A 135,027-nucleotide genomic window follows, 5' to 3' on the forward strand; every position below is an offset into this window, starting at 1 on the left:
ATCAGCATGTGTTGTAGTTGGTTTGATTAAAACTTTTAAACGATTGACAGCCCTAATTGTTTCATAGATATATTGTATGTGATTATAATCGGCTTGTGTTGATATTCATTCCGGCTTGTATCGCATTATCCATAAACCAGCTCCACTCACAGACTAATTTATTGTAATTATGCCCAAGCATTAAAAATGAATGCCAAAGCAAAGAAGAGCAGAACGGCTCCTGACTCAGCTGTACAGGAAGGCCGTCACAAAGATGTCCCCTTCTACGAAACAAAACATATCTATCAGAGTGTAAAATAGCTTTCATTTTTAGCCTGTTCTCATTCAGTAGGCTCAGTATGAGGTCGAGGTCAGTGAGTTTCTCCAACTATTGTTAGTGCTTCTGTGCGCTTCTCATAGTGACATTAAAAAAATATTCGTAATAATGAAATAGATGGAGCCTGTATGTTGTAAGCCATACTCACAGTTGTGCCCTCTTGTTTCGGTTAGCAGCTCTTATTCTGGATTCCTTCAGTCCAGCTCATGTGTAGATGCCAGACTGAATGTAATAACTCTACAATAATGCAATAGTTTCTAAAAGCGAGTCCTGAATGTTGTGTTCATCTCATCAAACATGATTTATTTTCACTTGATGTATGTGTTGGAGAAGTTTCACAGGGACACTAATGTTTCTTCACTCTCGTTATAGATGTATAGAGAGTGAAATTATTACGTTATTGTAGAGTTAGTATATATTGGTGATTTATCACACTCATATCAGGCATTGTTCATATCTTTGGCCCTGCGTTCAGTGTTATAGACAATGGGACAATGTTTGTGATTGACTACATGGGGGCATTTTTGAGAGTACGTTTAACATTGTAAAGTCCTTGTGACAAAATTGTTTGGTCATAGAGTTTACATGAATTTGTGTATTATTAAGTGCTTTTTTTTGTTCGTTCGCTTGTTATCTTTTATCTTAGTGTTACTCCTGAGATTATCTGGCAGGTGAGCATTATTTAGATTTGAAAACGCTATTAAATGATGGTATATTTGTGCGAGGCTCTTGTAGCTAATGCCACTCTTTATACTTGGTTATACGGAAACTTTCCTTTTGATTGTCATTGTATGTTGTACAGAATTTTGTGGTTTTATACAGACAGTAGATTTATTTAGACATATCATGTTTCGAATGCCTACAACACTAAACTGACTGAGAATCAAGTAAATGAAAGTTAAATGATGCCCCCTAAAAAAATTACATACACTACAGTTCAAAATTTGGGGTCAATAAGATATTTTTTCAAGAAATTAATACTTTTTTTTTCAGCAAGGATTCATTAAATTAATCAAAAGTGACAATAAAGACATTTATAACATTACAAAAAAATATATTTCAAATAAATGCTGTTCTTTTGAACAATCTGTTCAAATATGAAAAGTATGTAACATGTTTCCACAAAAAAAACATTTAAGCAACACAACTGTTTTCAACATCAATAATAATAAGAAATAGTTCTTAAGCACCAAATCAGCAAATCCAGCTTCACCATTGCAGGAATTAATTACATTTTAAAATATATTCAAATACAAAACAGTTTTTGCACTACATTAATATTTCACTACATTGCTGAGCATAACATACTTTTAAAACCATTACAAAATTTAGAAACACTTTATTTCAATGGTCCACTTTAGACACTCTACTAACAATAAGTAACTTTGCAACTACATGTCAACTAACTCTCATTGGACTATTAGTAACGGTCTAGGTTAGAGTTCAGGTTATAGAATAAGTTGACACAGTTGCAGAGTTACTTATATGTCTTTTGGGGGGTACAATAAAAATGAAGTGTTAGCAGATATTAAAGGATTAGTTCACCCCAAAATGAAAAATTCCTAATAATTTACTCACCCCAATGCCATCCAAGATATCCATGTCTTTCTTTCCTCAGTGGGAGAGAAATTATGTTTTTTGAGGAAAACATTTCTGGATTTTTCTTCTAACAATGGACTTCATTGGTTACCATCGTTTTTAAGTCCAAATCAATGCAGTTTCAAAAGTCTTTGAAGTGTTTAAACGGCTGTACGCGATCACAGCTGAAGAAGAGGTTGTTATCTAGAGAAACGATATATATATATAATTTATAGACTTTTTACCTTCAATAGTTCGGATTGAGCAAACGGACAGGGAACTACGTCATCACGTTGAACGTCACGCCGGCGCCGGCAATACTATTTGAACTACTATTCATATTCATCAGAATGTTATTCATATACCATTCATATTCATATTCACTGAATACTATTACTATATATATAATATAGCAAACAATACTATTTGAACTATCGTCCTACGTACGGTCGCATTGTAAACAATGGGGCGATACTTCTGCCGGCGCCGGCGTGACCTTTCAACGTGATGACGTAGTTCCCTGTCTGTTTGTTGATCAGCTCAATCCGAACTATTGAAGGTAAAAAGACTATACATTTTTTCTTCTTCAGCTGTGATCGCGTACAGCCAGAGGTGGACGAAGTATACAACTTCCTTAAAAGTACAGAAGTACTCGTTTTTAAAAATACTTAAGTATCAAAAGTAAAAAGTAAATGTCAATGCATTGTTTTATTATTGTTGCATTGTTGTATGTAATACTTAAAGTACCGTATGCCTCTGAATCTATGCCTGCATACCCTCATATCAATATCACATTTATTTCTAGAACACAGTATCAGTAGTGGGATTGAATGTGAGATTGGATAAGTGCACTCAATAACGTCCACAATGGTTTCGGACACCCAAATGGCTGTTCCCTCAAATAGTGCCCTATTTAAAGTTTTTTGGCTTTTAGTATGAATATGTTCGCCTTACTGTTATCTATAAGCTAGTGTGCAAAAAAGTGACAAAATTCGCATTTAGAAAATCAAACCCAACGTTGAAAATGAAAATCAGGTTTATGTCAGAATCCAATGTCAGATTGACGTTGATCTCCAACATTGGACAGAAGTTGTATTGTGGTTGAAAATGAAAATCGGGTTGACGTCAGGTACCAACATCAGATGCAGGGTTCTGACGTAAACCCGACTTTCATTTTCAATCAATATCCAACGTCAATCTGACGTCGGGTTCTGATGTCAATCAGATGCAGGGTTCTGACGTAAACCCGACTTTCATTTCCAACCAAAATGCAACCAAAATCATCCACTGACTGATGTTACTTTCTACTCAAGGACCTTGACAGAATTGTAGTGGAGTAAAAAGTACGATATTTGTCTTTCAAATGTAGTGAAGTTAAAGTAAAAAGTTTCCAGAAAAAATAATACTCAAGTAAAGTACAGATACTCAAAAAGTGTACTTAAGTACAGTACTCAAGTAAATGTACTTTGTTACTGTCCACCTCTGCGTACAGCCCGTTTAAACACTTCAAAGACTTTTGAAACTGCATTGATTTGGACTTAAAAACTATGGTAACCGATGAAGTCCATTGTTAGAAGAAAAATCCAGAAATGTTTTCCTCAAAAAACATAATTTCTGTCCCACTGAGGAAAGAAAGACATGGATATCTTGGATGGCATTGGGGTGAGTAAATTATTAGAAAATGTTCATTTTGGGGTGAGCTAATCCTTTAAGCAGAGAGTCTACTAATACTTTAATGAGAGTTAGTTGACTGGTAGTTCCAAGGTTGCTTATAATTAGTAGAATATTTAAAGTGGAGCTTTAAAAAAGGTGTTATCAAAAATCTTGCTGACTCCAAACTTCTGAATTGTAGCTACATTCAATGAGAAAATGCTAACTTTGTGCACCACCATGCATGAAAAAAAAATAAAAATAAAATGTCATTCATAAATGTATACTATATCATTTTGCTCAATTATTATACTGTAATTGTAATGGCATGATGCTATTTTACATGTCAAATAAGGAGTGAGGGCTACAAACAGTCATAACATGGTGAGAGTTTCCACAGCGGATCCACCAACATCCACGGCCAAATCCCTCCTTTCCTTTCTTTTTGCCGATTACTTTAATTTTATTATTCACAAGTTAAATGGTAAATGATCTAAAACTGCCCAAACCTGAAGAAGAAAAAGAAAAAAAAAACACATGCACACACAAACACACCTTCAATGTAGGTTTGATTCTGCCGTCTCAGGTCTGTCTATGAATTCATTTTTTGCATCTCAGGTAGAATGCAAAAGTGATGCCCCATATCTGAAAGAAAAGACTTTAAATTATTATTGAAAAATCACGCAGGAAAAGACAATGTTCGACATTTGTTTTATCTGCATTCAGATGCTGTGCACTGTGTAAATGTTCATATTACTTTGTATAGTTGGGTCACAGCAGATGATAGGTTTATTTAAAGAAAATAAATCTAAGATATGAATCTACAATGCATTTTCCATTTTTAGACAACCTGTACTATTCAGAGCTGTCTTTCATTGTTTTCACAGGTTTTATGTCAGATATGTTGTCTCATCTCTGTAGTTTGTATTCTTGTGTAATTAAAGTTATTTACATGTTCTGGATTACACTTTGTATTTGACCATGAAAATACATTTTTACAGAAATGGAGCAGTACTGTCTTAATAAAAAAAAGAGGTATTAATGTTCAAACAGCAGTTGAATTGTGTTTATGTTCTCTGAAACAGATTTCCTTTATGAAGTGTCCAATTAGCACTGTTCATGGACGTGCTATATACACCACTTTATATAGAAACATTTGATTTCTGCCTCGCATAATCACTAAAATTGTCTAATTTTTCATGCTGAGGATGAATTACCTGATAGCACGTTTTATCGTGATTCGTGGTTTGGCAATGCTGAAACATATGTTGTGAAATTCTGTGCCAAACCTAATTACAATAAGGGAAACATGAGAAAAAGCCTGAGCAGAAACAGCAGCGTGTTAGTGGATAATTGAGCTCGTGTTGCATTGGAATGAGGAGAAGTGCTAGATGACTTGCACTTTTGTTCCATTTTTGGACCCTAAGAACCTTTATGACTAATAAGAAAGTATTAATCCGCCTAATCCAATTATAATTAGTAGTGCTTGCTAAGGGAAGCAGTGCTATTAATGTTGCTCGTTCTTAGCATTAAAGATCTGAACAAAACGCTAACCTTAGATATTATACTATCCAATCAGAAAACCCTAGCAACCTCCTAGCATTCACACTACTTTCATTTCTTCAGAATGTCAAAATTTAGTTACAAATATTATGTGTAATTATATGAATTACTGTAAAGTGTAACACAGACACTGAAGTGTTACATCTATTTTAATGCCTTTACAGAGATGACTGAACCTGACGTATTCTGTGAATAACATCTGCATCAACTCCTTGTTGCTAAGCATACATTTGTGTTGGTGGCATTATTTTCACATACAACTCTATTAATTACCAGTGCATTTCATTAGCATAACTGTGAAAATTTCACGCTAATGAGAAGGCAAAAACACCCATGAGAAAAAGCACTGGAGTTATTTATATACGTTTTCTCAGTTGCTGTCTGTAAGTTCATGCATGAAGTTCCTCTTGAGAGGCTCATTGATTGGTCATAAATTCTTAGAAAGGGTAGGTCAGCGCAAAATACAAGTGTTATAACTTTAATGCTTTCAGTGCTGTGGTAAATATCCTCCTGGGTGAAATAAATGTGGTCTTAATAGAAGAACCACACAGTTTCCTCATAGTTGAGCTACTACCACTTGTTTATTATTTGTAAGAGCCTCAGAGGTGATTTTTAGAATCAACTTCTGTGTGAGCAGTGCTTCATAAATCACACTGTTAACATTGCCTGTGAAATTTTGTCAAAATTTCACTAATGTGGCCACACCTTAACAATGTATGGTGAAGGCCTGTTCACTATTCAGTTCAACTATTAAGATAACTATAATGATAACTGTATTAGCGTCCACACCAGTGGACGATATTGTTTATTCTAAACGTGCGCTGCAGTTTTGTCGTTTGCTGCTTTAAATGCTCAAGCTCTTTAAAGCAGGAATACCCTTAAAATACCCCACAGATATTTTTATATAGCATGTTAAAATTTTCACTTTTTGAGGGTGAGCAAAAACACACCCTTTTTGTGTCTGTCCCTTTAAATGCAAACGAGCTGCTGCTCCCAGCACAGAGGGCGGAGCTACAACAGCTTGTGTCCTGAAAATTTCTAAAACTTTGAACTTTTGTTTATGTTTAAATTTATGTAGCTGATGTGGAGTTAACCATCTTCGTTTATGTAAATGTTAGGGATAGTGATGTCACTAACCAAGGAGGAATGTCGTGTAGTCCCTACCAGCCGTTTGTTGTAGTCCTTAAAAAACGATTTCTTTAAAAGCAAATATCTCCCTTTGCTTTGAACTTTGAGCATTGTAACTTTGCAACAGCAACATTACACACTAACTAAAGTTAGAAAAGTGAAATCATAATTGACCACCCCTTTAACTTTCATCAGCTGGAAAAAAAATCATTCTGAAAGTGATTCCAATGATATTGTTTCTCTGTGCTTTTTGCTTTATGGTTGTGGTGTGTACTGCTATTATTTTATATTACGAACTTATATTTTTATATTTATGGTTATAGTCCTTGTCTGCCCTAATCATGGCGTTGCTGCAGGTCCACCAGGCCAAAGCACTCGTCGCCGAGGACGTCAGCGTGGAGCCAGCCTCAGGCAGGCCGCACAGCCCATCTCAGGCGCTACCAGGTAAGGTGGCAAGCACAAGCGTCCCTGAGACGGGCCACCCAGGGATGAAGGAACGAGCTCTTCGGGAGATGGTGACCGCACCACTCCCTCCCCCGATCCAATACTGTTAATTGGGATCCCTATCTTTCTATGGCAGACAAGCTGAATGAAAATGTAATTCCACTCCCTGACAGTAGGTGGTGCTTAACAGCAGAAATAGAGCTGTTTCACTGGTAACCTCCGTAAACAAAGCAGTGCTGCGCTGATAAACACTACTTTATTAGACATTACACAGAAGGAAGAAAAATGGCATCGAAACTTTTCTGAATACAGCCGGTTCCCCCTTATACATTCCTAGAATTCATTCATTCATACATTCTTTCATATAATTTCTCTCAGCACTCTGCCTTCCGCCATGTTTTCACACAAAACGAAACCATGCTGCATCTGCGTGCGACTGTTGTTAACTTTGCTTTAATGCTGAACAGTATTTGCCACCATTTTTTTCAAATCACTGAAATCAAATGCGGTTTTAATAGTAATTAAAATCTGAAATAGTAGTACTAATCGTCAGGATTTTTTATTGTGGTTTGTCAAACTGTTAACCATTTCATCCTTAGTGTTGATCAATGTTCTGAACTGATTTGAGAATTACATTTTTTTTTATATCCAAACAAAATGCAACTCTATTGACTTTCTGTGAACGGATTGACTTTCAGCAGAAACAAGAAAGTCATACAGGTTTGGAACAACATGAGGGTGAGGGAACAGAATAAAAATTTATAGGTGAACTATATAAGACACGTTACTCATAAATATTTAGTTAGTTTAAATGTGCATTTGCTGCTTCCTATAATGCTGCATGTCTCGGCTGCCACGTCATCATGCGCCACAGAAGGCCGTCTCCATATGAAGGATCCTTGGAAAGCAGCCTTCGTTTCGCGTCCTTGATTCAGTTCACTGTGAAGGATGCATCAAATGTATCCTTCGCAACCTTCAATTACCCACAATCCTTTGCACACATTCCAATTCACAAAAAATAACAGATGGAAAATGAGCCGGAACTGAGCTTGTCGTCTGAGTTTATTATGAAATGTATGATCAAAAATAATGTTTTCGGAGATTAAGGCATACATGTTATTTTTTATTTTGGTGTAAATTAATCACTTAACTCTAAACTGCTAATAATGTGAACCACTGAAAAACCACAGACGGGTCTCATTCACTGAAAGCCAGTATATTTCCAAAATTAAATTGAAATAGTATTTTCGTGTCATGACCATGTGGGCAGAAGCGTGTGACATAGCCATGCACACTTACTAGATCGTCTCATTCTAGCGTTTAATGCTGAGGAGGAGTCTAGCCTACAAGCCTCAGAAGGACTTGTCTAGGAAGGACACAGACTCACTAGGATGCAGCCTTCCGTTTGAGAAGCACCCATAAACTACAACTCACACAGGACAGAAGTCACTTTCAGACCGTGGGAAAATCTCTCGTCCTCATGCAAAATTCCAGAACACGTGGTTTCCTTTTGAAATAACCGGAATTTGGCCACGAAAGAAACGGTAAATATGACCACACCTTAAGACTGATTCAAAAGTCTCACCAGATTTGGCAACAGAGAGTTAACATTACTTTTAGGTGCATGAGGAGCGCAGCAGGCAGCTTAGCTGAGGGTGTGCTACTGCCTTGCCCCTGACCCACATTCTCAGACGGAGCAGGCAGCAAATAAATATCTTCATCGCTGTCACTGGCTGTGTGTGTGAGAGCTTGATCTTTCCCATGGCTGCTGTCAGTGGGAGAGGCAGCCTGCCTCGGCTCACTGGGAATACGACGTTTGCCGGTGAGTCATCTCAGTATGTGGTGAGCCACAAAATATCTGGGTGAGAAGAAAGCAAACTTCTCAAAAAACTGTACGGCAATAATTGACACTTGGGGTTATGATCCGTATAGGCTACATGGGCCGACACCGCATCGGCCTTTAGATTAACCACCGGAAACACATTTGGAGCGCAACAGCAGGAAACTTCTCCACACCGGCTATGTCAAATGGCACGTCAAAAGATTGCATGCGGTTCCAGAAATAATCCTTGATAAATGGCCAACATGACATTAACCAATGCAAGCATTAGTCTCATACATCACTCTCGGACAATGTCCCCCCAGGCATGTTTTATGTTTCAGATACAAGGCAATATTTCTCAGCTGTAAATGTCATGTTTGACTGTGCAGTTTATCAGCGATCTGTTCCCTTCAGAAAGCGCTAGTTTCGATAGGATGTGGAATTGATTTTATTGAAAAGCTCGTAACTGATCTCTACCTACAGCTTTCCCCGCATGCGACTCGGTCTAGCGGAAAGCAGCGTTACAATGTCTCGCTCGCTACACACAAACAGCTCCTGCTAAAAGAGCTGAGTCACAGGCACTGTTATCTGAGATTGACACATCCACTATTCCTGAGAGCACTGTTGTCTGAAAGTTTAACCGGCAGAATCAAATCTCACAGCACTTGTATTAACCTCATATCTTTTAGCCATCTTATTTGGTATTGTCAAAGTCTAATTGGTTTTCAAATTAATTAAGGTTTTAAAGGAAGTATACTTGTCTACATAGGCAAAGATTGGGGTTTACCACCTATAAAGAGAGCATTGTTGGAGTCTGTAGTCAAACATTTTCATTGTGCAGTCGATGCAGTTTCTTCTCTTGTTTTTTCACCTAATGGCTTTTACTTGATAACAGTGTTGTGGAAGCTATTTTGAAATAGATTGTCAAGCTTCAAACTACCCAGGTGAAAAGGAAATATATTTAAATTGTGCTTTTGGATACACTTATATTTACTAAATGCATATTAAATGTATTGTTTTGAAACAATTTCAAGTAGGCCTATATTAAGTGTATTTCAAGATATGATATAAGATCAATTTTAAGCTATTTGCCATTTATTTTACTTATTACAAAAATAATATACTTTAAAGACAATATAGGCTACTGGGTTTTTTTTTTAGCTTAAATGCATGCTAATTGCAACTAAATGAAAATGTGTTATAGTTTAAATTCATATTAAATGCATACACTTTAGAGTGCTTATCCTCAAGAAAGACTTAAATACATCTTTATATGCAATTTCATAATTATATTGTCTTATGATATATGGTGTTATATATTTAATATATTTAAATGGCATTATTATTGTCATATTGTAATTTAGTAAATTTTAAATACATATAAACTTTAAATGTAATATTGAATAACACAGTTAAAATTCTAATCAAGTACTTTACACATGTTATGTGCTTTAGTATGTTAATCAACACATCAAAACACTTCTTTAAAGCATGACAAAAGAATATAAAAAAATTATGATTTAAAATGTATATTAAGGTAAAACTTTTTAAGACCACTTTTTAAAAGTGTACTCAAGTGTGTTAAGAAACAAGTGCCTTGTTCAAATACTCACACTTGCGGTATTGGCCACTTGAGAGCGCGTGCACGCGACATGAAGTAAGTGCGCACGACTGTCCCATATCTTAAAAAAGACAAAGTGCAGTGCCCTTAATGCACACTAAACCCACACTATCTCCAACGCTATCTCACGACCAATTCGTACGAATTCGTACGAATGATAAAAAGTTGGCTAATTCGCACTAATTCGTACGACCTCACTCGTACGAATTTGTACGATTTGTCTAAACCCACGTGATGGGTAGGTTTAGGGGCGGGGTCAGGGGTAGGTCATTCGTATGAATTCATACGAATTGGCCAATTCGTAAAATATGTACGATTTTGCAAAAATCAGGTCGTATGAATTCGTACGAATAAGCCACCTCGTAGAATTTGTACGTTTTCCCGTGAGATCGGGTTGCTATCTCAGCCGCGATTTTGACGCACGAATAATTCGCGCGATGGTTTTATTTTTTGATCAGCTGTTTGTGTAATGAGTGCTATTATAATATTGATCATTAAAACTAACATTTAGCAAAAAGAGACAGGGTTGTGTCATTTTATTTTATTATATATGTAGCCTACATACAGTGAAGAGAATGTAGGCAACATGTATAATAAAATATTTTATATGTTTTAAATATATAAAATAAAATGATAACCTTTTTTGTGAAATTTCAGTTTTAATGATCAATAATAGCCATTATAAAAGTATAAGTAGCCTAAAAGGTATAAGAAGCTAATAATAAGGCAAACGATTCAGTCAAACATAAGTCAGCTCTCTAGGCTACAACGTTAAAGTTAAATAGACACTTTGCCCTCAGCTAAAACGTTTTGCCTGGGAACAAATGATATTAATGAGACAAATAAATACATAAATAAATCGCCCGTTAGATAAGACGATTTATATCTCATGTTAAACCACTAGACTAGAGACATCCGAGCCAGCGGCAAACGTCAGCAGCACTAACCGAGGAAAGGCTTTTCCCAAAGTTTTGAGCTTTAAACAACTACATTCTCGCCTGAAATACTCTTAAAACTACATTTCGTTACACAATTACAGCAGTATTTTTAAATTACGCGGGTTTTCTCCTCTGCTATTGACGCTTGCTGGTTGGTGTGAGATGCATTCTGGGATACCTGGCTGTCTCAAGTCCGCAAAAGTCACCTCTCGATGCATCCTCGGTAAAAGGGGCGGATCAAGAACACATCTGGGGATTTGAACTGGACTTGGCTAGATGTGAACTTTGAATTGGAACAGTACTTGGGCAGCGACTGATGACGTTTCACAAGTCCACAAGAACACAAGTACAGACAAGAACGCATATTGAGAAACGGCCAATGTGTGGCGTTGGCGTAGCATTGCCAACCAACTTGGTTATCACGACTGTGAGTATGTGTGATATTTTTAGTCGTTGTATAGTCCTGTGCTGTGTAGGCTAGCAGGCTAAACTACATTTGGGAATGGGATAGAAAGCTAACACTATTATCGTCAAAGATAGAGATAGAGACCGTGTTTACTTTGAACATGTAACAAAATGTAGTGAGACTATTTAGGGCTGCTTTTAGTATACTATACATTCTTTGTGTGATATCTACAGTTTCTAGTCGAATGATTTTAACTTGTTACTTCGTGTGTTACATGTAAATGTGTTACGTGTGTACAAAACTGTGGAAAAACCTCAGGGACACCCAGAGCCGCCTTAACCTAATGTTAGGCCCCGGGGCTGAGAGGTTTTGTAGGCCCCCCATCCCCTCAATTTAAAGAGTCTCATTTAAAAAAAGTGTAATAGCCTATCTAGGTAATCTACATCACAAAATGCATTAGTTTCTTTCGAGACCTACAACAGTGATTTTTTTAAATATTGTTTTTCATTTTAATATTGTTATTAACATATCACTGAGCACATAAACACAAGACACTTTATTTAACAACCACACACAGCAACTAAATTTCAACTTTATGCAAATGAGAAGCGATTTTCGCGAGCGACGACCAATAGGAAAGAAGCCTTTCAGTGGAGCTCAGCTCCCGTCACCGTCTCGAGTGAAATTGCATGTGAATCGGCAAGACCGAAGAGTTCAAGGGCGATTTCACTGTTTTATATGATTTGACTGTAACTAACCACAAACATGGATATAATAAAATGATGCATGGAAAAGAAACTGTCGACAGTCTCAGTGAGTTTAATTCATACATTTATAGTTCGAGTGTTGTAGTTTTATGATGCAAGTTTAGCACTGCTGCAGTTCATTTTACAGTGCATTATGTTGACTATTAGGGACAAGAAAATGTATTAGCCTATTTGTCAAATTCGGATGACGTTTTAGTAATTGATGACAGTATGAGTGAGTTTAATTTGTAGATTGATGGATCGTTAATCTAGTAAATGATTTAATCCCTGAACACTGCTGTGTGTAATATAAAAACACTCTCCCAACAGCATACTGTTTCTTTTGAGCCTAATTCCTAGTCAAATTAAAATGATATAGTTGTATAATATCACTTGTGGTGGTGTTTTGTATAGATGTGGCCAGACGAGCAGTCTCGCCTCATTCGCGCCGCGGGACCTCTAGACGCGCGTAAACGCGTCTTTACAACACTGAAATCACTCGCGCCAGACGCTCTATTCGCGGTTGGTGTGAACGCACCTTAACAATAACATTAGAGCGACAGCACTACCAACGCCCACAAGCGACTAGCGACATACAGCGACAAAATCTGACAAGTTAAAACAAAATGACCTTTTCAGCTCATCATGAACCTGAACATGGGAGGCCCCTGAACTTGGGAGGCCCCTGGGCTTCAGCCCAGGTAAGCCCGTGCATTAAGGCGGCCTTGGGGACACCTATGTGAGGAAAAGGAAACTAAAAGTGTACATTAGCATAATCCCCTTCAGACTCAATGTTCTTTAAGATTGGGTGCACCCAAAACCTTCAGGTGAAAAAATGAAAAGCTCGTCTTCACTGGATGATGATGATGAAGTGTCCATGTTTTCTCAGCTGTCGGCGCGAAAGTTTTGGAATGCTGAAGCTCTGAACGTCGCAAATTCGCGTCGCGGCTGATGTGAATGGTTTTGACGCGAACTATTCGCACATGAACTATTCGCTTTTTCGTTTCTCTTTTTCGTTACGCATCCGGTGTGAAAGGGCCTTAAACGTATCCCATCATGCATTATGTTCGGGAACTCATGTGCCCCGAAATCACAAGATGTGAATTAGATACATATAATTTGGTAGTAAAAACATAAAGTGTTGCACATTTTATTGGTGCAAAGATGAGTATGTTATGTGTAGGCCTATTTTGTACAACATTTGCAACTGTTTTTATCACTTAATTAGAAGCACCACAATTTTAAATTTGTTTCCTCTCTTAGTTACATAGCGACCACTGAACAGACATGTAGAAGTTTATTTTAAAAAATGCAAAGTATTGAAAATATAATAAATAAGTTCTACACACACTTGCAGTCTTTATGCCTACTTGAACACTTAGGGCAAATAGAGGAAATAGGCCTACAAGTAGACAAGTTGTCAAGTGCAAAGACCGCAAGTGTGGGTATTTGGACAAGGCAATAGTCATTAATGTGTAAGTACACTTAAGTGGCCCTTTATTACATTAATATTATCTGCAAGTAATTTAAAAAAATATATATACTTCTAAGATTTAAAGTATATGCTACAAGTGCACATTAACTTTTTTCACAAGAAATAGTTCACCCAAAATTTTTTATTCTGTCATCCTCTACTCATTTACATTTACCAGACCATGTCGTTCCAGACCATCATTTGCTCACACTCATGGCGTTCCATACAGGTTTGGAATGACATGAAGGTTAGTAAATAATGACAGAATTAAACATTTTAGGTGAACTATCCCTTTAACTAAGTATTAAACCATATAAAAGGAGACCAAAACTGCAGCAGGGATTCAAATCGGCTAATTTGATCCTTTTTTGAATCTGTCTGATAGAGCTATTTCAGTCCAGTGAAGAGCATTTGTCTGATTTAGTCTTATTAGCTACTTAGAAGAAACATAACAAAGAAATCTAGTACTCTTTAGCGTCAACAGTGATGTGAAAATCTGCTACCAGTCAAACAATGATTTAAAAATACTTGAAGCAATTGACATTTAATAGACTGGTCTGACATTCTGCCAATTAACAATAAGTGCTTTAGGATATTCAATGATCATGAGGGAATCGGGATTTAGGTCTTGTACATTGTAACCCATTTGCAAGTGCACTGGTGTCTTACCCCCAAGAGCTTTTGGTTTATCTCAACCCATCTTGACAGAGCAGCTCTCTGTGAAGATCGTGACTGTCCTTGATGTGACACCAAAGACTGAGCTCCACACAGTGAACACTTCCTCCAGCAAGATGTTTCTGCAACATCTATTGCTTCTCTATAGCTGAGTGCACAGTGATTACCGCTTTGGCCATCTTATTTCTCACTGCACATAACCTCTTCCTGAGGGCGATCTCGGGACAGAAATATAGAACGCTTTATCCCCAAGAGGTCTGCCTAGATAGATGCCATCCAACATCTTTTTTGATCTGTTAGCCACAGTGGGTCTGGACAAACAGACAAGTTATTTTTATATCTGATTGGGGACTCATAAATTGAGTGTCCACTTCAGTATGATGATTGTTTTTTGAAATGTCAACCACATGAGGTTAATAGTGCTCATAGAATATCACTGGACTCATTGCACTGTGACCTCTGAGACTCTGAAGGTGAGAGTCATTTATAACAGCAACAATGGACATCATAAGGGAGAGAGGAAGCACTTCCCCTATTTTTTTTAAATTTGCAACCCTGTTTCCAACGTTTGATAAATATGAAATACACAAGATTTCTAATGTTATTTCAAAATAACTAAAAATATAAATTTTATTGAAATAAATGTGCAATTAATTACATCAAACTATGCCAGAATAGGTTACAAAGTTGCAAATTAAGTCTAAATGAAACTGTCACTCAACAGAGGCTTGGTATTTGTGGGGAAAAAATTTGGTTTGCATAGTTATTTCAAATGGATTAAATACAGTTTTTGCATTTTTTTTTTACAATAACTTGAGTAATAGGATTGAAGGTTGAGCTTAAAAAAACAAAACAATCAACGCTACAATATTAATACAAACTGAAAACAGTCAGAATGACAGATGTAAATGAGAAAACTTCTTGTTGTGCCGAATACAACGAATATATTCTCCTAAAAGAAGAAGGTACATGGGGTGAATTTCATGTCGTGTTTTTGTTAATCTTGATTTCTCACAACTTGTGTGCTTTTTCTGTATGAGACGGAGTAAACTGCAGCGCTAATAGAGTCTTATAAGTATGCAGCCGTGCACAGAAGACCAACGGCCAAGGTCAAGAATTTCATTAAAAAATGCATACAATTTTGGTTGTTTTTCACCAAACTCTATCATATACCACCAGAGCACTTAACATATACGGCATGTATCACATGGGATCATTCTGTGATAGTATACTTTCGAGTCTTTTTTAAAAACCTTGATGCTGGTTGCTACTCCAGTAGGCTATATGGCCAACGGTTTGAGATTTAGCTGCTCCATGTCAACCTTTCTTGCTCGTTGTGACAAATGACAAAAACACGTTTTGGAAGAAGGACTGATAATGTATAGACTCATTATTTAAATTTGGTAAATTTTTAACAAAAAAAGTGACATGTCATAAATAGATATAGTTTATCTAACATTTATTATGAGAAATAATAATAATAATAATGGAACACCAAAGTGCACCAGATTCATGGAAAGTGCTGGCTAAATGTTAGCCATAGATAAAATTTCTGGTAAAAATGGCCATAATTTATCCATTATCTCTCAACCTTTTGGCAGGCAGCGCTCAACCCTGGCATACAGAGACATCAGTGGACATCTGGCTAAATGGCCGAAATGGACTGCAGCACAGTTATAAATATGCAGGTCTACTCTTTCCTACCCTATTGTATTATCACAAACTACATAAACAATGCAGATGGATGGTTTTCAGAGGTTTGTTAACTTAAATCCATTTTGATAGATCTTGATAGATTTTCACTCCTGTGTCAAGGCAAATCAGAGCCCTGCATTTGCAGCTGAGTTATTCCACCAAGGGTAAAAATGCGAATCAGAGCTCAGCTCGTCATAGATAATCAAGCCATCAGCATGCAGATGCCAAAGCCAGAGGTACAATCTCAAATGTATAATCAGGATGAAACGTGTGTGTGTGTGCGTTCAAGCAGCAACCGATCAGTGCAGACTGCCATACTGCATATCTGAACTTCCTTGCTAGAACTTGCTTTGTACATGCCATGTTTTTAGTGCCTTTCTTGAGCATCAGTGATGTTGGTCAAATAGCCCTGCTCACTTCAGACGGACTCTATTCTCTAATAGCAGCGTTTAACACTAATGACAGAACACAGCAGCAAAGGGCAAAGGTGGGACTCTGTCTTTTTAACTATCTGTCCGCATTGGTTTGGTCGTTTGAGGGCACATTAATAAAAGGGCTATTTGAACTTTGCTGTGAGTTTTTTGATAACTGTTATTTCAGGTAAATGGATAATCATTCTGAGTGCTCTTTTATCAGTGTGAGGAATAAAACTGAAATGATTTACATGATTTCTTCTATAAGTTCAAAACACACACTGTCCTAACTTGACCTGGCTCATTACGGTCAAATACATCTGGGTGAATCTTACAAAGCAAAAACTGTTCAAGACACGGTTCAGCCCAAAATGAAAAGAAAAAGTTATTTTCTTTAAAGAAATTAAATTATTAATTAATATATTAATATTTTAATTATAATATAATTAAATCGTTTTTATGAGATTCCCTATCTTTCTTTATTCTCTCATATGTGCAAAAAAATTTGGTCGATTTGGTCTTGTCGCACAGGCACAAGGTCCTTTGTTTACTTACAGAATTAGCCAGATAAGAAGATGAAATACAAGTTTTGGAGATTTACCAAGTAAACTTCAGCAAGCAATATGAAACCAACACAGAATACACAAATCCTGCTGCCATCTCAACCTTCATCTCTCAGTAGAGCATGTTTGTGCTAACCATGACCTAAAGCATTACAGAATCATCAACACATGGGAAACCGAAGATATACATTCTCCCCATGTCCTTGATATGACAATTGTCCCCCATTTAAACTTCTCTGTGCTCAATTTACTGTAACTGATGCTGGCAGAGGGAAAACAACTTCTAAATCATCAAGTTTTCTTATGTTTTGATCATTAGGAATACATAATGAGATAATTTATGATATAAAATGAAGGGCGAGTTGACATTAAAGTAAACAAGGTTCCGGCCAGATGCATGTAAATTTGGTGAGTCAAGACATACATCACGTATAAACACAATTAAAATTCAGTTTCTGGTGGTATCTATGCATGTTTATCAAGTAATGAGATTAAATTTGCCCACACGCTGAATTACAGAAAAAACTAGAATGCGTAGCCTGGTTTTAAAATAGTATGATGTACATGTTTTATGTTTTATTTAAAGGTACACTGTGTAGGAATTTCTCCCATCTAGCGGTGAAATTGTATTTTGCATTTAAACGAATAGTGCTCTCTAGCGCCTCGGTTTTTCAAATGCGTGTTGCAACTACGGTAGCCGTTATGTACCAAGAAGCTATGACAACATGTCTTCCAATAGCACTTCATCGAGTTTTCTTTCGAGTGATGGTTCGTTATTTCGCTTTTTTTGCGACGAGGATTCCTTCTCCTGTGGCTCGGCATAAGTATGATCCTGCATTATTAAGTACCGTGCAGTGCAGCCTTAGCCTGGGAAAACCCAGACTACTTCCGGCGAATTTTAGTTCTCTCTCCAGGATAGTCTGGAGAAGAGCCCATTCAAACTCATTTCTGTGCCGCCGAAATCGCGGCACCAATCAGAAACGTTTGGGGAGGGATTTACATGATGACGACAGCGCAGCGACGCTGAAGGAGATTTCATTACAAAGATGGATGCCGCCGTGGAACATCACTCGTTCGAATCATAGACAGAATATAAACGAATCAGTTATCGCGTCTGTTTTGAGCGATTTAAACTTACCGTTTTCGTTAAAACCGGAGCAAAGAACAACACTCGAAGCATACGTCATCTCCTTCATCGATCTGATTGGTTTTATGACTATTCAATTGCGCCCAGAGGAATTTGAGCTACGTCGGTTGGTGACGCCCCTTTGGAAATGATTTGTCTACATAGCTTCGCCAGACCCTACACTCAGTTTCAACTGAGAAGGGTCTGGTTTTAACCAGGCTAGTGCAGCCTTTCAAATTTACCGGGGCAGTGACAAGCGCCTCTCACTGATCTCCTTGTATGTTTCAGCTGGTTTCAGTCACGTGACGCTGGCCTAATGTGTTGTGGAAACGCGTTGAGGTAGGCTAGTGCTTTTTGTCCCTCTCTGTTATTATAGTTTTTCAAAATGGCAGAACGACATGGAAACCTCCTTGGACTTACCCGTCCAATGTAAATAAAGATAAGAAACTCTTCACTAGTTACAAGGATAAGTCAGATCATTGGCAGAGGTAATTTTACACCAATGAGGACATATTTATGAATAAAGCTAATAGTATACTTAAAAAACTACACAGTGTACCTTTAATGTCTGTCAAGCAACTAAATTTGAAGAATTTAATGCACCAGTTCATCAAATGTGAATTATTCACTATTTGGATTATAAAAATTTAATGAATTTAATGATTTTACTTAATCCAAAACCTGAAAAGGAGACAATATCTACGGGATAGATTGACGTGTTGTTTCTTTGTGCACTGTATGTTGATATAAAAACATTACAGGGATTCTGCAGCTCAATTATGCCAATTTATAGTCATCAGCTGTCATCTTACAACATAAACCACACCAGGGCACTTTTTAGCCATCTTTTCCCAAGACCAATTTGCATCTCATCACCATTATTATTCAAAGGACTTTTGGTAAGGGTGGACAATTTGTCATTCCGAGTCAACAAGAGAATGGAAGGTAATGATGATCATGAAGAAAAGTGACTCATGTGATCAGCATGGGATAGGCTACATGATGACTTTTCTTCATGATCATCATTACCTTCCATTCTCTTGTTGACCATCTAATGGTCAACTGTATAGGCCTATATTTTACTGTATATGTAAGAAACAATTGACGATGGGCCATTGAATTACTAGAAAAATAATGCACACCTGAGGTGGTAATGTGACCGCAACGTGAATCATGTCTCCTGAGATACCTTCATCTGATCAATTTTTGAAGGCAGCATAGATGGATCCTTCGCTGCCTTTGATATCCCACAATCCTGTGAGTTCCATTCCCTGACTGTTGAGCTAAAAAATAAAGATGGTGTCTGAAATTTGAGGTTGGTTGTCAGTTTGTGTGTAAAGTGTACATTTTGACCAACTTTTCCCACTTTTGATGACATTTCTAGTGAGAAGTTAGTAGTAAATATTCAACTGGTTGTCACCAAAGCTCTCTGTTTTGTTACGCTGCCTCAGAAGGTTTGGTGAGGTAACTTCATGCATAAACGCTGCCTACTAATTCATTGCCTGACAGGGCAGCAAGGCAACAAGTCAGCTGTCTAGGTTTTCGGATGCAGCCTCTGTCCCTGCGGTCGAATCACACCGAATACCACCCCAAAGTCCCGTTCCTGCGGTGGAAACGCAGCTTATGCTAGCAAAGAGCATCGTCATCATTGAGTCATTGAAAAGTAGCTATCAAATACATTTTTGCAAGCAACATATTAACCTGAAATATTTAATTCTATTAAGGTAGATGTTTTAATAGTGCCATAGTTTTTAATAGTAAATGTAATTGGGTGAAAATTGTGCTGCATTTTTTTGTGGAGACTCTGTCATGGTTCTGACCTATATTGTATAGACTACTGCAACGATTTATTGTATAAGCCAACATAAGCATGCCACTTAACAACAATACTCTTTATTCAACCTTAGCGCATCCTTTAATCTGCGGTTTAGCATAATTTTCTTTCCAGACTGCGTTTGTGTTAGTTGTGGCCCCAGTATGTCCAGGCGTATGCCTGCACACAGGGCTCTTGCACACTGAGTATGAGAGTATGTCAGCAGGTTCTCTAGTCTAGGCATCTGCTGTTGGCTCTAAATATCCCCAAATAGCATATTTCTGCAGCTGTTAGTGGCACTCGTATAGTATAGTGATGCTTTAGTTTTATACAGTACATTCCTGCTCCTAAACAGTGTCTTTTTAACACAACTTACCCACTTTGACGCACAAACAACGTAACATGATTTTAATGAAGTATGTTTATGGTGTTTTAGCCCATGCCACACTATTACTTTAGGCTGAAAATAACAGGGGCAGAAAATCACAGACATGGTAAGAGTTTTTTGTGGTTTACTTAAGTTCCAATTCAAACTCTTCAGACAGAATGAAAACAAGATGATATACGTTTTACTCTGCCAACACAACATGAGTTCTGCATTACACAACATGGTCCATTATGTGTTCCTCACCATACTGCTATAGTGATCTGCTTTCTTCAATTCCGAACACCTATAAATTATTTGGCTTCAGCCTTCAGAAGCATCAAAAATTGCAGGTAGCTAGTTTCTGGATGGAAGTCTATGTTGAATTTAGAATAGATCTTGAGCTTCTCATGCAGCATTTCACTCAGGATGTAATGTTTTACTCCACTGTAGACCATTGCTTTTGGTTGATATAAAGCTATTACTTTAGCAACTAGTAGTTATGTAGAAGCAAAATATGAATTAAATGAAAATGGCTATTTTAGAGCATTTTACAGCTCAAAAGGGCAAGGCAACTCAGTTTCTGTTCAATTCACTCTGTCTGACTGACAAAAAAAGTGAAAACAATTAGCATCCAATAGAGCATCCGCCACACAACTCTGCAAGTCACCACCTTTTGTTTCATTGATGTCAACATCCTGACATTTCAAAACCTTAAAACCAAAATGCCTGGGATAATGTACAATAAACGTCGTCTTGCAGAAATAATAATTGTATTGCATCAGAAACCTAGTGCCTCTGAACCTTTGATGTGCCCTCACGTTAGCGCACATGGAGGAAACTTCATCATTAGATATGTCCTCTAGTGCTGCAGTGCCCTCTGCTGTTCACTGCTCAACACCTGCAGGGAATATCAAATATAGTAACCATTGTCATTAATATTAATGATTAATGAAAAATTCATTAAAACGGAACAATAACAGGACTGTATGTTAGTAATTTAACTTCCCGACTTGGAAGAGTCAGATTAAAATGCTTTAGGGTGACAGTGCTTGGTATTAAAAACTCAGCCCAATAAACCTGCTTAGAGCAACAGAAGTCTCTCCAATTTAAGAAAGCAAACTGTAATAATTCAATTATTTGCCAGGATTTTGTCAAAAGAAACAAAACCTGATGATCTAAGCACTGATTACATTAGGCGCAACAAGGGTACATGTCATGATTTTGAATAAATAACTTTAATGAGAGTAAAGCAAAGTGACAATAAAATAAATCATAAAATCAACACGAGAAAAGAGAACAGTACACTTGTTAAAAACTAAAACAGCAGTTGATCAGAACAGCATATATATTTCCATATGTAACCATGTAATGATTACTACCGTTCAACTGAACTAACGGTTTAGATGTAAACTCGCTCACATCTTTTACTCAATGAAGACAATCAAAAAAGTGGAAAAGGTTTATGTCTAAAGTGCCTGTTGTTACATAACACATAGACCAACTATAAAGTGCGCATGGTTATAAAAATTCATCGGGAAAAACATCTGGGGGGTGGGGGACTATGACCTTTCATAATTATTATCTTTAAAAGTCAGATCATATATGTTGATGTCATTGACATACAGTATAACTGTGTTTCATTCCACAGTGATGGTACATCAACAAAAAAAAAACTACTCTTCACCCAAAAACACAAGGCAGTGGCTCCTATATATTGCTCCTGTGGCAAACTTTGTTAATTGTTCTATTTATTAAAGACCACATTTTGCTTATTTTTGCAACCTTTAGTAACAAAAGGACAAAATTAACAACACATTTCAACAAATTTAAGTAGCAATAAAGCCACTATAACCCATTACCATAACGTACGAGTGATATCCCAAATTTACGCAGTGTTTGCTTAAGCCATTTGAACTGTAATATATAGAGTATACAGTGAAAGACACACTTCAGTGAACAATTAAAGCATTTTTAGACTTTTTTAAATATTATTTTAATCTTATTAACAATAGAAAACCACTGCCCTGCAGAGGTTGTATATTTCTGGATAATTTATTATAGTTTTTTATTTTTATTTTTATCAATCATTCAGCATAAATCTGCATCTCAGGCCTGAGCTCAGTCTGGTGAAAACCTGGATGGCCCACAGCTGTGGAATACAGTCTGTTATTATGAAGCGGCATGCAGCCGTAGTTCGGGAAAACACCAGAACTTGCCCGGCTGTTCTTAGGGACTTTCGGATGTACGGATACATAACTTGCAGAATAGTCAGATGGCACAAACATGCTACGAGTTCTTGTCCTACTTTGGGATGAGAACGAAAGTCTGTGGTCCCGCTCCAGAGTCATTTTCGATTGACTAGGTGGATGGCGAGTTTTTACACTATGCGATCTCTTAGACCTCTGAGGGTCCCTGCTCATTGCTCGAATGTACTGGTAGTCCTCTTTGGAGTTGCAGAGAGTGTTATACATCAGACTGTCTTGGTTGCAGTGTGTTACACCGTAGCTATTGCTGGACCCAGTGTGTTTGAAGTCAGGGCAGCTGTACTCCTTATGTAGGGTCAGGTTACGTGGCAGTGCTGTGGACTCGAGCCTGTGTTGTGGATAGTTGTGCATTGATCGACTCGGCTTCATTATATGAGCTGATTTAGATCCCTGCCCACTGCCATGCCTGTCTGACTTCGAGGGCACAGGCATATCAGGCTCAGAAAGTGGGTGCTCTGGGGAGTAATGGGACACCATGGTCACCCTGTACTTCCCATCAGCCCCTTCAGTTGAAATCAGCATCTCCTTCCCAGAGTTTGACCTGCTCCTAGTGTGCATTGTTTCTTGGCACTGACGGTCACCTCTTACAAGACGAGTCTGGGACAAAACTGGACCCGACAACCTCTCCTTGGCTGCGTTTTCATGCCTAATGGACTGACTAAAATGTCGATCAGATAAACCTGAATTAAAAGCCCCGTAGAGAGAAGGGTTCTTCATTCTTGGCTGGAGGCCGACATCTCTGGTCACGAAATCTGACTTGTTGTTCACCGGGAGGTTGCGTAGAGGCTTCTGGTACTCTGTACCTGTACTGCCCATAAACTTTGACGAACGAGAAGGCAGTTTGCTGAGCGTGTAAGAGAGAGTGTATCCATGACTGTTCTCTCTGCATTGACTGTATCGAGCCTCTGAATAGGGGCTGTACCTATACCGAACCTTCCCATCTTCAAAGTAAGGCCGCACTTGCTGGATGTCCGATGCCGGTGGTTTTTGGTAAGGTTTCCTCTGGCTCCCTTGATGCTGGAGGAAAAAAAACTTGTCCTCTGGTGGAGTATGCACTGAACGTACCCTGCGGATTGTGGGGTAGACGGATGCTCCATCCAATGGCGGATACCTTGGTCCTCCATGTCTATAGAGACCAACCGAGAAGTAGTCTTCCCGTTGACCTTTATATTTAATGGACTGGTGTAGGGATCGTGGTGCAAGGGTATTGCAGTAGTTTCTTGAGAGAACTCTGGGATGGGGACGCCCATCGTCAGGCTGATAATAAGGGGTGCTTTGCCCAACTGGACTTGACCAGTGTTGTGTGTAAGCAGACCTTTGGTCTCTGGGTTTGTACTGAAACGCTACACTAGGTGGAGTGCTTGAAGCTTGTGGAAGAACTTCATGCACTGAAGCAGGCATGGCTGTTTCCGCCAATATGGCTCTGAAGTTGGCGGCATTAGCAGCCTGCTTGTTGTGCAGTGCATCAATGGCTGAATGACTATCCAAGGAAGAAAACCTCTCTGAAAGAGTTGGCTGTAAACTTCCACCAGTCTCCATCTCAGCAAGGCTTGATCCACCTCTATCTGTACCAACTCCAACATGGCGGATATTATCCCTCATAGTTTTCTGGCTCTCTGAAGCCAGCTGAATCTCTGGATCTCTGTGAGGAGAGTAACCCTGAGAGGGCACATGGGTGCACTGGCCACCAGCTGGTGCATCACAACCATCAGAGAAGCTGAGTCCGCTCTCACTTCCATGGCAGGCGCAGGTGCTGCGTAGGCTGCCTGCATCGGTGTGGCTTTCAGTAGACATGGTGCTTGATGGATCTGGGAAAGTCCTGCTAGACACATACCGTTCCTCTCTATCAGAGGATGTCTGTAGAGGAGGAGGAAACTGGAGTGTGAAGAGTGGGTTCTGATGATTAACTGGAGAAATAGGTGTGGGAGGTTCAGAGCTTCCACGTTTGCTGAGTCGAGTGGCCTGCTGGGCGGATTCTGCTAGCTCTAGAGCTAGCATACGGGCAGCACTTTTTACTGCAGGCTGGGGGGTTATGAGAGACACAGACCTCACCAAACCAGGCGTACATTCAAATGTCACTGCACCTAGAAGGAAAAAAACAAACCAATACTTTTAAATGGAGGAACACAGGACCAAAATACAATTTGAAAGAAAGGTTAATGTCAGATTTGCTAACTTTCTGGCTTTCTCTTGCAAATATCCTGTCCTAAAAATCCTATTCCACATATTCCATTAGGTAAAATGCTAGATTTGCTAACTTTGTTAGCTTTCTCTCATCATTACTATTATCTATTCCTTCAAGTTTAATGCTAGTCTTGCTAATATTGTTATGTTTTCTTGCTAACATTCCCAAACTGGAGTACTTGGAATTTTTTTAATCAAATAAATCTTTTGCATTTTCATAATTAATAGCTTAACACATTCAGTTACTGTTTTAGGGAAAGTAAACAAAATAATGAGTGTAAGGCTGCGTCTCATTTCTCTGTCTTACCCCTTACTCTTACCCCTTCCCCTCGGTTTTGCGCGTTCATGTGAGGGGAAGTGGTGTCCCAATTCTCATTTTGATTAAGGGCTAGGGCCAAGGCGTAGGGCTACATAGCCCTTGAAACGAAGTCTGCGGAGGACCACACTTGAAAGAGAGGGGTAGGAATTTCTCAGAAGTGAGTCGCACAAATGTATGTATTTTCAGCAGTTTAATGACACTCGTGTTTTATGATACCTTTAATAAAACGTTCAAGCGGTTTTAATTGTAATGTTTTTGTTTTGAATCACTAGTTAACCGCTAGCTAGCAGCTATGCGCTATTTGCCGTTTGCTAATGTTTTGCTTATGGTGTCGCCGGCGCCGCCGTTAAATACAATGAAACAATGTCTTTGACTGATGGCACACAAGCGTGCAAAGATAAAGAGAGACCAGGCAATCGATATCACAACCCGAGATGACGGCATCTTCGTTTGTTTATGTCAACGCGTATCGCCTCTGTTGACGTAGCAGCCAGCTAGCGGAAAGGGAAGATGACGCAAACGGTAATCGAGTGGTGTCTCATTTCTTAGAGAAACGTTCTTCCCCCTACCCCCCTTCACTCGGTATCGAAGGGCAAGGGGAAGACGCAGACAAAGGGGTAGGGGAAGGGGAAGGGGTAAGACAGAGAAATGAGATTGGCCCTAAGTGTTGGGTTCGGCAATTTCTGAGATGACACTTGTAGCAGAACGTTTGTTATTTTTTATAAATATATTTGGAATGTAAGGCTGCCACTGACCCGAGTCTGCTCTTCTGTGCTCCTTGACATCTACAGATTTATTTTCTGCTTTGCAAAAACTCGCAGAGCGCTGATGGCCTTCACCACCTCTCGTGGACACACTGGGCTTTTTCACAAGAGACATAATGTCAGAAGGACAGGACACAGTACTACTCTTTGCTGCTGAGCTCTTCGCTGTGCCCTCTTGGCCGGTCTTAGAGGCGCCCACCCCCAGGTTAGTGGAGGCGGCCGGCACTTCATAGAGTTTGTGATTTGCATCTTCTGAGTGCAGTGGGATGAGATCAGGAGGCTGAGAGGGACTTGTGACTTTGTCCAAAGGCTCTGACTCAATGAGGCTGCCTGCCGCCTTCTTGCGACTGCCTCTTTTCTCCCTTTGAGACGCTGTGGGATCAACCAGCTGCGTGGACTGAAAGGCCAACGGGTCTATGTCTAAGGAGGCCATGCTTATAAACTCCGCTTCCGCTGCAGGGTGGGGTGGAGATATAAGAGCTGGCACACAAGAAGAGGAGGAAACAGTGTCCTTTATGTGGTCTTTGAGACTGGACCGGGAGTCTCCAGTCAATCTGCTGTCCAGCAGTTCCTCATTAAAGGAGATTGACAAAGCATCACTGGTGGAGAGCGGTCTACGTGGGCGATAGATTTTTGATCCACCTGAGACAGAACAACAGAGATCAGCCTATGGATGAATATACAGTAACAACTGTAAAACAGGTGAAAAGTCACAAAAAAAAAAAAACTGTATTAAAGGTTCTGTAAAGGGGCCCTTTCTCCACACCACCATACAAAGATATGTCAGCAAACACCGAAGACAGAGAGACAGATGTGATATCTCAGGAAGAATATTTTAATGTGTTTCAGTATTTTATAAGTGGTATAAAAAAAGCTTAAAGATAAAGTATGGAAATTGAAAAAGTGATATGTGATTTTTACCCTCAAAGTTATGTGAAGAGGACAGAGATTCTTCACTTTTAGCAGATCTTAGTGTTCCAGTGTCTCCTCTTCCACCTGTAAATGAACCAGAGTTCATTGACTACATTTGTTTTTTTTTATCCTGCTACACCAAAAGTATGGGGTCAGTTAAATTTTTTTATTCAGGGTGCATTCAATTGATCAAATTGACATTAAAGACATTTACAATGTTATAAAAAAAAATCCATTTTAAATAAATGCTGTTCTTTTGAACTTTCTATTCATCAAAGAATTCAGGGGGAAAAAAACATATCGGTTTCCAGAAAAAATATTAAGCATCACAACCGTTTTCAACAGATAATTATAAGAAATGTTTCTTGAGCAGCAAATTAGCATATTAAAATGATTTCTGAAGGATCATGTGACACTGAAGACTAATGAAAATTCTGTTTTGCCATCACAGGAATAAATTACATTTTAAATATATAAAATAGAAAACAGTTAATTTATATTGTAATAATATTTGCAATATATTACCGTTTCACTATATATATATTTTTTTTATACGAAGCCCTGGTGAGGATAAGAGATTTCTTTCAAAAACATAAAAAAATGACCAACCTCAAACTTTTGAACAGTAGTGTACATGTGTTTAAATTTTCATTTAATGCTTTTGAATACTGAATATAGTGTGACAGTGATGACTAAAATGCCCTGTAGGTTAGGCAGCTCACTAGGCTTGGGAACGGATAAAGGTTTGTATTAAAAAGAGTCAAAGCTGCACCTGGAAGGGGTGTGGTTTTCATCTCATTAGGCTCACTGGGATGGCGGTGCAGTTTGGGCTTGGCAGTAGCAGACGACTTTCCCATATTAAAGAAGGAAAGCCAGTTTCCCACAGGAGACTTCTTTGCCTTGGTTGAGCCCTTCTTCCTACATTTACCAGCAACAATTTCCAGTTATTAGTCCACATCTGCATTTTTGCTAAATAATGAAAATACCATAGACTAAAACCAGAACAAACTGACAGACCTCTCAGAAGGGAAGTCTATGACGGTGTGGAACTTGCCCTGCAGGGCGGCAGGCCCCTCTCCCACATCGATATACTTGCTGTCAGGAGACACGGGAGAGTTGAGCTGGGCTTGAGTCCGAGCCTGGGCTTCCTCCAGAGAAAGCAGCTTGGTGGATGGAGAGCTCACCATTAGTGACTTGGGTCGAGCTAAAGTACTGTGGCCTGTGGATTCAGGTTAGAGTTATGAGCTCATTTAAGATCCTCATTAGTAGAGTTTAATCTAAAAATCAATTCTGGTGGGAGGAGAATTGCAGAGGCTCATTTCTCACCTGTGCTGTGGCGGATCAGGGTGCTGAGTTTGGAACTGAACAGAACATCGACGTGATTAAGGATGAACTCCACAACAACCGACTGAACGCGCACCTCCATGAAAGCAGAGGTACCGCTGAAACACGCCGACTCAATCTGTTTAGACCTGCAACATTTGAGGGACAGTGAATGAATTCAATTTTTGTTTTTTTTTACTCAAATAACATCTTTACAGGCAATTTTACCCAAAAGCACTGTTGAAGTCACCTGAGAAGATTTGGAGCCCAGACAATTGCAAGGTTTTTGCAGTGCATGTTGGTGACGGCACTGTATGTTCCCATACGGGATAAATGTCTCATGAGAAACTCGAGTGTCCTGAAAAAAAAAAGCACAAGATGTTCTTTTGTGTTATACAGAAAAAAGAAAGTCATACAGGTGAGGAATAACATAAGGATGAGTAAATATTGACAGATATTAGGGTGAAATATTGTTTTATATTTAAACACAGATGCATTTATTTCTTTATTATTATTATTATTATGCATCACATATTTACCTAACACTCAATGAGCACAAAAAAAATTTGGTAATCATCTGATAAAGAGAAAACTGCACTTCTCCTTCTCATCAGCAGAGGATGCTGTGCACTCATCTAACCTGTAGTGTGGGGGAGGCAGCTGCTGTATGACGTCATGGACTTTGACCAGCCTATCCTCATCTGTGGCTGCGGATACAGCATCCTGGGAAAATATGCCAAAACATCACCTCTGTGTTCCAATATTGATACTACACACAAAACATCACCTCTGTGTTCCAATATTGGTACTACACACAAAACCTCAATGTATCAGTGTTGCGGTAGTTTGAAGCTTACTGAAAATTTCTCATATAGCTGGTAGGTCAGCAGTGGGTTGGGAAGCTCCCGAAAGTAAAGTTTGCACAGCGATCCCACCGAATGAATGTCCTGGACGTAGGTTTCCCTTGTGAGATCTGGAACATGCTCCGAGTCAAACTCGTGCCTGCCGACACAGGAAGTTGATGCTTTTGCTTTTACATAATTTTTTACACTTTAAACTTTATAATCATCCAAGAATCCTAAAAAGCAGTATCATGGTCTCCACAAAAATATTAGGCAGCACAACAGTTTTCAACATTGATAATAACAATGAGCACCAAATCAGCATATAAGAATGATTTCTGAAGGATCATGTTACCCTGAAGACTGGAGTAATGATGCTGAAAATTCAGCTTTCCCATCATGGGAATAAATAAAACTGTTTATAATATTACTGTATTTTTAATCAAATAAATTAAGGCTTGGTGAGCAAGAGAAAAATTACTATAGAATGTATACTGAATTTTTTAAACATACTGTAAACCTCACCTCAGTTTCTGAATGTTAGAGGAAATTCCAGACAAGCGGTAAATTCCGTCCACGACTCCATTTCTCTCAATGAACTCAGTGCAGCTTCTGATGACCTGTGGAACTGTTCAACACACATTAAATCTGCGCTTTTAATATGATTTACACAGTATTACCTTCCAATGAAAGATATATATGCAATAAACTTCCTCAAATGTCTCTCTCCTCTCACCATCATGGCCTGAGTTAAGCAAATGTTCTCCAAGGTCACAGCCGAACACTCTCTCTTTCAGGATACCTCGCTGTTTCAGCTTCTGCTTGGTGGGACGCGACTTCATGAACGTGCGCAGAAATGTGATCAGCTTGCCATGCTTCTTAGACACTACAGAAAATTACAAATTTTTAAAAGCTTTCAAATCTATGTTGCCAGCTTGTAACACCTCTACATATCCTAAGGCTGATATAAAATTAAATTTTAAATGGAATAAAAAGTAATGCACCTATAATAGAATACTAATATAGAGGTGATTATTTTTTTTTGCCTTCAAAATGAATGGTCTTAGTTGGTCCTTATTATAAAAGCAAATTATTTTGTAATATGTTCAATTCTTTTTATTTAATTATACTGATCAGCTGATGAGCGTCATCTCTCTAATAGAAGAAACTATCTCTGTTTTACAATATTCTGGGCAAAAAGCTAGTACCTGGTTTGGCCAATGAGCTGGTCACGTTTGAAGGGATTTTCTCACTAATCAGTTCCACACATTCAGACGGAAAGAATCCCACCTGTGAATGGAAAGATAAAACAATGAATGCTGTGAATCCAAAATAATCCGAAATGCTTCAAATCTCACTTCATTTCAACAAGGGCAAAATTGTCATAATTACTCTCTTTAAACGGTCTGAAATCTCTTAAAGACACAGCTGTGAATAAGTCTGTGAATCCCTCTGTATATGACATTTACAATCTTGCTGCAGAACAGTAAGAATGCATTATTTATAGCCCTGTGTATCAGTAGCAATTACTTTACAACACGTTTATCACCACTAAGAGAAACACTGACTGTAATTAGTCGATGTTTTGACTCAGATGTGACAAAAAAGCTGCAAAAACACCTCAAATGTATAGTAAACCTAATTCTAAAGTGATTACAGTTTTCCAACACATAGGCCTCTGGGCTTTTTAATGAAATCACACATGCAGTGGAATAAACTGCAGTGCCATTACACACTGTAAGAGGAATATAAAGTATGGTGGTTTTATTTTGAAAAATATTACAATATAAAACATACATCAATTATTTTGTTTTGTAAAAAATTAAAGACATAAAAAATAAATAAATAAAAATACCCACTTGAAAACCATGTTTGCCCCTCCACCAGCCAGTGTCTTCTTTAGGAGGCATATCAATTACTGATACTATGTCTCCAACCTTTTGAAGAGAAATTACACTTCAGTTACTTTACTCCAAAAACTTACTATAAACCAAACCCATATACTGTATAATGATACTATAACCATACCTCAAAAGACAGCTCATCTGCTGCTTGGGCGATGTAACGCTTTATGACATGGGCCGCAGCTACAGCGGGAACATTAATAGATGATTCATCGTGAACCAGCAGGTGGTTCCCTTTGTTATCAATCTAAGAGAGTGAAGAAAGATGCATCAAAACATATGAACATGCATATAATCAGTAACCAATAAAACATCACCTTATGTAGTGATTTCATATTCCCTTTTACGATGACCTGAAAGGTGCAACGTCAGTGTGGAAAATACACAAGACGCTTGGAAAGAGCAAGCAACAGCTTATGGACTGAGAACATTGAGACAAGTTGAGTCAGGTATCTACTATCCTTGTTAATGACTAACTAGATACAAGAAAGTGGGTGTGAACTGTTGTATTATACACAAAGGTCTGAAGTCTGTACTAAAATGGGTTTGTGTTTTATGAGACATTGTGAGGAATTTACCGTTGTTAAAATAAAGGTGTGAAACCTCTTTTGTTAAATACACTATAGTCAATTTGCTGGCAATTGCACCTGTATTTAAGAGACAGGATTTGGGCAGGCAGCCACAGGAAGCCTTCAGGTGTAGTGTAGGTAAACAAACAGGAGTGACATTTATACCTCCATCCATGTGAGTGCTGGCCCGCAGTTGATCTTGTTATCAGCGATGGCTGAGAGACGGGAAATGTACGCAGTAATCATCTGGGAAAGTGTCTACAGAGAAGAAGAAAAAACAGACACAGAGAAGGGATCATAAACAAAGAGACAAGTTTCAACACTCTCATTGTGGTCCCTTTGAGATATAATCCATTGATCCAACACAACAACTCTGTTCCAAAGCCTAGTGAGTGGCCTTGTTGACTGCTATCTATATAGGCAAACATTGTACCTTCTAATGGAGCATTCTAACTGAAATGAACCTCACAAGAATGATTTGACACGTGCTACAAAGGCAGCAACACTATGTGACACATAAATAGAGCACTGGCACAAGAAGCATAGTGAGCTTGACATTAGCATATCGCTAAGCTAACTACACAATAGAGTGCAGCGAGCTCTGGAAGTAAAAATCCCATTCATTTCATCCAAGACATGCCTGCTGTGAGATATGAGGTTGTTAGTTGATAGTATATGCTTTTGTTGAAGCCTTTATCCTGCATTATTTCAACTTATTTTTTAAATAATCGTGTTCAACAGCAGAATTCCTGGTGAAAAACTACATCACCAATGATTCTGCAGAGAAATCTCCACCAATCAGAGAATTGAAACAAGCAAATCCTGCCAAAAGAACTCTTTAGCATCCGTCCACTCCTATGAAGCTCTGTGAATGATGTAATTGAATCACTCTTAAACTACTTAAATACCTGAAGATATGTACATTCAAAATATATATATGCAAAACGAAAACAAGTACTTTTTTGCTTTAAAGTTGGCATGAAACAAGATTTGCAAAAAAAAAATCCTATTGTGACGAATTTCCAAGTGAAACTGCGATTCAACAAAAAAAAAATATATATTTTTGCCAGTTCATTTTGTCCACTGGAAATTTCTTGGATCGCTGAATAGTTGTCCCGGCCTCACACCAGTAAATCATTATCAGAGAAGAGAATTGATGAATTGAGGTAGGGGAAGTTAATTTGATTAACGATTATTCTAACCATTCTATTGAGTAAATGGTCATTTTTAATTAAAAAACAAATTTTAATCAATACTTCAATATTAAATGGATTACATTAACATCACCATTTTTCGTCCAACATTTAGAATTTTCACTACACTTAATGCAATGCATTGTCTTCACCAAGGATACATGCAGACATTGTACTCAATTTATAAGCTGCAACTATAAATGTGAGGTGAACCTACCTCGATTTTGTCCTTCAGGCTGTCTATTCGGGGCAGTTCAGGAAGCTGAGAGAATCTTCTATCGTAGATACAGAGGTGGAGGTGCTTGTCAAGAACACGAAACTCTTCATACGTACGCCTCACTGTCCACTTACGACCCTATAACAGAAATGAGAGGGAATAAAGAAAGAACATGAATTATGAACAAAGAAAGAGTTAGACTGATCTTCAAATCTCCTTGAGAAACCATTCAAAATGGATGATCAAACAAAAGTGTTTTTTTTTTTAGAATATTTTCCAAAATAATAATAAAATCATAATTATGGCATACAGCATATTGTTTACAAAATTTGGGAATCATTCGAATTTTTCAGCAAGGACGCATAAAATTGGTCAAAAGGGTCAGTAAGGACCAGAATTCAGAATTCAGAAAAAATGTTTCACGGTTTCCACAAAAATATAAAGCAGCACAACTGTTGTCAACATTGATAACATTAAGGAATGTTTTTGTAGCACCAAATCAGCATAATAGAATGTTTTCTGAAGGATCCGTGTCTTGTGGACTTCAAACAGCTGTAAAAACAATACAGAGATTTGCTCCAGTGGTTTAGAAACAGCAGAGCGGGACTCTGCTAAATCCTTCCAGCTCTCACACTCACCAGCACAAAAAAATGGGCTCTGAATTCATATTTCTAGAAGTTCTGTGGATGAGTACAAAACCCTCCCAGAGCAAAAAACACCGCCATTGTTTCGGAATGGAAAGTAATGCAGGACCAAGAGTATTTACATTTACAGCTTTGTCTTCATCTCCGCCTCAAAATCCTCTTCGAAAATCCTGTCTTTTCCTAAATCCACACGCATTCCATGAAATGGATAAATTGCTGTGCAGACTGCATGCGGTTGGCCTGCCTGTTTGATCTGAAGCTCTTAAAAGGTCTTTTTATAACTTCACCATTTTTCTTAGCATGGCAGCGGGCTTAGCTTTTGCTCTGTTGCCATAACAAATCAGTGATCCTGGGATGATATTTTTTCAGTAATGGATACAGAGGTTTTAGTTTTTCAGATTTTTTTTCCCCCTGTGAAACAAGCTTACCTGGCAACATATCTGGACCAGATACACTAACTCCTTTGAGTCCAGGCCATTGTGTGAGAGGTCGTTCCGATCCTCAGGTAAAGACAGCTGTGGAGACAGTTTTGATTAGTTGGTGACACAGAGACAACAAGAGATCTACAAATACATAAAAGGGAAAAAAGAAAAAGGACTGCAGGTATACCACCCCTGATCCATAGTGCCTGATTCTTTCTGGTTTTAGAAAGCCAACACATCAAGGAATATTCCCAAAACAATGGCGTAGCAGTTCCAGTGGAACTTCATCAAGCCTTTTCCTCAGAAGTTTCCACAGCTGGTGGCTGAGCCCAGCAAGATGTTGTGATGTTTTATAGATGTGTACAATGTGTATTATTGTGCTCTATAAAACATCACAACATCTTTTTGTCCCTGCAAATGGGATTCGACCCTTGACTCCATAAGCTGCTGTGATTCAGGGGTTTCAATATGCAAATGAAGCATCTAGTCTGGTAAACTCCACACAGAGGCAGTGCTGTCTTTGTAGTGTCTGCTGTAATTTACTTCTCTGCATCATCTCAGTAATGCAGACTCCCCATGCATCATTCAACACACACACACACACACACACACACACACACACACACCAAAGACAAGAACTGCGTCCCTTTAATTGATAGAAAATGCCGATCCAACACTGAGCCACTTCAAAGGTGCATTAAACAAATTAAAGCATTGATTATTTATATATAAAACTAACAGAAACTTACACAAGCTTTAATGACCTACTTAGCAATTGCAGTTCAGTAAAGTAATACAAACTGCAGGATAAGCACTTGATTTACAGTAGATCCGTCCCAATCTTCCCTCTAAGCACAAATAAGTTCATTAAAATAATGCACATTAATGTAGAATTTTTGCATCCTAATGCATCTAATTGAATTAGAAGATTTTGGATCAACAAAGCTGGTAAAAAAAACAAAAACAAAAAAAAACGCAAAAGCACTAGAAATCCAAATCAGATTTTTGTCCTACCAATAAAAGTATCTATCTATCTATCTATCTATCTATCTATCTATCTATCTATCTATCTATCTATCTATCTATCTATCTATCTATCTATCTATCTATCTATCCGTCCATCCATCCAATCAATAAATAAAGCTTTAACAAAGTAAATTGACATGAAATGCAAGATTTTAAGACTTATTTTAAATAATGAATTAAATGTATAATTGTTTTCAAACTAAATCTTACATACTTTAGTAAATCAAAATTTGCCAATGGTGTAAGAAAAATAATAACACAAAAATAAAAACTTAATTCAAGATGGAGCCTCTGAAAATATAAATATTTTCTTTCACAATTTCTGTGGTACAATGAGACAAAAATACTGCAACTAGAGAACATCACAAAAAATGATAAACAGTGTAGTGTAATATATATACACTGTATATATAAACAATAGTAAAACCACATGACAAAGGCGGCAAGGATTTTAATTTCCTCATAGTGGTTCTAATTATTCTGAATGAAACGGATGGATACTCACTGATACGCCGTCTGTCTTGCCTTATTCGGCACGCTCAGGCCCATTCTGACAGATCCAACCCAAGATTTCCCTACCGTCTCACACCTGAGCCTTTCCTTATTCAGCCTCTCTGCTGATGTTCTGCATGGCTGCTGCACGCAGACGCAGTAACCCGTCACACACACCCCCACAGACCAGCAGCCTGTGCTCAGTCAGCCCAGCTCATCAAAAACAAATGGCCGGATTCAGAGCGGAATGAAAATCAGCAGTGTGCTGCAGTGAAAACACGTCCTGTCTGAAAACACAGACCTTTTCCCATCTTCATCTCCTGCAGTAGAGGGATGTGCATGATGCTGTTTCTAATTACAACTGAGGAAAAGGACAAATATAGAAATGGAGCACCACCCCCCTCCCCACCACCTTCACCTTCTTAGCCCCTCCCTGCGCTGAATGTTGGTCCTCCCACTGGATCCATGCAGAAAGGAGCTATGCTCTCTGATACAGAGCTCAGAACAGGACGGATGCATCAATGTTTTGGGATGAATATTCTACATCAGACATCCAGTGGTGACTATTTATTTAACAAAAAAAATATCCTTTAAAAAAAATCTAAATCTAAAACAATATATAATATAAATTATAAAAAAAAAAAAAATGTTTTCAAAAGTATCATAGAATGATCATAGAATTTTATATAGGCTCCCTTTTTGATGATTTTGTTGTTTAGGAGAAATGTCTTTGCCAATTTCTGCCTACGTTCTGCAAGATAATCCTCTCAAGAACAAAAACATATTTCAATGACATGTAAAGACCCCATTAAATGGTTTAATTTACACCATTTAACTTTTCTGTATTGACATGTTTCCTATATTGAAAGAGTAAATTGGGATGGGACATATGAAGAGAGGAATTGTCCTTTTTAAAAGTCAACAGATAGACTCCCAACACAAAAAGCAATCATGACTATCTATCTATCTCTACACACACACACACACACATATACATATCTTTGTCTGGATATGATAAACTGAAATGAAAGCTGCAAATTGACCACTGAGTAGAGGTTTAAAGAGTATCTGAAAACCATACTTGAGTAAAAGTACAAGTCACCAATTTCAATACGACTTGAGTAAAAGTCTTAGAGAATCTGATTTTAACAATACTAAAGTATTTTACTCATAGTGAATGTAGGCTCAAAGATGCACAAGTCTTCAGCACCCAAGAGAGATGCCAGGGAAAAACAAGAAACAGTTGATTTGTAAGGAGAGCAAATCACATGTTTATTTTCTAAAATAAAACTGAACACCTCAATATTGCAATAAATCAAGGTCGACACAACAGCCTCTTAAACGTCTACAAACACTCAAGTCTCAGTTGAGCTCAAGTGCTCAAAAAGGCCATAGTAAACCAATATCCTTCAAAAAGATCGCTTTAATACAACGGATAAATAAAATAATGTTGAGTAAAATGAAATAGTCAAAGACTACTTGCACTGGATGTGCTGGTTTCGGCCCCATCTCATATGAAACACCTGTGATTCAGCAACTACACTAATGCACACACATTTGTGTAAAGTATAGCCTTGTTGACAAGTTTGGGTGAGTAAGGGCAAAACGCACAAGATGTAGTACCTTTAATGTCGCTTCTTTATAGCAGAAATAAAGTGATGCAGAAAAAGTTAGGTGCCATGTAAAATGTAAAGAGTAATTGCACTACTCATCACAAATGTTCTGTAGTAAAGAGTACACATTCAAAAATGTAGTCAAGAAGAGAGTAAAAGGTGCTAATATCTTTGATACTCAATAAAACTACAAAGTACAGTAACTACTGTAACTATATTCACTCAAATACTTTACACCACTGCCATTGAGTCAATGTTATTCTGACCAAAATCACTTGAATGCACATTGTAATTATGATTTCGCAAGTAGGAACTTCCCGCGTGTCATCGATATTTTTGGGTCATTTTCCCAGAAGAGAAAGACTATACATTTTAAATGTTTATGTTATTTTGACAAATTCAAGGAGTTGTCAAACTCACATATAAATGGCCTAAAACATTCTTTAAAAAAACCTGAATGCTGTGGTGTAAATCTCCAGTCGAGTCTTTGCAATCTCTCCATGACAGGCCCTTGTTAAACCACTAGTTTGGAAAATTCCTCTTGTAAAAACATGCCAAATTTTTTTTTTTTTTTTTTTTTGGCTGAATCTATGAAAACCTGAGATCATGTGCATCAACTCAAAACTTGTAACATTGAATAAAAGACATTAATGCATTTAAGTTTGCAGAAACTGCACTGTAAAAACTAAAGGAGCCTCAAATATCCTGTCGGATACTCAAGGAACTTAAAAATGTAATTTAAGTGCCTCAAAGCTCTTTCTCCTATAGTAGGGTTACTGGAGGAGCATTGACAATATTTGAGGTTCTTGCTGGAACTTATGGGATCCTTTAAGCACTTTGTATTTAGTTCAGAGGTTCTGGAGTCACCTTTTCATTACTATGAGACCTCGAAGTGCTTTGGGGGAAAATAGAGGAACTTGAATGTGATAAAAGGGTTATTGGAAGATCTTTTAACATTTAAGTGGTTCCTGGAAGATCTCTTATGTTAAAGCCAGCATCTGGAGGAACCCAATGGTTCAGTGAGGCCAGAATGATATTATTATTATCCTATTATTACTTAAGTTTGATTCAGTATACCCAGGTGAAAAATACGTAGGCTACTATTAAAAATGTACTTGAGTGTGTTTTTAGTAGGCCTTCAATACAAATATAACCTACTTTGATGCATTTAAATACATTTAACAGCAGCCTACGTCTTTTTCACCAGGGTAGCTTACATTTATTTAGTATAGGCCTATTTTATTGATTAATTTAAACCTTAAACAACAACACTAAATAATAATAATATTAATAATAAAAAATCATTAATTATTATTGAATAAATAATAGTAATAAAATAATATTTTTTTACTTCTTCATAAATTATTATTTGAAGAAGAAGAACCAGGAGGATAAAGGTTTTATTCAGTCACGAAACTGCTGCTATTCCTCTGCTGTCGTCACTTCAGTGTTGCTCGCGCTGCTCGCGCGCAACAAAGCTCAGCTGATCGACGTCATCGAGTTTGAAAGTAACGGCTCTCCTCATCAAAGCCTGCCGCATCTTCCGCCGTTTGTTCGGCTGTCCGTTACAAGGTTTGTAAACTCGCCAAAGAAATATAAATACTTACTATATATTCAAACACACACATATATAAACTAAATTGATTATACATTACTACGTTTTTACAGTGTTTACCACTCGTTTATTGTACAGTATCTATCTGGTATGAAGGTTTTAGCCGCGATGCTAACTACGTTGATCTAATGAACAAATGGAAATTATTGACTTATTGTCTTAGATTGATTTAAAGTTAGTCATTCAATTCAACATATTCTGTACAACTGTGTCTTCAAATTGCTGATATACAGCCTAACTAATTTAGCTGATTCCTGCTGTCGTCATTGGCGTTTGTTATGAATAACAAAAGCAGGTTAATATAGTTTGGTCTGTTTTTGTTTAGCCTAACTTTACTTACTACAGGTGCCCTCATTCTCTCAAATACCATTTTGAATCCATTTAGTGGTCAATAAATATTTTGTTGTGAATAATCAGCTTTGTTATTTTGTTTCCCCAGAACAACCAGTACAATGTTTCAGTGGCAACATTAAATTATAGTAAGTACCTGCACCACATGCAAGTACTTTATTACTATGAACTTTCTCTGTGTGCAATTGTATTGTTTGACTGTGTACTTGTGTTTTTTAATCAGTTATTCTCTGAAAATCTTCTTCCCTCATGCTCTCAAATCTCATTCATGTTACATTCATGTAATATCACAGGTTTGGAGCTAATAATGCTATGCATTTTTTATAGGCTATACCTTAATCATATGCATTTGAATATAAGACATTTGAACCCTGAATTATAACTTCAAGTTTGGTCTTTTTCGACAAAAAAAGAAAAAAGCTATTAAATGGCTTCATAAGACTTACAACACAAACCATAACACATGAGTTGTGAATTCATTGATTATTTTTAGGATCTTTTCTGGGACATTTTTGGAGCTTAACCATTTTTACATAAATTGATGCATTGAATTGAACTAGACAAGTGTACATAAGAATGGTTTCATGAATGATTTACACAATTTTTTTCTGCTTGTGTTTCATGCAGTGAAAGCGAACGGTGACTGGGGTTGCATAATGCCTGAGATCTGCTTTTGGGTTCCACAGACAGAAAGTCAAACAGGTTTGGAATGTCACAAGGCTGAGAAAATTATAAAAATTTCACAACTATCACTTTAATAACCTTACTAACAGTAACTTTTGTACTTTGCAGGGATCTCGGTAAGCTGAAATACAAGTTTGAACAAGAATAAAAATCCTCCTGTAGACCTGAAAATCACTGAAGTGCCTGGACCATCCACCAGAAAAGAGGAAAAACAAACAGAAAATGAAGCTGATGCACTTTTTCACTTTTCTAACTCGTTAAGTACCTCACATGTCCCTTGTGAAGATTTTATAATTGATTGCATTTTATGTTGCAGTGAGTGAAGGTGCGTCACATTTGTGAATTTCGTGAAATGACACAGGCAAAAAGGTCCATTGACCATTGTCAGCAGTGTAGCGATGTAATGTATGAAGCACCACACAAAATTGCTGATCGTGTGGATTCTTATTGAAATGACTGAATTCACCAGTGAACATTCACAGAACAACAGATAATTTTACTGCACCTTAACTCTGTTCAAATGGAAAATGTTTTCTGATTGTTGTGACATAAGGAATACTGTTTCTGGGTCGAAGCCTCTACTTCTACTTCCTTTATCTTGTTTCTAGATATTGAGAATACACAACAACCATTTATGGGAACTGTTGATTCAAGTCACACATTTAAGCTTTTCAAAAGCCATAGTGTACATTACAGTCTCCAGTCTCACGGCATCCCAGACCTCAACATTTTATAATTCAAAATAGCTGAATAACTAAACCATCTGAGATTTTGGAATAGAGATAAAGGTTAGGATCATAATTTTCAGGAATATTACAAAACAATGAGTGTATATTAGCACTGTTTGTTGTTTGTTTTTGGCATCTGAGAGAGCTTTTGGACTTGGAAACAGTGGCGTCAGACTTAAGCGAACGGAAAAACGTTTTAAAATTAAGTGAACATGGACATTTTTAATTAGTCAATTTAATTTTTTTACATTGATTTATTACATGGAACATGTGTTTTCTATGCATTTTGTTGAGATGTCTTTTCTTGTGTGGCCTGTTGTATACACATGGCTGATTATTCATGTTACTTATGTATTATACCATTTTTTTTGTGTGTATTCATTGATATTAATCTATTACTAGCTTTTTTTCCCCAAGTGCATTGAAGTGTATGTATTAAAATGGATCTAAAATATGTAATAAACAATTCTTATTTTGTATTTGGTTCAGTTTGTTTATTATAATAGAAGTTAATGGTAACCGTAGTAGCAACGTGAAATTAATTTAATCCAAATAAATAAATAAAAATTGAAATTTGGTTCCTGGAGGCACCCAAAGTGGTTCCACACAGTGCTTCATATAAGAGTTCCTCAGGAAACCTGTGTGGTTCCTCAGAGAACTGGCCCTTTTTAAAGGGTGCCTAGAGGATCTACAGACGGTTCCGCCGGTGTGGCAAAGTGAAGAACCCCAAAAGGTTCCTCGAGGCACCTTTAATTTTTACAGTGTGTGAAGGAAAAGGGTAAAAAGCAGACGCCAAAGGTCAACAGCCACACCGGGACTGAACTGATTGTTTACGTCACACAATCCGTGGATTAAAATTCCACTCAAGTAATAAATTGAAGCAAAAGCTTTTTCAAACAGAGGTAGCAATAATCCAAAAGGAAATTCCTTAAGTTACATAAAAGCTAGAAAAAGTAACCCAGTGATCATGAGTTGACCTTTCTCCATCTGGAGCCACAGCCCATCTACAGTACAGTGCCATCATTTACACAAGGATTGTCAGCAATTCAATCACGTAATGCATCTTCCCCTAAAGAGGAGTGCCGAGAGTCATAAAGATCAGAAATTAATCAGACTCCAAAAATATGATAAATCATATAATCCAGCACTGACCCACTTTATAATGTACATCCTGGATCTGGATCCATCTATATCATATTCTACGAGACTTCTTGATCATGAGTTTTCAGTAAAACTGACTTGATGCATTGCTGTTTCATTATAAAATCTTGATGTTGCCCACCTAGTAGTATTATCATCCAAGCAGATTAAGCTCAGATAGCAGAAGTATCAATATTTCAAGATAGATCCACTTACTGGAAACCCTCTCCCACAGGCCAGAAGCACCGTTTGTGGAACCTGATGAAACCTGCAGGTTTGGGTCCATTCTAATGAAATGGTGGTGAGTGAGGGCTGCAGCGCCACATGAGGCCCTTCCCTCCGTCTGAGGTGATTTATAGCCGAAAACAGAGACTTAATCAATGTCCCAACTAGCTGCTCATATGGAGATGAAGGTGACTGTTCTGAGATCAGTAAAAGCTCATTGCAGCATCACTGAATTTGGCCCAGTTCTTCCTCTATCTCTCTCTGCACTAGTGAGGAAGAGGCAGGGATCCTGAAAGCTCCTCAATAAACCTGAGCCGAGGAATGTGGAACATTCACACCACCTCTGGGAATGCATCAAAGGTATACACGAAGACGCCACAGAACGGATGTTAACTCAATACCCTATTCTAGGACTAAACACAGACAAGCTTATTCTAGTGATCTAAAAAAGTTTATGGAAGCTTAAACTACATTTGAAAATGTATGAATGTCAATGTATTAGACAATATAATATGAAACCAGAGTCAGCTGCAAACAAATGTTGACTAAGTGTGGCGAAATACTGTTGGGGCCACTGATAGTGATTTAGGTTTCACTACATAACAAAGTAGAAAAAAAAGCTTTTACTGAAATACATATAGTGAAACCTAAAATATGAGTTTCTGTGTAGTGATATCTGATCAAATGACCTGAAGGCAAAACGTGCATCTCTCTCATATTTCATCTCTCACATACGCGAACAAAATGCACACGGTCAGGGTTTCTGTTTACATAAAATAAGGCAGCTTAAAAAAAAAAAAAAAATGAATAAAGTTTGTTTTGCACATATAATACAAAAATGTGTGCCAATTTGGATTTTTTTTATGGTTTTAACCATAAACCTATATAAATAAATATAAATCATCATGTGGATATCTTAATGATATTAGGAGGATATCTTAAGGAGGATATTTAAAAATATGTATTTTGCCCTGAAAAGAAAAGGCAAAAAAATATTGAAAAACAATATTAAAAAGTGCAAAATTCATCACCTTCAGCTCATTTATTATGATCTTTTAGTTTTGTTCAGTTGTCATCCGCACAAAAAAGGTTTCTATCTAGAGTCCATACAAAAGGCACCATGCGGTTAAAATTGCTGCTATCTGATACGTGTTCACTGATATAGCATTATTAAACTGCTGAAATGTGCCCATGAGCTTTGAAAGCAACAAAAGAGAAGCACAACATTCCTTCTGAAACAAACATCAAATGTCTTATTTAACTGTTTTCAGTACAGACACAGTAGAGTGTCTGTTTTCTGGTCCATGCATGAGTCTGGACTCCTCCAGCCACCGGCCACTGTGTGTCAGTGTGACGCAGTCAAAAGATTGAATGCGATCTAAAAGCACAGGAGTCTGTGACCTTGAGAGGTGAAACACACAAGATGATGGAGGCGAAGAGCAAAGAGCTGTGAGACATGAAGGCAAACTTCCTGTCCGTCATCTATGGCACTGTAAGCTGTTCATGATGCATCAAAACCAACACCCTCAGTTCTCAGAACAGTATACTGTACATACAGTAAAAAGGCTGAGGAGGGACTCTGTGGTATTTACTGGAAACGATATCTGCTGCTCTCTGCTGGAACCCATCAGCATAGCAAAACCTGGCTGGACAAAAACATGTTTTTGGCCTGATATGTTGAAATAAAAATGGAGAAGCCTAGTTTGATGTTCTAGCAGAGACAGTATGGGGGGAAGAGGGGGAGCAGACTGACCACAGATTGAATACAGTGGCATATATGGAATGGAAATCACATCTTTTAGTTAAAAGTGCCTTTTGTGATAAAGTTTGTTTACTCGAGAATGCACATAACTGGACTAGGCTAAAAAAAAAAAGTTTAGTGTGATTTGAAAAAGTTTTAGTGGCTTGAGGGTGTAACCAAAATGGCTGCCAAGTGAATGTAACTAATGGAAATCTCCATTTTAAGTCCACCACAGCTATTAATGTCATTAATCATCATAGTGACTATGAAGATATTAAACATATGACCGCCTACATTTACATATCAACACATTAACATACGCAGCATATGCAGCATCCTGGCCTGCCCTGATAAAGTGCTGATACCAGAACATTTGCATAAGAACATAAAGTAAAGCTTAAAAAAAAGGAATTTTATCAAATCTTTTCAAAAATGATAATGCATATTTTTGAGTCAGGAACAATTAAATGATATTTAACAGCTGAAACTTGTTTAAATAAATTTTTTGACTGTTCAAAATATACCTGTACAAATCATTTTTGAATACAATTAAGAAGTTTATGATAAAATAGCATTTTCCTAGTTTTACATTGACTGCTCCAACTGACATGGAGACATATATAAAGTGTACAATATGGCCAATTAAAGCTTAAACAAAACCTATATTTCCATTTTCCATTTAAAAGTTTGGGATCAGAATGGCTTTTTCTTTTTTTTTAAAGAAATTAATCATTTTATTCAGCAAGGATGCATTTCTACACACACACACACACACACACACACACACACACACACACACACGCACACACATACATATACACTTGAGGAGAGTCATCTGTTTACAGATATTGCTATTATCTGAGGAAATGGACACTTGTATATATTTAACAATTTGGGGAGGAAAAATAACGTTGAAATTGAAACAGCTAGCCAAGATGTTTTCCAGTCAGCGTAGGATAGCAAATAACCAGACAGAGACCAATGTGGACTGCTTGTAACTTAAACCTCAGCCCTGATTTCAACATGATGGATAATCTGCTACCAGTGAAACCAAGACCACAGAGCCTAATTAACACATTCCCCTCAACCATGAGCGATCATGGCCTTCAACGGGACTGTATTTACCATAAAAACCCTCACCTGCACAGAGCCAAAGTCAACAATCTCATAGTGGAAGTGGGCACATTCTGCCAGCCTGGGAAAATGGCCTTTGGTGAGGGACAGTCTGCAAAACAAAAAGAGCTCATCAGTATTCTTCTCCGTAGGTCTGAAGGAGACGAAACAGAAAATTAATTCTATAGAAACCTTCCTTTTAACATATAAACACCTACTTTTTGACGTTCTTGACCTTCATGCTGGCCGTACTGACACATGAGCGCAGAGAAGACTCTGCAGGCAGTTCATGGACAATCGGCGCTCCTCGTGCCTGCATATACGAACACACAAACAGACGATTACACAGCACTCTAAATGCTGGAAGCATGACATACAGAAATCAAGTACACAGACGCACCATAACAGCTATGGCGTCCTCCCAGCCTGCAGTCTCTGCTGGCTGCAAGCTCCTATCTTCCTCCCCCTCATCCTCCTCTGGGTGGGGCCTTAAAGAAAAGAGAATCAGAGAGGGCTATGTTGAAATAAGCTTATGCTACGACATACATACATACCACTGCATAGCACCACTCGGCACAAAGCAATAACACCAATGAAATTCCTGAACTAGGATTGTCTTAAAGGAATAGTTCACCCAAAAACGACTCAAATTTCTATTACTCTTCTGTAGAAAACAAAATAAGATGTTTTGTAAAATGTTCATGCTGCTCTTTTCCAATCCATGAAATCATTCAGTGATCAGAGGTTGTCAACTCCAAAAATCTTCTTAAAAGCCATCGATATGCCTGGTACACTATATTCCAGGTCTTCTGAATCCACACAATAGCTTTGAATGAGGAACAGACCAAAACTTACATGCTGGAATACTCTACACAACCTTTGCACTGATTCGCTAGTTGCAGAAAAAGTCATAGCATTCTGCAGATTTTGGGCAGTCGGACTTAACCGATTTCACAGAAAATCAGAGTATTATGGGAACAAACTAGTTTTTTGCTTCAGACAAAATCTGTTTAGATTTTAAACGTTTTTCCAGCCTTAAGTCGTTATTTGTTGAAAAATTATAATCCTGCTGCCATAATTTTCAAATCTCATTCATTCAAAACTCATTCATTTAAACTTGGCACAACAATATGTCACAGCAAAAACAAAAACTATCGTATGACTTCAGACGAATTGGAATATAACTCACAAATGCAGTATAGGGCTACATCTTTTGTGTTCGATAGAAGACAACAACATGAGGGTGAGTAAGGATTTTCAATTCAGCATTAAATGAAAATGCAACCCAATCTTCCAATGAAAGACAAACTTCTCTCAGGTGACATTCAATAATGTAGTATGTCAAGGAATCCAAGATCAAACAACATTTCATTTTCTTATAATACATTGATTGCACATCACCTAATTTCTTAGAGTCTGAAAACAGTTCCTTCAAAGATTTGGGCTCTCTAAACCCCTCCATTGGTCTACCACTTACAGTGTGTGTGAGAAACGAAACACCCATTACCATATCTGAATTCACAGCGATACGAACAATAACAATGGCGTCGGTTGTACCGTATCAATCAGAGAAAACAGCATCTTCATCTTCTCAACATGTCGGTAACACAAACCAAATTCTTCCAGGCCTCAGCTACAACTACAGTGTTTGAGGACGGGGCAAAGTAGATGCTGTTTACCGACAACCAATGAAGAGCAAAGGCTAGAGCTATGCAAATTTGTTACAAACCTTCATAGATTTGTAAGAGGAAGTGAGACTGGAATTACTGGTGACTCAATTCAGGCAGTTCAGAATCGCTTCTTTCTTTTGGGAGACAAAAACTCCATTATCGTGCACTTTGCAGACCTTTTACATTTACAAACAGCTATATTACACACTGCATGAAAGGTAAAATATTTGAAAAAGCATAACAGGGGCAGTTTAACTTTTTGTAGACTTAAACCCAGGTCCCCACAAGCCAGCAGCTCATTTATGTCCTGGACATGTGCAGAGCTGAGCCACAGCTCCGTTGGATATATACCCTCTGACCCAGTTCCTTTCCTCACAGTTCTGGCTGCCTAATCAAGCAGGACATGCCGGCAATCAACTAACCAAGTTGAGAGGCACCACTCATTACACTGAACTCATGACCTCTAAGTGAGGAAATAAGCAAACAACCAGCTACAATTTGACCAAGGCCAAGCTGTGTCAATAACACAAGAGTAAAGGTGCTAAACACACATGCCAGTCCTAATGCGTTTTCAATGTTCCATTACTGTGGACCTTATATAATGTCTTTAGACCGTTAGTAAAGCTGTTTGGGATGTGTAGTAGTTAAACCACTCTTGTGATCAATCAGATTATGTACAAACCTATTATGTGACAGAATAACAGTTTATAAGCCAAACATGATGAATTATACTCAAAAGTTTCATTAATTTCTTGTTTCTAAAAATAAAATCTCACTCTTTTTCACATCTACTCTTCATGAAATGATCCACCCATTTCAGATAATCTCCAGAACATTATCCAGTTTCACCCTGCAGCTGAGAACATGGCCAAGAGGGTCGAAACAAGGAGACAGCATAGAAGATCAGATCAGTGGTGGTAAAAAAGCACACTATTGTACGTTTTGATACACACAAGGATATCGCTTCAATCAGTCAGTCACAAATGAATCCACCCTAAGTAACAAAGAACAGGGCTTGAAATATGATGCACTCCAGGGGTAAGGAAAGGTGAGCTGGAACAGCTTTAAGGATTGGGAAGCCTTTAGAATGGGAATAAAAGGCTGGAGTTTAGGCGATTCATTCAGTAGACAAAAGACAGAGTCAGTGATTTTGTTCCAGAATATCCTACACTCCTCTTGCAGATTAGACCATCGTGAGATTGAATGATAAATGCCTGATCCCGTTCATGGAAGAAAGAGGCAAAAGTTTACTGCCATTTTAAAGTCACAGGTGCAACATTATGGCAGGATAGTGAGTTTCAAATAACAAATTATGGGTCAAAACTGCAAACAATGATTTTCTTACTCAGTATTTTTGTCTTGTTTTCCACTACAAATATCTAAACATTCTTAAATCAAGATACATTTGATTGAGAAGCAAAATGACTCAAGATATTGTCTTGTTTATAAAAAAAAAAAAAAAAACATTACAAAAAATTGGTGAATTGATGCTTAAAAAAGAAAAATATCTGTTAGTTGAGTAAGAATAATAGTTTTGTTTTCCCTTTGAATCAAGTTTATTATTCTTACCATACGGGCAGAATTATTATTATTTTTTCTTGTTTTAAGCACAAACTCAATTTAGATTTTTTTTTTACTTTTATTCAGAAAACAAGAATTAATATATTAAGTCATTTTGCTTCAAGTGAATGCAACTTGATTTAAATAATTTTTAGATCTTTTTTAAAGGAAATCAGAAAAAAATCCTAAACAAAAAAAAATGAAGAGAATGTATTATATGAATTATGAGAGTGTCCACGATAATGATCATTTTGTCAGCAATTTTTTTCAGTCTTAGTTCCTGTGTCAAATGTCTTTGTTAGTTATTATCATATTTAGTCAACCGTTTTTGGGCATTTTAGTCTAATTTTAGGCAATGAAATTTGTAGACATTTTAGTCATATTTTAGTCACATTCAGTCATGCTGCACAATAATGGTTAATATAATCATGGATATTTTGCTCAAAATTATAAATTCAAATAATGAATCATGGCTGTTGTCATTTGAGAAAATGCTGCTTATGCCATCGAATTAACAGGTTATTTGGAATGTAATTTAGAAAAAAACAACAATTCATAATATTTAGTCTCCTCTTTTTTTGCCACAACAAAAATAAAGAGACATTTTGGTAACATTTTTTTTTTTTAAACTAGATATTTGTCACATCTTTTTCATGTTTTGCATGTTGATAATTTTTCGCCAAAATTGAATACTCATAAAGTCAACAAAAAAAAAAACTAATTTAAACCACCTGTGACATGTTCTTTGTATTCATAATTTAATATGGTTTTGAAGGGAAAAAAAGCATGACTCGTGTGGTAATACCATTAAGTAAAAAAAATTATAGTACACATCTTATTTGTATTTTTTTTATTTGACACTTTTAAACTTTGATAAGGGTCTGCAGGAGTGTTTATTATATAGTTTCCTGTTTTATGTTTTTTTTTCTACATGTTTGTTGTATCTGGAGAAATAAATTAAAATATTAATAAGGTTAATTTGAATAAATGAATAGTTAGTATACTGTAAATGCAGCGTCACTTCATTGACTACTACATTAAACCATGCCTGCTTGCTTGAGGAGGTACAGTACAAACGTTCATTGAAGACTGTCCTTGTTATCATCTCTGTAGGGCACCAGTTGCACACAAATCACCACTGTAATTTACTTCTCAGGGGACAAATTCACATCTACTGCATGCGGTGCTGCTGAAATATGCTGTCTCAGAAATAGAATAAGGTGACCAGTCACATGACACATAAAATGCCTGTGTGTGCAAAAACCAGTACATGCACTGCACCTGATTATGCAGAGAATCAGCCAGTTGTGAAGAAAATGCCTCATCTAACCTTGCAAGAGAGACACACAGACACGCACACTATGAGGTAGAACTAACCATAATCGAGCACCGCAGCTGCCGAAGTAGACTGAGAGGAGAAGTATGCAGGCTGTTACTCACCCTTCACAGGGATCATGACTGCATGCGTCTCTCAGAGGTGTTGGAGCTCTGCCGTGTGTCACTGCTGCAGTCCCGCTGCACGCCTCCATGATACTGAGTCACTGCAACAGCTGCCCGTCTGTGAGGGGAGGGACCAGACCGGACTTCGCTTTAAGACAAACCTCCAACCTTGGCAAAGGATGAAGGCCTGTGGCATGCACATGTGTTATGCACGCAAGTACATTGTGGATTTATTGACGTAATTTTTATTGCCATACCAGCATCAAAGGCTATATTCATTGCAATAAACGAACGAATAAATAAATAAATAAATTGGATGGATGGATGGATGGATGGATGGATGGATGGATGGATGGATGGATGGATGGATGGATGGATGGATGGATGGATGGATGGATGGATGGATGGATGGATGGATGGATGGATGGATGGATGGATGGATGGATGGATGGATGGATGGATGGATGGATGGATGGATGGATGGATGGATGGATGGATGGATGGATGGATTGGATGGATGGATGGATTGGATGGATGGATGGATGAATATATTAATTGGATGGATGGATGGATGGATGGATGGATGAATATATTAATTGGATGGATGGATGGATGGATGCATGAAAGGATATATTTATTGGATGGATGGATGGATGGATGGATGCATAAAAGGATAGATTTATTGGATGGATGATGCATAAAAGGATATTTATTGGATGGATGGATGCATAAAAGGATATATTTATTGGATGGATGGTGGATGGATGAATATATTAACTGGATGGATGGATGGATGCATAAAAGGATATATTTATTGGATGGATGGATGGATGGATGGATGGATGGATGGATGGATGGATGGATGGATGGATGGATGGATGGATGGATGGATGGATGCATGCATGAAAAGATATATTTATTGGATGGATGGATGGATGGATGGATAGATGGATGGATGGATGGATGGATGGATGGATGGATGGATGGATGGATGCATGCATGAAAAGATATATTTATTGGATGGATGGATGGATGGATGGATGGCTGGCTTCTTACAACATTACAATAACAACAATAGCATTTTGGCGTTTAATTTTTGATAGACATTCTAAAAAATGTCCCAGGTAAACTGGTTTTAAAAACATATATATATATATATATATATATATATATATATATATATATATATATATATATATATATATATATATATATATATATATATATATATATATATATAGTCTATATAGTCAAACAGATAATGAATGCACTAAATTTAATTTGAGTTCAAGCAAAAATCAGTTGGTGACTGTGGACCTTGAATCTAAATGAACCTAAAGAAAATCAATAACAAGGACTGTTTGTGCCAGTTTAGTGATGCATGACCGTGATGAATAGGATTCACACAAGACTTATATAAGCAAGGTTGCAATACGCTACTCCATCAATAATTCAAGTGTGAAGTAAACAAAAGGAATCCTGGAATATTGAGCCACACCCACAGTGACGGTTGAACCACCTCAAAGAGAGAAACCTTGTGAAGACTGACGTGCACATAATTTACGATCTGATAGAGTACCAAGATAAGAAAACGACAAAATATTCCTCTCACACTCTGGCCCTACTGTCAAAAGTGCTGACAGGGAGAACCTTTATGTTGACTCAGCAGAATGAACCTTCCCTGACAGGAAAGACAGCTCCATATGTGTATGCAGGCACCTGAGAGGGTTAACTTCACCTTCATAAGCACACAGTATCTCCGGTGATTAATCCAAACCCATTCACACTGCCTGTATGGACACTCTAATAATGATTATTTCATTATTTTGAACAGTAAGCTTAGGTTATTAGAGTATGTGTTTTATGGTCTATCTGCTTTGATATACAACAGAATACAAAGGGGTCCAAATGTCCGAGACTACATAAAAAAATCTGAGATTTAAAATCTGTTAGCCTAGAGATTCGATTTTTCGGTCATATAAATATATCAGGATATTAAAAAGCAAAGGAGTGACATTCCAAATACTAAAATATTTTTAAATGTATATATATATATATATATATATATATATATATATATATACACACACACACACACACACGATTAATCAATTTGACAGAACTAATATATATATATATACATAAACGTTTGTGTAACCTCATGTGTACATTATATTTATTTATTTATGTATATATATATATTTTATTTTTTTATTTTATTTTTTTCACACACACACATACATACATATATATATATATATATATATATAAACACAAACTTTTATATTTGACAGCACTAATATGTAGGCTATATATAAGGGGAATTGCAACGTGTAAATTATATAAGTGAAGCAAATCATGTTCAACTGCTCACTGAATACTAGCTTGAAGCAAGAATTCAGTAATCAGTTGAACATAATTTAATACAACTTGAGCATGGGATTGTGTGAAAGCTGATGTACATTGATGTGGTTGCTAAGCGACAGATTGTCTTGAAATCCTTCAGGCATCGGTCAGTCAGTCTTGGATCCTGAATATCTGATGGGGAATGTTTACAGACAGGAAATAATATCCATGCGCACGTACTGTGTGTGTTACTGTAACGTGACTAAAAGGAGGTGAAGAAATGAACCGTATAGTGGTTAAAATATTGCTTTGGCTGGTAATAAATTGCGCACTGTTGTCATGGGCAACATCATGTGACTTTGCTCGTTGTGTGTGTCTCTGTTTCGTAACACTGGACTAAACAGTTTTAGGGTGCTTGTACTCAACCAGGGGAAGTGAATAAAATTGAGTTTTTAAAGGAATTTAACACGGCGCATATTAGACACAATGTTTACGCACGGATACAATATCACAAAAAAATGTATATATATATATATATATATATATATATATATATATATATATATATATATATATATACACATACACACACATACTAAGTCTTATAATAATATTTACAAGTGCAGATGCTTCCTAAATCGCCAGCAAAAAGAGGAAAGATCAACACGAGTCACTCACCTGTCTGTGATTGTTTCAGCGTTACTCCCCCAAATGAGATCCAAGAGTTGAATCCCTCTGTACTTTAGTGTGAATCGTGTGAAAAGGGGTCAAACAAAAGCATCCTTCATCGTGTGTGAATCAGTGTGGTATCTGTGGGAGTGAGTGAATGTGCTCGGTCTCGGAAGGACACATGAAAAGTTCTTTCTCACGCACCACCTGATAAAATGAGTGCGCGTGTTTGGGGGCGTGGCCATGAGCAAGGTGGATTTCAGTTAGGACTCACCTAAACTTAACTGTTTGTCACGTTATTGAGAACATCCACCTGAGATTTGAACACATGTAAAACCTTCAATTCATGAATATGGTGCAGTAAGTCTAAAGACTTCCCTTAGGAATTTTTTTTTGTTGTTTTCTGGCCCTAAAGTGTATTATGATCATTTTCTCCCCCATTGAATACTGATGAAATAATTATTTGAGTTCAAATAAATAGTAAACATTTTTGGGATACAACTTTAGACACGTGTTTTAAGAGAAAATTACATACATCTATTCACCCTCTTGTCTTTTCAAATCTTAAAAGGGATAGTTCACCCAAAAATGAATTGACTCAATGGTGCCTCACAAGTCACAACTGTTTGGTTACAAACATTCTTCAAAATTTCTTTGTGTTTAGCAGAAGAAAGAAACTCATACAGATTTGGACCAACTAGTAAATGATGACTGAATTTTCATTTTTGGGTGAACTATCACTTTAATATTTTCTTTCTTTCATGGAATATCATATAAACAAAGATATCGTATGTCAGGTCAAATTTGATTCTTAGATTTAAAAAACACTTTATCCAGCTGCGTAACATGCTGAATGGACAGATGTCATAACTGGTTCATTAAAGCTGCCGTCGGCAACATTTTTTTGATCATATTCAGTGTAATCGACACTATAATCCGACAGAACAACATAAATAAGGTGGTTTTAGAAAAAAACCCGAGCTTCTAACTCCACCTGGAGCGTGTTATTTGTTTTGCAAAAATCCAGCGCTCCCGCTTCATCAGGTCCAATCAGCGCAGGGGGGTGTGATATCTGACTGTCAATCACAGGTCGTGCACACGCCACAGATCCCCTCTCCCTCGCGCAGACGCGCACGTTACAATATCACATGCACACGACACGCCTGAAGTTCGCTTGGAGATTGCATGAAGCGTGATGGCGGAGAGAAAATCGACTAACAAGCTTCCAATTCCTCGGTTATTGCTATCTATGGATAGATTAGCCAGGGCAGCCTACCTCCGAGTCCATGGTGTTGATAGATGCTGAAGAGACGGACGCGTTCACAGAAAATCAGGTACACACGCACAGTGACGCACTGACGAGCACGACCTCGATGGGAGGGTGCTCGCTGGTAGTGGGGAGGGGCATGAGAGTTGTAAACATTCAAAATTTTGGCTAATCGACCCAATCTGCCAGACTTGCCGACGGCAGCTTTAAGGCAAAAATGGCCAAAAGACAATAGAACTGAGCAGAGTCTGTCACAACTTCTTGAGAAATCATAATCATCATCATCATCATGATGATAATTGTTAAGTCATCTGGCCAATGGCAAGGCGTTGGCCACGAGACTTATGCCATGGCACAGTCTATGTGTTAGTCACTCACTTCAGATAAACAGGTGTGTGAGAGGGAGTTGAGCTGGTTTAGGACTTTATACCTGGATGATTTTTATATATGACAGCAGTATCAGTCATTGTGGCAGACTTTAGAAAAACACCTTCCCTGTAAGGGATTTTGTTTAATGTAGAAACATAAGTTTTAAAATCAGCCATTCAGATTTAACATTATGCATTAGTGGCCTCTAGTGGTCACTTCAGGTACTAACAGTCAAAAGATCACTCTTACAGAAATAAAAACACACTCTTATATATTTTTTTATTATATCAAAATACAAAAAAAGTTTTACGGGGTTATTACATGGACCAAAGCGTTGAAAAATGTCAACCTAATAGAGCTTGCCAAAATGTGCATATCTGGGCATCTGGTGATGTAAACAATGCAAATTGAACGGCTCCACTAGTACATAACTTCAGTTGGGCTGTTAAAGACAGCACACGCGCACACGCGCACACGCACACACACATATTTTACACTCCATATGTTTCATTCCCAGATCTGGTATTGACGTAACTCTCGAAGGACAATTCATTTGTCAGGATAGCATATTCTTTTTGATTGGGGTCTTAGGCCTACTCTAGAGCAAGACTGAAATAAAAAAATGAAAAAAATGAAAAATTAAAAAAAATTAATTAAAGCAATAGAATAAAAATAACAATGGGATTTCCTTTATTCTTTAAAAATGCCATTGCTTACTGCAGGGTTGTTCCCTTTTAATATCAAGATGCTGAATCAAAGTGTCCAGCTGAGTTATTGTGGAGGTCAATGTCATACTTCAGAAGTTGGTAGTACAGATACGAAACATCTTTAACATTTACTCCTAGCAGCATGAAGACACACCAGGCACCATATCTTAACATCTGAGTATGTGGAGACACCGAATGCCCATGAAAAATACTATCAAGTAGGCCTACTAATCAAAGACGAGAAGATAGAGGCACACCGCACCTTGTTTTATAATCAGAGTTGTAGCAATTTGTTGGAGAATTCCTTAGCAGTGGCAGAAGAATCAAACAATACATCATAATAATATTGTACATAAGGCTTTGGTACAGCACCATACTGTTTTAAGAATAATACCTGAAATAAATGAGATTTAACAAAAGAATCAGTCAATCAAATAAATCTGTCAATTTATCATCTTTTTCTTAACATAAGAACAGTCTCTTATACATTTGCATGTAGGGTAATCGGGATGGAAAACATGTTTGCCCAGAACACATCATTCAGATAATATAATCTCTAAACAATGTACAACACAAATTCAAAAGCAGTTAAAAAGCACAAAAAATGCAATTTGAAATATGCTTCCAATAAGCTCTAAGTATGAGGTTTAATGTTAAAACAGTCATAAATTAGTGCATAATGCAGTATTACATTCTAAGTTTTCAGTGCTGGTTAATATGAACAGCAAAAGAATCAAGAACAAAAAGATGTACATTATCTGAAACGAGACAGACGAGTGAAATATCTTGATTATGTAAGGTTAGTTCTGTTCAATCAAAAACAAAAAAAAAGGGAAATAAAGTTTCACGAAGCACCATAAGAAGTAAGCACAAAACTGAATACAGGCAATCAAAGAGTTGATATGACACTTCCTGCAAATGAGCCCTCTTACAGAAGCAAAAAGGGGGCGTGTCTACCTGTACAGTAGGCTATCATATTCAACAAGAGAAACGTTTCAGTCGGGTTCTCCCTACAAAGACCACAGAGGAGCTGAATAAAATGCCGTCAATCACCATCCACAGATATACAGCGACACTGCACCTGCATCTTAAATCAGCGTGGCAGCTTTATTCGAGGATGCATCGCTCCACCGTGTCCATGAAAAACACTATAAAACAGAAATGCCGCCGCTCGACGCATCTGACCTCCACCTGCTTGAGTTGCCAGGTATTTCCATGCTAAATGAAAAAAATTACTATCATACCGTGGGTACATTTCATGGATTATACATTTGATATGCTGCCTCCACGAGACTGGCAAGTTCGTCTTTATAAACCCTTCTAAATACGCAGGTTTTTATTCATGGTGACAGCGAACGTTCACGCGATAACGTAAGCACATACTGAATGTCAAAGCCGATCCTTATTGAACACCTTTAACGGTTTCCATACTGAAAGATAGTGAGCGCACAGGACCTGCCCTGTGAGAGAGGTTTTATTGCTTGCGGCCCTACTCACCAGAAGAACTCGACAACGGAAATCACGACGGAGCTAGTTTAGTTAAAGACAGAGGACTGTGCGTGTTAACCTCTGAACCACAGCACCACGAGTTCAAAAAGACATAGCACCAAGTCATAATGTGTACAATGTGCCTACATCCTTGCACGTTATATTTCTAGATCATGTAAACATTATGTGGTTGTTGTAGGACTTATTAGCAACGAGTTCTTGACTGAACTTGACAAAACACGTAGCGAAAAAAAACAGTTAAGTCTAACTTTAACACTTTTCTTCCGACAGCTAAAGGCAGGTATTCAAGAATATCAACAAAAAAAATGAACACTGCCCTCTCCTCTCAGAGACTACACGATTAAAGCAGCCTTGTGAATTGCACCACATGGAAAAGCTACACTGTAAAAAAGAAAAAAAGTTGCTGCCTTAAATTTTTAAGTACAATCAACTTAGATGTTTAAGTCATTTCAACTTAAATTACATAAAAAAGTGAATTGAATCTTGTCAAAATAAGTTAAGCAATTTTTAACTTTTTTATGAGTCAAGTTGACTGGGACAATTTTTAGTAATGTACACAATTTTAACAGTGTAGTAATGATGTAAATATACTGACCTAATACTGAATAGCTCAAATATACTGCAGTGAGATGTTTGAGCATTCGTTTTCATGTCGAGTAAAATAGTTGTATTAAAAGAAAGAGAAAGAAAAGACAAAGTAAACCCTTTGGGCACTTAAGTCAAATCTTTTAAACTCAAAAAGGCTACTACGAATCTCTATACAAAGAAATTCATCCCAGCGTTTCCTGCTTGTATATTCAGCCTTATTCAAGTACTGCATGAGATTTCATTCAGTTTCCTCATTATTAAATTCCATTCACAGAAGAAGATTCATTTTGGAGTAATCGCATTGGCGCGTAAACGAGCTAAAAGAGAGAAAACATCACATTGAAAATATTCAGATAAATCTGATCTTCTATGAGCAAATCATACATTCACCATCGGTTAAACTAAACTAGCATATGCTCAATTAGCTTTCACTGTACTGTAGGTAGCAAATCAGCAGCTGTTAGTGAACTCTAGAGACAATAAACATCCTTCTAAACTCATCATTAATTCAAATAACAAACATTGCTATGTCATCAGATGAGTCGTGATGGATGACAAATAGTAAAGATTACAATACAATTACTGAAATTGTTTTCAAAAAGAGTCAAGCTACTTTTGAAGGTTCACTTTTGTAGGTAGAAAGTAACCCAAGAACATCTTCTTTTTTTTTTTTTTTTACTGATCAGAGTAAGGACTATTTCACTTTTCTATTTTATATTGATGTCTTCATTAGTCTGCACAATATCTACTGTACTTCCTTTTTTTGTACTGTGTCCAAAGCAACATATAACAAATTATTTACTTCAAGGAAGTGACGGAAAGATTAATAATGCATTTCACCACTTCTAACTACATTTGTGCAAGACAAGGACCAAGTAATTGTACTTCAGTTTAAATATTACATTTCCACTTATGTCATCTGAACATGTCAAAAAGCATATTTCTAAAATTGAACGTGTACCTGAATATTTTTTTTAGCAGGGGGCTATTATTAATCTACCTCCAACCACAGATAAAAAGTGCCTTAAAGCTGTCCAATTTTTTTCTTTTTCTTCAAAAATAATGTAAATTGTTCAAAAAATAATTAAGAAAGCATGTTTTCAGTTTCACCTGCCTTTGCATGGAATACAAAAGTGTGAATATCTGTTTAAATATTGCAGGACAAGTCTAGTACTGCAGCCATTCTTTTGAAGCTTACAATTTCAATGATATTCTGTGCTTTATATTTTATGTTTAATATGTTATAAACCAATTAAAAGAAAATCAATTTCTGGGTTTACATTATTCCCTCCGGTTCTGTCAAGCTTTGCCACAAACAGACAACATGTCATCCAAAATGAAATATGCTAGCTTGCACAAAATATGGTAGAAGTGCTGAAATATGTTCCAGATTATTTATTCCTTTTCTTTATTTTTCTCTCTTTTGAGGTATATTTTGTAGAAGGAAGAAAAGAAACCCTGTAGTAACTATCACGTCTTGAGAGACATATTTGTACAGAGCATTTAACTCTCTATCCTTCACAATATACACAGTTCTGACGACGTTATGACCAGCAAGATTTTTCCTAGCATGTAATGGAATGCTATTTTTTTCTTTTTATTATCAAAAGAAAAGCTTTTGTCCTGTCCCAGTTTTCTGTTTCTTCTAAAAGAGCACCCCTGTATGTTTTTCCTTAGTGTAAATTTACAGAAAATACAGATATGTGTAGTATATTGTGCCAACCGAAGAACATAATAAATTGTATCTAGTTTAGACTGATTACAAAACAGTACTGAGAGCTTGTCCATTATACGTTTTTGCTAATGGACAAGAAGACGATCCGCCCCATAGGATAAGTTTTAGTGAGTTTTGGGGGGGCCCTCAGAGCAGAGAACCATAGTTTGAGGGGGCAGGGTCCATACTGGCCAGCAGGGATTTTCTGTCTTCTCTGGGGTGAAGCCAGCGCAGCAGAGAGGACAGATGGAGACAGGGGGACTTTCTAAGTGTACTTTTCCACTTTTTCTTTGAGGGAGAGCTGAGATGTTCTCTTTGCTCAGAGGCCTGAGATGCATGCGGCTGCTGGGTCTGAGAGGTGGACACATCTGAAGACAGCAGAGCAGATGAGACACAGCAACAGAAAAGATTTTTACATTTTCAGAAGAAAATGTGAGAGTTGCCTGTGCATGCAAACCTCGCTGCCACGATGTTAAGGTGTCAGGGCTGATAACATGTCCATTTCTCCCAGTATGTAATGTACGGGTGAAACTGACCTGTCCTTTTCTTGAATCTGGAGTTGTTGTTCTTGTTGGCTGATGATTTCTTGGCTTTATTAATACAATAATATATCAGTGCTTCAAAGCTCTCAGACCCTGCAGGGACTCTCACTGCACCTAAATGCTCCCTGTGTGAGACAAACACAATTATGCATTACTTCACACCGCCACCAGGGTGCACTATACGCTTTGATGAACTACTCCTGATCAAACTGAGATTTAGCCTTTGTTTGGCTGCCCAAAGCCAAATGCGCTGTTAAAGCCTTCATGACAAAAGTACCATTCATCAACATCATGTACTGTGCAATTTAGCAACTGATCAACTTTTGGCGAATTGCAAGAAAAGCCTTGTTAGATATTAAAATACTGTTTATCATTGGACTTTTTTGCCACTTTTCATTGGTCATCAGCATGAATATTAAATATCAAATCACATTTATTTTTTGAAAAACAAAAACTCTTCTTCATTAGATGGGTATCTGCAAATTAAAAGCACATTGTATTAGTTCAGTTAGTCTGGTGAGTTGAATTTAGCATTTCCCCCCCCCCACTCATTTAATACAGAATACACCTAAATTAACATGAATAAACCTTTTACCTCATGTTGTACACTGCTGCCATGCTGCCAGCACTGTCCAATCAAATTACAATTAGCCAAAATCTCCTGTTTCCCAGTAAGCTCACTGGTTTCCTATTAAACTGACCACAGGGGTCACATTTCCTGTAAAGTGTTGTCTTTAATCGCACATGCCATTCCTCTATCATGGCAGAGATCATGACACTCAAACGTCCATACTGAAGAGTCAGGCAACAACTCATGGATTCACAAGGCACAGAAACACAAAGCGTTTACAGACAGTCTCCCCTGCTGCTGAGGCTGTGGAAAGAGAAAGTGAAAGTGATTAATAGAGGGGGAGGTAGACATGACTGAGCACTAAAGTTCGCCACATCAAACACACTCTGGTTACCATGAATACACTGTACAGTGGCTTCACCATGCTGACAGGAGAAGAGATGGCAGGGAGGGGAGAATGGCCAGTAAAGAACAGTCACATAAAAGAAAGGAACCAAACCACTAGGACGACAAAATGTGATAAGAAATTTTAGTTTGAGAACTGCTGTTACTGATTCGGCATCGAGAAAGAGTATTTAGAAAAGGCATGCATGATATTTTTGTACATGGAAACAAATTTTTAAAGGGGAATATCCAAGTGTGCCTCTCAAAGGGCGCAAGTGCAACATTTCCTGGAGAAAAAAAAAAGTAATGATCACAGAGATGCTTTGAAAAGCAGTGCTGAAAAAGGCTAAAAAATGGCATTGTTTATATACCAGCAATACAAATTTTCAGGATATTTACCAAAAAAGATAGTGTATAATTGTTATCATGTAATGAAAAAAATCTTCTAAAAAAGTCATTCCCCTTTAAATGAGAATGATTTAAGATCCCCGCCTGCAAACCCCTCCCCTTTCAGACATGGATTCGACCCTTACCTATTGTGGTGTAGAGGACCTGGTCACAACAATGCTGCCCAGATAGCTGAGATCAATCAAAAACAGAGAGGGTAAGACTACCAGTGTCTCCAGAGAAAAGCGCCGTCTCTACTCTATTATGAGGATGAGTGTTGCAAGAGATGAGAGCACACTCATCCCTGGCAACAAAGGCCGCCTAAGAAGGCCACCGTGATGGTCAAAGCCCTGAGTTAGAGGAAGTGAGAGAAATGGAAGGAAATGAGTTGGAGAGGGTGAGTGATGTGATCAGCCCACAAAAGAGGACAAAGAAGGAAGAGCCATGGGATCATCATGGATGCACTAGAAAATCCTTAACCATGAGAAATGTTAAACACTACAATAATTTCTTATATCAAGATTACACTGTTTAAAGGTTAAAGGAGAATAGGATTTGAAGAAAATCAAAAATGAATGGAAATTTATCCTGTGAACCCAATAAGGAGTTATACTGGAGGACATGGACATTTGTGCATATGTAAATAGTTTATAGTAAGATGTACATGTAAAAATATTTTTATCAAAAAACGCAAAAGCATGGTAGCTTTGCTTTTGCGGCACAGATGATGAATAACGAACTCCTTTGTCATTTTGGAGCCTCCAATGGTACGGTTCACCTACCCTGGAGAGGGTTCTGAGGGGAGCATCTCCTCATCTGTCCTTCTCTGAGATGGCATCTGGCCGAAAGCATCACTGCTCTCCGTGGGGGGTGAAGGGGACTGGGAGGGGTAGCTGGCCGCGGCTGTGGCAAAGGCCATGTGGGCACGATAGCTGAGGCTGGGCCGCTGGCCACTCTGGCTTTGGGTAGGTGAAGTGGCAGGGGAAGAGGAGAGAGACCTTCGGGAAAAGGAGACACTGGCAGGGTGACGGGCACTCTCGGGCATCTCTTGAGAGCGGGAAGACCGCAGGATGCTGGGACGGGGAGGAGGGCGGACGAGAATGTCTGGAGAGCCGGCGTGTGAGCTGGGAGGGGTCTGGGTCAGTGGGGAGAGTCGTGACGGTTGCAGGACCACCTGCTGCAGGCCGAGATCCATCCTTCGTGCTGCCCTGGGGCTCAGCCAAGGCTGGGCCTCGGACCTCCAGCCGTCCGAGCTCTCACTGTGCAGTGTGCTTGGGCTCCCCATGCGAGCCGTGGCGCCTAAGTAAGGCAACACTGGTACGCCCATACCGTGGGCAGTGTGTCTCAACTGCCCCAGAGTCTGGGCCTGTTGCATAGTTATATGCTTGGCTGAAGGGCCCTGAGGCGGGAACCTGCCGGGAGATCTGCTCAGTTGGGCTCTAGGGGCCTCCAGCTGGAGGAAAGCAGAGCTTGAAGGGAGCTGAGAGGTGGTGCTAAGAGTGCGACTATGGGAGGGGTATGGCGGGGGCTCGGGGAGGTCCCGGTGGAGATATGAGGAATGACGTGGTGGAAGAGTGAGACGGGGACCCTCCTGACCCAGAAAGGGGAAGTCAGGAGGCTGCCAGATCTCGGTTGAGCGAGAGGAGGGAGGGCTATGCACCAGTGGGAGGGCGTGGCCGGAGGCACCGTACTGATGGATCCTCAGCTCCTCCCTCTCCTCTGGGATGGTGGGATGGCGAAACGGCCCCTCGGGGGGGTATGAAGGTGAGGAGGACATGGCAGAGCTACGTGGACTAACATCAGGCATGTAAAACGGAGGGTGAAGCTCCACCTCAGCACCACTACCTAGATAGCCATAGAAGGGGCCTGGAGGGAAGACCCTGTGAAAATGGGAGACCCGGCTCTGCCCTGTGGCCTGAAGCCGACTACCCTCCGAGATGCTCATACCTTCCATGGGTCTCTGGAACCGGGGGCTGTAGGCTGGGGGCTGCATGTAGGACTCCTGGCTGGAGGACACAGGGGATATCTGGGGCCTGAGGGTGGCCATGACTGGGGGTAGGGGCCCTGGGTCATCGTTCTCCTCATCTGATTGGCGGAACTCAGGATACAAGTCTGATTCCTCCACAAAGGGAAAACCCTCAATGCGTCTGGGCTTGAGGGATGTGTCGATGCCACTGGGGTCCATGATGAATCTTCCATCGGGTCCACGGCTGATCAGCTCGATGGGCGTGGTAACCTCAGACTCGTGCTTGGACACGCTGTACTTCTTACTGGTTATTGCTCTCTTGGTTTTCTTATAGAGGGAAAGCTCTTTCTCTTTCCTGGGGCTTGGCAACTTCTTAACGTATAGACTGTGGCCACCCACGCTGGCCAGAGATGGGGGCCGGGAGGAAGCAATGCTCTCAGGACTGATCTTCCCAGAGGACAGCCTATCAATCAAAAAAGACATGGGGCTTAGGGCCAAGCCCTGTGGAATACCAGAACTTAAAATCAGCACTATAAAAACAAGAACCACTCCATATTTAGACATGTGGAATATAATCAAAAGGAAATGGCATGATATTACACATTCTAAATGAAAAAAAAGAGAAATTAGCCTTTATCCATGCAGCTGTTTTCATAATAGTGATTACATTAAACATTGACCTTTATTTATTGGCCATCTTGTCTAATAAAACTGAAAGACGATGTCAGGATGAGACATAATGGAGAACAACAGAATGGGGACAGGACACAGAAACACATACATTTATACAGGCACCAGTGGGCCAACAAAATATCAGCTAAACTATATCTTCACCCAACTCTTCAATAATAATCCATCTTCCTGACTTTAAACGGTCAAACAAGTGTCAAAATTAGGAGCAGCTGTGGGCTGAAGTTGTCTATTCCCCCACAGAAGCATTTTAGCTCTGCACCACTAACTGAAAACATGCAGCTACGGCAGACAGGCGCATGTTAGCGCCTGCTGCAGAGAGAGATACAGGTGCAAGCACTCACTGAGGGCTGGTAGATGGGGGCCTGTAGCTGCTCCTGTCTGGCTCTTCCCAGTAGGGCTCAATGCCAGGCAAGGGGGTAAGAGGAGGCCTGCGGTGACAAAAACACAACAGAGACGGGGCAGAGTCGGCCGTCAACCAGACTATGGTTCCACACTGCTATGTGGAAATGGGTGGGATGGGAGCATGAGACTGCAGCTCTATTAAGACCACAATGGAATCAGATAAGAGCGTGAATCCCAGTTTCAACTGGGTTGGAGGTGCTACCCTTAATGTTCCCCTTCCTTTATCTCTGGTTAAATGTAAGAGTGACATGCTGCCATGCCTGCACTGATCGATTCAGAGAAGCTGGGGGGTAAGCATCATGTTCATAAATTTGTTCTTGCACTATTGAAAGGTTCTATCACAACCTGACTGGACGGCAAAAAAAAAAAGAAAAAGCTTGAGAAGATTGTTTGTAATGGTAAATCAATGCATCTCACTGCTGAAAAGCAGGGGTAAGCACAGATGCATTTATAGCAGCCACTTTAGTGACCACTCAAATCCTCCTCCATGCATCCCTCACGTTAACACAGCAGCTGCTAGGGTCAGCTGTTTGATTTCCCAAACTGTACATGCTCTCTCTCTGTCTTTCTCTCTCTCAAGCCATGTGCCTGGTAGTCAACAGATTTGCAGAAGTGCAAAGTATAATGGATGTTACCATGCACTGATACTTACGGAGATTCAATGCTTTTCCTTGTGTGCGTAATCGATAGTGGAGGATCTAAGGGCAAATCACACAATGCCACATCAGCATGACAATATGCTTCATATCTTTATCTCAACCACTGCAATGCTGAAGCTGGTCAAATGTAAAAATTGCACACAAAAAAAAATCACCAATCCTTTAAATTTGTTATACGCAACAACAGTAGTGCAGAAATGATACATTTCAGCTTTAAACCAGGAATGCAAAAGAGAGACAGTGTCTTGGAGTTTTGAAGGACTCACCTCGCTTGCGTTTGAGCTTGCGGCGATGCTGTTTGTTGACGAAGCACGCAGCAAGCGTGCTGAAAAGGATGGCAGCTGCCAAGAAACAAATGGTGGCCACGATGCCGGCCACCACTGGCCTGGCCAGCCCCTCGTCAGAGATCTCTGTGGGAGGGAAGGGGTCTGAGAGAGGAGACAGACTCCGAAACATGAAATTAGGATGGATGAATGCAGCAAGCGTGTATTCACAAAGCAGGTTAACGTGATTGTTGACTGTGATTCAGTTAGTGTGCATTACAAAGCAAACTATAGCAAAATGTTAACATAACTGCAGCCTATCAGATTGCCTATTTAGATCGAGGGGGCGCGCGGCTTTCAATTTTTTTAACCCAAGTGGATTTTGAATGCAACTTCCAAAAACAAATCAGTATCTTTAATAATTAAGTTTATTGAGTTTATCTAAAACACTGTGGCAGAAATAAAATCTAAATTGAAAATTTCAGCTTTTTAATTTAAATGAAAATGCATGGTGATCTATTAAAATGTATTAGCTCAATCAGTAAGCAATTTTAGCTTTACATTAGCTTTGTTAAAAAGTTTTTTTTGTTCATATCTTAAATGAGCCAGGACTGCCATTGTTGCCCCCTCCAAAAAAATAGGTGCATGATTACTCTGTATTGCATCTACACAGCAAAAAAAAAGATGAAGAAAAGGAATACAGTAGGGCACTAACTACAATGAGCAGCAGGGGGCAGTTAAGCTCAAGGTGGCTAAAGCAATGAATTTGTGCATTTTAACTATGCCCCTTATTCTCACCTGTACTTGAAACTCCCACCACATTACTGCTCTCACTGACAAGATCATCCATTACAGCTAGCGCTCGGAATTCATACCAAGAGTCCTGGGAGACAGAGAAACAGGTCAGTGGGTCACAAATCCTGTGAGGCCAACAGGTTGAAGTGTCAGATCTACCAACAGATTTGTAACAAGAACATTTGTAGCAGACTCCACTGTATGTCAGACTGAATTAAAATGACATCCTTTGAGCTTTTCAGCTGAAATGCATTCCCTCACTGCAGCTCTCTCAATAATCACAGAGCTGCCATGCTCTGACACAAACGCATGGAAATCACTCATTTTAACTTGAAATTATATATATCAATATTTTTTTAAATACAATTTTCACATTACAGAAGTAGGGTTTCAAATTGCAAATAATCGTAACTTTAACTCCACCTATATTATTGATGGGTTACTTAAAGAGTATACATACAAACACACACAGACACTATATAAAAAATAAATGATGTCAAAGCTTAATTTTCAGCTGCCATTATTCCTTTATCACATGATCCTTCAGAAATCGTTCTAATATGCTGATTTCTTATTATCAATGTTGAAAACAGTTGTGTTGCTTAATATTTTTGTGGAAACCATGATGCATTTTTTTTTTTGATTGACGAATAAAGTAAAAAAAACAACAAAAAAACAGCATGTATTAGAAAAATAAATAGTTTGTAACTTTTTGTAGAATATTTTGTAAAAGTATTAATTAACAAAATCTTACTGATCCCAAACTTTTGCATGTTAGTGTATACTATAAATATAAATGTATTTGATTCTATTTTCTACAAAACCCCAGTGGCAGCATTAATTGCATTAAAAAGGGATTTACGTGGATATTAGTAGTGACATTAACACAGTAAGTGTTACCTGAATGAGGTCTCTTGCTATGATCTCAGTCTCAGTGGCAGGAATCAAGTCATCCAGAACCTCCCACCTTTCTCCCAGACGAAACTCAATGATGTAACGGTCGATTGGTGAAGAGTGATTGGCCGGAGAAAGCCATGTCAACAATACACCCTGCTGTGTCCGGTTGGCTGTGAGGCACCGTGGTGGAGTTAGAAGCACCAGTGGTTCAGGGGTACTTATGGGATACCCTAGGAAAGATAAAAAGAGGTTGTAAGTACATCTCATGTGGAGGGTCATTCATTGGTCCATTACACAATAGAGTTTGTAATGAAGTACCGCCTACCTCCTGTAGTCACAGTGACTACCTCACTGAAGGGGCCGGTGCCCAGCTTGTTCTGGGCCAGCACACTGAATTGATAGGCAGTCTTTAACTCCAACCCCTGGACCATCAACCAAGTCTGAGAGCCGGGCACAGGTATGGACAGCCAATCATGTGGCCCTAAATCATTCTTCACCTTCCTATTGGATTTTAACAAAGGGTTGCATTAAAAATGCATGTTACCTTAAAAATCTGAGTTTGTCAAGCATATCACATTCAGTATTTCTTGAAATACAGTGAAATGTAAATGAATTGATCTTAAACTGTCCCACTGATTCATTGCATTTGCAATTCATAATAAGTGCTTTAACACAATGGGAAAAAAAATTACTAGACTAATTCACGAGTATATGTAGAAAAAGTGAGGAAGGAACTATATTTAGAGGGGGTTCTGGCATGACTTACACCGGGCCATACCAGACCGAGAACGTCTGTTCAAAGCCTCCGTCATATCCAGGTTCCCAGGAAACGTTAGCGGAGCTTGTGGATGCTGACACGTGGACATTAGTTGGCGCATGTGGACTAGTGCCTGAAATAGGGTCATTTTTAATTAGCAGTGATTTCAACCTTTAAATTCAGAGGTGTAAAGAGTACCTAAAAACCATACTTGTGTAAAAAGTACCTTAAAGCGAAAATGACTCCATTAAAAGTTACAAGTCACCAATTCCAGTACAACTTGAGTAAAAGTCTTAGGCCTGGTTTCACAGACAGGGCTTAGATTAAGCCAGGATAAGGCCTTAGTTCAATTAGGGCATTTAAGTAGTATTTAGAGATATGTCAGAGCAAGTTGCTTTCAGTTAAAACAGCTAAACCATCCATTTTACCCTGGGACTAGGCTTAAGCCTTGTCTGTGAAACCAGGGGCAATATCTGATTTTAACAGTAATTAAGTATTTTATCTCTTATACTATGGTCTTGCTGAATACTCGACTCAGATTGGCTGGAAGATATACAATAAAACAGTTTAATGCACAGGTACTTCCAAGTCAGTTTAATCACAGTTCTATATTAATGTGCTGTTTTCATGGAAGCGCACACACGCATACGTCACTCGGAGATCATGCTGTGATCATGCACACACAGAAACATTCAGGAGCACAGAAACTTGTTATCAATGCTGCCCGCAACTTTTTGTAATAAAATAGCTTCGCTACTGAATCGCTACATTATATTTCTCAGCAACTGGGCTAACATCGCTGGTTTTGAAGTAATTCAACTCACAGCTTCATTATTAATAAAGAGAGACGCTATACAGACACTGGTAATTCACACACACACACATCTCTCTCTCTCTCTCTCTCTCTCTCTCTCTCTCATATGAATTCAAATAAATGCTATAATTCATTCATTCAAATAAATGTAATCTTACGGACTACTTTACGTCTGATTCAAAGCGGACAGAATGCTAGATCTAACGAGCTGTAACTGATGAAAATAACTTATTTTTACCCTTCAGGTCAAATATTGAACTGCAAACATAAATAACAGCTTTAAATAGTCAATGCTGGCAAATTACCATGGTATAAGCGGGATAATCCACGGCTAGCTGTGCATTAAACAATTTGAATGCACTCCTCTTCGCGCCAGGTGAAAATAAACTATGTTTATTTTAAAAACTGTTGATGTGTCGAAATAAAACTAAACACCTCCATATTGCAAAAGGGCATATGTAAACCAATATCCTTCAAAAAGGTCTCTTCAATATAATGGATAAATAAAATATATGCACAAAACATAGTTCCTTCGATGCCCTGTAGATGGCGATATCAATTCCATGCAAAATGTAACGAGTAATTGCATTACTCATCACAAATCTATAGTAGTAAAGAGTACATATACCTATTTAAAAATGTAGTTACGTAGAGAGTAAGAGTTGCTGATATCTTTGATAGCGAAACTTTAAAGTATTCAACTTTGGTACATTACTTTTCCCCCTCACTGTTTGTGCTATGGATATATGACGCATCAAATCATGTTTTTTGAGCTGAGCTATTTCTTGCTAAATTATTGTACTTAGGACTGGGCTCTTTTGCCTTGGGCCAAGAAGTAACCAACCAAAACATCTTACCAACCACACAGCAACAGTTTTGTATAGGCAAGCACCTTCTTGTTTTATCTTTAATCTTACTCTCTTTTATGATAACACTCAGGCAGAAACTGTCAATTATAATTACATAAACTTAAATTATACACTACCGTTTAAATGTTTGGGGTCGGTAAGTTTTTAATGTTTTCTGAAAAAAGTCTATGCATTTATTTGATCAAATATACAGTAAAAACAGTATCAGTGTGAAATATTACTAAAACTTAAAATAAGCATTTAAATGTATTACATTTTAACATATTTATTTTTAAATGTAATTTATTCCTGTAATGGTAAAACTGAATTTTCAGCAGCAATTACGCCAGTCTTCAGTGTCACATAATCCTTCAGAAATCGTTCTAATATGTTTATTTGTTGGTCTATATATTTTTTTTTTTATAATTACTTTTAATATTTTTGAGGAAACCGTGATACATTTTTTCACCTTTCTTTGATGAATAAAAAAGTTCAAAAGAACAGCATAAGAAAAAGGTCTTAGCCAGGCTGTTTGTCCCAAAACAACTACTTTCCAACATGGATCCAGCTTTGTCAGACACAACTAGAGAGATTCATGAGGAACTGAAAAACAGGAGATCCATTTGTCTGACCTGAGCCTCCTCTCACTTATGTTTTCTGACCAGACAATAAACAAACTCCAAGCACAGACTGACCCAGGCTGATAATAGCAGCAGAGCACCGGGCACTGAAGACGATGAAGACTCTGAAGAGGAGAATGGATTCAGGAGTTCCATCACATCTCTTATCGGCACCTAGCAGCTGCGGAGAATCTGTTAATTGCTCCCTCATTAAGCATAATCTTTAGACTGTCATGACACCAGTCCATCACCAAACAAATAAAGTGTGTGTGGGGTTGTGTGCCTGCTGACACATTACTTGTTATCCGAGGGTGAACTCACAGACGTGACAGCTGAGTTAGAGCCTCCACGAGCTACACTGCCCCCCTACTGTAATGACTCACTTGTGCAGCTTGGCTGGGAATCACAATGTCCTAGCCTACACTTCCTGTCTGGCACATGATGACAAATCACATATGTGACGTATTTAGTGTCCTTAAAAAAACTTCAAAATCATAGATAGATAGATAGATAGATAGAGTCATTTACCTATTACAAAAAGGCGTGTGCTGGCAGTGATGCTTGTTACTACGTTGGTGGCAACACATTCCCACTCTCCATGATCCTCTTTGCTCAGAGACATGAATTGCAAGCTACCACTTGATAAGATGTTATGTTTACTTCTGCTGGGCTTCCCGACCTTGACAGAGCACAGAATAATAAAGTGTTTATGAGTGTCTATCCATGGCAAGGGTGATATATATTACAGGCTACTCAGTGGGTCATGGTACCTTTCTCCATACGATGGTTGGAATCTCAGGGTCTCCAGAAGCAGCGCAGGGGATGACCAGCTCTCTCCCCGCCTCCTGACGGTACTCCCCCCCGGGCCTCACGTTGAAGTAAGGGGGGTCCTGGGGTCACATGATGATGTTCAACACACAAACCTTCAAGGAAAAAGTGATTCCTCCCGTTATGACCCCTTTAAATTAAGATGCGCTGACTCACCTTTAGCACCAGAGTGGCCGGAGGGGATTGTCCCATGGTACCTAGGACATTGTAAGGCACACAGGTGTAGGTGCCAAGGGAGTCTTCAGTGACCTCTGCCACCCGAATGCTTCCATCTGCCATTTGGCTCCATCCAGGATACTGTGAGAGGAGCAGAGGAGGACAATCAGTGATCTGAAGTGTTGCCAAACATTCAAGAGTCTCGACATTTCAGACGTCAGAAGTCTACCCATTACAGACCTTCTCGATTCTGAGTGGGTAGCCATCTTTCTCCCATCGGACTGAAATAACTGGAGGGTTGGCATCCACTGGGCACCGAATGATTCCCGGCAACTTTCTTGGGGCATATATGACAGGTGGCATGTTCACAACACGGGCAGGGTCTGCCGAGAGGATACAGTGAAAATGTTAGTTATGGTAAAGTAGATTAAAAAACATTTGAAAAGAAAAATTGAAAGCCAACATGAAATGGCAATCGCAAATCAATTTACTTGTGTAATGAGAAAAACAATGTGTAGGGAAGAACAGAAATTTTTATCCACTGAGATTTCGGTGGATTGTGAAAAGTGGGTCTTGTCTCTATATAAAGGTGAAGTCACGTAAGCAAAATTTCTGCAAATTTTTCACAGCCAAAAAAGGTCCACTGTCTATTGTCAATAGTGTGGCGATGAATGAAGCACCACTCACACAGAAGTCATTTTCAAACCAAGCACCTTTCTGTTGGTCAACCCGGCATAGCCAGGTGAACAACTTGATAGTGTGGATTCTTATTGAAATGACTGGATTTCGCCCAAGAATATTCGCTTAATGCTAAATGTGGTCCTATGTTTTTTTTTTTAATTATGACTTTAAAATTTTACAACAAATCCAGTTAAAACAGCCATCACAATATGATTCATACAAGTTATAGATATAAAATCTTGAATCTTCACTGCAGTGTTCACAGTGTAAGTGATGTGTCGTATCAGAACATGTAAGTGTTATTTAAAGCCCTTCCTGTGAAGTTCTCTCACCTGCGGCAGCCCTGGGGTGTCGCTGACTGATGTAGCACAACCCCAGCGGCACTGAGAAGCGGGCTGCTAATGAGACAGTCAGCCACTGCTCTGCATATGACACAATATAATGTGCTTTTCCACCACTAATCTCTTCTCTCTTCAAACTGTCGTGCTATATTTCCCCTCGGTTAATTCATTAAGGCCCCCTTGTCACGCCTGCCCTGACCTCTTTTCTGCTGTGATGATAGAGTGGGTCATGGTGATACACAGGGTGGTAAATTGAGAGGAAAAAAAGCAATCTTTCATATTTATACACCCTTTTCTCCCAGAAAGTTCACATTCAAGACAATACACATTTTCTCTACACATTGCATTTTCTTCCCATTGCAACAATCAATATTGACTTTATTTTTTTATTGGAGAGATCCAGAATCTACATAACAGGGTTGCTGATTAATAATATGATATATTACAATATAATATGATATATTACAATATAATATAATATAATATAATAACATTATTTAAGGTATACATATATATATATTAAGGTATAAGGTTTTTAACTCTATACTACTAGAAAAAGAAACAAAGAATGTGCATCAGGTATGTTTTGCTTTTTTATGTTTTAACTAAATTAAGAAGTCAATGTAAATTTTATAGTTATTTATTATATTGTTATATTACAATGCTATCATATTTTGTGCAGGCAATTAGCTTATTTTCAAGCCCCAGCTGAGCCAGGAGTCCTTTCTGTGTGAAGTTTGCACGTTCTCCTCGTGTCAGCGTTGGTTTCCTCCGGGTATTCTGGTTTCCCCCACACAGTCCAAAGACATGCAGGTTAGGTGTATTAGACAAGCCAAATTGGCAGTAGGAGTGTGTGAGTGTGTCCCAGTACTCTCGTATCTAGGTTGCGTCAGGAACGGCATCCGGTGTAAAACCTGTGCCAAATCCAATGTGTGTGTGCAGGTAATTTCGATGAAGCGAACCCTGCAAATGAACGCTAGGAAAATATAATTCGCTTATTTTGTTGTAAATAAAAAAAAGCCTGACAATGTCACTGTTAAATACCTATAAGTATTGGGGTATTCCGCCATTTTTCTCACTGACAACTCATAAAGATTGGGGCTCAAAGAAAGTGGTATGTTTGAATTGGTGGTGGCTATCATGTGCATTCAACTCATAAATACAATCTTTCTGACATGGCTTGAACGCACCATGATGTGCCGTCACAACGTGCCTCATCCAATCAGATTTCAGAGTTGGAACTATTTGTTTTATAATAATGAAGTAAAGTTGCTTAAGTGAGAACTCTTGGCTGTCATGTATAACTGTCATGATTCCAATTTTTCATGATGACCACAGGAAGTAAGGCTCTTCCAATCTGTCTAATCAAACCAAGAGAGAGAACGATATAGAGACAGACAGACAGACACAAAGAAGCAGCTCAGACTCAGGGCTTATCCGCCACTTCATCAAGAGTCCTGGTGCAGATGGAAACAAACCCTCAAACCCTCCAGAGAGAGGCAGCAACTAGAACATCTCAGATGCCTGGCAGCCACCACGGCATCTCAAAGGGTGTAAATAGCTCTGTCCCTCTACGTGACAGACACCAATTACATAAAACACCTCAAAGGCACACAAGACATTGACTGAGATTTCAAACGCAGGCCTGGTGCTGCAGGCTTTTTAAGAGGTTGGAGGTGAAACTCACATTGCACGGTCAGGTAAGCTGAAGCAGAGGGGGATATACCCAGGCTGTTGCTAGGGCTGCAGGTGTATTTCCCAGCATCCTCTGGCTTCACTCTGTAGATAATGAGGGTTCCATCAATAAAGATGCGCACACGGAGCTTCAGATCACTGAAGGGAAGAGAAGAGAAATTATCTGTTTGAAAAAATATCATTAAAAGCATTTGTACACAGAGAAGAATTGAAGCTGATATGATGTCTCATTATTATGGAAGCCTGTTTTTGGCTAGAGCACATAATACAGAAGATGATTCTGAGAAAGTAAAAAAAAAAAAAAAAAAAAAAAAAAAACTTATACCTACTTTTTGTGAAAAATACAAGCCAAATTTGTTCAAGTCAAAATTACAAAAATGTTTATAAAAAGCCGCAATTGTGAGATATGAAGTCACAGTTATGAGAAAGATACATTTGTGAGATATAAAATCGCAATTATGAGAAATAGACACATTTGTAAGAAATAATTACATAATGTAGTTGCAATTATGGGAACTACATGCATTTGTGAGATATAAATTTGCAATTATGAGACAGACACATTTGTGAGATATAATGTCACAATTAAGAAATATAAATAATTTTTTTAGATATAAATATAAGATAACCTTTTTATTTTTTACTCTAAGGCAGAAACAGCATTTAATACATTATACAATTCTAACTAACTGGCATTCAGCTGAATTTTAGTTTCTTAAACTAACTAGCTTTGGTTGATTTTACATTACATTTTATCTTTAACAAACTTTTTTCCACGCACAATTTTTTTTAATGAGTTCAAATAATATTTGGCAGACCCCCTGCAGTATTGCTTCGGGCCCACTGAAGACTCTTTCTTTATAGATGTGTATGCCTTCAGATAAAATGCTTCTGAGCAAATAAAATGTTTCTTTTTGAGGTTAATAGTGTTTTTACACAGAGTGGTACAGTATGTTGAATGTTCCCGTGAACATCCGTCCGCCCCTCACACTATTCTGGCCTGTTTCCACAGAGAGGAACAGACTACAGCCCTGCGTAGAGAGGTTCAATACGGCCACGCTTGGGGGAGTCAGAACAGCTCCTGGCTCGGCTTCAGATGATCAGCATGTTTTTTTAGGCATGTGATGACACAAGCACAGTGTCACAAGATGTTCCCATCCCGGCATAAAAACCTGCTGTGTGCGCCTCCGTGTCACTGCGCTAGAATTTGCCTTAATGCAGCTGTAGAGGGCTTGAGATTCAGGGATTCTGGGTCTAAAAATATATGTGGCTCTAATCTAAAACCGTATGAATGTGGCAGACACACACAAAGGTTTCTGTATTTCAAGACTCTGAGACTTGGCACAGAAGTGAACTCGATCATAACTTTACTTCTTGAAGTAGACGTTGTCTTCCTCCCAGAACCAAGTGTAGGTCAGGTTGCCAGGATACGCCTCTGCTTGGCACGTAAATTGGGCATTCTGGGAAATGTTAACAGTGATGTTCTCAGGTGGTGACACGATGTATGGAGGACCTGGTGGAGGCAAACAGTGACAGGGGTTATAGACAGACAAACAGGGAAGAACCAATTGTGAGCTATAAAGTTGCAACTAAAAGAAACAAAATTGCACTTGTGAGATATAAAATCAAAATTTAGTCTGGCTATCACCAGACCAAGCTCAATCTTTTAAGATTGAACATTGGGCTGGGGAGTCTGCAATGTATTTTCTACTGCACAAGAGGCATGATCAACGGGCATAGTTCAAATGACTCTGTACGCAATTGGATGGTCCTTCAACCAATCAGACCAACGATCGGGTGACGTACTTTGCAGAGCGACGCAAAAACAGAGTCGAACGATTTTTGCAGGTTGTGCAAAAAAACCAAGAAAGTTAGTGGTATTTACACCCACTCGAGCAATTTGTTTGCTAAGAAGAAGCCATTGAGCATCGTCGAGAGGTTAAAAGGAATTGGATTGGATTAAACCCGCCAATAGCGCGCCAGGTGGATAAGCCAGTTTGTAATTGGTTCCCGCAAATTTGTAAAGGAAGCAGGATAGATAAATGTACAGGTTTCCAGACTGAGCTGCAAGGCGAAATCAAATCGCCGGCAGGGTTTACCCAGTCTAATCAAAATTACGAGAAAGTCGCAAGTGTTAAGTCTCAATTGCAGTGTGTGAAACAGACACATTTGTAAGATACAAAAAGTTGCAATTACAAAATATAGTTGCAATTATGAGAATCTTGCCAAACAAAGATAACAAGACTAATCAAGAACAACCAAATGCAACACAAGACTAATTAAAGCAGCACTCAGTAGCTTCGGAATTTCTTCGCTGTATTCTCGCTTTTTGCTCGCAGGTTTCTCTCTAGAGCTCCCCCCACAGCTTCGGAATAGATATTTGACAACACTGTTGTAAAAACTCGTTGGTCATTCTCAGACACCAGAGGCTATAGATCAACGACATCAAAGCAGATGGGACATTCTTTAAAACGTCTTCTTCATTCGGGTTCGAACAGCGTGAGGGAGCGCAATAATGACAGCATTTTAGCAGATTTCTTTTGGCCGTAAAGCAAGTGTTTACATCGCGAGACCTGATATCACGTGAGACTTCCTGACGCAGCGGCCGGCGGCCCGCCGGCTCAAAGTTGCAAGTGCGTATTTTCCGCTCACGGGCACCAGGGGGGTGCGAAACGACCACCATTCAACCCGAAATAAGTAATATAACCATTCCAATGACTCCGAAGCTGTTCAGTTAAGGTAAAAAAAGTTACTTAGTTCACCTTTAACACACCAATGAACCAGTGACAGGACCAAACAGAAGAATAGGACTAACTATGAATAGGCATAACCAAGTAAAAGCCATGAAACAAAACCCAAAACTGCTACACTAGTATCTTATTTTATTTTTCTTTAGAATTATAATTCTTATTCACAAACCAGAGAAACAAGTTGTCTAAATAAGAGTAAACTCACCGCTAACATGCTATTTGAGTGCACATTCAAAACAAAATTAGAGGTGCTAGCTTTTTGCCCGCTAACTTTCTTTTTCTTAGCGTATTTACTGCAAACACATTTTGTGTTTGTTTATATAAACCAAGGGACCGGAATTATTGTCTGTGTTAATCGACCGCATGCCACAGATGTGGTATTCCTTCCAATTATCCTAATTCTCCTCTGTGTTTATCTGTATATAAACCTGTCTAATAAAGACAGCAAAGATACTACTGTCAGACCTTCCCACAGAGAATATTATCCTTCCCACATGAGGCTGTCACTGAAATTGCCAATAGACTCTTAATTAGACGTGTGGGTAGGCAGGAATACTGTCGTGACACTCGGACCGCTATGAGATTTGTGAGTGCTCTGCAGAAAGGTACAGCGTGAACATTGCTTTTAGCACAAACAAACCTATGACTAGCTGTGAAATATCTTCTAATTTTAATGTGTAGACTACGCTCAGCTCCCTGGATGTGTCCTTAATGTGCGGTAAATGACACTGCATCTAAGGGGATTATTGACAGTAGCGTAGCTTTGCTTATTAATGAAATCGCGAAAGGCATCACTTGAAAGCGTCTAAAAATATCCCCGGCGTTGCTCATGCTCGTTTTATTGAAGCAGGTTTTAACTAGAGTGCCTCTCCGGAGGCTTCATGAGAATATTGCTTTTTGTAAAAACAATATTGCTAGTTTACTAAACAAAACAGCCCATGGCCAAGGCAATTTTGGCTCGGCACAGTTCATATGTGTCTCCATCTGACTCACTGGTGCTTAGACAAGAGCAGACGATTCCCTTCTAAATCACTCTAACTAAAGCTCTTAATTCCAGGTAGGGCAGACGATCTAGCTCTCAAATATGTCAGATGATCAAATATTATATTTTGTTTCGACGTTTATGTACTTTCTCAGGGGTGCGTTTCTCGTACAACAATGTAACTCGCTGATTAACAATCATAGTACGATGCCTCGTTGGAGAAACTAGCATGGTTGCACCTCGGCCGTTTGAACCGCATTGGTTCAACAATTTCTGTCGTTAACGTCGTCGCGCATGTGGAGGAACAATAACTTCTGCTTATGAATCTATTCCCCGAGATGCTGCTGTAATGAACATGGCATCTAATGACTACTTCACTCTTGTGTTCCATGTCATTTTGCTTTATATTTTGTTTAATTCATTGCGGGTTCCAACTCCGAAGTTCCCTTGTATAATTTAACACATAATAAAATGACTCACGGTGACAACGTTCACGGAAATAACTGAAATTATTATTTTTCTGATTATTCTTATTACAACATCTCACAGCAAAAGATCACAAAATTAGTCTAATGTATTTTAAGAAACTCAATGTCCAAATAAAAATGCATTAAAACGGATTTTCAAACTGGGATATGTTTTAGGGTTATTAAAGTTAACAAGATATTTCTTAAATATGTTTAAAAGCTGGTTAAAAATCATGAGATTAATCACAGTTATTTTAATCTTTTGAAAGCCTTGTTTTAAATATTAACAAAAAAAAAAAGATTTTTAGATCTCATTACTTTAATAATACGCAGAAAAAAGATGTCAATGTAATGCAAAGAATATATTCTACAGTTCATTTTTGAATAATTTGCTTCGCCATTAATACTGTGACCAAAGCCAATTATTTTGGAAACAACTTCTTTATCATTTCAAGCTTAATATTTTTCACACACGGCATAAATGTGTCTTTATACATGAAACTAAATAGACAACACTAATTTTTGAGAAATTATTTTGGGCTCCTTGGAAACAAAAAGTTTGAAAACCATGCATTAAAAATTATTTAAATATATTATATATAATATAATATTTATTTTAAATCAGCCAGCCATTAGCAGAAAATGTAGAGAGTATGGATAAGAAGCTCCAGATATCCTGTACATGTCCTGGTGCTCTATGATCACACGTGTCCTCTAAATTCTCTGTTTCCCAGCGAAGGATGTGTTAGCGTGCTGCTCTGTATTCACAGCCATGCTCCACTGCCATAAATCTGACTGCAGTGAAAGCCACAAAGCCAATGACAGGCAGCTTGCTCATGTTTGCTGTCAAACTGTACACGGTCGACGGATAATAAACTGAACCACTTCATCATTCTGTACTAATGCTAAGGCCATATGGGGGAGACTGTGGTACCAGTACCAGGTGCTGACTCAAAGTGAATGATGATTATTCTTAAAGTCATAAGAATTAAAGTCATAATCTGACAAAAAGTTTAATCTTTTACTTTTTGTCAACTTCAATGTTTCAAGTCAAAATTTCAAAAATGTTGCCATAATTATGACTTTTGACATTATTATTTATTTTATTAAGACTTAACCCAAAAATGAAAATTAGCCCATGATTTACTCACCCTCAAGTCATCCTAGGTGTATATGACATTCTGCTTTCAGACGAATACAATCAGAGTTATATTAAAAAATATCCTGACTCTTTCAAGCTTTATAATGGCAGTGAAAGGCTGTTTCTGTTTTGAAGTCCATAAAAGTGCATCCATCATAAAAGGGCATCTATCCATCATAAAAGTGCTCCACACGTCTCCGGGGGGTTAATGAAGGCCTTCTGAAGCGAAGCCATACTCAGTACTTCTTCCACCACTGAAATCCTGACAATAATTTTTAACGCGCAAGCTGTTAGTAAATCTGGTCCATAGTATCTCATAATTTCTCTTTTTTTGACTTTTTTTTTACAAAACAGAACACAACATGACCAGAGAGCAAGAACAACGTATCAAAAGAAAATTAAGACAGATGTAAATCAGTATAAGTGTAGTATCTCATAATTTCTATCTCATATTTATTACTTAGTATCTCAATTTCCAATTTTTGTGAATTTTTGACTGGTGTATGTCATAACTATAGTTTACTAGGGATCGGAACTGACACAAATTTCACGATTCGATTTCGATTTCAATTCAAATTCAATTTGATTTGATTTGATATTGATTCATTTGTATATATATCAAGTACAGTACATGGCAAATTTTCTCAAGGAAAGAAAATCTCTCAAATAATGCTGTAGACTTTAAGTTGGTACTACATTACTGTATTAAGGTTTAACTTAACTCATTTGTATTCAAAAAGTTAAATTACACACAAGGAAGTTTTTATAATGATAAAGTTATAATATTAACTTTAGAATTACATAATTCGGTTTCTACTCCAATTCGTTGTTTGAAATATAAACATTTAAATGGTGGCTGTCATAAAACGTGATTTATTTATTCAAACATACATTAAAAATTGAAGAACAGTAAAATATATAATTAATTTGTAATATAGAGCATAGTATATTTAGCGAAATGCTCCTCTCTAGAGTTCATTTAGCTGACTGACAAGCTTGAATGGCTTTTCTGAGGAAAATGTAACATTACATGACATTTTTTACAAGCTGTTTTATTGAAGTCTTTCTGTGGTTGAAACACAGCAATTACATGAGACATGATAAGGATTTCGGTAAATTGTACTGTATCCTTCAAAATACCTTACATTAATGTTTATTTCGTGCTGTAAAGATGATCCGTTCACGTGCGCTTGATCTGGGGGTCTTGATCTAAGACAGAGGGTCTTAAATATCCGAGATATTAAAGAGATCTCCACTCCATTTTCCTTTCTTATGGATCACCAACTAGGCCAGCACAAGCCCAGCACAAACTAGTCTGACCACCAGCATCGAAATTCAGAAAGGAAGTAAGGAATACCAGCAGTTATGATGAAGATACATAAAATCCTTGTGTGAACTACAGGCAAATAAATAAACAAGCCACTCTGAAGGTGTGTATACAAGGCACAAGTGGTAACCGTAAACCTACAGTATATCATCTCCATCGCTCTGAGCAGGGCTGTAAACAGCTTCTACTGGAAGGCTCCATTAGGAGCTGAGTGACAGGAAGTGATCTATGCAGATGGAGCGGACTGAACGTATTGACTGCGGCAGATGTGCTTAGAGTGACGAGATGTAAAGGCCAGACTTTGACAACACTGATGTGTCCATACGCAGATTCACTAAAAGAGACTAATTAACCAGGGAGCACAGAGGGATTCGCATCTTTGCAGCTAGTATTGACGGGACGGGATGACCACAGTAGCAAGTAAAATGACAAACATTGACCGTGAAGGACGTTTTCTGGCTTCTCCCGACTATCAGTACCGGAAATTTCCTTTTTGTGTATTAGATTCCCCTGTTTATTGTATATGTATCTAATTTCTGGAGAAGGGAAGTCAATGGATATGTGTTGCACCACAGATATTGCAGACCTCACCTTGCACCAGCAGGCGGGTTGTGTGTAGCGCCTCCCCCTGGTCACTGTGGGCACGGCAGCTGTAGGCCCCCCGGTCCTCCCGCGTGATGGCCTGCACTGTCAGACTGCCGTCAGTCACCTACAGAGAGATTACAAGCAAAAACATGGGTTCAAAACACAAATATCACATATTATATACATACATAATATAATATATAATATAATTTTATATAAATAAAAATATATATATAAATCATATTAAATTTTCATTTAATACTAAAAAGTATGGCTATAAAATTGTTCATAACACTTTACAATAATGTTAATTTCAACATTTACTACATTATTAAAATTAAAAGTTGTATTTGTTAACCTTAGTTAATGCACTGTGAACTAATATGAACAAACAATAAATGACTGTATTTTTGATGAACGAACTAACAACGAGCAATACATTTGTTATAGTATCTTTGTTAATGTTAATGTTAGTTAATACATTAGCTAATGTTTATAAATAAGACCTTAATGTAAAGAGTTAATAAATTGTCAAAATCACATTTATAATAAAGTTTAAAAATAATATTTATAATATAATATTAATATATTAATATTATAATATAACAATTTTTAGATAATAAATATTGAATAACATTTTTGCATTTTATTGTGCTTTCTAAAGGCCGATTGGAAATTGACAGACATTTTTTTAACAAAAAAAAAAATAAAAAATTACAAATACATGATATTTATTATACTTTTACATCTGCATATATTTATTTATTTCTACTAAAAAGTATAGCAATAAAATTGTTAAAACTTGTAAATGTATAAACATGTATCAGACTATTTAAACAAAATTCAAGGCCTTACTGCATTAGATGTTGCATTTTAATAATCATATTTCAAGCAACGTTGAAGTGTAAAAAGAGATTATTCATTATTTTGCTTGTGCGCTTTTTGTAACAAACCAATTAAAATATATCAGTTTCCACATCTGAGCCAGAGAGTGCAGTTGCGTCTTCCCGAACAGCACACGGGTGACATGAATTCTTGCGTAGGTTCCTGACAGGACGTTTTAGAAAAGGAGTGGGTCGCGTCTTATTCCCTGCACGTCAATTGCTTTTGCCAGAGGAGACTGGCCTTATTGTTCCTCCCACACAATATCCCAAGGTGTGTCAAGTCCTGCTGGACGGTTGACACAATCCTCCCGGCCTGTTCCATCACAATCCTGTCGCTGACAGACACATCACACTGATGACCCAGACGAGAGGAGGTAATAAACTCTCTCAAACACTGTGTGTGTGCAGAGAGATCTAATTTAAACACACTGCTGTGGAGGAGGGCAGGGTGAGAAACAAGCTATGTGCATCGAGACAAGACATCTGTGCCTCTTGCTCTTTAGTGTGTGTGTTCCTTCATCGCATTCCTCCATTTCTCTAACTTCTAGCCATGGAAGCAGGGAAAAGAATGGAGGACCACCGGCCTCCTCACCACTGTTCTTAAAGGTGAGGTCACGACACACTTCTTTTGAGTAAATGTCTGGGACTGTGGCTGGTTCGCAGTGGGAACAGCTTTTAAAAGTAAGAGCCAAGAAGCTGAAGCAGAGTGCTTTCTCTTCACAGAAGAAATAATTAAATATAGATTTGATACAATCTAATTGCAGCCGAATCGAGATTAATCACAGCGTATGGGGCAATTTACTAAATGTGACAGAGAATTGCTTAGGCTGCTGCCAGCATTTACATTCACTGACATAAAAGTCAAGTGGGATTGTTTACGTGGAGTTTCGGGATTAAGCATATACGGCTCTTTTCTCAGAGCTACTTTTTTAATCAATTCTAATCATTATTTTTTCATTCAAATAAAAATTAAATAAAAAAAGTAGCTGGTGCTACATTAAAATAAATGGCACTTTGAAATTTTGTTTTATAATGCAAAGACATTCTAATGCATAATAATTGTAATACATTTAATTTTAAAACAATAATTGTAATATTAATAATAATTAATTACATGCAATTTTATTATGCTATTTACATGTGTGTATATAATGCAAAATACATAATAATAATTTAAATATAACATTAATTTGTTTAATATTAATAAACAATAATTAATTAATAATTTTATGTTTTGTTTGAAAGGTTTGCTGCTATAATAAATGCCAATCGATTTGATATTTTATTATATCATGCAAAGACATACTAATTTATAATAATTTTTTAATTAAAACAATTATAAATAAAACAGCATTATATGTTACAAAATGTTACTTAAATTCAAATTTTGTTTGAAAAGTTAGCCTATTAAAATAATTATATATATGTGTATGTATATGTATATATATATATATATATATATATATATATATATATATATATATATATATATAAAACAATAATAATTGTATAAATTCATTCTGCTAAAGACATGATAGTCTTTAAAAGTAATTTAATAATAACAAATTGTAATTTAGTTAAATTCAATAATTAATAAATAGATAAAAATATTTTGAATGTTTTACTTGAATTTTGCAGCTATAATAAAAAAATACCATTGTGTTTGGTATTTTTTTGTTATATAATGCAAAGACGTGCTAAAGTGTCCAAATGTGGGAGTTCACGCCTCACCCGCCAAACAGCTTATAAGACATCACAAACGTGACCTTTTGGGAATACGCTCCAGTGCTGTGAAGCGATGCCACTGGGTTGGAGAATAACCTTGCTAAGAGCGGCCGTGAAAGAAAAAACAGCAGCCAGCCATCACTTCCTGTTCATCAGTCGCCGGTGAGTGAGAGTGGCAGGCAGAATACGGCAAATGGCATTCAAACACGCCTCGTGTAAATGCTAGCTGTGACCAAAAAAACGCTGGGAAATGCGGAACAAGACGAATGCGGTGCAGGTGGCTGTAGTCTAGAACAGATGAAAGCGAACATTCAGATGTAAGACAGAAGCAGCTACACTGTCTCTCTTGTCTTTTATTTGTCTGTTTCCTCAGGGATATCTCCTCAGATGTGCTGAGAGGCAATGCCTACTGGAGCCAGACTGACTGCCTGTTCTGTCAAATCCTGCGCCGCCTCCTCCCCTGCATCCTGCATGCAGTGTAAGTTGGAAACACGCTTGTCAGTTTTTCTCCATTCCCACTGCAGGCGTGTGCTCTTCAACTGTCAGACCCTCGACGCGGGCCCTGACTGACAGAGCCTTTTCTTACAAATAGCTTGTGATGATTCACGCTTCCATTTCCAAAAGAAAAATGAGACAGTACGATTCACTGCGCATCAAATTAACGGCTAGACTAAATTCACACTGGCTATATTTGGAGACAAAAGTACATTGTCAATTTTCTACTTTATCAAGGCAGCAGCTCACCAAAATTAAATGCTACATCATCTGAAACTGTTCACACACACAATGAGTTTTGACCATCTAAACAAATTTAAAACAGGATAAATCTACTTAATCTATAAAACAATTTAATATAATATAATATAATATAATATAATGTAATATAATATAATATAATATAATATAATATAATATAATATAATATAATATAATGTAATGTACTGTAATATAATATAATATATCTCATTTTAAATTTTCTTGGTTTCTGCATTAACTCCACCATATTTTCAAGATTCCATTCTAAATATGATTTGTGTAAGACGTTTCTTATGCTCACCACCATTTATTTGATCAAACTACAATAAAAAAAGTAATATTATTACAATTAATTTATTATTTTAAAATGTCATTTATTCCTAAATTTTCAGCATCATTACTCCAGTCTTCAGTCACATGATCCTTCAGAAATCATTCAAAAATGCTGATCTGGGGCCAGTTGCATAAATATAGCCATAATGTTAAGACTGTGTCTTAAGAACTAGTATGACCAACTAGCAATTAGTTAGGCGTAATCAATCTTACTTTTCAGGTCTCAAATTAGACCAATCTACGTCTTTATCTAACTTGAAAAAATTATGAGCAGTCTTAAAGAAAAAAATGTCATGACTAACTTGTAAGACTAGTCTTAGCAGTTTATGCAACTGGTGCTCAAGAAACATTTCTTATCATCAATGTTGAAAACAGTTGTGCTGCTTAATATTTGTGTGGAAAACGTGATACTTATTTCAGGGTTCTCTAATGAATAGAAGGTTCAAAAGCATAGTATTTATTTCAAATACAAATCTTTTGTAACATTATAAATCTCTTTACAGTCACTTTTGATGAATTTAATGAATTTCTTGTTGAATAAAAGTATTAATTCCTTTCTTGCTTCTCAAATAAAGGAATCTAGTTTTAGGGATACTCAGTTATTTTTTACAGGAAAACAGGCCAAAAACACTGAAAAAAAGCAAGAGCACAGTTACCATGTATTTCTTGTTGCTGGTCAGCTGATCCCCCTCTCTCAGCCAGGTGACCACCGGCTTGGGGTTTCCAAAGGCAGTGCAGGTCAGAGTAATGCTGCCACCCTCCCTCGCCTCCACGTACTGCGGTGGCGTGTCCGCGAACGTAGGGGGCGCTGGGAGAGAAACAAAGGACAGGTTAAGTTCAGATTCTTATATATTTAATACTCTCACGTGTTCAGGACCCCATAGAGAATGTGTAAGGCTCTCTGTTAAGTTCTGCAGCCACAGAGAAAAACCTCTAGGAACCAGTATCATAGTCTCTCATAGCCAGACCTTCAGACTGATGGCAGAAGGCTCTATCGCAGCTTTTCTTGGCCAAGGACTGCCCAAGAGGACGTTTGACTGACATGCAACGCAACCAATCACAGTTCGTTTTGTTCCGCGTCATGTTTAAGGGCGTGGCAATATAATGTCGATGTCCCTACAACAACATACCAGCGTGCATCTAATAAATGATTCATTCAAGAATGTTGTGCAAGTTTACTGCAACAACGGAGCCGCAAACTTCACATACTTTTGAAAATCCAGGGTTTAGTTGATCCAGGTAAGTAAACACAGCGGCTTTCTTCTTCCACGAGGGAAATTTGTTGCCAGGTGGACCGATAAAGAACACGACACACACGTCTCGCAGACATCCTGTAGAATTCAACCAATCAGATCGCGACTTCGAAACTCCTGAAGTGTTTCCAGAAAAGTGTGCCATATGCATCAGACATTCAGCCAACGGTCCGTGGGCGTGGCGTCTGAGGCTACCAGGATCATCCAGAACGTCAATGCAACATCTCAATGCAATCTGCAGTAGTAGCTAAAAGTGTTATGAAAGTAGACCACGACGCGAGCACCGCCTCGACTGCTCAAAATACTCCCACTACAAGTGAAAGTGAACGTTTCATGTAAAGGGGCCTTAAGTGACTGCTAGGTGTTTGTTTACTCACCCAACCCCAAGTCTCTATTATGTGATTCAGGCTCCTTTTTCAGTGAAAGTCTATGGGCTTGTATCATTGTTTTGCCACCAATCATAACACATCTGATCACAGTGAATGTGTAAAACATTTCAGCATAATTGTGCATAATCACACCTGTCTTACAAGTATAAACAATCTCTAGGACTATGTGTTGTGCACTTTCAGCAATGAAATCCTAACTTCCTCTGCATGTGGGTCACTGTTAGCCTATAGCAGTTTTGCTTTCAACAGCGCAAACACCTGGTGAAAAACAAACAAAGCAAGCAATTAATGCCTCTGAACATCTGTCCATCTGTGCCTACCATGAGCTTTTTCATCCACGCTACAATCTGTTGCAGGCTAAACACAAGGGAGAACAATTTATAGCCCAAAACATCTTGCTCATCCAATCTCTAAAAATATATATACATATACATCCCCTAGGGATGTATCCCAATGGTTGACTAATCCAGCACAAAACTAGTCCATTATTGACATTGACTAGTTTATCTGGATTTTTCTTTGCATCTCATTTTAGTTTTGATATTTTTAGCAGCAGTGCTAATTAATGTGCTGACAGCATAGCAAGCAGTTTTCACAGTAAAACTTTTCAGAAACGTTGCGTTTTAATTGAAAGCACTTCCACTATAGTTTTTGACTGTATTGCACAGTGTTTTTGAGTTGTAAATAGCATTCTGTTCCATTCCAACATACCCCAGATGTTTTTGAACTTGTCTGATGTGAATGCATCCTAAAGAAATGTCTCTTAAACTAGTCACTTAGGCAACCCACCACGTCAATTCGGACACTACGTCATTTTGCATATCGCTGATATTGACCAAAAGATTCTTTCTTGCTTGTTACCATTTTCATCTTTGTTTCTCTCTTAGGAAATCTCTTTGATAAACACTTGAAGGTACTTTAAGGGACAAGCAAACTCCATCACACAACTGCCCTACTTTCTGGACTTGTCTCACTGTGTGTTTTCAGGAAATCTTGGGCTCACACGGCGAATGACAAACAGAAGACATATTTCAAAAGGCACTTGTCTGAAGGTCTTTCCGCACGAACAGATGGTTTGGACAGAGCTCACTGACTAGACACCCAACACCTCAAATTTATTTTTCTCTTACTCCAGACTTTAACTTCTGGCAAACAAACAAGCTTAGCTTTCCAATACTGATTACGGTCAAATAAATAAAATTATTCGAGAAGACAGGTTTTATATACTGAGACATATATAAGCTAAACTAATTTGCTTTTGTAAATGAACCCTGCAAAAAATCTTCAATGAACCTGTAATGCAGCTTATTTGAGGACACTGATGTATATATCCAGCAGTGAGGTTAAATGTTTCACTTTATAATGCGTTTCACATTGATGCTGACCTCGCTGGCACGATGTGTCGTTTAAGCATCGATATCGCGATGTGCGAATCCACGATAGTCACATCGCAGGATGTGCGATGTAGGCTGTTGTAGTTGATCCGTGATTCATTAACCGTACGGGCCAGCTGCTCCCTGGCCCTTGACGCATGTTTTTCGCGGATTAATTGCACATCTTAACCATCATAAAGTGAAAGTTTACATTTGCATGTGTTTTTAAGTCCTGTCAGTTTAACAGGGCGCATATAAGAATGAGCAGAGAGAAAGAGCGAGAGAGCCCCGGCCGCGCGTCCGCTCATCTTCACCGTCTTCAAACAACACGAGCGCTGTCTTGCTCTCTCTCCCTCGCGCATATTAATCAAAATCAATTGACACGATGGTGTAAAAAAAAAAAAAAAAAAAAAAAACTATCCAGTGATGAAATGTTTTCTGTGTTGATAAATCTTGTGCGATATCCTAAACTGCCGAGATAATTACACAACGCGTGCCGTAGACTACACGTCCGATTCGCGAACTAATGATTCATTTGAACCGATTCAATTTAATGAATGGTATAAACAACTGACCTGTCCAACACTGAACTCACGAGACGTCTCAATTGGTGTATAAAAAATCTGTAACACTTTACAATAATGTTCTATTTATTAAACTATTTAACTACATTAGTTAACATTTACTATTAGTAAATTGCACTTCTACAACATTGTTAATTTCAACATTTAGGCTATAGCCTTATTGAAATCAAAAGTTGTACAGTATGTGTTAACATAGTTAATGCACTTTGAAGTAACATTACCAAACAATGAACAGCTGTATTTTATAAACTAAGATAAACAAAGATTAATAAATACAGTAACAAAAGTATTGCTCATGGTAAGTTCATGTTAGTTATTAGATACATTAACTAATGTTAACAATTCAAACCATATCCTAAAGTTACAAACAAATAATTTACTCTAATTTAAATAATACCCTGATGTTTAAATTATTTAAAATGAGAATGTAAGTGTGCTACCCCATATTTGTTTGTAAGAAAAAATTAGATTAGATTTAATTTCACATCGCAATATATATCGCAGAAAAATAAAATATCGCAATGTCATTTTTTCCCAATATCGTGCTATTGTTTAAAAAAAAATTGGTAAATGGTAAAAAAAAATGGCAGCTATGGTTTTACCGTAAAAAAATATGGTGGCAAAATTCTAGGTTTTACGGATTTAACTTAAATTTACAGTAAAAAAAAACAAAACAAAAAAAACAACGTCTTTCATTAACTGATATACATTTTTATATACCAAGCTATTACTAATAGGTATCTAAGTCCTAAGTACTAATATATTGAAGTAAAGTGATGCCAAATGTTTTTGAAAAAAAAAAGCTTGTTGAATTGCACTAATTGAAAATAATATGCATTGCATTAACCATGCTTGTAAATCTGAAAGGTGAATATGGATTATAGCATTTTTAATAATGAAAATGTGTGAAATGTTTTGAATTGAAATGTTCACAGCTTAAATATTCAACCATGTTGAATTTCAGCCCATAAAAATACAATGCATTAAAAAGCAATTTGCATTTTTTTTGCATTTATTTTTTTCAATTAGTGCAATTCAACAAGCTTTTTTGTTTCAAAAACTTTTGGCATAATTTTACTTCCATACTATCTGTTTTGAACCATTGTAATAAACTGAAAACCACCAAAAACTGGTGGTGATAAGAAAGTCAGATGATGAATCAAATCTCATGAAAAGCAGCTTTTCCATAAGCTGAGAAAGTATAAAAGGTGCAGTGTCATTCACATAAATACTAAACACCATCATTGTAATAAATCTGACACTAAAGTAATGCAATAAACATTAATTTAACAACATTTGATGTAACAAAACCCTAATGTACATAACTGATAAGAAAAAAAACTACGAAGAAACAGCCATTTCAATGAAAACATACCAAATGTGAAGTGTCACACAGAGAATACTGGGAATGTCAATTTACGTTTTGTTTTCATTGTAAATTATGCGACTTATTCTTTTTAACTTCCAAAAACTGTCAAATTTAACAGTACATTAAATGTAAAGTTAGATCTATTACAGGTATTCACTGTATACAATAGGAAACTTACTGTTAACATTTTTACAGGTTTTTACCGTAGCATTTTTACAGAACGTAAAATCACAATCATCTTTTACAGAGTAGAAGAAGACTGATCATATTTACAAATTGCTAATTAAGTAGATGATTTTTTTTGCAGCATTCATACCAAAGTTCTCCATTTATCCCATTGACATCCATTGTATGGACAAAAAACACTGAGACAGTCTTGTCATCAAGGTTAAAACAACATGAGTAAGAGTAAATGATAAAAGAACTTTCGGTTTAGTGTCCAATTCTCAGTATTAACAAGTTGCTTATTAGCACTCATATTTCTAGGATATTGGCTGTTTATTAGTACTTATAAAGGACATATTAATGCCTTATTCTGCATGACCTTATTCTACATCCCATAATCCTACCCAATACCTAAACTTAACAACTACCTTACTAACTATTAATAAGCAGTAGTTAGGAGTTGATTGAGGCAAAAGTCGTAGTTAATAGTTTGTTAATAGTGAGAATTGGACCCTAATCTAAAGTGTGACCGAACTTTCATCTTTCGGGTGAATTATTCCTTGCTTAAGGGAACAGTGATGATATCTGATCAATTGTAAACCTTTCGGTTACCAGCTCAGATCTTTAACCGCTAGGCTTCACCATAGTGGTTTAGATTGGCATTTAGTATCAGAAGCTAATGATCTGTGCCCGCTATGGGCAGGATGTTCTGAGAGAGACAAGTGTGACGGCCACACTGATGAAGGGCGGCTGTGTGATGACCTGAGCGTCTCCACAGAGCCACTACTGTTCTCTAAGCGGGTACATCTGCCTGGCTGACACCTGCTGGGTACACGAGGGGCAGCCGGCCACCCTCTCACCCGTCCTGGCAGGAAGAACCGCCACTGTCCACACAGGATCCATACACAAGTGGATGCTAATATCGCCGGCTACAGGAAACCAGTGCTGTCAGGCTTTTCTGCCCTTGTGAGGCCAGACAGCACCTGCTCCAACAAAGACGCTTTTGGCCAAGATGGGCAGTCGGAATACCAATGAACACCAGTGTTTCTTACCAAACTTTTAAGATAAGCTTATGCAGAGGATGAGTGTGAACAAGTGTTCATATCTGTGATGCAAGTTAACTGCACATTGAATGGTAAGTATTGATCATAATATGCTGTCCTTTCCAAAAATAATAATGTGACAAATAAGTGATGAACAGTAACTGGAAAAAAAACTAGGCTGCACAAAACAAAACTACTTTTGTGCTAAACAAAGCTATGTGCAAAACAGAACAAAATTTTCAGAGCATAACTACATTGTGTAACGGATGTAGGCCAGTAAGTGCTGTGCGTGGAAACTTCACTCACCTGGCTTCAAGAGGCGCGCTAGCGATTAACGCTAACGGCCTTTAGCGTCCTTGTTAGCGCGCCCGCCTCCCACTCCAGAGACCCCAGCTCAAATCCCTCTCGAGTAGGACCGGTTATATTTGGTGCCGTGACCCGGATGGGAGTGAGGTTTAGGGGGGTGAGTGTAAAGCCCAATTTATACTTCTGCGTCGAACTTACGCCGTAGCTACGTCGTAGGCTGTGTGTAGCGCGCGTACCCTTCGGCGTACCCTGACGTGCACCTCTCCAAAAATGTAACAACGCGTCAACTCTACGCGGACGTAAGCGCTGTGATTGGTCTGCTAGGACCACTCCCTCGGGTTTCACATGCTCCCTCTGCAAGTGTAATTGCGCGTCAACGCGGACAACGACGCAGAAGTATAAATGAAAACCAACGCGTTGCCTACAGCGTAGAGGCTCTGGCGTAGGTCCGACGCAGAAGTATAAATCAGCCTTAACGGACAAAGGCCAGTAAGAGCTGTATGTGTAAACTTCACTCCCCTGACCTCAGGAGGCATGCAAGCAGCTGTGGTCTTTAGAGTACTTGTTATCAGCAGAAAAAAAGAAAAAAAAACTGCTGTTGCAACGGCGTTCAAGTTCGTGAATAGCGGTTAGGGCTCTACCTTTATATAGCGGCATCGGACGGCAATTACACTGAATCGTTCTTCTTCAGACCATTGATTGTCACCATTGGAAATAGCCCAACATAGAAGTTGCTTGCCATAGAAAAGCACCTCTTTAGCGTACCGAATTACACGCCGCTATTGTGAACACGCCACTCTGCTGCTGTGCGTGTTCCGGTGAGAAGACGAACAAGAAGCTGAGCTTGTGAGGCGTTGTCAAAAGCTGTTATATATTGGCGCTTTTATATATTGTTCATCCAAAGCATCACTGAAATATTTTAATGTTTTTGTTTATTTAAATTAAAAGTTAAGTTCTTAACTATTATTCTCTCTTACTGTTATATGATTCAATGACATTACATAGTAAAACTATGAGATTTTTTAAAAGTTTAAAAGGGGGACGCGACCAAAAAAGTTTGAGAACCACTGGTTTACACTGCAAGCACTTAATGCTAAAAAATAAATAAATAAAACAAATTATAACAAGCTATCGTTATCGTTCAGTCAGCAACAAATCAGGCAAGCACCATTTTGGTGGAAAAGGCATACCAAACCCACAAGAGCAAGCAAAAGGTTTGTGATTATTAAACTGATTTTAGAGTTATTTACTTATTACGTCCCACTGAAAACTTTGAAGGGTCCACATAATAAATGCACATGAAGCATTTCATCTCAAACTAACAAAGTCAGCTAATGGACTACTCCTGAGAGGATCATCTTTAAAGGCATGACAATGCATGCTTATTAAAAGTCATAAAATGGTTACATCTCATAAGAGCCTTCATCTACTGGGAGGAGCAATATCTGCCTTTATCTTTTTAATTTCAGTCAAAGACTCTGCCATACAGGTCAATCACACATCCGCAATCGAAGCAAATGTAGTGAATTTCAAGCAGGCATTATGTCGTTTAAATTCAAAGCTGCATTGCTTGCAAATCCAACCATGAGCCATTTAGCCAAAAGGCTATTATACGTGCCTTATTGTAAAATGCCCTGACGACATATAAAAACCACACACCATCTACACGCCGCAATCACTGATATCGACATTTCGGAAAGCAGAGCCAGGAGAGTGTGTGTGAGGGGACGTGACTGAGTGAACCGGCGAACTGACCATGAATGCAAACGAGGGAGGGCATGAATGGCCGATGCGGCAGTAGAGAGGAAATAGGAAGCCATGAAATAAACCCTCACAGATGTTCGCACTAGCGCCGCCCGTCACAGCTGCACAGGTGACATTTCTCCGGCTGAAAAAAGATGAGGCAGACACTGAACTCATTCACCCTGGGCCAAAAACACACACATACACAAACAAACACCCTGCATGCAATAATACACCCTTCGCTTGCGCCTCTCGCTCGCTCGCTCGCTTTCCCACCGCAGCTCTGAAATGGAGAAACGGCCACTGTGTGCACTTTCCAAATAAGTCACAGTGATTTCTGCAAGCGAACGGCTGTGGACTTTTAACATGGACGCGGGGTGCAGCAGACAGTTACCCTTGCTGGTGTCATTGTTTGAGGTTTGGAATATGCATGAGTCTCACCTCACAAGCATGTTAAATATACAAATAGCCTGCACTTACAGAGAGCTGACAACACTAATTATACTGTTCCTGTGGATGACACCTCAATGTCTGACAGCAGACAAATACATATCAGGTGCTGCTTCATTTCACAATGAATAATCAACTGAGATACAAATCACTGCAGCAAACATCCCTAATGATAAAAACCTATACCAAAATGTATTTATTTCATACTAAGTATACTACAAATGCATTAACATATTTACTGGCATATCGGTTGAGACTTACTGATACATTATAATTAAACTTTATTTTGAGTAGGCCTACTTCTTTATTGCACAATTCACATTTCTGAATGTATAGCCTAAAATGTGTTTTAATATCTCTATTAGTAAGGACATTATGATCACTGTATATCAGTCTTTAAATGCAAGATATTTAAAGTATACCTAAAGTATACTTTACCATTTTCAAATCAAATATAATTATATCTTTAGTTGGACCTCAGCACTACTTCCGGATAACTATAGTGCATTAAGTACAAAATTAGTTGTTCCAATTTAGCAGACTAAGTATATCAGTTAAGTATACCAAAAGTACAATTGTATTTATATTAAGTAAATAATTTTTAAATGCATTATACTTAGCATAAAATACATGTATTTCAAATACATTTTAGTACATTTATTTTTCACTAGGGAAGTACTCATAGCCATAGTACTCATTCTATGCAATAGTGAAAATAGCTAGCACTACTCTACATGTAACTTTTATTTTTCATTGTACATACACTTGTTTGGTTTACTTCAAACAGTCCTAAAGGAAATGGCTTATTGGTCAGGTATAAAATTCCTTACAAAGTAAAAACATGTTATAGGGATGCAAAGTCTATGGAAAAGTTTAGCAAACAAAACAAATCAAAACATGCCAACAATAATGCAAGTTCAAATGCACCGAATTTACTCAATTCCTCATGTGCAACTTCAATCAGACGACCACATCATTGACTGCACACTTTCATCACTTCCTCTCTGCTGCTGTCCACTGAACACACACTCACTTGGGGATGTAATTCAATAAATACACTATAAAGAGCCAACAAAGTTGCTTATCACCAACATATCAACACGGCAAACCCTAACGATTTCTCACAAACGTGTGAAGAGACAGTGGTTCTTTAATGACACCTTCTGCCACTGCAGCTCATACATGTAAAATTATGTACAGTAAGAATCAGTATGCAGTGCAGCCAAATACAAAAGGCTCCAGTATTGGAATTAATCTGCCATGTCAGCACTTGATTTAAGCCTACAGCGGAGTTGTGATACTATTAATATGCGACCGAGGGCCTTTTGGATATTGACCCCCAGGCAATGATTACTGAGCTGTGAATCATGATAGTTTACATATTGTTTTAATGGATCGTATTAAATTCATCATCTAATAAAATGCAAACACTCATCGTGGAGGAGATAATATATTTCCAGCGATGCTGAACCATGCCCATAAATAATAAATCAGGCAAAATGTGATGTTCAAACAGAATGAGAGAGAGGAACATGACATGACTAAAGCCTTGAGCTACCCCAAATTTGCCTCAATAGTTTGGCACCATGGAAGACATCTCCATTAGTGTAATGGAAATGATGGTGGTGCCTGGTGAAATATTACTCTGTTTATTAGACACAGGGCATGCAGATTTCAAAGCAGGCCGATGGGTTTCTTTTGAACGCTGGTCAGTACCCAAAGGCTCATAATATTGAGTGTAAGCTTCCCTTTATTATTTTAAACACTCTTATGAAATCGAAGCATGGTTTTGTCCTGTGTTCCTAATGAAACGGGAAGTTTTAGAGGGACATACCGATTGATAGATTACAGACATGGATTAAATGGCACAAAACTCTCATTTTGATTTCATGGGGTCTGTGATACTTTGACAAACACAGTAACATACTAACCAAAAACCAAATCATGACCCATTATTGTCCAAGAACAAAATGTCGTCTCTAACAAGGAAGATGGCAATAACATTTTCTAAAGGAAACAAGGGCAACAGACCTAGATCGAAATCACAAGGGATTGCATTGCTCATTTCTCCAGCTTGAGCATAAAGGCTGTATTTGTTGGGTCTACCACACATATTACTCACAGCAGCAGGCAGTCATGAGTGGCAAGAGACAGTCACATCCTCCTCCACTCCTCACAGATCTCATTTACTGCTGATATTAGAAATGAATATGAAATCAAGCCACGATTAGTCCTAATCCACCCCCAAAATCAGACATCCATTGAAAGCGAGGAGGAGGGGAAGAGAGCACACTGAGAGAGATCTATCAATCTATCTATCTATTTATTGATTTATTTACAGACAGATAGATAGATAGATAGATAGATAGATAGATAGATAGATAGATAGATAGATAGATAGATAGATAGATAGATAGAATAACAGTTGATAGACAGACAGACAGACAGACAAACAGACAGACAGACAGACAGACAGATAGATAGATAGATAGATAGATAGATAGATAGATAGATAGATAGATAGATAGATAGATAGATAGATAGATAGATAGATAGATAGATAGATAGATAGATAGATAGATAGATAGATAGATAGATAGATCTCAGTGTGCTCTCTTCCCCTCTTCCTCGCTTTTAATGGATGTCTGATTTTGGGGGTGGAGTAGGACTAATCGTGGCTTGATTTCATATTCATTTCTAATAGACGGATTAGATAGATAGATAGATAGATAGATAGATAGATAGATAGATAGATAGACAGACAGACAGACAGACAGACAGATAGACAGACAGACAGACAGACAGACAGACAGACAGACAGACAGATAGATAGATAGATAGATAGATAGATAGATAGATAGATAGATAGATAGATAGATAGATAGATAGATAGATAGATAGATAGATAGATAGATAGATAGATAGATAGATAGATAGATGTCTCACCGTTGACTGTGAGGTGAACCCAGCTGCCGTTGTGGAAGGTGTCATATTGTTGTTCCAGCATGAGGACCCTGCACTCATACCAGCCCTGGTCTTCTGAGCGCACCTGGTCGATCTGCAGAGACGCTTTGCCATGCAGGCTGGTTCTACCTGAAAGCGCACAGGAACAGAGGAGAGCAGTGTGAGACTGGTGCAACACTTACTTTAGCGTACTTTAGCATGTTCTTCAATCCGCAGCGGCGCGGCGCCAACATCAGAAACAGAGGACAAGGTGTGTGCATTTATTGATAGATTGTTATGATATCTGCATCTGTGCAGTTCTTTGTCATGAATGCAGTTTTGACAACATTTTTTATTTTAATTGTTTTATTAATTATTAAAAAATAAATATTGGTTTTAGTTCTAGTTTAAATAACTACTAAAATAACCCTGACATGTTGTAAATAAGTCCTTTTTCAATTAAAAAATACAAAGCAGCATCAACAAAAAGCCTCATTTATTAAAGCATGAGAAGAATTGCAAGGTAAACTGTTCATAAAACCATTCTTGCATAAACTACTGTATTCAATTCAAAGTTAAATGGTTTTATGAACATTTTACACCGACATTCATTCTTGTGTTGCATGAAAAAGCCTTCTGTAATGTGTCGCACTTTGAAACAACGTGAAGTATGTTGCATCTGAAAAAACCTGACATAATAGACAGCGGCACCAGTTAATGACAATTTAACAAATGCACTGACGTTAACAAACAAGCTAAATGAATTTCAAGGTCTGCTTTTTTAAAAACGATTCTTACTCTGCTGTCAATGCATTCTGCGCACACTGCTGAAACAGGAAATTTATGTTTTAATTAGCTGTCTGTGTAATATTGTTTGGTGGAGATTATTATTTGTTATCTCCATGAAATAAAGCCCAGTACTGCCATTGTGATTACAGTTAATCACTCCAGCATGTAAAAAGAAAAAACGTTGAGCTGAATATAAAAAATAGTAACTCTATGAAAGTTATAAAGCTAGCTATTCACAAAATTATTATAAGCAGCAAGCCAACATGTGGAGCAATGTATAACATTACTAGCAAAGCGATGTTTGCTTGATGTCAGCCCCTCCTACACTATCAAATGAAAAGTGTACTGTACTTAAAATAGAAAAGAACAAAGTATCACAGCTCACATCTGAGTGTTACACTTTCTGTACTAAGAGGCTTAGCAACACTGACAATACAAATAGCCACGGAAAGTGAGAGAAATATAGGCAGTCGAGCATCTCTCTGACTGAACTAAGCCATTCCAGAGCTAGCCAATAGGAAGATACAATCTCTCATTTGCCTATTTGAGGACTTTAGCTGGGATTTAATGTTTTTGAAAGTTCAGGGCACTGTTCACTGGGCCGATATTGCCTGAGTGTCTCAGACTCACATATTTACGTTCCGGCTGGCCTTCATACTTCATACTGCTGTGTACTGAGCAGTAGATATCATAGCCCTGGGATCACAGCTGCACCTGAGAGAGGAGACAGCAGGTTTCCAGAGCAGAAAATCAATACGGCACGGGGCAGAGGAGGCTGCGGTCTTGCCGTAAAAAAAATAAGGCCTTCAAAATCACAGCTATTTTCGTGTAGAGTGATAAAGCACTGATGGGATCGGAAGTTAGGGAGCATCTTCACACTGAATGTAACAGCAAATTTACTTTGCTAGAAGGGCTCCAGTGCATTATCTTTCCCACTATAGGCGTAAATGCAGTGTTCTATGCAAGTCAACTTAAACTTCATGTGCTCTCTACTGATCAGATAACTCTTCGATTATACCAGACTCATCTGACGGTTGTTCAGGCCACATACGTCAACTTTAATCCTCACAAATGGATCTGTGTTCGCATATGGGAATTTGGGAACCCTAATAGAAAATAGAGCACATAACTGCTGCTGCCGCTACATTTAAAGCAATTTTAGCTATTTCAACCATCTCTGGTTTTTATCTATATTTTAGTTTTTTAGCATAGCACATGTAGCCAAATATTAATGCACCCCTTCATTAACACTAAACCAGAAATGTGTTTATTTTCATAAATTTTTTTATACTGAATAAATATCATTTAGCATTATCTTAACAATAATAAAAAGTATTAGCATTACTAAAACATAAACAATAATATAACATGGTTTCCACAAAAATATTAAGCACCCCAACTGTTTTCAACATTGAAAATAATAAGAAATGTTTCTTGAGCAGCAAATTGGCATATTATAATAATTTCTAAAGTATCATGTGACACTGAAGACTGGATTAATAATGACAAAGCCATTAGATGACAAGCCTGCAACCTTTAGCCATAAAAGCGTAACGGCTAATGCTAACGCTGGTGCGCAGGAAAGGAGAGCAGAGGCTGTTTTTTATGAATGGATGTCAATGGAGAGGAGGCTTCACTACACTGAATAAACTAGTAATGTCGTAAAATAAACTAGTAAAAGTAATGTCGCGACAGGCAGGACCTGTAATTACCATAGTATTTAATAGTAATAATGAGTGATATTGTATATTGTCTAAAGTAAAAAAATACAGATGCTTTGATTTGGCTTTCAGGTTTTACCAACATTGAATTGTAATGACTATTATAACTGCATGTGATATGACGCTGATATTATGCACTTTAATGAATAAAGACTAAATGATTAATTTAATTATAAATATTATGCACTGACGTCACTGCCATTACACACGATAGGCTGAGGAGCCTCATGTAATCCAAGTTTGCCGTTACGCTTTCTCCAATTGTAAGAAATACAGACCCTCTCATCTCCCTAATATAAGACAATCTCTTTTAAAGATGCTGGAAAAAAAATCTTAGTAGCAGCGTTGGTTTTAGGCTTGAATGCAGCAAAAACACACAAAAACATCTAAAATGGGAACGACCAGTGCGATCGACTACAAATACATTCAACAAGAAATCAGAGCAATCGTTTTACAGACTGCTGAAAGCTACAGGAAAGAGAAGAAAATGGATTGCTGCATTTCACAGAAACTACTGGAATCCAGGCAGAGAAACGTGGATTTTGGAGTTACTGTTTTGTGTCGGAGATATGATGAATTTTGGGGTAAAATCATACCCTAGGTCATATATTATATTGACAACTCATCAATTAAATGTTTACCATCTTATATTCCATGTAACTGTAAAGTTTTTTTTGTCAGCATTTATTAAAAAACATCCATTATGATGATCCTTGTGTTCTACTTATTGGTAGACAAACCTATTTTTTCCTTACAAAGCAAGTTTAGAGAGAGATTGTTTCCAAGCAGCTTCACAGAAAGTCATAGGGCTCTATTTTAACGATCTGAAACGCAAGTGTCAAGCGCAAAGCGCAAGTAACTTTGTGGGCGGGTCTTGAGCGCTGTTGCTATTTTCCCAGCGGGATAAATGACTCTTGCTCCAGGCGCAAATCTAAAATGGGTTGGTCTGAAGTAGCTTCATTATTCATAGGTGTGGTTTGGGCGTAACGTGAAATAAACCAATCAGAGCGTCATCTCACATTCCCTTTAAGAGCAGACATGCTTTTTCCATAGCGGATTGCTATTGTAACGGCGGATTTGCCAGGCGCGCGCCAGGAGCGGTTCACAGCCAAGGAGAGCAATGCTCTCGTCACGGCCGTAAAAGGGAGAAGTTACATTGAAATGGAGAAACACACCCACATTAACTTCGGTTAAACAGGCGTATGATAATTTGGGTAAAAGTGTAAGCTAGATGTATGCTTTTATAATAAATTGTCTATCTATCTATCTATCTATCTATCTGTCACGTGATAATCAGGAAACATAAACGAGGACTCAATTGCAGGAAAACAAAGGGTAAGATTTTAATTAACCAACCAAACAAAATACAAAGTGTAAACAAAACTCCCACGAGGGGGAAAAACCAGAACAAATACTAACAAGGCAAAAACACTAGGAACAAGAAACAGGAACTTAGACAAACGAACCAGCACCGGACTGAAAACACAAAGGAGGCTATAAAGGAAACACACACGAGGGTAACGAGACAACAGGTGAGGAATGTTAATTACTAAACAAATAACGAGAAGGGAGGAGCTAACAATTAGACAGAAAGCACATGGCACAGGAATAATCAGGAGCCATGTGCTCACATGAAACTAAACTAACAAAACACGAGACAGACAGGAAATGTCATAGCTCTGTCACCACACAGAACTAGTAACAAAAGCAGAAGTGACAGAACCATGACAGATACTATCTATCTATCTATCTATATCTATCTATCTATCTATCTATCTATCTATCTATCTATCTATCTATCTATCTATCTATCTATCTATCGTAATAATGTATGATTTACAAAAATGAAAACTGCTGCTTCTGTGTAGATGAGAGAATAAAAGTGCGCGTTGTGCACACGCTACATTGATTATGGCCAAGCATGCGCCCTTAAAATAGCATATGAATAACATGTGCAACGCGCCACTGACTTTAAACTATTTTTTCCTGGTTAGTGGCGCAATTGTTTTCTAAACCATCAAAATAGCATGAAGGAACGTTTGCGCCGGAACATGCCTCCTTTTTTGCGATGAACCGCCCAGGGAGCGCAAGTTCATTCCCTAGTTTAGCGACGTGCTTCTGTGGAGGGAAAAGCGTGCTTTGCACGGGTGCAAAATAGGAATGATACATGCGTCGGTGTACAAAGTCAATTGCGCTGGGTGCAAGATAGGGCCCAGGATGTTATTTCTATAATGCCTAACAAGTTTTAGGTCTGGGCGATATGACAATATATAAAACAAATTTCAAACAAGTTTTAGATCTACCTATATTGTATTTATAGTGTTGACTAGCAGATAAAGCGTTCACAGGCTTTGCTTTATGTTTTTCTCCGTCGTCGAAATCAGATACATAAAACCCGACACATGTTAATGTCCATGAACCACTGGGTCTTTGGTGAGTTGTGAGGAACACTGTCGAGTCCAGTTGCCTTTAATTTAAGGAGATAATTGTTTGTTTTACTCCCATATAAGCAAATTCCCCTGCCAGTCATGTTGCAGGATGTTTTGTTAGGCTGAGGGGGCGTTCTGGCGGGAAAGTGATGTCAATGCATACCCTCTATAAGAGATACATATACGAGCTCACCTCAGGAGATCCCATTTTATAAATTGCACTCTATGCTCAGAGCGCACAGGGGTGTTCATTAAGCAAACTTGTTAGGCGCTTAATTACCAAAATCTTCCTGCAGGCCTCTTGCCAGCAATGAGTGCACTGCGTTTTAGGGGCCCGTAAACAGGCCCGTCCTGAATGGATTCAATCTGCCTCTAGCTAAGAATCACTTTAGGAGAGCCTGTGTAAATCACATCTAAACTGCTGCAATGATTGCTGCATAGATTGTCCATCTGCAAGACAATGAGGACTCTAATACGGTAAATTGGTTGAGGAATCAGACCCGGAGCTCTGTCAGTAGCCAGCAGGGAGAGAGTTTGGGAATTTCTGCAGCAGAAAATTGCATTGTGAGTTACAGTAATAGCCTTTTGGAGTTCAGTGGTAATTGTGTGCGGGTCCAGCCAAACTGTGAGACTAAAGCCTTGTGGCGTAGAGGAACAATACGAAATGAGCTGCCATGGCGACTCTATAGTACCCACAGGAGACAATGATATACAGTGGAACTGAACATTAGATCTCATATCTAATTTAAAATGGAATGAGGCCACAACCAAATAGTGGAAGGATAGTTAATTCACTTCCCCCTTCCTCTCCCTTACAAAAATCAATTATTTATTTTATGGGTGGGAAGGATTTATGAGAAATTGTAATATAAAGATTTGAATTACAAGTTAGTTCTTTCTGGGCATCCTTTTGAGCGTTGACTTCTCATTCAAAGAGAGGGATATAGAGAGGGTTTAAAACAGGGTTGCCCAATCCTGGAGATTTACCTTCCTGCAAAGTTCAGCTCCAACCCTGATCAAACACACTTCAACCAGCTAGGCTGAACGTCACATGAACAAACAGGAAAACAGGACTTGTTTCATCCGCTTGTCAGAAAAAGTGTTAATGGCTGTACGAACTGGTGATATTTGTATCCATTTGTAATGGTGTCCGAAACTAGTGCGCTCATTCAATCCCACAATGCACCGCAATTACGAGTGTACAACCTATGAACCTACAATCCAATTGGTTCAAATTGGATAGGATAATCATTAACTGACAGTTTGGGGAGACCCGATTTCGCGGGAGGACCTGATTTGTCATGACAACGGCAGTTTAGAACTCAATGAGCAATCCAGTCATTATACAGATCAGTGAATAATTAACACATTAAATCTATATATTTTAAAGATGCAGTAAGTACTTATTGACAGCCAGCGGTTGAAATGGGCACTGCAGTCTAAATTTAAAATACTGGAGAGGGTTGTTTCCCCCGCCCCCTCCTCCACAGACTCGACACTCACGTGGGTTGCCAGATTGAGGACACGCAACATGAACGAGTGCAAGTAACAATGGAAGGTGATAAGCCTTCAAAGTTGATCAGTTCATTTAACCACATTTTAATATGCCTCTGGTCCAAAGGTGAGTGAGTGTCATTTAGCCTACCCAGTTGGTATTTTTTAGTCTGATAAATGAATGGCTTCTGAAATGTTTTTTTGTTTTTCAGAAAATTTTCAGAATTTTTTTTTAACGATTTGCGTTAAGGGGGCTGTTAATCTTCGTGGATGACCGTGCATTGGCGGTAGCCTATTGTATTAGTTATTATCTCGTAGTAGCCTATAGGCTACATTTGAATGCATCTTCTCTGTATAATAAGCCTAGCTCAGTCTGTTGTTAATGAAATCGAAAGAAATTAATGTTGTATGAAATCGTCCAATAGGTCTATTGCCACTTATGACCGGATTTGATTGAAACTGCCGGGCAGTGTTGTTGATCTGTATTATTGAAAACTTAAAACAATTAAACAGAATTGTGAAATATTCGGCCTCATGTTACACGAGCCCCTGACCACTTTTACAGTCTATAGGCCATAGGTCTATAGAGAGATGCGCTGGCGTGTAATGGAGATTCCAAAGCGCTCTTCTTTGGTCAGAACCAAGGAGAGCGATCGCGGATAGGTCCGTCCTATGCACCGAAACGTTTTACAATGCAACAAAATATTTAAAGAGCATCAAGCTATTAAAATCTCTATTATGTAAGCACAGATAATATTCCAGTACATTAGTCAGTCATTTTTATTAGGTAAAACAGTGATTTGATAATGTTTTTAATTTAAGGCCCACCCACAATTGGTCTGGCCCATCCAAAACTGGGATTCTGGCGACGTGCCTGATCTATACTTTACTGGAGTAATTATTTTTCAGCCGACTTTTTACATCAACTCCTTACATTTGCACGCAATTATCTGTACTTTCTACTCCTTACATTTTAAAAATAGCCTCGTTACTCCTATTTCATTTCGGCTTGTTTTCATTCCGGCTTGTCATCGTTAAAAAAATTAAATAAAAAAACCTATCCAGATAAATCGTGCCATTCGGATAGAGTGAATTTGATTGTGATTGGATGAGAAGTATAAACATACCATTCCGACACCCTGTTGGTTTGTACGTGATCCATCACAACTGCACATGACACAAATCACGTCACACTCCAGCAAGGATACATACAGTATAGACATCTATGATGTGCATGATTTTGTTGAATTTTTGACTTTTTTTTTTTTTGAGAATTTGCTCATTTACAATAGGCTACATCTCTATTAGCCTAAGAACTTTGCTGTTTGTTAATACAGACATTTATGAATTATCTTTAAGATGATTATGATGGGTAATGTTTGTAAATGAGATGTGTATCAGATATTTCAACAATCTAAATGATTTCGTAAAGTTTTTCTCTTTTGCAGAACGCTTTTCATGGAGATGAGTGCTAATATGTAATAAATATGCAGATCATATATAATAATATAATTCAGGAATCAATTACCTATCAATATTTATTTATTCAAAAAACTTAGTTGACCACAACCTCAAAAGCCTGTACCCAAGCCGCGGTTCAGCTGCGCACGACAAACGCTGCCAGTGTGAAAGCAAAACGGGAGTGTGCTGCTACCTCAATAATACCTCAATTGTATGGAACGTATGCTTAATTTGTGCAAATTTCTATGTCACTGTCCATCTTTATCATGTGGGTTTAGGGGGCGTGTAGATCTAGGCTATGTACGGAGTGGGGTTTTTTTTTAAGCGAGTGGGTTTTTTTTTTTTCTATATGCATTTATAGTGTGTATATAAACAAATATATTTTATAATGACATAATTATACATACATGTACATTTATATGTTTTGAATACAATTATGATTACTGTAGTAGGCTAATATATGTAGCACGGCATTCAGTTACTTTTGAAAGGACAAAAATAAGGTGTCAGTGTATTTCATTAGACTTTAACTTTGCCAGCTATAAAAAAATCTAGCATTTCCTCAAGTTTTACCACTGATTTTTAGTGACAGTCGATATGCATGGGCCACTGGAGATGATAGTTCCCCCCCTCCCCTCTCCCCTCTCCCCTCTCCCCTCTCCTCTCCCCTCTCCCCTGCCGTGCCATACCACACCCACTCTCCTTCCTTCTTCTCACAGCCATCCACGCCCATTTAAGTTGCATTTTTCAAAAAGATTGTGAGCTAGACTTGAGCTGAAAGAGGGGGGTTTCATGATTTTCAATGGGCATATATGCGGCTGAAACAGGTAGCTTAGTGCATCCCAAATTTTTCAACATTAACATTTTAATATAACATTATAGTCATTATGGCCTTTAGATTTTTTTTTTTTTTTTTTTTGAGGAGGTGGGGTAGTGCACTATAGGCCCCTGTGGCACCGCCTAAGCTTTTGTCCCTAATTTCTTTCCTTACATTACTTTTATTTTTTTTACTATAAGTAGTTTTGAAACCAGTACTTTTACACTTTTACTTGAGTAAAAAGCTTGAGTTGATACTTCAACTTCCACAGAAGTCTTTTTAAACCCTAGTATCTATACTTCTACCTGAGTAATGAATGTGAATACTTTTGACACCTCTGCTCTGGTCATAGAGCTTTTTTTGTCTCATGCAGCTCTGTGCCCAGTGTCATGGAGAATGTGTGCTTTGAGAAGTGCTGACAATAGGTGATTTTTCACCCAGAAGGCCAGCATCAGATCTGCTGTAATTAAGGTTCTGTAATGCACCTTGAAAGTGAATGAGTGCCATGCTAGCAGGCAGCCATTACTAAAGCTTTTCGTAATCCATGTCAAGTGCTGCTCACACTTTCTTTTTCTCTGGGTCGGACAAAAGGCTCGTTTTCATGTTAAGTAGTAAACATAGAAAAACTGTGCTTTCACTCAGCCTCACACAAAATCAGCACATTAGATCAGATTCAACTATTTTGGCTTCACTTATGGTGTGACTGGAACTTTTAATGGTTTGTTTTCAGCTAACACCTAGCCTGGTTAAAACCAGACCATTCTCAGTAGAAAATGAGTTATGGTCTGGCAAAGCTTCATTAATAACTCATTTCCAAAGGGGCGTCACCAACGGACTTCGCTCAAACGCCTCTGGGCGCAATTGGATAGACTTAAAACCAATCAGAGCGATCGTCATCGTGTAAAGCCATATGCTGCGTCCCAATTCGCCTAAGTTACACTACGCCATAAAAGTATGTACTCTTTTTGTGAAGGAAAGGTATTTACTTTTGAATGTATAGAAAAAAAGTAGGCAAGCTTTGGGACATACTACTTCGTCATCTTTATCGGACGGATCTGTCACGTGCATCCTGTCACTTAAACTGCCCTGTCAATCATCTTGTCACAGTTAAAATCCTCTATTAAATCTAATTTAATTTCCTACCGTTTCGGAGAGAAATGTAGTAGCACGTTCATCTGCCAGTGGGTCTTTCATGGAGACTGTCCTCATGTGTTTGCAATTTGAATATAATAATGCATTTAAAAGTTGGTGCGCTTCACCAACGGACGTCGCTCAAATGCCTCTGGGCGCAATTGGATAGACCTAAAACCAATCAGAGCCATCGTCATCGTGTAAAGCCCGCCTCAACGTTTCTGATTGGTGCCTCGATTTGGACGGATTAGAAATCGGCTTGAATGGGCTCTTTGCCAGACTACTTGCAGAGCAAATCTAAATTTGCCGGAAGTTTGTCTGGGTTTTCCCAGGCTAGCTAACACCTTCTTTTAAAGCCATCACGAGCAGGTATATTTAATCAAACCAAACGTAAATCTAGTATGAGTCGCAATTCACATACTATCCCTTCTGCAAAGGCCACCTTGAATTTTCATCCTGGTTCAGGCTGGTTTATACTGGTTCATGGTGGTTTTGATGCTGGTGCACCTTAAATGTACTTTTAAATTGAAATTACTGGCTGCATAGGAGGTCCAAAAGTCTGAAACCACATGGAAAATCTATTTCAACCTGAAAATAACCTGAAATTGATCTTAATTCTTCAATCTTTTCATTCAAATCGTGATGCTGATAATATAATTTGTACTGGATTTTTTTTTTACCTTTAGTAATTGTAGTACTTAAACATTTTTTATTTCAGTTAGATGCCATGGCACCATTTCTAATTGTAATTTTTAAAGGTTAATAATATTTACATTTTATTTTATTTTATTTCAGCCTTATCGAAAACTATTTTTTAAGTTACCAATAACAACACTTAGTATCATTTACTATTGGAAGCACAGTATGTACTTTCTACACTCAGATGACAGAATTAATTGTGTACATAGTAATTAACCAGGATTAAACACTGGACTTTACAAAAATGCTGGTGCTTACCGGCGTATTCAGGGTCCACATGAGGAGGATAGAAACGGAAGTTGATGAAGAAGGGAATAGGCACACCGAATTTGAACCACTCCACCACATAGGGAGTCTGCTGGCCGTTTAGGGGGTGGCTCACGTCACATCCCAAAACAACGCTCTCTCCTGCACGGGCCGTCACAAACTGGGGCTCCTCTCTCACTCCGTAGGCACCTGGACACAAAAAACACACACATTCATTCAGCACAGTAAGTATATTTGTCCCTAATAACTATACCCAAAGTGAGGTGTCAAACAGCTCATTGTCCTATAAAGCAAAAAAAAAAAAAAAAATTGTGAAGACTTGGATAGTTTCCCAAATGCTGGTGAAAGTTCTCAGGTAATTATTAGTTAAAAGGAACGGCCAAGCACATAATGAGATGACAAGAGGCTTATCCACGTACCTCATTGATCTCAGCTAATTCACACTTGGATGGGTTTTACAATAGAGGGGCCAGAGTTTTAGCAATCAATGCACAAGCACGTCACATGCCCATGGGTGACCTATCGGAACGGTAAAGGTCATTGTACCTGCCTCAGCAGAAAATATATCGGGGGAATGGATTTTCTTCAGCTAGCTCCACCACAGCCATTGAGCACTCTCTCCTCTATCAGAGTTAGCATGGCTTCAGCGCCTCAATGAAGGAGAAAATCACCTCCGGGATCAAAGGACCTGCTGACGGTGCATTCTCCACCATGGAGACACTGTATGGAAAACTAAGTGATTCAGTAACAGTAAAATTTAAGAAAAAGTAGGTTACAAAAACACAGCTCTCTGACTTTCAGAACATGCTTTAACTACATACAGAATAACCAGTCTGCAACCAATTTTGCCCTCACACTTCTCGCCTTCATTTAAAGTTTAACCTGACTTAGCCTAATTAATGTCTTGCAGTTCAGTGAGTAAGTAAAGAACTGATCGCACTTACACTACCATTCAAGATTTTTGGAGTCAATAAGATTTTATTTAAAGATAATAATACTTTTATTCAGCAAGGATGCATTACATTGATCTCAAGTGACCGTAAAGACGTGTACAACATCACAAAAGATTTCTATTTCAAATAAATGCTTTTGAATTTTATATGTATAAATGTATTACGGTTTCCACATAGATATTAAATAGCACAACTTTTTTCAACACTGATTTTAAGAAGAAATGTTTCTTTAGCAGCAAATCAGTATATTTCTGAAGGATCATGTGACACTGAAGACTCGAGAAATGATGCAGAAAATTCATGAATAAATTTTTTTATATTTCACAAAGCAGCTGTTTTTACTGTAATTTGATCAAACAGCCTTGTTGAGCATAAGAGACATCTTTCAAACACACCCCAAACTTTTGAACAGTAGCGTAGATCTGAAGACATAGAAATAACTCTTCATTTCACCCTTAAAAATGTGTGGTTAACAAAACCAACTGTTATCCCCTACAATAAACCACGCCTCCAGCATGATGCATTGTTGACTGTATCGAACTGAGCAAAACATTAAAACAAATCAAACCAATAGCTCATGACTATGATTTGTGAGTCGTTCATTCATGAATCAGACTACACTTGTGCGTACATTAGTTATTGCATACCATACAAACAGCAAGGGCAAATAAAGATGTGCTGCCCAATTACTTTGTACTATTTCAAATTGTCCAGTCTTCTGTAAAAGCATAGATTCAGTATTCAATCAAAAATAGCAGCGCAGGAAATAATTTTTTTGTTGTTCGGTCTACATCTGCCAAAAAAAATACAGATGTTCCAAAACTGTATATGCAACTAAATGTTTTTAAATTACTAATTTCCAGTATTTAAAAAATCTTGATTTTCAACCAAACTCATATGCAGCAGTGATTTTATTTACCAGTTAAATCAGCTTTATCCAGTGGAAGAGTTAATCCACTTTGTATGGTTTAGCTCACACAGCTTTCGGACTGAAACAGTGCAGATTTAATCAAATTACTCCTAAAGTAGAGCTGGACCCTCCAGTCACGGACCTGGGCCCTGGAATCCGCTCTATTGTGAGTGCCGAAGACTGCAAATCACCACAAAGAGAGCAGCTTAGCTTTAATGAGAGACCAACAGGGTGCATACATACCCATAAACTCGCTACAATCTGCACATGACCAGCCCAGAGCAGGTTCACAAAGAGCATTTCAGCAAGCCATAAATTTGGGTCAGGGAGTCCCATGTTTAGCCTTGTTAGAATGGCCTAATTGTCATCTTGTAACACTTCTGCCCAGTCAGACTCTATACTGTAATATATATGTTGCAAGATCAAGCCCAGCTAGCAAAAAGTCATCTATTAGACGTTGAATAGACGTAAATCTTCAACGTCTAATTACGACTTTTCAACGTTGAAAACAGGTCGATCTTCAACGTCTTGATGGAATATGTAAAACTCTTTACATTTATTTGAGGTAATAATGAACATGGTTTGGTAGTTTGTTTTTCTCCGTTATTTTAGCATGTATTACAGACTTATCCTGTCTTAGATTATCAGTTGAAAACATGTGGTATCTTAGATGATCAGTTAAAAACATGTTGTCAAACAGTCCGGCGCCCAAGGCGGTCTGACTTATTTTCAACCATATTTCAACGTTGAAAGACGGTAATTGTTTACTGGGAGAGTAGTATATTGCACATTCGAATCTCACATAATTAACACTGGATCCTTTGAATCAGAATTAGACAACTGTTCTACTTTTATTTTTAGTGTTCTAAATATTTATCACTGCGGGGCACCAGTCTAACATTTGTATTCTACAGATAATTTGATAGCACCAGTTGGGGAGATGAAAAATGTAAGGACAGAAACCAATAACAATGGTAATATGTTGTATTTAACAAATAATTCACATCCGCGTCGCGAGTAAACGCACCTGCATAATTGGCCTGCGCTACGCAGTTTACGCTGTTTTGTTGTGTATTTGGACTGGAGCCAACATTTGTCGTTTCATGTTTCGAATATTAGGCTACGCAACTGAAATGGCTGCGTTAATCAAAGAGAGTTCTGGTGCATTCACGCCATGTCGGGAATACCGTAATTACGAGATTCTGACTTGTAAAAAGCGTTTACGTCCTTGTAGAACTCGTAATTAATTCTGAGGTAATTTTCCGAGAACAACTACATTTTCCGGGAGCTCCGACTTGTACCACGTGATCGCTGTACCACCACTGCGGATTCATTTTGATGTTGATACATGTACTAGTGTTGCCATATAAATTTGTATTTTCAAGTCCAAGGACATAGAATGTCACTGGTTGTCATCTCGGTGTGATAGTGTGTTTGTGTGTGTGTGGGTGGGTGTGGGTGTGAACATGGAATGAATGGAAAATTTTGCAGGATTTTGAAAATAATAATTATCTGTATTACAATGAATCAAACCTTACTCAAAATGCAGGTTTCAAGATTATGTTTGCATCATTTAGTAAAAAATCCCTAACCCCAATATGAACGAGAATGTCATGTTGAATATATCGTCATAGAAATTTTGACACCCTACTTCTATAAATTACACATTATAGGCTATGGTTTGTTAATAAATCTCCAGTTATGTAGCTCAAGGAAGGGCTTAAAACAGCCTGCAAATGACTGCATGGCAAGCAGGAAACATTAGGATTAAAGGTGCTGGACCCTAGTATCAGCTCAACTCATGTGACCACTCTCCCCTTAATCCACTTGTGTCTGCTTTCACTCCCAAAGGCACAACAAAGACACATGACCCTTTCAGCGCATATAAACACACCCATCACTCACACCACACATTTACACTGCATTATATGGGTCCTTGGTGATCCGAATGGGGCGGATATATGTATTGTATATCAGTGGTTGAGCTCTAAACTCAACTGTTATGTTTCAGAGAACCTTTACAGAAGAAAATTAAATAAATTACTACAAAACAATATAATATATATATAGGCTATATATGAAGAGTTCAGATGCAAAAGCCTCTAAGTGCCATCTGAAATTTTCTTCAAGAATGATCATTTTTATCAAGCCCGTATCAGTAATTTAACTTAAATGGCAATGAAAATGACCTATTAATTGTCATTTAAGTGAAATTACTGAACTTAAATATATGAGCTTGATAAAAATGATCATTCTAGAAGAAAATTTCAGATGGCACTTAGAGGCTTTTGCATCTGAACTCTTCATATATATATATATATATATATATATATATATATATATATATATATATATATATACTTTTTAAACATGGAACTAAACAAAATGCTTTAGCAGTCTATGCTTATAATAGTCTTACCAGGAAATCAAGGACGAAACTCCAGCAGCATCCCTCTAAGGATCCCTATTCAAATGAGGCAATTACTAGTTCCTGGTAAATTATTCATTGTTGGAAACCGCAACATTTGTACAGAATACAGTCTAATTACATCAAATACGTTTGAAAAATCTTTTTGTCTTTATAATTTTTTTTGTTTTTGTCATACCAAGGAAGTCAATGGTAATCAAAACTGTTTGATTACAAACATTCTTCAAAATATCCTCCAAAATATGTTTCTCGGAAAGAAAAAAAAAGACAAACAGATATGGACCAACTGATTAAGGGTGATTAAGTGATGACAGAAATAAAACAAATTCCCGTGAACTATCCCTTTAAAGGGTTAGTCACCCCAAAATAAAAATTATGTCATTAATTACTCACCCTCATGTCGTTCCAAACCCCTAAGACATTTGTTCATCTTCGAAACACAAATGAAGATCATTTTAATAAAATCTGAAAGCTTTCTGTCCCTCGATTGACAGCCTATGCAACTACCACTTTCAAAGCCTAGAAAGGTAGTAAAGACATCATTTAAGTAATCCATGTGACTCCAGTGGTTTAACTTAACTTTTATGAAGCGACGCGAGTGCTTTGTTTGTGCAAAAGACATAATTTACCACTTTATTTACAAAATATTAATCTCCAAAGCGCATTCACGCAACAACATCTGCTCTCGCGTCAACACAACACGCATGCATCGTGGTGCTCTCATGAATGCGTGTTGTCAGTCTTACGGGAAAGTCTTAAATGGGTGGTATAATGCCCCTTTTCACAAGATGTAAAATAAGTCTCTGATGTCCCGAGAGTATGTAAGGTTTTAGCTCAAAATACCCCACAGATAATTTTTTATAGCATGTTAAAATTGTCCCTTTCTGAGGGTGAGCAAAAATGCGTCATTTCGTGTGTGTCCCCCTTTAAATGCAAATGAGCTGCTGCTCCCGGCACAGAGGGCGGAGCTTCAACAGCTTGTGTGTGTTAGCAGCTCCGATTACCTCACGCAGACATGCACTAAAATGTCAGAAACTGTTCTGCCTTTTATGTTCAAACCGAAGTCGGACAATGATGGAGAGACTCAAGAAGAAGTGACAACATTTATAATGCAACAGGACGTTTTTGAATGGTTAGGCTAGTTGATGAATTTATGTTGCTGATGTGGAGTTAACTATCTTCAAGTCTTTGATTAGCATATTCTGTCATGATAATCTATAAATCGCTTGTGTGGGAACTGTTGTAAGATGCCTACAGAGTGACATGCTATTCATGCTAGACTCCAATGTGCTCTACTACAACAACTCTTCCTCTTCTCAACACTGCCTCACCCCCTTTGTTGCTTGCGTGTTCCCGGGGGCAGGGTTTATGTATATTTTAGGGTTTGTGATGTCATTAACCCGGGAAGAATGTCATGTAGTCCCTACCAGCCATTTGTTGTAGTCCCTAAAAGGCAATTTCTGTGAAAGAAAATCTGTCAAAACACCCTTTGCTTTGAACTTTGAACATCGTAACTTTGCAGATGTTGGTTGTTTATGCTCAAACAGCAACATTACACACTAACTAAAGTTAGAAAAGTGAAATCATAATTAACCACCCCTTTAAGCCCGGCGTACACTATACGATTTATAATAGTCCTTTACGATTGTTGCTTGTCAGGCTGTATGAACATGATCTCCGCTGTAAGCCATGTCACACTGTGTGATCTCAGCTGTCATTAATGTCAAGTACAGCAGTCAAGACGCATTAAAAACGGATGCACGCATCATTCATCCATGATACGTTCAGTGATGCGAGGATAGAAATGGTGGCTAGCCAACAAAACAATCTCTAACGTTAATTTTGATCATGGCTTCTTTTGAAAAGAAAACTGGGGGAAAAATACGAAGACGATGTGTGTGGAGCAAGTGGTAGTTTGTTGTTGTCTCACTAGTTGCATCTTCAAGTTGGCGTCAACTCCTATTGGTTTTTGATTTGATGATTGTCATAGGAGAAGCCACACTACAAGCCAGAATTTCGTTGAAGGTAAAATTTGATCGCAGTGGTCATTAATTGGCTGTTGGTGAACATGTCAAACTAACAAAGACTTTGGATTTTTGCCTAGGATCTGAGGAATCTTTTAGGATTCTCAAAATTTGTCTCACACGACCAAATCGTGGCCAAAATCAGGAATGACAATGACAATTTCTGATAATGACAGAAATTTTTGGGTAAACTAACCCTTTAAGAAATGCCATTCATTATGAATTTGTCACAGCTAATTAAAGCATCTGATCTCATTCACTCAATGCTGGTTCCACACAAAACATTGATATCAAACATTACAGAATCAGACTATAAACCGACTATAAACCTCTAAAATCCATGAATGAGTCGACTCAAAGGGGAGCTCTCAGCAGTGTGAATCCCTCTCTTTCTAAGACACAAACAGCAAGCTGAATGGTAACTAAAGCTCAGACAATCCTAAACTTAAAACCCTTTTCACCAGCAGATGGAATTATCCATTATCAGGATGAATAAACTAATGCCAAAATGCTGGAAGCAGATGAGTACATTTGTTTATATTCATCATAATTAGATGCAGTTATACAGATTACATCGTGCTCACTAATGGCATAAACTAATACTATATGATAGCAATTACTCGGCACATCAGCAGCAAAACCGTCCATCCCTGGGATCAAGCGTAATCTGTGCGCCAAGAGGCAGCGTTAGTCTCCCTGCCAACAGGGACGTTGGGACACATCATGAATAGGCAATCGAATGTAGAACAGAGCAGAGGTGGGATCTCAAGGACACTAACCCACTCGGCTGCACAGGCCACTGACAAATCTGTAATTGAATGCCAGCCTATACATGATGAAGGTCACTTCTCAGAGAGCAATGTGTCAGAGCTGGCCAAAGAAAGCAACACATGTCGTGAGGATGAGTGACCTGGGTGAAAAATGTCAGTGCAAGTGAGTGTGGCGGACATATATTTTCTCACTAATGCTCTTGGGTTTGAAAAAGAGCAAATTCTTGAATCCATGTTCTTCCAGCATCTACTGGAAAGCCTTTTCACATGTGTGGAAGCTGTTATAGCAGCAAAATGAAGACTAACTCTCTATTAATGCAATGCAATGCGGCTCATATTTGTGAATCAGGTGAACTCTAAACATTAGGGGAATGTTAAATAGTCAAGAGCATTTTGAGGTAAACGTTATGGTTGAATTGAAGCAAATAGACTCGGTATTGCATGATAAAAGTAATAGTGCCCTCTCCATGACTCTAGCACAAAAGAAAAAGTTAGCAGATGAAATAAGAGACCTCTGGGACACCAGATGGCCGCTTTGCTCAATGGAAACACAAGCCGCCATCACTGTAACAGGGTCGTAGGTGTCTATCTGACGGAGCGCATCGCAAACTCATTGCCGTGGCCCATCTGGAGGATGGTGTCTCTGAACTTACCAATCTGTTCCTAGCCTTAACATGGAGTTGATGGCAACGTATTGTAAAGATCTCCAACTAGGTACTGGTTTAGAAATACTTTGATCACCATGAATAACAATGCTTGCAGGTACAGTTTGATAAAGGGATTCGCTCAACAGTAAGATTTTTTCCAACTGGCCCAGTCACTTGCCCTGAGAATTTTTTTTTAAATGAATATATATTAAATTAAATTATTAAATAGCACACGCAAGATGTGTAACACAATAATTGCCCAAGTAACAGTTCCTTTAACTGGGCCTAAATTCCCTAAAACTGTACCCGAAGCCACCAGGCCATCTTCATTTAGACATACAATCTCAGTAAATCAATAAAGCTAATCAAGAGCTCAAATCAGGAGGAACGCAGGCAGAGGCAGGTACACAGAGTTTAAGGATGTACAGTTTACCGCACCAGACGTGAAGATGCCTGGAATGTTGAAATGGCATTTGATTACAGTTTCGCTTAAAACTGATGACAGCAGAGGAAGAAATGCACATTCTCAGCAGGAAATCTTGAGGAAAACAAAAGCAAAAGCATCAGCATCTTTTTCCACATTACACTGAGGTACGATAAGATCAGAAAGCATGACGACACACCCACCACACAGTACAATGCGAGAGGTATCTTAATAAGACGTCATCTAAAATATGATGAATAATGAAGCCGGCCGATTCGGCGCACAATACAGCGCCTCCACTGTGGAGTTCTCCAATATAAAGTAGCTACGCCTGAGGGAAAGGGAGAGCCGAAGATAGTAAAGTGTCCCTGAGGGAGGAACAGAGATTTTTGTGCTTGCTATCTCCTAAACACAAAGCCATCAGAGTAATATTTCAAAGGAACAATTCGAAGAGATATGTGGTGGAAAATTAGCCCAATGCATATCGCTACAGAGTGCAACAAATAGCTAGCTAATGCATCAGTATATGAGAGCTCATTTTAATGAGGAGATTCTCCATAGCAGTGTGCAGTCGAGTACAAAGGGATCTTCTAATGTAGTGCATTGTGAAGTCCAGTATGTCTGAGCGGACTGTTGAATATTTCATGGCGGTGAGGGAAAGGGCACGAGCCGTACCGACGGAGCCCCAACTGATGGAGGACTGGAAGGAGACAGACTGTACAGACTGTAAGGTGAAACTGGGAGAGGATGTAGGCAGCGCCATGGCAGTGTGCCCAACTTTAGCAGGAGCTACTGTCTCAGCTCGGCCTAAAACACCACTACATCTCAAGGGCTGACAGCAGCACTGTGCCTTTACTGATTGACCCGTACAGGCTGAGTGGACGCCTATAGATATCTCACAGCTTTTTCAACATTGTAAAAAACGTCTGCAACTAAAAAAAAGGTTTAGTCATCGGTTGCATATACATACTGTATATACATATACATATATATATATATATATATATATATATACATACATACATACATACCGGTACATACATATATATATATATATATAGGCATTAAAAGAGGAAATTATGCCATAGAGGACCCCTGCTGCAGACCCTCATGACTGTCAAGGTCAATAAGTCTCTTAAAATATAGGATAATATAATATAATATAATATAATATAATATAATATAATATAATATAATATAATATAATATAATATAATATAATATAATATAATTTGACTTTTTTTGTTATACAGCAAGGTTAGTTCAGGTTGTAAAATGTCATGTATTGTGACTCCCTAAAAACCTAATGATATTTATCAGTTAGTAACTCATGACATTTGAAAAAAAAGAAGTATATTATATATATATTATACTAAATAAAAATAAAGATGTCACCATCCATCCTCTTGAGCCATTCCAGGCCATGTTATGCTCCCTAGAATCACTGATACACAGCCAATGGGAGAGGCGTGTGAATACGCAACCCAGGATCTCAGTAAGTCATCAGTTTTCATTCTCCCTGAACTGGGACAAGTGGTTGCACTCAACGGTCAGAAGGCTGCAGGTCAGACAAATACTGCTTGGCAAGGTAAGGGGGAAGGGAGCTTTGCCAGAGGTGTCCATTACCGACAATCTGCAAACTGTGCCAAGAGCTGCTCTTCACAGCTTTATTAAGACGGAGACTGTCGCTGGCCCTGCTTATTGTAATTCTCTGTGGCTTCAGTGCAGAGGATGTTACTTGGTGGGGAAAACATACTCTTTGCTCACCACCATTACTCCCCTTTCTGATAAACTGTTCAAACTGAGTTGAGAATCCAGCTGAATGGTATGAGTTGGCCTTTTTTTTTACCATTATATGACCATAAATGGACACTTATCTGATAGTATATCTGATATTTCTAGTTTAAAGTGCCCCTATTATGCTTTTTCGAATATTACCTTTAATACAGTGTGTAATATAGCTGTTTGTGAATGTAAAAGCTCTGCAAAAGTTTAAAGATCAGAGTGTTCAACAAATAAAGTTATTGTCTCCTAAAAGAAGGAATCGATTCTGAACTGCTGAAATGAGTCGTCAGATATTCCAGTCTCACTTTCTGTTACATATCTACGTAACAATCGAACAAATTTGCCTAATGCCTAGTCTGGCTATCACCAGACCAAGCTCAATCTTTTAAGATTGAACACTGGTCTGGGGAGTCTGCTATGTATGTTCTACTGCACAAGAGGCGGGATCAACAGGCATAGTTCAAATGACTCTGTACGCAATTGGATAGTCCTTCAACCAATCAGACCAACGATCCGGGTGATGTACTTTGCAGAGCGATGCGAAAACTCCAGGCAGGAAATGTGTAACCAAACGTGTTGATCAGCGCTTTGCAGAAGCAGCAATGGAGTCGAAAGATTTTTGCAGGTTGTGCAAAAAAAACACATGAAAGTTAGTGGTATTTACACCCACTCGAGCGATTTGTTTGCTAAAAATAAGCCATTAGGCATCGTCGAGAGGTTGAAAGGAATTGGACAGAGCCGTAACGGCTCTGGAATTGGATTGGATTAAACCCGCCAATAGCACTCCAGGTGGATAAGCCAGTTTGTGATTGGTTCCCGCAAATTTGTAAAGGAAGCAGGATAGATAAATGTACAGGTTTCCAGCAGGGGGGCAGGGTTTTATATTATTTTGAAGAAGCCCCGGGCGCCGCCATTGGCTAGCGGACCCCCACCTGCTGTTAGCATCCCATTGACTCCCATTCATTTTGGCGTCACTTTGACAGTGAATAACTTTACAACTGAGGCGTTTAAAGACTCCATTATTTATTTCTAAAGAAACACGAAAATGTATAAAAGGCTCCATTACCTTGTAGCTTACATTATGGCCCCGTAGAAGCAATTTTTGTAAAAATAGGCTAACGATTGCGTCATAACCACGCGACTCTCTGTCGCGCAGTAGAGAATTACCGTATGGACAGGAGGAGAAGCTCGCACGCAATCGGGGGGACGTGGAGGCAAAGTGACAAAATAATTAATCAGAATACATAGCAAAAGTTTCTCCTGCTCCTAGCTCATGGACACCTCCTACTCACACTCTCCGTCTCTGCAAGTTTCGGAAGGGAATGATTCAGATTTCTCTTGGCACAGCTCCTAGAAGACAGACGGGTTGCTCACGTCACATCTACGTCGTCAAGCTCAGTTTGAGTCTGCGCAGTACGCTCGACCCCCAGGAAGTAAGAGTTTCTAATTGACTTCACTTTGTCTCCGTTGAATCCAATGGGGTCGCTGTGTCCATTTCTTTTACTGTCTATGGTTTCCAGCCTGAGCTGCAAGGCGAAATCAAATCGCCGGTCTACAGTCTACCTAACGCCAGTATATGGTCTTCTTTGGCTGCCTGCAAACAATGTCTACTTTAACCTGCCCTCAAACACTTGTAGCCGAGGCCTGGAAGAGTTTGGTTCGTGTTGTCAACATGTTGAGAAGATGCTGTTTTCAGCACTAAGAATCCACTCTGCATGGCACTTTTCAGGCATAGTGAAGGATAAGGATTCACGCTGGAATTGATACAGAAAAACCGACGCCATTATTCGTATCACACACTGAGTATCAAGTGCTGTGGAAGCTTCCGGAGCTGAAATTCAGATATGGTAATAGGTGTTTTGCTTCTGACATACGCTGTAAGCGGTAGACCAATCACAATAGACTGGGTCATTTGACCAATCAGAGCAGAGTAGGCTTGCGGGAAGAAGGGGTTTAGAGAGGCTGAATCTTTGAGCTACCGATTTTCAGACTCTTTGAGTAATGAGGTGATGTGCAATGTATATTATAAGGAAATTAAAGGGGGTTTTTTTTGTTTTGTTTTTTACCTTCGATGCATATAAACCTATTGTAGGAGACCTCCAAAACAAAACTAGGAACCTTCAAAATAGCATAATAGGGGCACTTTAAATGTATAATAACCTTTTTTTTATGGTTTAACACTCTTCTAAAGGTTCTAAAGATGTTTAAATTACACACAGAAATATTTTAGGACCCTAGGCTGAATTGTAAATTCAGATACTTTTAGTATAGTATCTAGTATCTAGTTTAGTGCTACAGTACTGTATTTATTTTATTGTTCAGATAACCAAAATTGATGATACTATAACTTTTGCCATTACATTTCCTCACAGGAACCTCAAGAACTTCATTGGTCTGATTAGATCATTTCTTCCTTGACTCCCTAAGCTTTTGTTGAAGCACATAATCTCTTCCAACATCTCATGAGTCTCGAATGGGTTTCTCACTCTCTCAAATAAACCTTTGTCTTTGACATTTTGTGACTCAGTCTCAAATATGAAACAGATTTTATTTTTTTGTCTTAAAGCTAACAAAGCAATTCGACAGACGAATAGATTAGGCCTATGTTTGGGCAGCAGTATAATTTTGTCAATCAGAGAAACTAAAAGCAATGAGTTGTGCTTTTCTCAAGCCCTAATTTATGCCACTTGTAAGCTAACATTGTCTCATTACAGTGTGCTTGACGCTCTCTAAATGACAGCTTCAAAATGGCTGAATGTTGGATTTTGGAGACAGGAAACAGACTATGACTACTATTTCATAGAGTACATAAAATTGCAGACAGAAAGCTCTCAAACATGCATCAAGGCCTGGGGGTTTTCCCAGTTATTTTTCATGTTGCAACCCACAACAACTAATAACTGATTTTATTCACTGCACTTTCCAAGTGGTGGCACTGAACTCTATAAATATTTGCCCAAAAGGTTTTCATAACTTTATTTAATACTTTATTATAATAATGTATTATATAGCCTACTTTATATACGTTTGACTCTAAGACATAGTTAATTATATTTTAGACTTTTCTTTTTTCAAATGCTGTTATGTGATAGGCTAAAGAAAAGTATTTTAATTCTGCTTTTGCAAATGTCAATTACAAATTTAACTTCATAATTTAAATTACTGTATGTTTAATTAGTCAATCACTGTAGATCACCAGTTTCCCCTTCAATTAAAGGAGGAAATAGCCCCTCCCATTGGCCAAAGATGGAAATGCAAGGTTAAGCCAGTCCATTCGTCAACAAATAAGGGCTTCAAATATAAGAAACATATACGAGAAATGTTATAATGTCATTGAAAAAGGCGGTACAAGCTAACGAAAAGATCATGGACATCGTTTCTTCCTAAATATACACGCATATGATATGTGTTTTGAGGTTATGCGATTGAGCTTTTATTATCATAATACACAAAATTGAGCATATATACATCCCTGTGTAAACAGGCACGACAGACTGTAGTATCCCAGACAATCGCAGCATGTCTCCATTCAGTGCTGCACGCCCCTTTTCAACACTAACTGCAATTCTGAACCGCATTTCATCTGTGATATTGTGTATTAACGTCTCGAATCTCACAATAAATCATCGATGATCAACGCACAAACGCTCTTTATAGCACACACAAAAGCATTTGTAATTATAGGAGCATCAATCGATTGAAACAGCGACCTACACGCCTTCAATTGTCTCGCTCATTGCCCTAATATGAAATGATGCAAATACTATAAGAAATCATGAGCGGTTGAATAGCAAGTTTTATCCCAAATGAATGGATATATTTGAGGAATGAATTTTTTGTATCAATTGTCATACATGTAGCTCAGCTGATAGAGCATGGCACTAGTAACGGGTTCGATCCCATGAAACGCACATAGCCTATTCCGATCAAATATATAGCTTGATATATAAAAGCATAAATAAAGGTGCAATTAACGTATCTGTTAAAATCAAACGCCTATGTGCATTTCCTTAAATTATGCAGAATAAAAATACTGCACTTCAACTCACCTTGAGCTGCCGTTCCTCGGGTGCTGAAAACACTTGCTATCAAAGTGGCCACATACCAAATCATAGTACTATTGCCGACCAGGAATAATAGCTCAAAGTGCCCCTTTCAATAAATCTTTCATAGTCAATTTCCTCCGTTTCCAGTCTGATACCCTGCTTAACATATCCTGTGCTCTCCTCTCTCAGCTTTTTCCTTCATTTTTTCCCCTGCCCGTCCTTCCTATGGCATCCTCCCCCGAAGAGATAGAGCACCTGCACCAGCGCCTTTATGGAAGACGGAGATGTTCCGAAGTGCAAAGTGAAACCAAGTGTGGGAATGTAGCCATTGGGTCCGCCCCCGCTGCACTCTGATTGGCCAGTGCCAGGCGCTCTGGGGCGTGTATTGGTTAATCATCCGCCCCCTGGTAGTAAAATGGCATGGCAGATGCTCTTATTCAAGGTGAGTTGGAGTGTGCTGGTGTAGTACAACTGCTGCAGTATCATGCGCATTAACAGAAACCAAAGTCCGCACCTCTTTGGATCTTCTCTATTGTGTGTCTTTTTGAATGGCACATACAGTATGTTGTTCTGGGTCTATGCGGATATGGACGAGGTTGTATAGTGCGTGTGGGGTTTATTGAGCTTTGACCCGTGTAGTTTTAAATTCAGCCTCTAATGCCCCTGCAAACTTCACTTGTGCATGCACATTTCCTCTCAGGCGTGACATTTTGATTCTGATGGAAAGGGTGCATCAACATTACACACACTAAAGCAAAGGGTGTGGCAACCAATATCATCAGCCTTTAGATGTGTTACAATAACCATCATTTGGGATTTTTACATCATTCATTTTTTTGTTCACAGATTGTCTCTATAGTTTTACGAATAGGGAACTAAAAGTGCCCGAAAGTCTCTAAAATATATTTCTTTTTAATTGTGTTGTTGTTTGTTGGCCACATCAGAAGGTCAGACCTTTTTATTATTTTAATCTGACCTTTTTTATTTACTATTCGTTTGATATGATGCTTGTGCAACACTATGTTTGAGGGATTGTGCGATTTCCGCATATATTGTGAAATAAATGTTAAGATAAACACAAAAATGTGTTGATATTGTTTTCCCACCATGCACCCATAGAAAGAGTTTAAATAATGTTATTTCTTGGTTGTCAAAAAAGCAGCAAAAAAAATGCTAAAGCTTGGGAAACAAAAATACTACAGAAATGTCAAAAATTATTACATTGTATATATGGTTTTATAACCTGCAAGGTTAATTTTATGTATGATAATATTTTATCAATCATATTTAATAGGTCTCACAAAAGAAAAGAAAACATAGAGAGACAGATTTGTGTTTTTAATGCTTTAAGACACATGAAAAGAAACATTAAAGGGATAGTTCATCCAAAAATCATCCTCAAGATGATGGACCCCATTGACTTCCATAGTTTTTTTTGTTTTTGTTTTAGTACTATGGAAGTCAATGGGGTCCATCAACTTTAGGGTGAGTAAATTATGACAGAATTTTCATTTTTGGGTGAACTATCCCTTTAACAGTCTATGCAGTAATGTTCCTGTGTCAGGCTGAGAAAATATACATGATTCTATGATTATGGTCTTTAGACAACATTATCAAACAATGCTAGAATTCTAATTCATGCCAGTCATCAAATCATGACATCATTAATCATCAGGACCCAGAATTTAGTTTTGATCTCAGTCTTGTCCTTGTCAATGTCAAGTTTTTTTATTGTCAGGGGACACTGACTGCAGGGAGAGAGTTAACAACCCACTTACCATTTTTAAGCTGAACCAAAACTTTATGTATAGACAGAATGTAAACTTTTATTTTCAGAGACAGTTGTCCTTTGTAGTCTGCTCAGCCCACAAAGAAACAAAATTGTCCCATGAGAAAGCAATTATCTAGTATAATGAATGCTTTGAACCAGAAAATACAGACTATAAACTGCCCTCTCTGCGCTTGTGTTTGACAATCATTCTGCTTGGAGGCACCACACATATCTACATGTGAGCCTTAACTACACATCAGATTAATCACTCCTAATTGCTAAGGTTTATTCCACAATGTGAAGATTACATATATTTGCCACAAACAAGTAACAATTTTTAGGAAATCCATCATAACATGTCTATTTAGATTAAATATATATATTGCTTGTGTCTCTATTTTTGTAAGTCACTCATCCCTGACTCTCATAACCTAAAAATATGATGGCGGTAGAACTAGTACATAATTTGAACCGTGCAAATAAGTTCTTAACTCAATCTGCTTGTAATCACATCATTATCTGGGGCACAGCTGATTGGTTCCTGCTGTATCAGTAGCCAATGAGCTCGCTGCTCAGCCTTCAAATACTGGTCAGCATTTTCTGTTAAAGGTGAACTAAGGGCGTTTTTCCACTGGGTTCGTTTGCTGCGGTCCGAACCCGAGTGCGCTAGTTCCCGGCGCCCCCCGCAGCGTTGGTCTGGTTTCACACTCAATTAGTTGTATCGAACCCAGGTGCGTTTGGAGTGATCTTACGTCATCGCAAACGCACACGGAAAACGCATGGAGAATACAACTCGATTGAGCATAGCTGTAATTTGTCTGTTTTTTTGGTGCTATTATGCACAACATAGTGAGAGACAACTACGTTTATGTTCATTACATGGTGTAATTCAGCACATATCCAGGGGACGCCGTGTTTCTGCTGCTCGCAGAAGATTTTTCACTGATGCGACAGTGATACGCATGCGCGGGACACTATACTTCCTGAACAAGCACGCACCCGAGTCCGTGTTGCTTGCACTTTAACGCGAACCGCATCACGGTTCGGGAGCAACTCAGGGCGTTTTTCCACTGGGTTCGTTTGCTGCGGTCCGAACCCGAGTGCGCTAGTTCCCGGCGCCCCCCGCAGCGTTGGTCTGGTTTCACACTCAATTAGTTGTATAGAACCCAGGTGCGTTTGCAGTGATCTTACGTCATCGCAAACGCACACGGAAAACGCATGGAGAATACAACTCGACTGAGCATAGCTGTAATTTGTCTGTTTTTTTGGTGCTATTATGCACAACATAGTGAGAGACAACTACGTTTATGTTCATTACATGGTGTAATTCAGCACATATCCAGGGGACGCCGTGTTTCTGCTGCTCGCAGAAGATTTTTCACTGATGCGACAGTGATACGCATGCGCGGGATACTATACTTCCTGAACAAGCACGCACCCGAGTCCGTGTTGCTTGCACATTAACGCGAACCGCACCACGGTTCGGGAGCAACCGAGCTCAGACCACCTCCTCCAGGTAGTCTCGGGTTCGGTACTCTAGTGCGCACCCGGGTCCGATGACAGCGTTCACATTAGCGATTTTTCATGCGAACCGTGCCCCGGTCCGCACTAAACTGCCAGTGTGAAAGCGCCCTCAGACCACCTCCTCCAGGTAGTCTCGGGTTCGGTACTCTAGTGCGCACCCGGGTCCGATGACAGCGTTCACATTAGCGATTTTTCATGCGAACCGTGCCCCGGTCCGCACTAAACTGCCAGTGTGAAAGCGCCCTCAGACCACCTCCTCCAGGTAGTCTCGGGTTCGGTACTCTAGTGCGCACCCGGGTCCGATGACAGCGTTCACATTAGCGATTTTTCATGCGAACCGTGCCACGGTCCGCACTAAACTGCCAGTGTGAAAGCGCCCTAAGTAACTTTTTTTACCTTAACTGAACAGCTTCGGAGTCATTGGAATGGTTATATTACTTATTTCGGGTTGAATGGTGGTCGTTTCGCACCCCCCTGGTGCCCGTGAGCGGAAAATACGCACTTGCAACTTTGAGCCGGCGGCCGGTGTCAGGAAGTCTCGCGTGATATCAGGTCTCGCGATGTAAACATTTGCTTTACGGCCAAAAGAAATCTGCTAAAATGCTGTCATTATTGCGCTCCCTCACGCTGTCCGAACCCGTCTGCTTTGATGTCGTTGATCTATAGCCTCTGGTGTCTGAGAATCACCAACGAGTTTTTACAACAGTGTTGTCAAATATCTATTCCGAAGCTGTGGGGGGAGCTCTAGAGAGAAACCTGCGAGCAAAAAGCGAGAATACAGCAAAGAAATCCCGAAGCTACTGAGTGCTGCTTTAACAGTTGCAGCGTGCTTTCAGAAACCCCCCCCCCAGCTTCCCCAGCTCCACATTTATAGAGTTGCTATGGGTGATTTTTGTATGCAATATTGTACAGCAGCAGCATATCCTGACCTATACAGTACTTGTATGTAGCCTATGTATGTATTAGCAGTAGCAAATCCCGTTCTTGTTCTGCAGCAGCAACAGCATAGCAGATCTATTCCGCCAAGAAGACCAAACATATCAACATTATCATGAGGTGTCATGACAGAAATTATTTCACACTCTTGAAAATAAAGGTTCCAAAATGTAGTTTTCACAGCGATTCAGTAGAAGAACCATTTTGGTTTCCCCAAAGAACCAGGGACAGTTCTTAAAAAAGTGTGATCTAAACTTTTGATCTAAACCCTTTTTCACTATAAAGAACCTTTTGTGCAAGGGAAAGTTTATTTAGATGTTAAAGGTCCTTTGGAACAATATTTGCCAATACAAAACCTTTTTATGTCCCTGATTATAGAGTATTTTTATTGGTGGCAACACTTTTTAGGGTTATGCATGGTGTAAAAAAAAAAAGAAAAGTTTTTAGACATCATTATTTATTAAACTAAATATTTTTATAATTATCTTAGCTCAGAGAGTTTCACATTTCTGAAAAAAGGAAGATGATTTTGTTGTTGAAGCTAATAAACTCACCTTTGTGGTTACAGAGTAAAATTCACCAAGCTTATTCCATTCAATTTCACCTTCTAATCATTGCATTTTCACTGGGAGAAATCTAATTATTGATATACCTTATTTTTACTGTGACCTATCCAAATTCATTCGATCAGCTCTTTAGGACAGGAAATATTGCACAGTTCTTCAAATTAGGTTAAAAACTAAGCGACAGACATCTTTAAACATGTTTGAATGTCTGTCCAGTGGCAGTGCTGTCATGGTCCAACTGTCTGCTTTTGGGCTTCATATGCCATGGATGAAGTGCCAAAATGCAATGGCTCTACTGTGTGTAATCCTTCCCTCACGTGATTCCTGCAAGGGCATCTTGAATTAGGAATTAAACAGCCTTTCCCGAATGCTTACAGTGATGCTTTCCCAGCAGATGCTTTTCCTAAAGACATGCATGATAAAATCCACTGTGCTGCAATGAAGTTTAATCAGTTTTCTATCGCTTAAAGGTGGATGTTCAGTGACTTGATCATATTAAAGATACACACACCAATTAGTATGAGCCCTGATTTGGACATGCCTGATATTTTTGATAGCATACACACTTATAAATAAAGGTTCTTTATTGACATTGTGTAACAATCACCAGAGAGTGTGAGTGCCCGGGATAACCATCAGCGGGCCCTCCAACCCGGACAATCATCACACATCCACAAACTACATTTGCCATTATCCTTTGCCCAGCCCCAGACCATCATCCATTATCACATTCACCTGTGTCTCATTACCTTGTTTAACTCACCCTATAATAGCCTGGTTTTCACATGCATTCCCTGCGAAGTCTTGTTAGTTGTTTACACTGTATCTCTGAGTGGTTTCCTGGTCTTATGTCTCTTGGTTTTGGATTTCATGCCTGTCTCTGGATTACCCTTCTGCCTGTCTGTCTGTTTGTTTGTTTGTTTGTTTGATTGGACTGCCTGCCTGTGTTTGACCTTGCCTGTACTTTGGATTACATGTTTGGATTGTCCCTATTAAATAAACTGCATTTGAATCCTCAACCTTCTTGTCTCAGAGCAGTACGTGACACATTGATTGTTCCATGAAGAACCTTTGACATCCATGGAACCTTTTCATTACAAAAGGTTCTTTGCATTGGAAAAAGGTTCTTCAGATTATTCAAATGTTCTTAACACTCAGAAAAGAAGATTTTTTTTTTTTTTTTTAAGGGATAATTCACCCAAAGAAATTAATTCTGTAATAACATTAATTCTGTAATGTTTCACACCTGTATGAATTTCTTTCTTCTACCTAGCAAAAAAATAAGATAATCTGAAGAATGTCAATAGCCAAGCAGTTGATGGACCCCATTTACTTCCATAGTTATTTTTTTTTTTTTTTTTTTTTTTTTTTTTTTACATACTATGGAAGTCAGTGCATCAACTGTTTGGTTACCATATTCTTCAAAATATCATCTTTTGTGTTCAGCAGAAGAAAGAAATTCATACAGGTTTGGAACAACTTGAGAGTGAGTATGTGATAGAATTTTCATTTTTGGGTGAACTGTCTCTTTAAGAACTGTTTACTGAAAGGTTCTTTGGGGAACCAAAAATGTTTTCTTCTTTGGCACCGTTGCATTTTTAAAAGAATGTATCAGAATATTTAAAGGTCAGATTGTTAGGAAAATGTCCCCCCTAAAAAATAATAATAATAATAATAATAATATATATATATATATATATATATATATATATATATATATATATATATATATATATATATATATATTAAAGATAAAATAATTAATATATAAATATTTTAAACCATAAAAAGCTGCTTTTATAAAAAAAATATAGAGTGTTCCTAATGAATGTGAAAAAAATATAAATACATAATAAATATATTTGTTATATTTATTATTTATTACTTTAATATGTAGTCATATGACATGGTTTCATTGTCAATATGTCAAGTTCCATAAAGCTCCCTCAATCCATTTTTTGAAAAGATATGATGGGAACAAATCTTAATGTCAGCAAAAATGTAGTTCATTTAGTTTAGTATTTTAACCCTAGTGTTTTTATTGTTGAAGCTTGAGCCCTTGCCACATTCTCAGTTTCTATAGGAATGTGAGGTATCCAAGTAATACCAAGAAAAGACTAACTCTTGGCAACTGCTGCTGTGTTATGGCCCCTGCTACTGATTCTGAGCAGAACAGACATTTTTCCTTCAACTTCATTTGTCCATTTAAAAGAGTGGGTGTAAGTATGTAAGCGTGAACTGTGCATGGTGTATCCACTAATGTGGCAAGAGAGCGTGTTTTCATGCTCCCAGTTCAGGCATGAAATTGCAATGATACGGCTGTTTTGTCAGACAAATATGCATGATTTCAGACATGTAGCTGTTAAAAGGTTTTACATGAACTTTGCTGTGAATTTTTAAGCTGCTGAAAGTGCACTGGTATGCTGCATCTTAAACTAGTGCATCTTGATTTATTCCACATGCCGTGCTGGAAATCACTGAAGCTATCAACAGTGTATTTTTGGATTGTTTCTGATATCACAGTGAAACAGAAAACAGTGATTTGGTGATACCTTATAAGGATATATATTTCATCTTGACATTTTTTTAATCTTCTGATCTGTAAGAATAGAGTAGCCTTGTGCAATGTGTTTGGTCAGATATAATTGTATACCTGTTATTTAAATATGTTGAACAAATAATGTAGATGCAAATCTTTAACATATAATCTCAATCAATAAAAAAAAACTTTGAATTTGTTTATATTTATATGATTATTTATAAATATGTTATATGCATATTTATATGCAGAACTTTTTAATATATTTAATATATTTAAATATATTTTAAATATATTTATATTTTATATATTTTAAATATATTTATATTTTATATATATTTAATATATTTATACAGTTATTATAATAATATATTTATATTATTTATTCATAATTCATAATCTATATTCTTTATTCATGATCCTTTGTTGAAACTCTTTTTGACCACAAAGCAAAATTAATTGGTGAATGAATTTCTTTATGAACAAAGTATCAAATATTATATGATGAGATTTTGTTGAGATCATTGAATTACCCCTAAAGCCTTATTCATGAAATATGATACTTATAAACACATACACAACTTTACAGGGTTAATTTAATTCACTACAATGTATTAATTCAATTAATCAGAACAAAATTGATAAGTGTGTGTGTGTGTGTGTGTGTGTGTGTGTGTGTGTGTGTGTGTGTGTGTGTGTGTGTGTGTGTGTGTGTGTGTGTGTGTGTGTGTGTGTGTGTGTGTGTGTGTGTGTGTGTGTGTGTGTGTGTGTGTGTGTGTATACAGTATATACTGTACATACAGTATATAGAGAAACATGTTATATATATATATATATATAGATAGATATATATTACATGTTTCTCTATATACTGTATGTGCAGTATATACTGTACACACACACACACACACACACACACATATATATATATATGTCATTGACAAATAAATTTTTTTATCAAAACTGATGTAATGCATATTTTTGGGTCATGAACAATGTGTTTAAGCAAGTTTCAGTTGTTAAATAACATTTCAAAGTGTTTAAATTCATTTTTTGACAGTTTTATGTCAGGCGGTACAAACCAAATAGTTGTATGTATATATACTGTAGTTGCACACCTGACATGGAAAGTGTACCAACCTACCCATACTTGAAATTAGCCGTTTTACCAGTATTTGAGAGAGATCTACAAACCTTTTCTCTCTGCCACAAGGATCAGTTGGGGTTCTCTGGATTCTGAATTATCAAGTTTACTGTTATTACCTTGCCAATTCATAAAAGAGCATGCATGTTTGCATTTGTGCCACCCTGACATCTGAGAATATACACATTTCTGGAGAAAATGTTTTCAGTTAACTATATTTATAAAATCTCTTTATGTGAAAGCAAGGTTTCAAACCTAAAATGTTGCCATAGTATTTAGTAAAAAAAAAAAAAAAATTGTGTTAAGACACCATTTTAAATAGTTTTCTTAGTCTGTTCATTTGTTCAGACTTTTTCACCACCTGACATTTTGGGGCTTTAAGATAACAACACATAAATGACATGACAAATGTCATGACAAAACATTATATGTATTATTTAAATGTACCAAAAAATTATTCAAACTAAATAGATTTTATAGAATAAAGTGATAGGCTCATGAATTTATCAAATTATATATCTATATACAGTATATATACAGTATATAGATATAGATATAGATATAGATATACTGTATATATATATATATATATATATATATATATATATATATATATATATATATATATATATATATATACAGTTTTTTCTCGAAAACATTGATCTTGAACTCAGGGGTGTGTCCAAATATTTGTCCAATCAAATGATCTCTAGGATGGGAATGTCCGTCTTACTATAATACCACCTGCAACTGACTAGCAATGAGAATATTTCCAACACATCAGAAATAAAAGTTATTGGATTTTTGCTATTCAGCGTTTTACAGTCAGAGCAAATCAACCAATCAACCTAGTTTTATGATAAGCTGCTGACCGACCATCTCTTTGGTCTCTTTGGCGGTTCTCCATTCTTGTGCTACTGCCAGACTGATTCTGTTGGTTGGTTTTACTGTATTCCCTAACACTCTGAGCAGCCATCTGTGTACTGAAATCTAGTTAAAAACCATTCAAACCACCATAACGTCCCAAAATGCATCATAGTAGCTGCTGCAACAACAACAACAACAACAACAAAATATATATATATATAACATGTCATGACCTATGATGTTACAGACTTTATGCTGTCGAATTGCTGATTATTACGTAATTATCAGAGTGCCTCCTACTAATAATGTCAGAGATTGAACTCAAGTGGAAACTGCTGCATATCCACTACAATCAAAGAGGGCGCCATAAGTTGAGCCTTGGCGAAAATCCACTGTTACCAAGCAACCAAACACACCATAAAACATAAGAAACGTGCTGTCAAGAAGATGTGTGAACGGGCTAATGTAATTGTAGTGTGATGGAGGAGGCCTAATGACATGACATTATGAAGCTTATTTACATTGCTTATTTTTTGTACATTAGATACAAATGTAAAAGCCAGACACAATGTCCATTTGTGAGGTATTTATGTGTAATTCTGTCCACTGCAAAAATCCTCCCATATAGGGAAAAAAAAAATTAAAAAATACCCATGACTAAATTTCTAATCCACTTTATCCTGTAATGATGCATCTCATAATAAGCCAACTACGGTAGTGGTACTGTCCAGACATGCTCAGGAGGTCCACTCTAAAGCATCCGGCATATGATTTTGGAAACTGGAGCTAAAGAGTAATGAAGTCTTGTTGTTAATAGAAGTTTTTTTGGTAACACTAAACAATAAGGAACAATAATTATTAGTTAACTACTTTAGTTAGCATGAACTACGAATGAACAATACTTCTAGCATTTATTAATGTAAGTTCATGTTAATTTCAGCATTTACTAATACATTATTAAAATCAAATGTTTTTTTTGTTAACATTAGTTAATGCATTGTGAACTAACATGAACAAACAATGAATGACTGTATTGCTAATTGTTAGTTTGGTAGTTAATACATTAACTAATGTGGTCAAATGAGACCTTATAGTATAGTTTTACCATTTTTTTATGTGTTGACTTTCTAGCATTGGTGATATGACCAAAATCTTTACCACGATATCAATATTTCTCAGCCAAAATCTTTACCATAATGTACAGTAAGTAATTTTAAACCACAGTAAGAAGCGACATCACTATATTAATTCTGTCTGAAATCATACATTACTAATTGAAACTAAAGTCATCTAAAGCCTTAATTTCTCAATAATGACTGCTAATTGTAAGATGTTAAACTCACATCAGACTCTTTTACAACTGGTTATATTTCACTTAAAGTCAACATGAAATCTAATTTGACAATTCATTTTTTATGGAATATTGCAGTTGGCTTTTTGGCATAAATGATTTATGTGTGCATTCATTTTTTAAAATTCATGTGCCCTTTTAATCTTTAATGAGACTAACTTTCCCTCCCACTTGCAGCATTGTTTCTTATTTTCTCTGATGGCGTGTTTACTGACGTGAGGGCCGGAACAACCTGTCACTCACATGACATCACTGCAATAGCCAACCACAACCATCCAATCAATTCCCGATGGACAAATCAAACCCTTTCCTACATTGTTTCTTGTTCGCGAAGCCGTTTCACTCTTCTATACTACATGGTGTTTTAGGCCCCCAATGGCTCCTTAGAGGCAGCTAACCCTACCCTCAACCTTAAACCTACCCATCCCCTCGCTGCCTGGAAGGCGCCGTTGGGGGCATAAAACACCAAGTGCCCTACACAATAGAGAAAATACCAAGTTCTGTCATTAAACTCTAGATGGCGCAGGCTGATGGGTCCATAATACAACCTGCTGACAATTACATAATTAACTACATGGCTCAAGCTGATTGGTTCCTGTTGCATTTGTAGTCAATGAGATTGTTGCTCAACATTTAAAGTTGGTCAGTGTTTGCTGTAGCAGTTTGCAGGTTGCTTTCCAAGTTCTTCTGAAACCCTCCACCCTTCCTCATCTTCACCAGATCTCATATACTATCGATCTTGTTTGGTGTAGTCCTTACAACAGGATCTTGGGGTGGAACAGGAGTCAGGACCAATCAGAATCTCCAGTGACTATAGGCCACACCCACCTAAATGCAGACATACACACATATATACACACACACTTTATGGAGTACTTCCATAAAGACACGAGTCGTAAAAAAGCTTTTTGAGAATCATTTAATCTCACTTAGTATGAAAGTCTAAACGCCTTACTGGCAAGTCATGAGCATCAGACATTAATAATTTTTGAGAATTGCTTACTCCTAGAACAAAACTGACCATGATTTAAATCCCTTAATATTCACCTTATTCTGCGCCCGTTCTATTTCCCATGATTCATAGCGGGTTCAACTGACTGAACGGTTTTCTACTTCCGGTTGAAGTGTTTGTTTACATCCGTTTATATACTGTCTATGGTTTACATTGAATGCTAGTTCTAGCGTAAAGGCTATACGGTGATCGTTTGTAGTTGTAGACAATTTTTCGGTCAAGATGGGAAGTAGTCGGTGGCTACAGACCGCCGATTAAATCTCAAAAGATCGTGAAAGCGACCGTATCAGAGTGCCACACCCCTCAAAATTGACAGGTTGGGTGGATGACATGAAGCTATGGCCAGGAGTTAGCCATATTGACATCATTAATTATTTTATCTTTTCGGAGGGTGTAGATCGTGAGGAGATGCGCAATTACAAAAGCACTGAGGCCTTCAATTGCTTCTTTAGTAATAAAGAGTTTAGAGCAGAATAAGGTGGATAGAACAATACGGACCAATATTTAAATCTCTTAATTACTTTTAAACGATCATATCTATGTCCAAGTCACTGCGGCATTGATATACGTGCTAGATAATACTATAAATAGGCTATAGTATAGCTAGATCTAAATCCGGATGATCACTCACGTCAGTTCAGACAAAGCACTAAGGCATTATAGACATAACAGTATCTGTAAAGCTGCTTTGAAACAATGTGTATTGTGAAAAGCGCTATTCAAATTAATTTTACTTGACTTATTATCTAACTGGTTGAGAAAATAGCACATAGCACTTCAACACTTTATCTAAATGACCTATCTTCTCCACGTGTTTGCCTTTTATGCGAGGTGTAACACCATTTAACACTAATGCAGGCTTGTGAAACACATTCCTCTGGCCTTGTTTCCAGCTTGCCAGAGCACCTGAGATGGTTGCCATGGTTTCCTGGTCACATATGTTCTGATGATGTAGATCAAGTAGCTGTTGAAATGATCTTCAGATTCATGTGCACCGTTGGATGATTCCGTCCAGGAAGGCATTTCATTGCACACACAAGCATGCATGTGAACGGTATTCAAGACAAGCCAAGAATGAATGAAGCTCTAAAGGTGCCGTTGTTCTCTAGAGGACTAAAGCGTTAGTGAGCAAACGCAGCAGGCGCTGATAGAGCTGGACAGTTTGGTCGCAGTGTGTGCAAACACAGTGTAACAGTGGCGAGAGGGGGTGTGATTGCAGGCTGTCTCTTCGGCTGTGCTCCAGTGGCACAAACATGTTGATAAATGCAAAAAGGGTTCATTTAAGAATAAAATCCTTCCTGTGGCTGATGAAATAAAGCCTACAATTTGGCATGAATGAATGAACATCCTATGTTTTTCTCTAATATAGACTAATAAGGTTCATTGTCCTAATTAAAGAGCCATTTAATAATTGATTATCTTGGTTTGCTTCTATTGTAGGCCTACAACATAAACTAAGTCCCTTTTTGTACACAGTGTGCTTCCAGCCTAAAATAAGTGGATAATGCATTCAAATTATAACATAATAAAGAATAAAGAGTAGGCCTATGTATGGTAAACCTATATACATACAGTTAGGATAATATTAAAGGACATAAACCATGCCTATCTCTAAGTCATTTATTCCCTGCGTGACCTGTAAAGTCACGTCCACAAACCTCTTGCGTATTGTTTGGTCACACCACAAGGTGTCACTGTGGCCTCAAAGCTTCAGCACTGCCACTCTGAGCTCGATTGCTATGTCTGAGGTAAAACACGCCCCCCTCATTAGCATACAGAGCAATCAATGTATAAATAAATAAATGTATATAAATAAACGTATAAATAAATAAATGTGGAAATAAATAAATGCATAAATAAATAAATGAAAAAAATAAACAAATGTGGAAAAAATATAATTATACATAAATAAGGAAATAAAAGTATAGTCATTTATTTTTGTTTTTTTACATTTCTTTGCATATTTATTTATTTATTAAGTCAGGTTTGGCATTCCATACTTATTATCACATTTATTATGTATATGTTAATTAATTAATTAATTCATTCATTAATTATTTAATTAATGTATTTATTAATTTATTTATTCCTTTATTCATTTTATTCATAAATAATTTCTGCAGGTTTGGTCCTCCATAATTTTAACCCTTCAGGGTGTGATGTTACATACAAACCAACATGTCAAATGTTACTGGCAAAATGTTAATAATAAAAAAAAAAATATTTAAATATATATATATATATATATATATATATATATATATATATATATATATATATATATATATATATATATATATATATAACTGTGATGTTCTGAAAAAAAAAAAACATACAAACCAACATGGATGATAACCTTTGACCTGTATATCATCTGTCCTTTCCATGTTAAGTGTGTGTGTGTGTGTGTGTGTGTGTGTGTGTGTGTGTGTGTGTGTGTGTGTGTGTGTGTGTGTGTGTGTGTGTGTGTGTGTGTGTGTGTGTGTGTGTGTGTGTGTGTGTGTGTGTGTGTGTGTGTGTGTGTGTGTGTGTGTGTGTGTGAGATAAAATAACATGAATAACATATCATTAATTAATTAAAAGAGGCTGATGAAAGTGGTGATATAATTTTTAATAAGTATTTATTTCTATCTTCAACAGTTATATGCAGATTCTATTATCATTTTTGTATAAATAAAAATAATTGGGAAAGGTTATATTCTTAACATATTGTTTCCTTGTGATTAGCCTAAATATTTAATGAGCATTTAATACAAATTTCGTTTTAGAAAGCATTCATTTTAAACAACAGATTTAGAAAGTTGGATGAGAGGTGCAGTGTCTTATTCTAAAAAAGATTCAAACACACCATCCCATATATGAGACAAATATGACAAAATATATAAATTTATTTTATGTAATAAATAAATAAATAAATAAATAAATATATTGAACAAACAATGTTAAGTTGTACTGTACGTGTGACATATTTTATTTTATTACCAATAAATAAATAAATTGGTTGTATGTGTCATAAAAAGGACCAGTTTCCTAAAAATAGCCTAATACATTACTCCCAAATAAAGATATTTACGTGTACTGGGCCTAATATTCTCTTTATCCTTTCTAACACTGCCATCTGGTGTTGAAATGTGAAAATTATTCTAGACGCATTAACGGATCATTTTAATCTAAATATATTCGTTAAGTGTTC

At 37.9% G+C, this 135,027-nt stretch overlaps 2 protein-coding genes and 1 long non-coding RNA gene across 12 annotated transcripts; all 3 read right to left on the reverse strand.

The window, feature by feature from the left end:
* Positions 1 to 21,554: 21,554 nt before the first annotated feature.
* Positions 21,555 to 52,529, reverse strand: arhgap32a (Rho GTPase activating protein 32a). Of its 3 annotated transcripts, none has more exons than XM_082178850.1 (22): positions 52,318 to 52,529; positions 49,294 to 49,480; positions 45,024 to 45,111; positions 44,842 to 44,936; positions 44,651 to 44,735; positions 33,902 to 33,988; positions 32,830 to 32,967; positions 31,585 to 31,677; positions 30,975 to 31,097; positions 30,806 to 30,883; positions 30,155 to 30,236; positions 29,683 to 29,832; positions 29,472 to 29,574; positions 28,962 to 29,106; positions 28,745 to 28,827; positions 28,355 to 28,462; positions 28,108 to 28,253; positions 27,799 to 28,000; positions 27,554 to 27,699; positions 26,791 to 26,865; positions 25,861 to 26,511; positions 21,555 to 24,686 (listed from the first exon to the last, which is right to left on the reverse strand). In XM_082178850.1, exons 2-22 carry the CDS (start codon positions 49,380 to 49,382, stop codon positions 22,423 to 22,425), a joined length of 5,031 nt encoding a protein of 1,676 aa, XP_082034976.1. In that variant the 5' UTR covers positions 49,383 to 49,480; positions 52,318 to 52,529; the 3' UTR covers positions 21,555 to 22,422. The 3 variants fall into 3 exon arrangements, with proteins under 3 accessions (XP_082034976.1, XP_082034975.1, XP_082034977.1); XM_082178849.1 differs by having other exon boundaries at positions 49,294 to 49,411; positions 52,318 to 52,528; XM_082178851.1 differs by lacking the exons at positions 44,651 to 44,735; positions 44,842 to 44,936; positions 45,024 to 45,111; positions 49,294 to 49,480; positions 52,318 to 52,529 and adding an exon at positions 35,427 to 35,705.
* LOC309505478 lies at positions 43,162 to 44,642 on the reverse strand. Its single transcript, XR_014208456.1, has 2 exons — positions 44,308 to 44,642; positions 43,162 to 44,265 (listed from the first exon to the last, which is right to left on the reverse strand). It is a non-coding gene; the product is annotated as an uncharacterized lncRNA (long non-coding RNA).
* A 1,675-nt stretch (positions 52,530 to 54,204) lies between the features above and the next one.
* Positions 54,205 to 120,409, reverse strand: igsf9ba (immunoglobulin superfamily, member 9Ba). Of its 8 annotated transcripts, none has more exons than XM_082179585.1 (21): positions 120,128 to 120,409; positions 106,129 to 106,326; positions 95,333 to 95,479; positions 84,368 to 84,519; positions 80,020 to 80,137; positions 74,133 to 74,274; positions 72,754 to 72,899; positions 70,285 to 70,427; positions 70,045 to 70,185; positions 69,831 to 69,950; positions 69,589 to 69,739; positions 66,788 to 66,911; positions 66,347 to 66,522; positions 66,025 to 66,251; positions 65,128 to 65,212; positions 64,333 to 64,476; positions 64,060 to 64,105; positions 63,347 to 63,433; positions 61,129 to 62,775; positions 58,999 to 59,129; positions 54,205 to 58,830 (listed from the first exon to the last, which is right to left on the reverse strand). In XM_082179585.1, the coding sequence occupies exons 1-21, from the start codon at positions 120,189 to 120,191 to the stop codon at positions 58,610 to 58,612; spliced, it is 4,410 nt and encodes a 1,469-aa protein (XP_082035711.1). In that variant the 5' UTR covers positions 120,192 to 120,409; the 3' UTR covers positions 54,205 to 58,609. The 8 variants fall into 8 exon arrangements, 7 of the variants coding, with proteins under 7 accessions (XP_082035711.1, XP_082035710.1, XP_082035713.1 ...); XM_082179584.1 differs by having other exon boundaries at positions 64,333 to 64,494; XR_014208622.1 differs by having other exon boundaries at positions 58,813 to 58,830; positions 58,999 to 60,538; positions 64,333 to 64,494.
* Positions 120,410 to 135,027: the final 14,618 nt, after the last annotated feature.

This window comes from Leuciscus leuciscus (genome assembly GCF_965113295.1).
Source record: "Leuciscus leuciscus genome assembly, chromosome: 9".
Lineage (NCBI taxonomy): Eukaryota > Metazoa > Chordata > Actinopteri > Cypriniformes > Leuciscidae > Leuciscus > Leuciscus leuciscus.

Coding starts and splice junctions, on each gene's coding strand:
- arhgap32a (XM_082178850.1), bottom strand. CDS start 49,382: ATGGAGGCGTGCAGCGGGACTGCAGCAGTGACACACGGCAGAGCTCCA. Junction 31,098..31,584: donor CAGCACTCACATGGATGGAG/GTATAAATGTCA, acceptor TCACTCTCTTAG/ATTGATAACAAAGGGAACCA. Junction 30,237..30,805: donor GGGGCAAACATGGTTTTCAA/GTGGGTATTTTT, acceptor TTCCATTCACAG/GTGGGATTCTTTCCGTCTGA.
- igsf9ba (XM_082179584.1), bottom strand. CDS start 120,191: ATGATTTGGTATGTGGCCACTTTGATAGCAAGTGTTTTCAGCACCCGA. Junction 70,186..70,284: donor ACCCACTCAGAATCGAGAAG/GTCTGTAATGGG, acceptor CTCCTCTCACAG/TATCCTGGATGGAGCCAAAT. Junction 64,495..65,127: donor GGTGGGAGTTTCAAGTACAG/GTGAGAATAAGG, acceptor CTCCTCTCTCAG/ACCCCTTCCCTCCCACAGAG.